At 42.8% G+C, this 144,179-nt stretch overlaps 1 protein-coding gene across 1 annotated transcript; it reads left to right on the top strand.

The window, feature by feature from the left end:
- The first annotated feature begins 28,473 nt into the window (after nt 1-28,473).
- LOC106589308 (sclerostin domain-containing protein 1) lies at nt 28,474-82,332 on the top strand. Its single transcript, XM_014179104.2, has 3 exons — nt 28,474-28,846; nt 44,956-45,188; nt 80,096-82,332. Exons 1-3 carry the CDS (start codon nt 28,638-28,640, stop codon nt 80,515-80,517), a joined length of 864 nt encoding a protein of 287 aa, XP_014034579.1. The 5' UTR covers nt 28,474-28,637; the 3' UTR covers nt 80,518-82,332.
- The last annotated feature ends 61,847 nt before the right edge of the window (nt 82,333-144,179 follow it).

Below are 144,179 nucleotides of genomic sequence, written 5' to 3'. Positions count from 1 at the left end.
AGGCTGTATTACAACCGGCCATGATTGGGAGTCCCATAGGGCGGCGCACAATTGGCCCAGTGTCGTCCAGGTTAGGGTTTGGCCGGGTTAGGCCTTCATTGTAAATAGGAATTTGTTCTTAACTGACTTGCCTAGTTAAATAAAATAAATGTCTAAACTTCCAAGGTAACTCATGCTTTACTAATTAGTGTGAAAAAGTGTGTAGGTTAACTGTATTCTGTAAATATTTACAAAACAATACATTACAATAGAAATGTAATTGTGTATTGCTGCTGTTCCAACAGTCCATAGATCAGCTCTGTTGACCATGAAAGCATTTTGCTGAGAAAATTGGTTGAGGCATACAATTAAGTATTTGAATGACATGGCCCATTGTTTACCTTGTTACCTGGCAACGACCACAAGGGCGTTTCAAAAAGCTGTCAGTCAAGGCGAGCTCATGAATATAAGCTCCCCGCCCACTTAGCCTGTTCTTTTAGGCTTCCTGATAGTTAGAGATGAGAGAAAAGGGAACATTTCGTCAAGTCTGAGCATTTTAATAGCGTAAAAATACCACGGGGGGATGTTTTGGTCATTCAATGGCTATTTTTACTTGGGAAATAGGGTGACTGTGCGGGACCTTTAAACAAGGGACTTTAAATAGTTATTGGGTCATTCTCACATCAGGAATGGATATCGTGCTTTGCTCTTTGTGACTAGTTATATCAAAATGGATGTCAAAGTCAGAAAAAAAGTTATGTAGCTCAGGGGAATGTCATGCTACCCACTGGGGAAAAAATGGTTGAATCAACGTTGCTCCCACATCATTTCAACAATAAAAAAATCTGTGTGATGACGTTGAATCAACGTGGGAAACTGATTGAATTTGCAAAATGTCATCAACGTGTGGGAATTTATCATCGAAATCCAATGACATGGTGAATGTTTTAGTTGATTTCATGTTGAATTCACATTAGTTGATAATTCAACAGAATGTAAATAAAAAAACTGATGTTGAACTGACATCTGTGCCCAGTGGGTATACTCTCCTAACTTCACACATTCTGATAACCATCTGAAATACTGTACTTACTGTATATCAGACGGTCAGGTCTGAACCGAGAAAGGGGGACATGGGAAATGAATCAGCTTACCCATATACAGATGCTGTATCTGAATTTGAAGCAGTTTGCTACAGCAGGAACATAATCCTGTAGCAACAGGAAATATGAATTGTTATGTGGATTATAATTAATTTATCTTTTTTGTAGGGGTTGATCTTTTTTTTTTTTTGTTAGGGCAAATCAAGACTGACATTTTAAAGTTAAAATGACGTACCAACAACTTTGGATTGTCCATCTGTACCTCAGATTCTTCTGGCGTCACGTGCCCCAGAGACCTCAATAGATGCCTGAAAGGAAGCCATTTAGGTGCAGCCTAACAATGATAAGGCCTCATGGCATCTGACCTAATAGTGTAAACCTGGCTAATTGGCTTGGCTCTGTTACACCTCTCTCTAAAACGTGGCTGGAGTGACTGACCCTGTTATACCCTCAGTCCCCCGTTGGCACACCCGCACAGACGTATTACACAGATCGATATGAGTGAGCAAGCTATTCATGGACTAGACAAGGGTCAAAATTGTTCTTCAAATACCTTGATTCAACTTATCTTGCATACAAGATCCAATGGAATAGTCACAAAAGGGCAAAGTAACCATGTCACCCACAGTGAGCCAGTAAGCTAAATCACAGGCGCTATTCTAGTCTATGTATAGTTACAGCAAATATATTCAGGCTGTAGGATTAAGCTCTTGCAGGCAATCCCTTTGGCATCACACAGCACACTATCAGCCAGAAGATATAGAGGTCCCAGCATTCTGCATTCCACACCATCACCACTCGTGTGAAACACATTTATTCAGCATGTGCAGAGCCAGTGGGTACTTCCCAGTGTACAGTATATCCTCTACCCAGGCCTGACAGATGCCGGCTGGCAGGAATCAAGGCCAGCGAGTGCGATTGCCATTTATTTCACTCTGCAACAAAAACAAACATGTGGCACGTGTTTTCCCACATAAGTGGTTTTTTTTCTGCTAATCTGCCCGGTAACATTTCAGTCTTGTTTGCAGTGAGTGAGTGATGTGGGCAAAAGGGAGAAGAGATGGAGCAGGAGGAGTAGAGAAGGAAGAGGCCAGTAGAAAACCATCTACAAAAGCTAAAGATAGCACATGCGCTCCCGGACACTCCGAGCATGTGTTCTCTCAAGGTTACAGTATGCAAGCACGCACATACAAACACACGCACGCACACACACACACACACACACACACACACGTACACACAGGCTCAGAGGCACAAAGGCACAGAGGGAGAGGAGCAGGTACCTGAGCAAACAGAACAGGGTTTCTACAGAACGAGGGCCCCCATTGAATGGCTGGTGTAAAACCACTGCTGGGCTGAGAGTAGGCTTCACATAATGAATGTGCATGGTTGACTGATATTGGCTATGAGGAATATTACATAATCGAGTATAGAATGCATACTTGATGATGTAATATGCATTCATCATTTGTTCTATGTAGTGAAGGACACCTTCTTTGGTTAGTTGGTTATTTTCTCTCAACTAAGAACAGACTACATTTCACGTTGTAACGCCCTGGCCATAGAGAGGGGTTTTTTGTTCTTTATTTTGGTTAGGCCAGGGTGTTACATTGGGTGGGTGTTCTATGTTCATTTTCTATGTTGTCTGTTTCATTGATTTTGGCCGTGTGGCTTCTAATCAGGCACAGCTGTTGGTTGTTGCTGATTGGGAGTCACACATAAGTGCCTGTTTTTCCGTTGGGGTTTTGTGGGTAATTGTTTCTGTTTCTGTTTAGATTATTTCCGAACAGGACTGTTTTGCTGTCGGTTATCTTGTTTTTGTATAGTGTTCTTACGTTAATTAAATACAATCATGATGAACACTAACTCTGCTGCGCCATGGTCTACTCTCTCTCCTGACAGCCATTACACACATCTTGTAGTCATTTTCTTTGTGCTTTACTACTTTGTAGTGGCTACAACCCTCCAGGAAATGACAGGTCCTGAGACTTCGTCTCCTGATCTTTCCCTGGTAAACAGAATTGAATCCATTCCACTGTAATCTCAAAACAACAAATCCTCAGTCCAATTTTTTGTTGTTGTATTTTCTTTCAATTGCCTAGGATTATAGGAATATTTTCGCCAATCCGCCAAAAGTGTGACCCATTCGTGTCGCTTCTAGCCCAGCCCAAGAGTGGCTGTTAGCATTGAATATGTCACCACACCAGAGCCCCGCTTCAGATAGACCTACTGATAGTTATGGTCAGACTTGGCACATCAGCCCCATCACACAGTGTTATGGACGGAATTAGCAGAAAATCACACCAGGCTCAGTGATCCACTTTCTGTTCAGGCTCCCGTTTTGATACATCTTGCCAATCCTGCTTGTGATTAGCTTGTTGAGCTATAGATAGAACTGGCACTGAACCATTCCAAAATAGGGCTACGGTAGTAAACCTCCTTGAGTCGGTCTGAGACGCCTGCCTGGCCCTGAGGCTGCTGTTGATGATATGGGTGCTTCTGAGGTGTGTGGTGGTGTGATGTTTTGGCCAGGTAGCCTAATCTTTCTTTAAAACCACTAAGCCACACACACTCAGAACCCTTGTCTGAGCTAGCTGTCTAGCTGTCTCTCTTTCCCTTTGACCCACTCCAGTCTTATTCTTAGTTACAGCGATGGTGTGATGGCCTATATTTAACACACCCAATCCTACTGCATAGACTAGAGGTACTGTGGAATGAATGCCTAGAGGTCACAGATAGAGATCACGAATGAAAAATGGAAACAAAACAATGTATTACAGCTGCCTTCGCAAATGGTTTGACAGTGCTTTGCTCCTAGTCAGTCCAGTGTTCAAATGTAAGTCCATTGGATCATAGAATTTTGCAACATGGCCGGCTTATTTTCGGGAATGACTGACAATCACAATGAAACGTATACGGATAGAGTGAAAACGTTATTAAATCCTATGAATTATTGGATTTGGATGTGACGATCACTTTGTCCAAGATAAAATGCAATGGGAGTTGGAAAAGCTATGGGGACATCATGCAATGCCTTTTACACCACTCTGTTGCACAAGTAGACATACAACAAATAGAACAACACGCAAATAAAGCATTAGGCTCTTACAAAAAGCAAAGAAAAATGTTAATGGGAAGGAAAAAGGGGATACCTAGTCAGTTGTACAACTGAATGCTTTCAATTGAAATGTGTCTTCCGCATTTAACCCAACCCCTCGGAATCAATGGTCAGTTGAGGATAAATTCATTAGAGTTAACTACACCTCAGATTACAGCCCAAATAAATGCTTCACAGAGTTCAAGTAACAGACATCTCAACATCAACTGTTCAGAGGAGACTTCGTAAATTAGACCTTCATGGTTGAATTGCTGCAAAGAAACCACTACTAAAGGACACCAATAATAAGAAGAGACTTGCTTGGGCCAAGAAACACGAGCAATGGACATTAGACTGGTGGAAATCTGGCCTTTGGTCTGATGAGTCCAAATTTGAGACCACCGTGTCTTTGTGAGATGCAGAATAGGTGAACGGATGATCTCCGCATGTGTGGTTCCCACCATGAAGCATGGAGGAGGAGGTGTGAGGGTGTGGGGGTGCTTTGCTGGTGATGCTGTCTGTGATTTATTTAGAATTCAAGGCACACTTAACCAGCATGGCTACCACAGCATTCTGCAGTGTTACGCCATCCCATTTGGTTTGCACACCTCCCGGCTGTGTAAGGGCTATTTGACCAAGAAGGAGAGTGATGGAGTGCTGCATCAGATGACCTGGCCTCCACAATCACCCGACCTCAACCCAATTGAGATGGTTTGGGATGAGTTGGACCGCACAGTGAAGGAAAAGCAGCCAACAAGTATTCAGCATATGTGGGAACTCCTTCAAGACTGTTAGAAAAACATTCCAGGTGAAGCTGGTTGAGAGAATTCCAAGAGTGTGAAAAGCTGTCATCAAGGCAAAGGGTGGCTACTTTGAAGAATCTAAAATCTATTTTGATTTGTTTAACACTTTTTTGGTTACTACATGATTCCATATGTGTTATTTCATAGTTTTGATGTCTTCATTATTATTCAACAATGTAGAAAATAGTAAAAAAATAAAGAAAAACCCTTCAATGAGTAAGTGTGTCCAAACTTTTGACTGGTACTGTATGCCTGCATGACATTATTTAAATCCACTCCCCTATCCTAGGAGCTGACAGCAACCCATTGTCAGCTTAGATAAAGAGTTTGCCTTGTTACTACCCACACTCCCACATACACTTTTGCTGGGGTCAATATTTGATTACTCACAAACGGTGATTACTTGGAAACACTGGGCTGCTGTGATAATCACCTGATGGTTGAAATAACATTAGAACTAGTCAGGGGTTGAAAACAGGGCCATTGTTCAGCCACGTTGACAAAGGGGTAGTAAATCGCATTGCAGAAAATGCTAGAAATCCTTTCCACAAACAAGCCGGTTTGCTGATGCCGTTTATGTACTTTGTTGCCTAGCGAATGCTGTAACTCCATCCAAATGTCAATGTCAAAAGCCCAAATTGAGTCATCTTATCCTTTCAGGCACTAGCTAGATATTAGCCTATATATGACACAAAAACCGTGTTCCATATTATAAAATAATGAAAATCTACCCTATAAAAGAGAAGCATTTAACTCAATATGCGATGTCTGACTAATATAGATGGTATTAAATAATGCATTTTTTTTGGCCTGGACTTGTAATGTTAATAATTTAGCTTTAGTGCAGGGAATAAGGCAAGGAGCAATATGATTCTCATTCAACTCTCAGTCGTGTGGGTGGACATTAACAACCAGAATAATTCCTCTCTTATAGAAACAAAAGTCAATAACTGGAGGCCAATATCCCTCCTGCGTCTGTAGTACAACACACCATTGATTACTCCCTATGAATCTAGGAGCCACTTGTGGTGAACTGGTATGAACCACTGGCAAAGGCACGAGCAGGTCCCAGCAGGTTGCTGCATGCAACATTTTGAATGGTCTGAATAATAGTAGACCGTCATCTCCCGTTGCTGTGATGTCACTCTCTGATTTTCCCCATCCTACTTACACGATCCACATGCTGTGTTGATTCATCCATTTTTTCCTCTTTTTCTATTTTTGTGGGCCGTTATATAAGGCTTTTCAATGAAGGAACCACTTTTTATTTTGAAATGACTGGTAGCCTATCTGTAAAAGTCTTTGATATAATGTCTTGAACAAGAAAAAAAAACGAAAGAGTAAACCAATCGTTGATCTAATAAAAAAACGTACACCTTTGTCTGAACAAAAGAAGGTCAATCATTTTTTGCCCCCTAACCAACAGACAACAGACACAACGGGTCTGTTGGTTAGGGGGCAGGAAACAAAATGGTGAGCAAACCCTTCTACCCTAACAGAGTAGATGACCCCATCTAAGAGAGAAACATCAAGGGTCATAACCTAATTTCTCAACTTTAGGGTTAAATGCACCCATAGTCTGGCCACCCAGGAGAGGGGTGGAGTGGTCGGCAAGGTCAGTCTCATCCCTCAGCTCCAACACACACACACACACACATGCACGCGCACACACAGGAGAAGTACTTTCATCATGCGTTTTACACATGCTTTGGACAATGTGTACTATTATACATAACCTTTTATAGTTTCAAAGCATTCATAGCAGTAAGCTAATTCTATAGTCCTGTTTGATCAAGCTGCCTATACAGGCTGATGGTTGTATATTAATCATGGATCACCATTGTTGGACCTTCCATTTGGAATTAGGTATTGTTGAGAAGCAAGATGAAACAATGGACCACTGCGATGAAGGGAAAGACAATGGTTTCCTATTTATTGGGATGCACTGATTTTGATATGAATGGAGAATAGGCAAAAAATCCCCCCATGCTTATATGCATGACAATGGGATAAACATATAGAGAGGATGCATATAATGATAGAGTACAGCGCAGAGCGTCTGGATGATTGTACAAGTATCTATGGTCTCTAGAATGAAGTGGGACTGTAGTTGGGGTTGTGGTTTTGTTGTCGCAAAGGGGAGAGTGACCCCTACTGGTTAGTCAATGTCTAGGCCTGAAGTGATGAGAATTTAGTTTGGAGTGTACACAGAAACAGTATTAGACACACCTGTACCACATTTACTATATGCCTTACATGTTATGGTTGAATGAAGCAGTATGAGCATAACAACAGATACTCTTGTGTCTCAGAGGGTGGTGAGTACAGCCCAGTACATCACTGGGGCCGAGCTCCCTCCTCTAACACCCACCAGGCGGTGTTAGAGGAAGGCCCCAAAAAATGTCAAAGACTCCATCCATCCAAGCCATACCCCACTGGGCACACACCTTAATTCAAATCAAATCACATTTTATTAGTCACATGCGCCGAATACAACAGGTGTAGCCCTTACAGTGAAATGCTTACTTACGAGCCCCTATCCAACAATGCAGTCAAAAAACAAAAAATACAGATAAGAATAAGAGATAAAAGTAACAAGTAATTAAAGAGCAGTAGTGAAATAACAATAGTGAGACTATATACAGGGGGATATGGATACAGAGTAAATGTGCGGGACACCGGTTATTTGAGGTAGTGTGTACGTAGATGTACGTGGAGTTATTAAAGTGACTATGCATAGATGACAACAGAGAGTAGCAGTGGTGTAAAGAGGGGGTGAGAGGGGGAGAGGGAGGGCACTGCAAATAGTCTGGGTAGCCATTTGACTAGATGTTCAGGAGTCTTATGGCTTGGGGGTAGAAGCTGTTTAGAAGCCTCTTGGACCTAGACTTGGCGCTCTGGTACCGCTTGCCGTGCGGTAGCAGAGAGAACAGTCTCTGACTAGGGTGGCTGGAGTCTTTGACAATTTTTAGGGCCTTCCTCTGACACCACCTGGTATAGAGGTTCCTGGATGCTTGGCCCCAGTGATGTACTGGGCCGTTCACACTACCATCTGTAGTGCCTTGCGGTCGGAGGCCGAGCAGTTGCCATACCAGGCAGTGATGATACCAGTCAGGATGCTCTCGATGGTGCAGCTGTACAACCTTTTGAGAATCTGAGGACCCATGCCAAATCCTTTTAGTCTCCTGAGGTGGAATAGGTTTTGTCATGCCCTCTTCACTACTGTCTTGGTGTGCTTCGACCATGTTAGTTTGTTGGTGATGTGGACACCAAGGCACTTGAAGCTCTCAACCTGCTCCACTGCAGCCCCGTCGATGAGAATGGGGGCGTGCTCGGTCCTCTTTTTCCTGTAGTCCACAATCATCTCCTTTGTCTTGATCACGTTGAGGGAGAGGTTGTTGTCCTGGCACCACACGGCCAGGTCTCTGACCTATAGGCTGTATCGTCGTTGTCGGTGATCAGGCCTACCCCTGTTGTGTCATCGGCAAATTTAATGATGGTGTTGGAGTCGTGCCAGGCCGTGCAGTCATGCATGAACAGGGAGTACAGGAGGGGACTGAGCATGCACCCCTGAGGGGCCCCTGTGTTTCATCTATTCCACATTGGTTCAACGTAATTTAATTGAAAGGACGTGGAAACAATGTTGATTCAACCAGTGTGTGCCCACTCCCTGTTTACGCATGACTGCACGGCCTGGCACGACTCCAACACCATCATTACATTTTCCGATGACACAACAGTGGTAGGCGTGATCACCGACAACGACGATACAGCCTATAGGGAGGAAGTCAGAGACCTGGCCGCCATGTGGGAACGTGATCATTGCACCCAAGATTGAGCTACAACTGGCTAGGCAGTTGGTAGCCTAAATCCTGCCTGATGTTACTGCTGTTCCTGAAACCATTGACATACGTTAGCCTACTGTAACCACACAGAGCGTGTGTGTGTGTGTTAAGGTTGTGCGATTGTGTACAAGCCTACATATCCCGATTGCGCCCCCATAGCGATCCTCGATAGTCGATCGCTATGGAGGGTTTTTTTTTTTCATGGCTACCCATGTATTTCCATGAAAATATAGAGTTTATTTGGAAAGTAATAAATATATATATTTTTAAAAGCATTCATGATTCGTGTAAATGTAATATACTAACTATTACTCTTGTTGAAAATATGAAATGGTATTACATTTGGTGAAGAGCACATTATGACTTGTTTAGGACTCGAAACTCAAAGTTTAGGACTTGAGACTTGACTTGAGACTTGTTGGTTTTGGCTTGAGACTTGACTCAGACTTGCCTGTCTTGACTTGGGACTTGACTTGGGACTTGAGTGCTAAGACTTGGTCCCACCTCTTCTAGGCAGTGTCAGAGGAAGGCACAAAAAATTGTCAAAGACTCCAGTCACCCAAGTCATAGACTGTTCTCTCTGCTACCACACGGCAAGCGGTACTGGAGTGCCAGTCTAGGTCCAAAAGGCTTCTACCCCCAAGCCATAAGACTGCTGAACAATTAATCAAATGGCCACCTGGACTATTTACATTGACACAAGCTCCCTTTGTTTTTACACTGCTGCAACTTGCTGTTTATTATCTATGCATAGTCACTTAACCCCTACTTAGATGTACAAATTACCTCGACTAACCTGTACTCCCGCACATTGACTCGGTACCGGTATCCCCTGTATATAGCCTCGTTATTGCCATGTCATTTTCTTGTGTTACTTTATTTTATTTTGTACTTTAGTTTATTTAGTAAATAAACAGTAAGGGGCTGGGTGTGTGTGTGTGTGGCGCATGTGACAAATACAATTTGATTTAATTTGTTGTGTACAACTAACCTTGTGGGGACACAAAATCCATTCCAAATCCTATTTTCCCTAATCCCTAACCCTAAACCTAACTCTTACCCTTACCCTAACCTTAACACCAAAACCTAACCTTAACCCTAAACCTAACCCTAACCACGGCTCCTAACCCGAAAACTAACCCTAGCTCCTAACCCTAACCCTAATTCTAACCTTAACCCTAATACCCCTAGAAATAGCATTTGACCATGAGGGGACTAACAAAATGTCCCCAGTTGGTCAAATTTTGGTTTGTTTACTATTCTTGTGGGGACTTATTGTCCCCACAAGGATAGTTAAACAAGTCCACACACACATATGTAGAGTCCTGACATGGCAATCATTTTAAGCCCGAGCCCAACCCATGCCCATGATGTTCAGGCCCAACTCAGGCCCGATTGCTTCTGCCAAATGTAAGTTCCGGCCCTACCTGAAACCCGAAATCAAAAATAACTTCCTCGGTTAGTAAATCCATTAGCTGCTCCTCTCTCTCTGTCACTTGTTCCCTGCGTGCAATTCACTCTGCATGCGTTCTGCTCACGCCAGCCCTGAGTCTGTGTGTATCCATAGCAACAGCTCCGCTTAGGCTACTCTGCTCAATAAAGAGACACGAGAGAGCAGTTAGCTGTTAGCTACTTTTCGTTACTCCAAATAATCTCTTCTGTCTTATATTTGAAGAGGTTGAAGGACTTCTCACACCATGTTATGATCTTAGTCAGTTATGACTTTGACTGTGCAGCAAAGCACGAGCAAATGGCTCAGCTTTAAAATGTTAGTGATCAATTTAGTGATACCCGAGCCCTGCACGTACCGTAGTTTTTGATGAAAAATAACCTGATGTATAATGTCGGGGCCCGTCGGGCTCGGCTTGGGTCGGGTAGCAGAGCTCTACACATACACTGCTGCTGCTGTCTATTATCTCTCCTGTTGCCTACTCACTTTACCCCTACCTATATGTACATAGCTACATCAATTACCTTGTCCCCCTGCACATCGACTCGATACTGGTACTCCCTGTATTTAGCCATGTTATTTTTTACTCGTTAGTGATATTCACTAATTACTGTGTATTTATTCCTTGTGTCACTATTTCAATTTGTTATCTTTATCTTTCACTCTGCATTGTTGTAAAAGGTCCCATAGGCAAGCATTTCACTGTTAGTCTACGTCTGTTGTTTACGAAGCATGTGACAAATGACATTGATGATTGATTTGATTTGGATCTGATTTGTTGTCACTAAAATGACTGCTTATCCAATCAGGATGCAAGTGAAACCAACATATTCCCTATGGATGTAGCCCACCTCCCCCAGAGTGAGACAGAGACCCTGCTGGTGTGTGCTGATGTTTTGTCACTCTCTGTGGGAAAGCTCTTTACTCATTGTTAACTGACATGTACTGTCCCTGCCTGGGACCCAGTCAAGGACAATGAAGGGCAAGAGTATGCCCTGGTTCAGAAACAATCCATAGCCCCTGGTGATCTCTTAGCCACCTGTGTACTGTAGATATGAAAGGATTGGACTGGCATACGTATATTCCATCCAACCTATCAGAGGGCAAGGTGGAACGACAAGGAGAATTAGGCCTATGTGACATGATATCTAATGGATTGCATCTGGAAACCTGCTGTTCGCGTTTCACGTTAGCTTATCAAACTTTAGCGGCAGCAGACATGAATTACCCTGAATAGAGTTTGGTGGGCTCTTAGATTTACAGCCTGGACCCAGCTGGTGAACGTTCCAATCATCTGGTGAACGTTCCAATCAGCTGGTCAGCATGAGGGATGACCTGAATGAAACTGTCAATAGAGATGTTTTTTAAATGAATGCCCTGCCCTATCATATCAGCCAGATGGGCTCTTCACTTTGATCACTCAGCTAGAAACATCAGCTTAGATGGACTCACTTTTATAATGTTATTTTAGGTATCTCTGTAAAAAATGATGTTGTAGACAAACTTCTCTGATGGCTTATGTTTGACATACTGCGCAATAGCATATATGGGACATTATTACACACATACGATATGACGCTTATCTTACTGGTGTTTCAGATATATGGAAGAAAGAAAAAACCCGGATACATATTGAACTTCGACAGAATCAGCCCCATATGTGCGCTCAATACACACAAATGCACACATGCTTGAGAGGAAGAGAGGAAGAGAGAGATGACGGCATTTGATGGAATAATAATGTTGCAGCTCCAATATGCATAAAGTGGCCAAAAGCCACGACTACAGCCAGATCCAGAACAGTCTGGAAGCCATGATATTGACTACAGCCAGATCCAGAACAGTCTGGAAGCCATGATATCGACTACAGCCTGATCCAGAACGGTCTGGAAGCCATGATATCGACTACAGCCAGATCCAGAACAGTCTGGAAGCCATGATATCGACCACAAGTAAAGTATTTTGAGGGACCTGCAGTATATTTAAATCTGCACTAATAGTTAACTTATCGCAAGTACTTTGTTACAGCCTACTGAAAAACATGATTTCAGAGGGACACGCAATGGAAAGGAATTTGGTAAGAAATAGGCTAAGGATAGAGGATATATTAAAATATCACTCAAACAAAGCGATGGGGCAAAGAGAAAGTGATTATATAATAGACATGAACAAAGTTTTAGATACCAGATTTTGTTGTTGGGATAGACTACATTTCTGGAAGTTAGTGTCCCAAGAATGGGGTACACTGACCCCTTGTGGGGAAGAATATGAACTCAACAATCAGAGAGCTTCACTGTAAGCTAAAGAAGATGCATAAACATGTCAAAGAACTGGCCTGCGTTCAATATTTACCTGCACACTTCTGCATGAACATGTTGTCCACCATTTTAGTAGATTATGTTAGAATATATCTAGCTTGGCAGCTACATCATATGGAAATATCAATCAAATTTCATTTTCCCATTCATTGGTAGGGTGATTATCCACTCTGTGTGATGCAGAGCCATAGCTAGGCCTATAAGTCTATGTAACTATAGTTCTAGTGTGACCTCAATGTCTGGTTTGATCAATGTAGTTTCGGTCACTGCCCGTGGAGACTGGAGAGCCTAGGACCAAGGTATGCAAGCCTGGCTGTGACACAACAAGGTTGTGTAACTTGGTCAAATCTTTAGGGCACCAATGACAGTATACTGAAGTCGTAAGACCCAATGTCTTACTTAAGTAAAAGTGCATGGACATGGGCTATTATGACTGAACAGGTGAATGCTCTACTTAAGTGACAATGCCGGAGATGCCGGTGTTTGGAGGATATATTGGCAGGGGTGTTGTTAGGGTTGAAGATCCCTTTTTGGTTCTAAGTAGAACCCTTTTGGTTCTAGGTAGAAGAAAAAAACATTTTGGGTTCCATATAGAACCCTTTCCACAGAGGGTTCTACACGGAACCCAAAAGGGTTCACCAAAAAGAGTTCTACCTGTAACCAAAAAGGGTTCTCCTATGGGGACAGCCAAAGAATCCTTTTGGAACCCTTTTTTCTAAGAGTGTATAGACAGCTTTGCATTCTATAAGTGCTGAATATTGCCTAAATGTTGATAGGTCTATGCAAATGTAGGCCTGTGCAGACCAACATGTCCCTTAGAAATCAGTAGCAGCCTTAACTAGATAATTGCACGTTATCTGCTCCAAATTAAGATTCAAAGATGTCTGCAGAAATAATGAGCTGTCAGCTGTGACCTTGAGTTCGAAAAAACGTATTTTGGTTATTGAACTACAGTAGATGAAGTGGATTAACATCCGGTAAAGAAATCACAGTAACATAATTACAGTGGCAAGAGAAAGTATGTGAACCCTTTGGAATTACCTGGATTTTTGCATAAATTGGTAATCAAATTTGATCTGATTTTCATCTATGTCACAACAATAGACAAACATAGTGCGCTTAAACTAATAACACACAAATTATTGTATTTTTCTTGTCTATATTGAATACATCATTTAAACAATCACAGTGTAGGTCGGAAAATGTATGTGAACCCCTAGGCTAACCTGGAGTCCAATCAATGAAACGAGATTAGAGATGTTGGTTTGAGCCGCCTTGCCCTATAAAAAACACTATAAAAATTTGAGTTTGCTATTCACATGAAGCATTGCCTCATGTGAACCATACCTCGAACAAAAAAGATCTCAGAAGACCTAAGATGAAGAATTGTTGACTTGTATCAAGCTGGAAAGGGTTACAAAATTATCTCTAAAAGCCTTGATGTTCATAAGTCCACGGTAAGACAAATTGTCTATAAATGGAGAAAGTTCAGCACTGTTGCTACTCTCCCTAGGAATGGCCGTCCTGCAAAGCTGCAATACTGCAATACTGCAATACTGCAAAAGCACAGCGCAGAATGCTCAATGAGGTTAAGAAGAATCCTAGAGTGTCAGCTAAAGACTTACAGAAATCTCTGGAACATGTTAAAATCTCTGTTGACGAGTCTACGATACGTAAAACACTAAACAAGAATGGTGTTCATGGGAGGACACCACGGAGAAGCCACTGCTGTCCAAAAAAAACTGTTTCAAAAGTGCACCTGGATGTTCCACAGCGCTACTGGCAAAATATTCTGTGGACAGATGAAACTACAGTTGAGTTGTTTGGAAGGAACGCACAAAACTGTGTGGAGAAAAACGGCACAGCACACCAACATCAAAACCTGGTTTGGGGCTGCTTTGCTGCCTCACGGCTCTGGACAGCTTGCTATCATCGACGGAAAAATGAATTCCCAAGTTTATCAAGACATTTTGCAGGAGAATGTTAGGCTATCTGTCTGCCAATTGAAGCTCAAAAGAAGTTGGGTGATGCAACAGGACAACGACCCAAAACACAGAAGTAAATCAACAACAGAATGGCTTCAACAGAAGAAAATACGCCTTCTGGAGTGGCACAGTCAGAGTCCTGACGTCAACCTGATTGAGATGTTGTGGCATGACCTCAATAGAGCAGTTCACACCAGACATCCCAGGAATATTGCTGAACTGAAACAGTTTTGTAAAGAGGAATGGTCCAAAATTCCTCCTGACCGTTGTGCAGGTCTGATCCACCACTACAGAAAATGTTAAATTGGGGTTATTGCTGCCAAAGGAGGGTCAACCAGCTATTAAATCCAAGGGTCACATACTTTTTCCACCCTGCACTGTGAATGTTTTACACGTGTGTTCAATAATAGTTTGTGCGTTATTAGTTTAAGCAGACTGTTTGTCTATTGTTGTGATCTAGATGCAGATCAGATCAAGTGTTATGACCAATTTATGCAAAAATCCAGATGTTTCCAAAGGGTTCACAAACTTTTTCTTGCCACTGTAAATCATGGGTCCCTGATCTGTACTATACAGAAATGCATAATTATGGATATGAATGTCATTATCTTCGTTGTGATGTGTCCTGAATATGTACAAAAACAATATCAATATGACATATCCTTCTTTTGCATATTTGGTTATTATTATACACACTGGCTATTATTGTAATGAGCTCCACATTTGGCTGGTCAGTTGGCCAGACCTAATCTGAAACAATCATAGACGTCTATGTTTGGACAGTCCAGCACAGCACAGTAGAGTTTAGTACAGTACAGTAAACTCAAGTAAAGTAGATATGTTCAGTACAGTAGAGTACAGTACAATACACTCTACTCTAGTGTGCTCTACTGTACTGAACTCTATTGTATAGTACTGTACTAGAGGTCGACCGATTTATCGGAATGGCCGATTAATTAGGGCCGATTTCAAGTTTTCTTAACAATCGGTAATCGGTATTTTTGGCTACTGATTTGCCGATTGTTTTGTATTTTGTATTTTTTTTTCTAAATATTTTTTTTTAAATGTATACCTTTATTTAACTAGGCAAGTGAGATTAAGAACACATTCTTATTTTCAATGACGGCCTAGGAACGGGGGTTAACTGCCTTGTTCAGGGGGGATTCGGGGATTTGTTTTTGCAACCTTCCGGTTACTAGTCCAACGCTCTAACCACCTGCCTTATATTGCACTCCACGAGGAGCCTGCATGGCAGGCTGACTACCTGTTACGTGAGGGCAGCAAGAAGCCAAGGTAAGTTGCATTAAACTTATCTTATAAAAAACTATCAATCTTAACATAATCACTAGTTAACTACACATGGTTGATGATATATATTTACATTTTAGTCATTTAGCAGACACTCTTATCCAGAGCGACTTACAGTAGTGAATGCATACATTTCATACATTTTTTTTTGTACTGGCCGCCCGTGGGAATGGAACCCACAACCCTGGCGTTGCACACACCAGGCTGGCGTTGCAAACACCATGCTCTACCAACTGACCCACAGGGAAGTTTATCTAATGCATATAATCGATGCGGTGCCTGTTAATTTCTCATCGAATCACAGCCTGCTTCGACAAACGGGTGATGATTTAACAAACGCATTTGCGAAAAAAAGCACTGTCGATGAACCAATGTACCTAACCATAAACATCAATGCCTTTCTTTAAAATCAATACACAAGTATATATTTTTAAACCTGCATATTTAGTTAATATTGCCTGCTAACAAGAAATTGTGTCACTTCTCTTGCGTTCATTGCACGCAGAGTCAGGGTATATGCAACAGTTTGGGCCGCCTGGCTCGTTGCGAACTAATTTGCCAGAATTTTACATAATTATGACATAACATTGAAGGTTGTGCAATGTAACAGGAATATTTAGACTTAGGGATGACTAGTTTTGTGTATCTAATATATCTCATTGCTTAAATGTATGCATAAATAATACCTTATCGATGCCCAGTCTTGGTCATGATATGGTTTCAGTTTAGATAAAATACGGAACGATTCCGTATTTCACTGAAAGAAAAAACATTTTGTTTTCGAGATGATAGTTCCCGGATTCGACCATATTAATGACCTAAGGCTCGTATTTCTGTGTGTTTACTATATTATAATTAAGTCTGATTTGATAGAGCAGTCTGACTGAGCGGTGGTAGGCAGCAGCAGGCTCATAAGCATTCATTCAAACAGCACTTTCGTGCGTTTTGCCAGCAGCTCTTCGCTGTGCTTCAAGCATTGAGCTGTTTATGACTTCAAGCCAATCAACTCCCAAGATTAGGCTGGTGTAACAGATGTGAAATAGCCAGCTAGTTAGCGGGGTGCGTGCTAATAGCGTTTCAAACGTCACTCGCTCTGAGACTTGGAGTAGTTGTTCCCCTTGCTCTGCATGGGTAACGCTGCTTCGAGGGTGGCTATTGTCGATGTGTTCCTGGTTCGAGCCCAGGTAGGAGCGAGGAGAGGGACGGAAGCTATACTGTTACACTGGCAATACTAAAGTGCCTATAAGAACATCCAATAGTCAAAGGTATATGAAATACAAATCGTATAGAGAGAAATAGTCCTATAATAACTACATCCTAAAACTTCTTACCTGGGAATATTGAAGACTCATGTTAAAAGGAACCACCAGCTTTCATATGTTCTCATGTTCTGAGCAAGGAACTTAAACGTTAGCTTTCTTACATGGCACATATTGCACTTTTACTTTCTTCTCCAACACTTTGCTTTTGCATTATTTAAACCAAATTGAACATGTTTCATTATTTATTTGAGGCTAAATAGATTTTATTGATGTATTATATTAAGTTAAAATAAGTTTTCATTCAGTATTGTTGGAATTGTCATTATTACAAATAAATAAATAAAAAATTGCCTGATTAATCGGTATCGGCTTTTTTTGGTCCTCCAATAATCGATATCGGAATCGGCGTAGAAAAATCATAATCGGTCGACCTCTATACTGTACTGTACTATACTTTACTGTACCGTTCTGTTCTATACTGTACTGTTCTATATTGTGCTCTGTACTGTGCTGTCCAAACTTGTGAAACATAGACGTCTATGACTGTTTCAGATTTGGTCAGATTTGGTCTGGCCAGGGTAGACCAATTACATGTTGGTACTATTCAATGTCCATGGACGTCCAGTCTCGGTCGGTGCTCAGTGGGTGAGGATGCTTGTTACAGTAAATGGAAAGAGGGTAGGCGGTAGGTGTCACTAAGAACCGGGAGAGCTAGAGAGAGAAGAGAGAAGAGAGAAGAGAGAGAGAAAGCGGCAGAGAGATATAGGGAGAGCGAGAGGGAGGGGTTGTCCAGACTGTTTTCTCAGTCTTGCTTTGATCACCAGACAACAGAAAGATCAAAAATATTTTTTGAGCTAAACATTACAGTATGCCAGTTGAAGGGAGGACAGTAGCAGGTGACCCAACATTTTTTTTTAAATTTATTTTTATTTATTTTTTTACTGGATTTTTAAACTTTTTGTGACTACTTTTTGTGACTACTATGATTTCCCATTGTAGGCAATTCAATTGCTGTAATTCTGATTTTGGTAACAGAATTACGAATTTGAATGTCTTAATAATTTGTAAACAAACTTGATATCAGTAAAAATGCTATAACTAATTGGTAGGTCTACCTTTACATGTTACTTCTGTGAACTTTCCTTATCCTCCCTCCTCATAAGGGAGGGAAATGTGAAAATATCTTAAAGGTGAGGCGGACGGACATGGTCGTCCTTTTTCTAACTCGTAGTCAACTTTGCAGTATATTTATTTTTTGTGTTATTTATTACATTATTTGCTCAGAATTTTTTTTGGTATTATTACCTACAGCCTAAAATAACTTTTGGATATTAGATGGGTGGTCACTCACCAGAAATTCTATCAGAAATTCCCTTACCTGGATCCTTTGTTTGAACTTCCCAAGGCAGCTCTATCATCCCGGGGGCTGCAACAAAATGCCAATGCCGGAGAAAAGGAATAAGAAGTGGGGCCCTAGTCAGACTCAGGTGCTGTGCATATCATCCACCGCTTTCCAATATATTACTTGCTAACGTTCAGTCCCTGGACAATAAAGTAGACACGCTCAGGGTGAGGATCTCCTTCCAGAAAGACATCAAGGTCTGTAACATACTCCGTTTTACTGAATCATGGCTCTCTCCTGATATTTTATCCCCGGCCGTTTAGTCCTTAGGGTTCTCCGTCCATCGCACAGACCGGAAGAAAGAACTCTCTGGGAAAAAGATGGAGGAGTTTGTTTTATGATTAACAACTCATGGTGTGATTGTGGTAATGTGAAAGAACTCAAGTCCTTTTGTTCTTCCGATCTGGAATACCTCCCGAGATCATTTTCTTCGGTGATAGTCACTGCCGTGTATATTCCTTCCCAAGCCGACACCACGACGGCTCTCAAAGAACTACACTGGAGTTTTAATCACTTAATAATGAATAAACAAACTTCATATCAGTAAAAACCCTAATTGGTAGGTCTGCCTTTACTTGTTAGTTCTGTGAAGTTTCATTATCCTCCCTCCTGGAAATCACATTTCCTGAGGCTGCATTTATTGTAGCTGGGGACTTTAATAAAGGAAATCTGGGTAAAACGCCACTGAAATTCTATCAACAGCTCTCCTGTGCTACACTCACATAGAGGACTCTGGATCATTGTTACTCTACCTTCCGGGAAGGCTACAAGGCTCTCCCCCGCCCTCCCTTCGACACCTATAGGCAGAAATTTAAGCAGGAAGAACCCGTGGTAATGACTGTTCCACATTGGTCTGACCAATCGGAATATATGCTTCAAGTTTGTGTTGATCATGCAGACTGGAAAATGTTCCTGGTCGCCTCTAAGAATAGTATCAATGTACAGTTGAAGTCGGGAATTTACATACACCCTAGCCAAATACATTTAACTCAGTTTTTCACAATTCCTGACATTTAATCCTTGTAAAAATTCCCTGTCTTACGTCAGTTAGGATCACCACTTTACTTAAAAAATGTGAAATGTCAGAATAATAGTAGAGAGAATGATTTATTTCAGCTGTTATTTGTTTCATCACATTCCCAGTGGGTCAGAAGTTTACATACACTCAATTAGTATTTGGGAGCATTGCCATTAAATTGTTTAACTTGGGTCAAACGTTTAGGGTAGCCTTCCACAAGCTTTCCACAATAAGTTGGGTGAATTTTGGCCCATTCCTCCTGACAGAGCTGGTTTAACTGAGTCAGATTTGTAGGCCTCCTTGCTCGCACACGCTTTTACAGTTCTGCCCACACATTTTCTATAGGATTGAGGTCAGGGCTTTGTGATGGCCACTCCAATACCTCGACTTTGTTGTCTTAAGCCATTTTACCACAACTTTGGAAGTATGCTTGAGGTCATTGTCCATTTGGAAGACCCATTTGCGACCAAGCTTTAACTTCCTGACTGATGTCTTGAGATGTTGCTCAATATATCCACATAATTTTCCTGCCTCATGATGCCATCTATTTTGTGAAGTGCACCAGTCCCTCCTGCAGCAAAGCACCCCCACAACATGATGCTGCCATCCCCGTGCTTCACGGTTGGGATGGTGTTCTTCGGCTTGCAAGCCTCCCCCTTTTTCCTCCAAACATAATGATGGCCAAACAGTTCCATTTTTGTTTCATCAGACCAGAGGACATGTCTCCAAAAAGTACAATCTTTGTCCCCATGTGCAGTTGCAAACCGTAGTCTGGCTTTTTTATGGCGGTTTTAGAGCAGTGGCTTCTTCCTTGCTGAGCGGCCTTTCAGGTTATGTCGAAATAGGACTCGTTTTACTGTGGATATAGATACTTTTGTATCTGTTTCCAGCATCTTCACAGGGTCCTTTGCTGTTGTTCTGGGATTGATTTGCACTTTTCGCACCAAAGTACATTCATCTCTAGGAGACAGAACGCGTCTCCTTCCTGAGCGGTATGACGGCTGCGTGGTCCCATGGTGTTTATACTTGCGTACAATTGTTTGGACAGATGAACGTGGTACCTTCAGGCGTTTGGAAATTACTCCCAAGGATGAACCAGACTTGTGGAGGTCTACAATTGTTTTTCTGAGGCCTTGGCTTTTGATTTTCCCATTATGTCAAACAAAGAGGCACTGAGTTTGAAGGTAGGCCTTGAAATACATCCATAGGTACACCTCCAATTGACTCAAATTATGTCAATTAGCCTATCCGAAGCTCTGGAATTTTCCAAGCTGTTTAAAAGCACAGTCAACTTAGTATATGTAAACTTCTGACCCACTGGAATACAGTGAATTATACGTGAAATAATCTGTCTGTTAACAATTGTTGGAAAAAGTACTTGTGTCATGCACAAAGTAGATGTCCTAACTGACTTGCCAAAACTATAGTTTGTTAACAAGAAATTTGCGGAGTGGTTGAAAAATTAGTTAATGACTCCAACAGAAGTGTATGTATACTTCCGACTTCAACTGTAAGTCTTGCCATTGATTTTCAAACAGATTTAACTCAACACTAATTCGGCCACTATCCTGAAAAAGTCATTAACGATTACAAGCATACCCATAACAAATCAAATCAAATTTTATTTGTCACATACACATGGTTAGCAGGTGTTAATGCAAGTGTAGCAAAATGCTTGTGCTTCTAGTTCCTAGTTCCGACCATGCAGTAATATCTAACAAGTAATCTACCAATTCCACAACAACTACCTTGTACACACAAGTGTAAAGGAATGAATACGAATATGTACATAAAAATATATAAATGAGTGATGGCCGAACGGCATAGGCAAGATGTAATAGATGGTATGGAGTACAGTATATACATATGAGATGAGTATTGTAGGGTATGAAAACATATAAAGCAGCATTGTTTAAGGTGGCTAGTGATACATTACATCAGGATGGCAAGATGCAGTAGATGGTATAGAGTACAGTATATACATATGAGATGAGTAATGTAGGTTATGAAAACATTATATAAAGTGGCATTGTTTAAAGTGGCTAGTGATACATCGAATTACATCAAGATGGCAAGATGCAGTAGATGGTATGGCGTACAGTATATACATATGAGATGAATAATGTAGGTTATGTAAACATTATCTAATATAAATAATAAAGTGGCAAGTGATAAATTGATTACATCAATTTTCCCATTATTAAAGTGGCTTGAGTTGAGTCAGTGTGTTGGCAGCAGCCACTCAATGTTAGTGATGGCTGTTTAACAGTCTGATGGCCTTGAGATAGAAGCTGTTTTTCAGTCTCTCGGTTCCAGCTTTGATGCACCTGTACTGACCTCGCCTTCTGGATGTTAGCGGGGTGAACAGGCAGTGGCTAGGGTGGTTGCTGTCCTTGATGATCTTTTTGGCCTTCCTGTGATATCGGGTGGTGTAGGTGTCCTGGAGGGCAGGTAGTTTGCACCCGGTGATGCATTGTGCAGACCTCACTACCCTCTGGAGAGCCTTCCGGTTATGGGCGGAGCAGCTGCCGTACCAGGCGGTGATACAGCCCGACAGGATGCTCTCGATTGTGCATCTGTAAAAGTTTGTGAGTGTTTTTGGTGACAAGCCGAATTTCTTCAGCCTCCTGAGGTTGAAGAGGCGCTGCTGCGCCTTCTTCACCACGCTGTCTGTGTGGGTGGACCATTTCAGTTTGTCCGTGATGTGTACGCCGAGGAACTTAAAACTCTCCATCCTCTCCACTACTGTCCCATCAATGTAGATAAGGGGCTGCTCCCTCTGCTGTTTCCTGAAGTCCACGATCATCTCTTTTGTTTTGTTGACATTGAGTGCGAGGTTATTTTCCTCACACCACACTCCGAGGGCCCTCACCTCCTCCCTGTAGGCCGTCTCGTCGTTGTTGGTAATCAAGCCTACCACTGTAGTGTCGTCTGCAAACTTGATGATTGAGTTGGATGCGTGCATGGCCACGCAGTCGTGGGTGAACAGGGAGTACAGAAGAGGGCTGAGAACGCACCCTTGTGGGGACCCACTGTTGAGGATCAGCGGGGTGGAGATGTTGTTACCTACCCTCACCACCTGGTGGCGGCCCGTCAGGAAGTCCAGGACCCAGTTGCACAGGGCGGGGTCGAGACCCAGGGTCTCGAGCTTAATGGCGAGTTTAGAGGGTACTATGGTGTTAAATGCTGAGCTGTAATCGATGAACAGCATTCTTACAAAGGTATTCCTCTTGTCCAGATGGGTTAGGGCAGTGTGCAGTTTGATGGTGATTGCGTCGTCTGTGGACCTATTGGGTCGGTAAGCAAATTGGAGTGGGTCTAGGGTGTCAGGTAGGGTGGAGGTGATATGGTCCTTGACTAGTCTCTCAATGCACTTCATGATGACGGAAGTGAGTGCTACAGAGCGGTAGTCATTTAGCTCAGTTAGCTTAGCTTTCTTGGGAACAGGAACAATGGTGGCCCTCTTGAAACATGTGGGGACAGCAGACTGGGATAAGGATTGATTGAATATGTCTGTAAACACACCAGCCAGCTGGTCTGTGCATGCTCTGAGGACGCGGCCGGGGATGCCTTCTGGGCCTGCAGCCTTGCGAGGGTTAACGCGTTTAAATGTTTTACTCACGTTGGCTGCAGTGAAGGAGAGCCCGCAGGTTTTGGTAGCGGGCCGTGTTAGTGGCACTGTATTGTCCTCAAAGCGAGCAAAAAACTTGTTTAGTCTGTCTTGGAGCAAGGCATCATGATCCGCGACAGGGCTGGTTTTTCTTTTGTAGTCCATGATTGACTGTAGACTCTACCACATACCTCTCGTGTCTGAGCCGTTGAATTGCGACTCCACTTTGTCTCTGTACTGAAGTTCTTAGCTTGTTTGATTGCCTTGCGGAGGGAATAGCTACACTGTTTATATTCGGTCATGTTTCTGGTCACTTTGCCCTGATTAAAAGCAGTGGTTCGCACGTTCAGTTTTGCGCGAATGCTGCCATCAATCCACGGTTTCTGGTTGGGGAATGTTTTAATAGACGCTGTTGGTACGACATCACCGATGCACTTATTAATGAACTCGCACACCGACTCAGCGTATTCGTCAATGTTGTTGTTCGCAGCAATGCGGAACATATCCCAGTCCTCGTGATCGAAGCAATCTTGAAGCGTAGAATCCGATTGGTCGGACCAGCGTTGAACAGACTTGAGGGCGGGAGCTTCCTGTTTTAGTTTCTGTCTATAGGCTGGGAGCAACGAAATGGAGTCGTGGTCAGCTTTCCAAAGGGAGGGCCTTATATGCGTCGCGGAAGTTAGAATAACAGTGTTCTAGGGTTTGCTACCCCTGGTAGCACAACCGATATGCTGATAGAATTTGGGGAGCCTTGTTTTCAGATTAGCCTTGTTAAAATCCCCGGCTACAATAAATGCAGCCTCAGGATATGTGGTTTCCAGTTTACATAGAGTCCAATGAAGTTCTTTCAGGGCTGTCAATGTGTCTGCTTGGGGGGGATATACACGGCTGTGATTATAATCGAAGAGATTTGATAGTCAGGTGAACAAAATGACTTGAGTTCCTGTATGTTGTTATGATCACACCACGTCTCGTTAATCATAAGGCATACACCCCCACCCTTCTTCTTACCAGAGAGATGCTTGTTTCTGTCGGCGCGATGCGTGAAGAAACCAGGTGGCTGTACCGACTCAGATAGCGTGTCTCGAGTGAGCCATGTTTCCGTGAAACAAAGAATGTTACAGTCTCGGATGTCTCTCTGGAATGCTACCCTTGCTCGGATTTCGTCTACCTTGTTGTCAAGAGATTGGACATTGGCGAGTAGTATGCTCGGGAGCGGTGCGCGATGTGCCCGTACACGGAGCCTGACCAGAAGACTGCTCCGTCTCCCCCTTCTTCTACGACGCCGTTGTTTTGGCTCGCCGGCTGGGATCCGATCCATTCTAGGATCCCAGCCGGCGAGCCAAAACAACGGCGTCGTAGAAGAAGGGTGGTGGGCCAAACAGAGGATCCGCTTTGGGAAAGTCGTATTTCTGGTCGTAATGTTGGTGAGTTGACGTTGCTCTTATATCCAATAGTTCCTCCCGACTGTATGTAGTAAAACCTAAGATTACCTGGGGTAACAATGTAAGAAATAACACACAAAAAAGCAAAATACTGCATAGTTTCCTAGGAACGCAAAGCAAGGCGGCCATCTTTGTCGGCGCCGGAAGTATAATTATGATGCAGCAACCACTATACTTGAAGATAGAGAATAGTACTCCGTAATGCTTTGTATTGGATTTGTCCCAAACATAACACTTTGTATTCAGGACAAAAAGGGAATTGCTTTTCCACATTTTTTGCAGTATTACTTTAGTGCCTTGTAAACAGGATGTATGTTTTGGAATATTTTTATTCTGTACAGGCTTCCTTCTTTTCACACTATCAATTAGGTTAGTTTTGTGGGGGAACTGCAATGTTGCCTCATGGTGAAATCCCTGAGTGATTTCCTTCCTGTCTGGCAACTGAGTTAGAAAGGAAGCCTGTATATTTGTAGTGACTGGGTGTAATAATAGACCATCTAAAGTGTAATTAATAACTTCACCATACTCAAAGGGATATTCAATGTCTGCTTTTTGTATTTTTACCCATCTACCAATAGGTGCCCTTCTTTGCGAGGCATCGGAAAACCTCCCTGGTCTTTCTGGTTGAATCGGTTTTTGAAATTCACTGCTCGACTGAGGGACCTTACAGATAATTATAAGTGTGGGGTACAGAGATAAGGTAAACATTTAAAAAATCATGTTAAACACTATTATTGCACACAGAGTCCATGAAACTTGTGAAGCACATTTTTACTCCTGAACTTATTTAGGCTTGCCATAACAAAGGGATCGAATACTTATTGACACAAGACATTTCAGCTATTCATTTTTTATTCATTTGTAAAAATGTCAAAACACGTTTCCATTTTGACATTATGGGGTATTGTGTTTATGCCAGTGACAAAACAATCTCAATTGAATCCATTTTATATTCAGGCTGTAACACAACAAAATGTGGAAAAAGTCAAGGGGTGTGAATATTTTTTGAAGGCACTGTAGGTATTACTGCACTGTTGGAGTTAGAAACACAAGCATTTCACTGCAGCTGCGATAACATCTGCAAATTTGTGTACACGACCAATAAACTTTGATTCGATTTGAGATGTGGGTTTTTGGTAATGGAATTACAGGTACAAGGCATTTTTTATTTAACTAGGCAAGTCAGTGAAGAACAAATTCTTATTTACAATGACGGCCTACCACGACCAAACACTAACGACGCTGGGCAAATTGTGCGCCGCCCTATGGGACTCCCAATCACGGCCGGTTGTGATACAGCCTGCTTAAACTTACAGAAGGCAAATTTCTCCCAAACTAAATATAAAAGTGTTGATTTTAGTTGGCAGGGGTCTTTCCTTCAACATTGTGTTTTGATGCATTTCTAATACCTTTTAGGAATTGGTCTGGTAGATGTTGTCCATGGCCTCTTTTCCATCTGTTTGACCTAGAAATCAAAGCCTTTTTAGAATTGAAAATGGTTGAAAAATGTACAGTGCATTAAGAAAGTATTCAGACCCCTTCACTTTTTGTTATGTTACAACCTTATTCTAAAATGTATTAAATCGTTTCCCCCCCCCTCATCAATCTACACACAAATACCCCATAATGACTAAAGCAATACAGGTTTATAGATTTCTGCCATTTTATAAAAATATCACATTTACATAAGTATTCAGACCCTTTACTCAGTCCTTTGTTGAAGCACCTTTGGCAGCGATTACAGCCTCGAGTCTTCTTGGGTATGACGCTACAAGCTTGGCACACCTGTATTTGGGGAGTTTCTCCCATTCTTCTCAAGCTCTGTCAGGTTGGATGGGGAGCGTCGCAGCACAGCTATTTTCAGGTCTCTCCAGAGATGTTCTGGGATCTGGCTGGGCCACTCACGGACATTCAGAGACGTGTCCCGAAGCCACACCTATGTTGTCTTGGCTGTGTGCTTAGGGTCATTGTCCTGTTGGAAGGTGAATCGTCGCCCCAGACTGAGGTCCTGAGCAGGTTGTCATCATGGATCTCTGTACTTCACACCGTTAATCTTTCCCTCAATCCTGGCTAGTAGTCTCCCAGTCCCTGCTGCTGATGGTGCCAGGTTTCCTCCAGACACGACGCTTGGCATTTTGGCCAAAGAGCTCAATCTTGCTTTCATCAGACCAGAGAATCTTGTTTGTCATGGTCTGAGAATCCTTCAAGTGTCTTTTGGAAAACTCCAAGCGGGCTGTCATGTGCCTTTAACTAAGGAGTGGCTTCCATTTGGCCACTCTACCATAAAGGCCTGATTGGTGGAGTGCGGCAGAGATGGTGGCCTTCTGGAAGGTTCTCCCATCGCCACAGAGGAACTCTGTCAGAGTGACCATCGGGTTCTTGGTCACCTCCCTGACCAAGGCCCTTCTCCCCCGACTGCTCAGTTTGGCCGGGTGGCCAGCTCTAGGAAGAGTGTTGGTGTTTCCAAACTTCTTCCATTTAATTAAGAATGGTGGAAGCCACTGTGTTGTTGGGGAACTTCAATGCTGTAGAAATTGTTTGGTACCCTTCCCCAGATCATTGCCTCGACACAATCCTGTCTCTGGACAATTCCTTCAACCTCATAGCTTGGTTTTTGCTCTGACATGCACTGTCAACTGTGGGACCTTATATAGATAGGTGTGTGCCTTTCCAACTCATGTCCAATCAATTGAACTTACCACAGGTGGACTCCAATCAAGTTGTAGAAACATCTCAAGGATGATCAATGGAAAAAGGATGCACCGGAGCTCAATTTCGAGTCTCATAGCAAAGGGTCTGAATACTTATGTAAATAAGGTTTCTGTTTTTTATTTGTAATATATTTGCAAACATTTCTAAAAACCTGTTTTCGCTTTGTCATTATGGGGTATTGTGTGTAAATTGATGAGAAAAAAATATAATGTAATCTATTTATGAATAAGGCTGTAATGTAACAAAATATTGAAAAAGTCAAAGGGTCTGAATACTTTCCAAATGCACTGTATATATGCCTTAATTTAAAAAAAAATATATAGACACCCAATTTGACATGCTCCTCTGAACTTCATATGTTGTTGCTCATGGGTCCTTTTAGATGGAAATGCCATATTATGTTTCATTACAGAGATAATTGGTAGGCACATTTTGCTGTCTTCACTTGCCATTGATTACAATGCATTATTAAAATGTGTCTAAAACATGTTAGAAAAAGCTCCAAAACACTCCAAAACAACTCACATTACATCAGAATCCCATTCTGAATGTCTCTGCACTATTTTTTTTAATGTTCCACTGTCCCATAAATCCATATTTTCCTTGGTTATAATTGTAAACTGCATAATTAGAAAAATGGATTTATGTCAGTGGATATATTTTTTTTGTTGCAGAGTCATCATTCTGATCTAAATTGTCTAATCATCAGACTGTTACCATGCTAACTGCATGGCTATCAGTCTGAAAGAAGAAGCTGTAAAAAATACACAATCGTCTCAGATTACCTGCTACATAAGGACAAAATCAGCAGAAAACAGGTAAACGGGACTGTTCACAAAAAGTGAGCCTACATGTTAGAGACATGTCTTCCACTCTCTGATTAGTACAAGCTATGATGTAGTATGAGTTTGTATGGAGTGTTTTAAATGTTTTTTTTTAAAGATGCTTTAGACATATTTGCATATTGCATTAAAGCCAATGGCAAGTGATGACTCGCCAAAATGTTACAACCGATTTTCTCTGTAATTAAACTAAAATTTGGCGGAGATCAACTAGCAAAGAAAGAAGGAAAATAAGGCCACATGTAAAAATGGGTTTACTTTCCCTTTAATGGCGTCCTCTCCGCCTTTTTATCCGGTAGCTATTCTTGTGTTGCGCGCGCGTGTCGTCAACCAATTCCTATCTCGAGTGTCTGACCCGCGGTGGGCGAGTTGGGGTGTGTCTACGAAGACACCGTGTCGGTTACACAACATTACTTATTAACTGAAAATAAAATGCTGCAAAAATCATAAATTGACACATGTTTGTTCGCGGGTTCGGAGAGAGAGAGCCTGGAACCATGAAAAAATCGAGCCCGCCAAAGCAACCACCACCAGCTGAAGTCACCGTGCCAGACAACGAGGTTACTGTGCAACAACTGAACGAGCTTTTGTCAAACAGCAGCGGATTTTACAGTTTACCAACACAGCATTTCAACGAGGTCTTCCCTAGAATATACGTTGGTAACGCGTAAGTTATTTTTATTTGACCGAATTCTGAGGAATGTGTGCGTTTTGCTGTGCTGAAAAATGTCTAATGTATAACAATAATTGTATAGAACAGGGCTCTCCAACCCTGTTCCTGGTGAGTTACACTCGTGTAGGTTTGGGTACCAACCCGAGGTTGTAATTAACATGATTTATTAACGAACTAATTATTACAATCATGTGCGCTGTATTAGGTTTGGAGTGAACCTACAGAACAGTAACTATCCAGGAACTGGGTTGGAGAGCCCCAGTATACAATTTCATCACCATCAATTAAAACCCTATTGTAAACGAATATTTTCCAAATCAAGCCAATTCCCCCCAAAACATTTTTTAAAGTGTCTCCGGATTCAATTGGATTGAACTAATCTTGTCAAGTAATGCATTTCATGCATTAGGCTAATGCAATCTCTTCATAATATTTGCCACGAGCATGGGAGGAGGTAGCCCAATATTGGACTAAAGGAGTTTCCATAGTCCAAGGATCTTACGTGTTCTTTTTAAAGGTGCAAAATGCAGAAATCACTGCCATTTCTCGGTTGCAAAAATTCTAATAGTTTGCCTAATTTCAGTTTGTGACAAAACAAGCAATCATTGTACCATCTAAACCGCTGTGAAATATATTTTCCATAACCCAAAATATAGTATTTACAGCTGTTTGAAGCTGGTGTAGAAAACCTAAAGTAAGCAACAACAAAAAAACGTAAGAATGGGAAGCGCAGAAATGGCGTATATAGAACAGATCTGCCGCTTAGACTTCAATGAGTGACATATCAATAACTCACATTTCTATGTGAATTTGGTCAGTTGCCCAAAAAGTTACTTATTGCAGCTTTTAAGGGTGAATTGGCTCAAAGCCAAAACAGCCAAATACTCAATCTAAATGTGACTCGATTCTCAGTTGCGGTACGGTTCTAGAAACATAAATCCCAGTACTTTAATATCACCGATAATTTGACAAATGAAAAATACACACATGTGACCTGTCAACCATTTCAGAGACACAGATAGCTAATAAGCACAGGTAGTCTACTGTCTTCCGCCTGATTTCCATAAACAAACGCTGTAACATGGCCATGTGGGAACCCTAACCCTATAAAGGTGTATCAATTTAACCTTTTTGTTTTTTGAAAATAATTTCTTGCCGATATGAAAGAGATGCACCCTCTCGAACGTTCGTATTTCAAGGGCGATACGAAGCCCTATTTTTATTAAATGAAACAATTCCATATTATTGTTTATTGACACACTTTCATTGACATCTCTACTCACCTCCCTTTTGTCTCACTTACCTTTTACACACACAATCAAAGGGGGATGGAGGGTTAGACCAGTCTGTCATGGCATTCCACTGGCTTTAAATCCATTGTGGTTGGTTGACTGGGTACTATTATTTTATTTTACCTTTATTTAACTAGGAAAGTCAGTTAAGAACAAATTCTTATTTTCAATGATGGCCTAGGAACAGTGCAACTTTTCGGTTACTAGTCCAACGGCTCTAACCACTAGGCTACGCTGCTGCCTATAGGCGATGTATGTGCCGGCTCCCAACAATTTATAGCCCGCCATTCCACTAAGGTCAGTTCTTAGTCATCCTTTATGCTGATTGTGTGTGCAGGAGGTGTGGGGGTCCTCATGTATACGCAAAGTCTACCTCACAATCACAGCATATACATAGTCTAGACACAGTAACGTAAATGTAAAAAAAAAAATTATAATAAAAAATGCATGGAAGGTATGTTTACATGTATTGGGTGAAATAAATCCACATTGAGGACATGTGCAATAACAAAAAATGTAAATGTTATTATATAGAATACGTGAGTCTAGTAGATTATATGGGTAAAGAGAAAGTAAAGCTATATAAAGGGCCATATACAGGAAGCCCATACTGTAGAAGGAAGTCTCTATTATATAATGATTTCATCACTTGGCTCCAGACATTGTCTAGAGAGCAGCAAGAGAGTGAGCAAGACAGAAAGCAAGCACATTACCTCTGTTACAACAAAATCATTTTGACTATGCCCCAATCCAGGGCCAAGAGCCAGCTAACATGTCGACGAGACGTCTTGTCTTCCTCTAAGTTTACACAATAGTCATGTTCTAGGGCACGTGTCAAACTCATTCCACGGATGGCTCAGTGTCTGCTGGTTTTCGCTCCTCCCTTGTGCTTGATTGATTGTGGTCACTAATTAGTAATTAACTCCCGACACCTGGTTGTCTAGGGCTCAATTGAAAGGGAAAACCTGCAGACACTATGATTTTGACACCCCTGGGTTAAGGGGGTGAGGTGTCTGTGCAAAAGGCTGTTTTTGCCTTGATTTTAAAATGTGTAAAGTAGACCCTTATATATTTGAGACGGCACACTAAATACGTGCATCTCATTTGTTCTTACAGGAAATTAGATGGAATATTTCACTCAGTTTTATTATTGGTTCACACAATTAAAATAATGCTTAATATGACCTTGCATATTGTGAAGTGCCATCCTCCAATGCAGAGTTAAGGCGTAGGTACAAGTAAGATGTATGGACTGCCTATCTATTTAAGGTCCTCACACGGACCACTCACACCACTGTCTACTACAGAGACTAGTGGCTATCACAGATCATGTGAATACTGTAGGTCAGCTAGAAATGTTGCCACCATAGCTCAAGCTGATGAGTAGCTGGCTGCTGTTCAATCAAAACAATGGACACGCACTAGGGATGTCGTTTTAAAACGATAAGAAGAAAATCATAAAATTCCATGTCTGTTAACAGGACCATTATTCTGCATTGTGAATGTGTATATATGACCTCTAGGGCCGGGCAATGAAGTTATCTACCGCAAACATCCTTGAAAGCTCCTTGGATACGGCATGTTTGTCTGGAAGGTTAGCCTACACTCTTTTGAAATGCGCCACTGTACAGGCATTTTACTTGGCTGTAAAGGAATGACGCTTCTGAAGCGGGACTAACGTCCACTAGGCAACCAGAACTGTCAATCAAATCTCAAACTGCCTCTGCGCAGCCTGCCTGCACACAAAGTACTTTAAAGTGTGTTAAATACCGTGACTTACCAAGACATTTAGTAGAAAACATATCTTCCATTAGTAATCAACTCCTAAGATTCAGTATTTTTGGAATGGAGGAGACTGATTAGTTGGTGTACTTCTAAGAACACAAACACTCACATCTTTTATAATGAACTAGAGGGGAGGGGCAGGTCGGCCACCAGGCAGATGTAGTCAGAACCGTGCATTAGGCCTATCTATCAAATTTCTGCCCTGCTAGAGCTGCCCCGGTCAACTGTAAGTGCTGTTAATGTGAAGTGGAAATGTCTAGGAGCAACAACTGCTCCCCCGCGACGTGGTAGGCCACACAAACTCACAGAACGGGACTGCCGAGTGCTGAAGCGTGTAGGGAAAAAAAGAAAAATATGTCCTCGGTTGCAACACTCACTACCGAGTTCCAAACTGCCTCAAAGCAACGTCAGCACGAACTGTTCGTCAAGAGCATCATGAAATAGTTTCCATGGCCGAGCAGCCGCACACAAACCTAAGACCACCATGCGCAATGCCAAACGTCGACTCGTGTGGTGTAAAGCTCGCCGCCATTGGACTCTGGACCGGTGGAAACGCGTTCTCTGGAGTGATGAATCACGCTTCACCATATGGCAGTTCGACAGACAAATCTGGGTTTGGCGGATGCCAGGAGCACACTACCTGCCCCAATGCATAGTGCCAACTGTAAAGTTGAAGCAAGTTCCCGCAGCAATATTCCAATATCTAGTGGAAAGCCTTCACAGAAGAGTGGAGGCTGTTATAGCAGCAAAGGGGGACCAACTCTATATTAATACCCATGATTTTGGAATATGATGTTAAATGTGCTAGCGCCCACATACTTTTGGCCATGTATGTGGCATCATCAGTGAATAGTCTATGATATTCTACATAAAACCAACTGAAGACTGAACACATTTGCATCATTAGCAAAGAAAGCACAGTTGAGCCAGCTGCACTGGGATTTTTTAAATTTTTGTGGCGGATTTAAAATATAAACTCAGCAAAAAAAGAAACGGCCCTTTTTCAGGACCTGATCTTTCAAAGATACTTTATAAAAATCCAAATAACTTCACAGATCTTCATTGTAAAGGGTTTAAACACTGTTTCCCATGCTTGTTCAATGAACCATAAACAATTAATGAACATGCACCTGTGGAACGGTTAAGACACTAACAGCTTACAAACGGTAGGCAATTAAGGTCACAGTTATGAAGACTTAGGACACTAAAGAGGCCTTTCTACTGACTCTGAAAAACACCAAAAGAAGGATGCCCAGGGTCCCTGCTCATCTGCGTGACCGTGCCTTAGGCATGCTGCAAGGAGGCATGAGGACTGCAGATGTGGCCAGGGCAATAAATTGCAATGTCCGTACTGTGAGACGCCTAAGACGGGGAGACAGGATGGACAGCTGATCGTCCTCACAGTGGCAGACAACGTGTAACAACACCTGCACAGGATCGGTACATCCGAACATCACACCTGCGGGACAGGTACAGGATGGCAACAACAAATGCATGAGTTACACCTGAAACGCACAGTGCTCAGACTGTCCGCAATAGTCCAGCCTCTCTCAGCCTGAGGGCTTGTAGGCCTGTTGTAAGGCAGGTCCTCACCAGACATCACCGGCAACAACGTCGCCTATGGGCACAAACCCACTGTCGCTGTACCAGACAGGACTGCCAAAAAGTGCTCTTCACTGATGAGTCGCGGTTTTGTCTCACCAGGGGTGATGGTCGGATTCGTGTTTATCTTTGAAGGAATGAACGTTACACTGAAGCCTGTACTCTGGAGCCTGTACCCCCCCCCGAAGAGATGTCCCGGAACTTGCAGGTGCCTTGGTGGAAGAGTGGGGTGACATCTCACAGCAAGAACGGGCAAATCTGGTGCAGTCCATGAGGAGGAGATGCACTAAAGTACTTAATGCAGCTGGTGGCCACACCAGATACTGACTGTTACTTTTGATTTTGACCCCCGCTTTGTTCAGGGACACATTATTCCATTTCTGTTAGTCACACGTCTGTGGAACTTGTTCAGTTTGTCTGTTGAGTCTAGTTATGTTCATACAAATATTTACACATGTTAAGTTTACTGAAAATAAACGCAGTTGACAGTGACAGGACGTTTCTTTTTTTGCTGAGTTTATATAAATAAAACATTGGTAGGTGTTTTCTTAATGTTAAGAATCCCCGTTATTTAATTTTGACATTTTAAATGGTCACACACACACACACACACACACCCAGGTGTCATTCACATTTAAGTCAGAAGTGGCAGATTTATCAGTTTGCCCCTTAAAAAAAATAGACGATATTGGCTGTGTCTAAATACCTGTAATAGTGCTTTAGATGGTAGGCTTTTTGGATATGAGAAAATATAAAAATATGACATCTTTAAGATGAGTATGCTTTAAATGCCAGGATGTCATACTCGTTTCGGCTTTTCGTCTAGTAGAATTCACTTCATGCTACAGACTAATGGTGTCTTTTTTTCCTAGGCGCTAACTCTGCCATGGTTCGTTGGACAAAGCCTATGGGAAAATACATTTTTGTAGGGTTTTTTGATGAACGGCGGTAATAAGGTATGTGGTAAGTGCAGGATTAGGGGCTCTTGTACATTTTGTTCCTTGAGAGAATCTTCATCAGCAAATGTCAGTTTTTGTATAAAAAAATTTGGCATTTCTATAATCAGGAAAAAGCACAAAGGCTTCATAATTCATAAAGGTCTGACTGATTATCTTATAAAACAAAACGTATAAGATCTCTTAAGCCTATGTTAACTTCAGACCTTTATTTTCTGCATTTATCCCCAAAACCTTTTTTTTTCTTCCCCATAGCAATGGCTGAACGAACCAGAGGTAACTCATTTCCGATTTTTAGCACTTCAAGCTGATGTGCTGTATTGGGGAAGAAAATCGTGTGCAGTGCCGGCTCTAGACTTTTTTGGGGGCCCTAAGCCAGATTTGGTTCGGATGCCCCCCACTTCGCAGCAAAACATTTTAGTGGTCCCCCTCTTGCCGGTAGAGAACTTTAAAATGTAAATGTAATTTCCTGCATTTCTACACACTTTGCCATGGGTTTAGAGCATTTGTTTACAGTTTTAAAGCCAATTTCCTACAATTCTGAACTTTTTAATGACGTATGCCATGTGAGAATGACTATCAAAATCAATGTGGGCCCCTTGGAGGTCAGGGCCCCTGGGTGGTATACCGTATTTTACTATATACCATTATTGATGCACGGACTGCTTCGGGTTTTTAAATGTTTGGTTTGTTAAATGTGATACACCTTTTTATAGTCTACTCCGCTACTTGAGTCATCTCTCGCCGCTCTCTCCATGCCACTTTCGACACAGACCGTGCCCCGCCCCCTGTCACGCAAGCAGCGCATTTGTTGTTGCTCGACCACGATACACTTGTGTTCAGTCTGCATGGTCATGCAACAATGTTGATGACAACTATGCTGTTTCCCACTTTGCTTAATATTAATCCACAAGCATGCTATAATTACTCTATTAGTTTGTTTCTTACATCTGCAAACAGCTAGTTTGCCTTTTCTTAGCAAATTGTGGCTAAATTCTGTTAGCTACTAACTGAGCAAATGTAGCTAGCTATACAGCCTGATACCAATGATGGTGTAGGCCTAAATCAGCATGTTTGTGCAACAGTACCTTCTAAATCAAAATATTGCAGCTACTCTCTGTTATTATCAATGCGTAAGTCACTTTAATAACTCTACCCACGTGTATATTAGAGGTCGACCGATTAATCGGAATGGCCGATTTAATTAGGGCCTATTTCAAGTTTTCATAACAATCGGAATGCCATTCTTAAAATCAATACACAAGTATATATTTTTAAACCTGCATATTTAGTTAATATTGCCTGCTAACATGAATTTCTTTTAACTAGGGAAAATGTGTCACTTCTCTTGCAACAGAGTCGGGGTATATGCAGCAGTTTGGGCCGCCTGGCTCGTTGCGAACTGTGAAGACTTTCTTCCTAACAAAGACAGCCGACTTCGCCAAACGGGGGATGATTTAACAAAAGCGCATTTGCGAAAAAAGCACAATCGTTGCACGACTGTACCTAACCATAAACATCAATGCCTTTCTTAAAATCAATACACAGAAGTATAGATTTTTAAACCTGCATATTTAGCTACAAGAAATCCAGGTTAGCGGGCAATATTAACCAGGTGAAATTGTCATTTCTCTTGCGTTCATTGCACGCAGAGTCAGGGTATATGCAACAGTTTGGGCCGCCTGGCTCATTGCAAACTAATTTGCCAGAATTTTATGTAATTATGACATAACATTGAAGGTTGTGCAATGTAACAGGAATATTTAGACTTAGGGATGCCACCCGTTAGATAAAATACGGAACGGTTCCGTATTTCACTGAAAGGAAAAAACTTTTGTTTTCGAGATGATAGTTTCCGGATTCGACCATATTAATGGCCAAAGGCTCGTATTTCTGTGTGTTATTATGTTATAATTAAGTCTATGATTTGATAGAGCAGTCTGACTGAGCGGTAGTAGGCACCAGCAGGTTCGTAAGCATTCATTCAAACAGCACTTTCATGCGTTTTGCCAGCAGCTCTTCGCTGTGCTTCAAGCATTGCGCTGTTTATGACTTCAAGCCTATCAACTCCCAAGATTAGGCTTGTGTAACCGATGTGAAATGGCTAGCTAGTTAGCGGGTGCGCGCTAATAGCGTTTCAAACGTCACTCGCTCTGAGACTTGGAGTAGTTGTTCCCCTTGCTCTGCATGGGTAACGCTGCTTCGAGGGTGGCTGTTGTCGATGTGTTCCTGGTTCGAGCCCAGGTAGGAGCGAGCAGAGGGACGGAAGCTATACTGTTACACTGGCAATACTAAAGTGCCTATAAGAACATCCAATAGTCAAAGGTATATGAAATACAAATCATATAGAGAAATAGTCCTATAATTCCTATAATAACTACAACCTAAAACTTCTTACCTGGGAATATTGAAGATTCATGTTAAAAGGAACCACCAGCTTTCATATGTTCTGAGCAAGGAACTTAAACGTTAGCTTTCTTACATATTGCACTTTTACTTTCTTCTCCAACACTTTGTTTTTCCATTATTTTATCCAAATTGAATATGTTTCATTATTTGAGGCTAAATTGATTTTATTGATGTATTAAGTTAAAATAAGTGTTTATTCAGTATTGTAATTGTCATTATTAGAAATAAAAATAAAAAAAATTGGCCGAATTAATCGGTATCGGCTTTTTTTGGGTTCTGCAATAATCGCTATCGGCGTTAAAATCATAATCGGTCGACCTCTAGTGTGTATATAGTACCTCGACTAACCCGTGCCCCTGCACATTGACTCTTACCCGGTACCCCCTGTATATAGCCTCGCTGTTGTTATTTTACTGCTGCTCTTTAATTATTAGTTACTTATTTTTGTTTTTTTTCTTAACTGCAATGTCGGTTAAGGGCTTGTAAGGTCCGCACCTCTTGTATTCAGAGCATGTGACAAATTAGATTTGAATAGGCGAAGTATGAATGTTGGCCAAAGATTATAGGGTCCCCTAGGAAACACTGACCAACACTTTGTTTCCTGGTTCCTACCCTGTCAAATGAACTCCTCCCTGGCATTTTCTTTTGTTGCCATGTCAAACACTGTATTCAAAGTGCCCACTATTATATTCTAAATATAGAATGAGAATAATAATTATTTCCATGACTCTTAACAGTTCATCCAAGTGTTCTTCTAAATCTCAAGTCAAATCACAATTGTAACATTTTGATAAAAAATAAGGCCTAGATTTCTTTTGCTCCTATTGTGCAGCCCTACGTGTCAGTGTGGAAATGATCTCAAATGAGTGGAGGAAATGCAGATTTTTTTTTGGGGGGGGGGTTGACTTGAACACTAAGAAACAATCAGAATGAAGAAAGACTCATTGAAATCACTTAGAATGTATGTGTTGCCTCCCTAGGGTCACGCACTACTCATAAAGCAAATATGGAACTTATTGTTCAAAAACATAAAATATTGTGAAAAATACTGATATTTTGTCCATGGGGACTGGTTGTAGCATAATGAATGAATGGCGGGAAACAACGCAATTCCACATTTTAGAAAATACATTCTCAGTATGGGTGAGCCTAGCATGTTGATATTTGTTGCCTACTGCATACATTTTTACTAAACAGTACGTTCTAAATCAGGGCTATTCAATTCCGCTCCTGGAGGGTCGAAACACACTATTTTGAAACCGTTGTGGTGATGTGTTGGAATTATTGCAGTCGTGTTCCTTTTCAACATCTCGGTGAGAAAATACAGATGGCTACGACAGGTGGTCATCTATCAACATATACAGTGCCTTCAGAAATTGTTCACAACCCTTGAGTTTTTCAACATTTTGTAACAAAGAAGGGTTAAAATGGATTTAATTGTCAATTTGCTGACAACCTACACACAATAGTCTCAAATTGGGGGGGGGAAAAACACGTCTTGATTTGGATAAGTGTTTTCAATGTATGTTTTAGGAGTGGACAGGTAGTCGTTGATGCAGAGAGAAGAGTAAGATCAGGGTTGAGGGATATCTGGGACAGAAGACCTAGAAGTGGTGGACCAAGAAATGCAAAGAAATGAGGGACACGAAGATGACTATTGGGAGACTACTCATGCACTTTTGGGTGGGGGAATTGTCATATTGTTGTCTTTCATTCATCCAGGTGATCCTGTTTTTTGGGGGGTCCACCACCTGTACCTTTTTTTTGTAATACAGTTTCAAACCTCCCGCTCTACTATCTTCAGATAGTCTTTAGGAAGTGCTACTACTTTCATGATGAATAGTAATTATGTTTTATTTTAATTGTAGGGGAGATTAGTATAATTATTCTTACAGAAATTAGGGCAGTATACGTTAGACATGTCAACTTAGATTTTGAAAATACTGTCTGTTTATCCTGGCTGGTCGAACACTCCCTGAATTATACGTTTACTACACGTCTCAGTGACCGGATTCAAGACAAGCTCATTACACAAACTTAAGGCGTGAGTCACTCTCAAACCACACAATCCATGGAAGCCATGACGTAAGGTGTACTAAAATGCTTTTATCGACACCCGCTCAGTCTTTAATATAAAGTGCTGGGCAGCCCCTGGATGACGGCACACTTTGGTTCTTTGTAAGGGCTTGTTTTAATAATGCATGGGCTGGGACTGCACAGAGGAGGACTGAGTGGAGGACAGGGCAGGTAAATGGAGGGCCTGAAGGCACTAGCCATGCACCGAGTTCAGCCTGTGCATGCACCTATATGCGCGCACACATACAAACACAAGCGGGTATGCATGCACTGGTGTACGAACACATTCAGACGCATAGATGCTTTATTTGTACACTTTGGTGCTTACAGGCACGTCCTCTGAAACATGTACTGTACACATGCTCAAAGTTACACATTCATCCTCACCCCTTTACACAAAGGCTTTGTCTTTACAAGAGAAATGTGACTGGATTCGCGAGAATATACCGAGCCTCAGAGGGAATAGTGAGAGCGAAGTAGATGGCAGGGAGATGGAGAGGAGTAGACACAGGAAAGAAAGGGAGGAGAGCGAAGGGTCGCTATATCGGGTTATGTGAGCAGATCTGAGCGGCTGAGCCTCATGTACTCAAGCCATCGCTCCATCACCTCAGAGTAGACTTGGCCAGACAGATGGGCAACCTCATCCCCCTAGTCATAAACTAAGATGGTGGCAGACTGGATCTTTATTAGTTAGCCCTGCAGTGGGAGACAGTGCAGGCATGTTGACCCTCTGTCCCAGGGGACCCATCCAGAGTTACTCAGCCTCTCCATGCCCCTGCCTGGAGCCTGATGATATGCTCATCCGACTGCAGAGCACTCTGGGATGAGATGATAAAGCCCCCAGAGCATAGTAAATACAGTAAACGGGACCTGCATTCAATGAAAGAGCTCTGAGACAGGATTGTGTCGGCACAGATCTGGGGAAGGGTACCAAAAAATGCAGCGTTGAAGGTCCCCAAGAATACATCGGCCTCCAACATTCTTAAGTGGAAAAAGTTTGGAACCACCAAGACTCATTCTAGAGCTGGCCAAACTGAGCAATCTGGGGAGAAGGGCCTTGGTCAGTGAGGTGACCAATAACCCGATGGTCACTCTGACAGAGCTCCAGAGTTCCTCTGTGGAGATGGGAGAACCTTCCAGAAGTACAACCATATCTGCAGCACTCTACCAATCAGGCCTTTTATGGTAAAGTGGCCAGACAGAAGCCACTCCTCAGTAAAAGGCACATGATGGCCCGCTTGGAGTTTGCCAAAAGGCACGTGAAGGATTTTCAGACCATGAGAAACTAGATTCTCTGGTCTGATGAAACCAAGATTGAACTCTTTGGCCTGAAAGTCAAGCGTCATGTCTGGAGGAAACCTGGCACTATCCCTATGGTGAAGCATGGTGGTGTAGCATCATGCTTTTGAAAACCTGCTCCAGAGCGCTCAGGACCTCAGACTGGGGCAAAGGTTCACCTTCCAACAAGTCTCTGAATGTCCTTGAGTGGCCCAGCCAGAGCCTGGGCTTGAACCCGATCGAACATCTCTGGAGAAACATGAAAATAGCTGTGCAACTATGCTCTCCATTCAACCTGAAGGGAAGAATGGGAGAAACTCCCCAAATACAGGTGTGCCAAGCTCGTAGCATCATAACCAATAAGACTTGAGGCTGTAATCATTGTCAAAGGTGCTTCAACAAAGTAGTGAGTAAAGGGTCTGAATACTTCAGTAAATGTGATATTTCATATTTATTTTAAGTACAGTTACTAAAAATTCTGAATCTGTTATTGCTTTGTCATTATGGGGGTATTGTTTGCAGATTGAGTGGTGGGAACTATTGAATCCTGTCGTGGAATTATTGTAATCAAAAGGAGACTTTTACATTTCTTCAAAACAAGTAAATGTTTTTAATTTCTACACTAATGGAGCTTGTCAATGAGGTCCCCCCCCCCCCCTCGTAGGTGATTCGTTGAGCACACCGACAAAAGATACCATGGCCTTATATAGCAAAGATACACCCCCTTCAGTCTACATGACAAACAACAGATGTATGGAATGAGTCACAAGGTTAAGATTCGTATGAAAGATACTTACAATTCACAGCAGACAGTATCTGCTGTAAAAACTGTTCTCATTGCGTAGAAACCAGTGTCTGTCCCCGAGCCATCTCTCCCTTGTACCTTTTTAATAGAACAAACATTAACTCATGCTCTGGGACGCGGTATCACCCAAAGGCATCGTCTTCCTTCTGTCAGTGTTAAATCTCCCAGAGGTCCACTTTTAGTTCACACAGACACAATAGAGTTATAAGAACCCTCTTCTGTTGCATGAAACAACCATTTGATGCAGTTACAGTATTATAACAATGAACAATGTTGCAATTTTGCTCTCACAATCCCATTTTAGAATAAGGCTGTAATGTAACAAAATGTGGAAAAAGTCTAGGTCTGAGTACTTTCCGAATGCACTGTACAATAAAGCATTCCATGCGTCATCTCATTTGCAGACTTATGTAAGAGCCTACTATTTGTAATGTGATGAGTAGATGGCCATAACTCCATCACTGTTCGCAAAAAATATCGTTAAATGCATTGCGAAAGGCCAATAGTGTAGAGGCCTTGGCGATAGTCAGATACGTTACTTATTTCTTTGCATGAAATGTGTTTTCCCTCACGCAATACTACTACGCTATATGACTTTTTTTATTTGACAAATTACAGGGTAGCATACTCTACTGACACTCGGATCAATAAAAACTATGTTGTCCATATAATAGGCCTACGAGAAGGGGAGACTCAAATAAGAGGACATGATTGTCCAAAAACAAACTTAAGTGTTACTGACCCAACAATAATAGAGTGAATGAGCGTACTCACCGGGGATATGGCCGATGCTCTCCGCTGGTGCCAATAAGATGGGTAATAGGGCTACTGTTCCCTCAATTAATTTGAGAATTTAGATTAATAATTTCTTTCTCTTCTCTTTACAGCGTTGGCCATTTTCTTTCCAATCTATGTTTTCCCGCGATTTTTATTTTTTATATTGCGATATTCCTGGCTAGACCTCTACTTTTCACTGACAGTTGCAACTCAACAAGCACCTATTTGGTATTTGCAGCGCGTGCTGCCTTTCCAAATGTAGGTAATACAATCAAAAATTATTTAAGGCTAGGGAAGCTAATCAACCTCTGTCCAAATCATGCTTTAGCAGCCTATTTTGAATGATTGTATTTCTGTCTAGGCTAATTAGGCCATCTAATTTTGGCAATTTAATTCAAGCCTTATTGACGCTCTGAGCCAATCTTCACTGCTCAAAAAAATAAAGGGAACACTTAAACAACACATCCTAGATCTGAATGAAAGAAATAATCTTATTAAATACTTTTTTCTTTACATAGTTGAATGTGCTGACAACAAAATCACACAAAATTAATCAATGGAAATCCAATTTATCAACCCATGGAGGTCTGGATTTGGAGTCACACTCAAAATTAAAGTGGAAAACCACACTACAGGCTGATCCAACTTTGATGTAATGTCCTTAAAACAAATCAAAATGACACTCAGTAGTGTGTGTGTGGCCTCCACGTGCCTGTATGACCTCCCTACAACGCCTGGGCATGCTCCTGATGAGGTGGCGGATGGTCTCCTGAGGGATCTCCTCCCAAACCTGGACTAAAACATCCGCCAACTCCTGGACAGTCTGTGGTGCAACGTGGCGTTGGTGGATGGAGCGAGACATGATGTCCCAGATGTGCTCAATTGGATTCAGGTCTGGGGAACGGGCGGGCCAGTCCATAGCATCAATGCCTTCCTCTTGCAGGAATTGCTGACACACTCCAGCCACATGAGGTCTAGCATTGTCTTGCATTAGGAGGAACCCAGGGCCAACCGCACCAGCATATGGTCTCACAAGGGGTCTGAGGATCTCATCTCGGTACCTGATGGCAGTCAGGCTACCTCTGGCGAGCACATGGAGGGCTGTGCGGGCCCCCAAAGAAATGCCACCCCACACCATGACTGACCCACCGCCAAACCGGTCATGCTGGAGGATGTTGCAGGCAGCAGAACCTTCTCCACGGCGTCTCCAGACTCTGTCACGTCTGTCACATGTGCTCAGTGTGAACCTGCTTTCATCTGTGAAGAGCACAGGGTGCCAGTGGCGAATTTGCCAATCTTGGTGTTCTCTCGCAAATGCCAAATGTCCTGCACGGTGTTGGGCTGTAAGCACAACCCCCGCCTGTGGACGTCGGGCCCTCATACCACCCTCATGGAGTCTGTTTCTGACCGTTTGAGCAGACACATGCACATTTGTGGCCTGCTGGAGGTCATTTTGCAGGGCTCTGGCAGTGCTCCTCCTGCTCCTCCTTGCACAAAGGTGGAGGTTGCGGTCCTGCTGCTGGGTTGTTGCCCTCCTACGGCCTCCTCCACGTCTCCTGATGTACTGGCCTGTCTCCTGGTAGCGCCTCCATGCTCTGGACACTACGCTGACAGACACAGCAAACCTTCTTGGCACAGCTCGCATTGATGTGCCATCCTGGATGAGCTGCACTACCTGAGCCACTTGTGTGGGTTGTAGACTCCGTCTCATGCTACCACTAGAGTGAAAGCACCGCCAGCATTCAAAAGTGACCAAAACATCAGCCAGGAAGCATAGGAACTGAGAAGTGGTCTGTGGTCACCACCTGCAGAACCACTCCTTTATTGGGGCTGTCTTGCTAATTGCCTATAATTTCCACCTGTTGTCTATTCCATTTGCACAACAGCATGTGAAATTTGTCAATCAGTGTTGCTTCCTAAGTGGACAGTTTGATTTCACAGAAGTGTGATTTGACTTGGAGTTACATTGTGTTGTTTAAGTGTTCCCTTTATTTTTTTGAGCAGTGTACAATCCCCCATAGCAAAGTTTGGTGGCACCACTTTTAGACAGTGGATATGTCTGCCTATGTTAGTGGTCCCCCAGGGGACAGGGGAGTGTTCAGAGCCCAGTGCCATGCAGACCAGTGTTTCCATTAGTCGGTAATAGCGTGCTTTTGGCTGTAAATTTTGTTGTTGAAAAGTCGATTTTTAATAAAATTGCCACCGGTCAATTGTGAGGGAGAAGAAGAAAAGGATTCATATATATAGATCTATCTATCTATCCCGATTCTGGGACAATAGAGCCCAACAGATAATTTCATATGAATAGGCTACATAATTTATATTATGTAGCCTATTCATATGAAATTATCTGTTGGGCTCTATTGTCCCAGAATCGGTTTGGGCTATTTCTTTCTCAACAAGCTGACATTTCCACTTCACAATAACAGCACTAATAGTTGACCGGGGCAGCTCTGTTAGGGCAGAAATTTGACATACTGACTTGTTGGCAAGGTGGCATCCTATGACGGTGCCACGTTGAAAGTCACTGAGCTCTTCTGTAAGGCCATTTTACTGCCAATATTTGTCTATGGAAATTGCATGGCTGTGTGCTCGATTACGGGTGTGGCTGAAATAGCCGTCACCTAATTTGAAGGCCTGTCCACATACTTTTGTGTATATACAGTGTAGGTTTAAGACTGGGCAAGATGGAGTGGCCTATGTTTGGTGCGATAATCGACAAGCAGGAAGCGCATCCAACACATCACATTTTCACAATGATGCTCTGAGAGTGCATTGGGTACTCAGAACATTTAGGGTGACCAGCAGGTGAGGCTTTGAGACGGTGTTACGACAATAGCTTGAATAGCATGTCTGGGACAACTTTGTCAGAACTGCTAGAACCTGGTATTGTTGAACCATGTACTGTGTGTTTAGTTTGACAGCAACTGTAAAGTAGGTCTCGCAGTTGCTTTTTTGCTGTATCTACCCTTGAGTAGCTACTCAACAAAGCTGATTAGAGTGATTATGGAAGCCTTCAATATAACTTTATTGAAGTGTTCCAAATTAATGTACTCGGGTGTTCCCCGTGCTTAATCAATGTCTACCTCATAAACCATAGAAATATCTATTTCTATCCCACAGGTTCGTGGGCCAGAATCTGATGCGTCTGCAGAAGCTGGGTGTGACCCACATCCTGAATGTGGCGGAAGGCAACTCCTTCATGCACGTCAACACCAATGCAGATTTTTACGCTGGCTCGGGCATCACCTACCATGGCATCCAAGCCAATGACAAGCCACAGTTCAACCTCAGTAACTTTTTTGAGGAGGGGGCGGACTTTATTGAGAAGGCTCTGGCACACAACAATGGCAAAGGTGAGTCTGACCACTCTGGGTTCTCTTTTACCTTATTCATAGGTGACTATTGTGTATTTAAACCATTTCACCATGTATTATATAAGCAAATACCTGATTTCTATACTATAAAATAGTGGCAACTGCCTCTTATACAGTGCCTTCAAAGTATTCATACACCATATGCCACATTCTGTTGTTACAGCCTGAATTCAAAATGTATTAAATAAATCTCACCCATCTTCACACAGTACCCCATAATGACAAATTGGAAACATGTTTTTTTGCAAATTTCTTGAAAGAGGTTAAGGTTATAAACAGATCTAATTTACACAAGTGTTCAATACTTTGTATAATAACTAGTGATGCACCGATATGACTTTGTTTGGCTGATACCGATATCTAATATTTTCCTTGCCAAAAAAAAACGATACCGATATTTACAATTTTTGCGACCTTCTAAGCATTCTAGTACAGTTAAATAGTTAACACCCATACGGACGCAGCGGTCTAATGCACTGCATCTCGGTGTTTGCTGACTTTTTTTGTACAGCTTTGACAGTGCTACTGTATCTTTTATGACACGCAAAGACCCAAACGGAGTTCCATAGTATGTATGTAAGCATGTATGTCGTGAAGCTGATAGCAGTGGCGCTATTACTGTGTAACTCCGGTAGGGCAACATCGGAAAAATAGCGCACCGGTGCCCGACCAGTCGGCGAAAGCCAACATCACCCACGACAAGCGGTTGATTGTCAAGGGCAATGAATTCTATTATCTTGGCTTTAATGGATTTCGCCTTTTGTGTTGTCTCGCTGAAATGTTCTTACTCTTTCAAATGACTGCTCAACTTGTTGACTGCTTGATCCACACAGCAGACATTGTGGGCTAGGTTAGGATGCTGTGTTGCACGTGTAGCGTAACATTTTACGTGGCGTCATTACATCGTGTACCTACGTTTATCTAGGTATGCACATCGGTTTTTAACATCGGCGTTAAACTAGACATCGGGCCGATATCGATGTTGGCATTTTTAGCTAATATCAGCTGTGAGTCTTTCTGGGTAAGTCTCTAAGAGCTTTGCACACCTGGATTACACAATCCATAGTACTTGTCAATATTTTCAAAATTCCAAGTTTGTTGTTCATTGTTACACAACCATATTCAAGTCTTGCCATAGGTTTGAAAATCTATTATAATTTAATAAAAAATATATATTTAAAAAAAATTATTGTTGTCAAAACTGTAACTCAGCTTCTCAGGAACATTCACTGTCTTTTTGGTAAGCAACTTCAATGTAGATTTGGCCATGTGTGTTCTGTTATTGTCCTGCTAAAAGGTGAATTAATCTCCCAGTGCCTGGTGAAAAGCAGACTAAGGCAGGTTTTCCTCTAGGATTTTGCATGGAAAATCTCCCCAGTCCTTAATGATTACAAGCATACCCATAACATGATGCAACCACTATGCTTTGAAAATATGGATAGTGGTACTCCGTAAGTGGCATCTAGTGGGCAAAGCTTGGTACTTTCTCACAAATGTTACGCTAAATAATGCATGCGACTTCAAATGGCTCTCTTCTCTGAACAGGGGAAAAAACATCACCAGATTCACAGGAAATGCATTACAAAGGATGAAGCTGCAATACTCCAAGCAGCAGCTCCATACTATTTGTCAAACATGGAGAACTGATACTGTTTACTGGTTTCCAATTTTTGGTGCAATTATTTTGCTTCATTTCTCAGATCTAATGACATTTCAACAAAATGTTTCAGGAATGCTGATCTTATGTTTCTAACAAATGATTTTAGAGCAATCTGAGATGATGGATGTCAGTCCTCTTTCTTGTGCTTTTTGAGGTTGAATGACTCCTCAGTAATATCCTCTGCTATCAATAGTTTGTTCCCCTTGGTAAAAACTGTAAACAGACCTTTGTTTCTCCAAGTCCAAGTTATGAGAAGAGGAGTAACAGCAACTGTCCTTCAGGGCACAGGATCTAACACGTTTAATGATGGAATAGACACTGAGTATACAAAATGTCACTTGTTAAATCCACTTTAATCAGTGTAGATGAAGGGGGGGTTACAGAAGGATGTTTAAGCCTCGAGACATGGATTGTGTTGTGTGTGCCATTCAGAGGGTGAATGGGCAAGAAACAGATTTAAGTGCTTTTGAACGGGGTACGGTGGTAGTTGCGAGGCGTGCCGGTTTGTGTCTATAACTGTAACGCTGCTGGGTTTTTCATTCTCAACAGTTTCCCGTGAGTGTCAAGAATAGTCCACCGCCCAAAAGACATCCAGCCAAGTTGACACAACTCTGGGAAGTATTGCAGTCAACATGGGCCAGCATCCCTGTGGAACGCCTTTGACACCTTGTAGAGTCCATGCCCTGACGAATTGAGTCTGTTCCGAGGGTAAAGGGGAGTGCAAATCAATATTAGGAAGGTGTTCCTAATGTTTTGTATAATCCGTGTACGTCATCATACCACGGCTTAACAAAGTGGAGATGGAATCTCCTTTAAACTGTTTCTCAGGCTAGTCCTATTCCACCTTGCTGTATCAGCTGATGTTTTGGTCAGTTAAATTTGAGTACATTCTGCTGGTGATAGATCTGTTGTACCAAACCCCACACATTATTCCATAGAGAGTAAACAGACACCACTTTGCCACAAGTTATTTTTCCTTTCCTCTGTGTTCCAAAGGTAAAACATGCTTAGAAGATGCTACTTAAAGAGGACCATTTGATGTACAGTACCAGGACACTGAAACATATTGCGTTGAACAGCACATTGATTGCGTTTGATAGTACTGTAAGACGTACTCTTTGAAATGTGTCTGATTTGTATCAGATCACCAACACAAAACAAATGGAAATCTATCAAGGAAGCAAACAAGAAAAGATCAAAGGAGTCCCATCACTTCAACCAAAACCCTCTAATTCATAACAGCCATCTGTAGACAGAAAGAACAAGAACGGCCATCTATCTCTGACCACGCCTCTGGCTCCTTTCTCCTCTCCTCTCCCAAATCTTACTGGTGTGTTGAGATACCCTGGGTGCCCATTTCATTGGAGCCCTGAACACTGTTTTGTGGCATGGATTTAATGGAAGCTTTGACACAGCGGCGCAATTACAAATCATCTTAATTCTCAGCCAATTAGGTGGCAGCTGCATCGCCACCCCAGTAAATCACAGTGTACTACAGTAGAGGAGGTGGAAGAGAAAGAGGTGGTGGACATCTTTCCAACGAGACACACAATGCCGTAACACCAGCCCCTTCCTGATGGATAAAGTGTCCTGCTATAACCCACCGAGGCTTGATCTCAGTGACATTTTGTGACCACCGTGCAGAGCTGTGGAAAGGTCAGCGTTGGAGCTTGTGCATGTGACTCGTCAGCCGGGTTGCTCAAGTGGACTGTGGGAAGCGGCGAGGTGTATGTAATGAGCTGCTACAGTCAGCCATGCGTTGATCGGCTGGCGGCATCGGGTTTTGAACACGCTGCACAACCGGCAGCTCTGAACCGAGCACAAGCAGATCAACTTCTCAGTGAAGTCGGCATGGTGAATTCCTCCCGGGCGAGTAGGTAGGTTGGTTTTTAACGAACGTATGCGTTGAGGATGATACGCATAACCTACATATCCAGGTGTGCACACTGCTCTGATGAGGCTAGGGCAGTAGGTAGGTACAGTGAAGATGGTTGACATTGACTTGTCTGCCGCAGAGGTCAGGCCCTAGATTTGCATCTCCCTGGCTGAGATGCTTCGCCAGGCGAGGTTATATTTGGAGCATCTGTTCCCTCCCTCCTATTATCACTGTACCTCAGTCTTCCCTCTTTTTCCTTTTACTTCAGTCGCCGTCTTCGTCAGAATCCTAATGACATAAATGCTCTCCTTTTTTTTTGCCCATTCCTTTAAGACCACAGATCTGACAGGATTTGATGGGTGCAAGCAGTATAGTGAAACCCTATCCAGTCCTCTCAACTGTCAGTGTCATGAAGGAAAAGAATTGGGACATAGCCCTAAGTGTCTGTCTGTGTCTCTGTCCATCAGGGAAGGTGTACGTTCACTGCCGAGAGGGCTACAGCCGCTCGCCCACCATTGTCATTGCTTATCTCATGCTGCGCCACAAACTGGACGCCCGGGTGGCGGTCGCCACAGTGAGGCTCAAGAGAGAGATCGGCCCCAATGACGGCTTTCTGCGCCAGCTGTGCCAACTCAACGAGAAGCTGGCGAAGGAGGGAAAGTTGAATGGGGTGATGCCAGTCGTGGTGGCCAAGTTGAAGACCAAATAAGGGAGCAAGAGAGCGTGACCCAACGCCTTCTATAGGTCTCTGCTCCCTTAAGAGCCAACCGGACTCAATCCACCCTGACCAGAAACGCATCACTCAGACACACATGCACACACGTACATCCACAACCTGTAACATGCATGCATATACATACAGTGCTGTGAAAGTATTTGCCCCCTTTCTAATTTTCTCTACTTTTGCCTATTTAAAAAAATAATAATAATTATAATAATTATAATTATTTTTATATGGAATATTAGCAGAGCTTCAGCCAAAACCTAATATTAGATAAAGGGAACCGGAGTGAACAAATACCACAATTACCATACTTATTTCATAAACAGTTATGCAACACCCAATGCACCTGTGTGGAAAAAGTAATTGCCCCCTTTCCCCCTAGGACTTACCCTCTGCAGGTACTAGCCTGCTCGGGCTTACCTTCCGTGACTTACCATATATCATAAATCTACGATCGGTCGTAATACAATGGGACAACTGAATATGCTCAGGCTTTCTAGGTCCGTATCCTATAATTGCTTCAGCCTACGACTCATCTCGACAAGATGTCAGAATGAGTGATAACAGGTATAGGAACTGTGCCTACCTTGTTTTTGGTGCCGGCTCCTGTTTCACTGATTCGGACTCTCTATTTGGACTTTAAATCATGGTTGACCCTGCTCGTAGCGCCAGCTGTTAGGCTCTAAAAGAGAGTAAAGCTCAAACCAAGTTTATTCACCCACTAATCCACAGCTAGCCACCCTTATCAGTGACCACAACCATATGATTGCCTTTTCCCTTACTTAGTAACATTCCAAGTCCCTGGCTCTTATCCAACCTCCATTGACCCTACCATGTACATTCCTCCTACATATACCCATTAACTTCTGGTGTAGCATTAACAGACGGATGGCCTGACGTTCTCCTGTAGAACCTCATGCCAACGGTCAAGCATGGTGGTGGTAATGTGATGGTTTAGGGACGCTTTGCTGCCTCAGGACCTGGACGACTTGCCTTTTTTAATAGAGGGAACCATGATTTCTACTTGAATATCACACCATCCATCTGTAAGCTGAAGCACAGCTGGGTCAAGCAGCAAGACAATGATCCAAAACACACAATCAAGTCTATATAAAAATGTCTAAAAAGCAACATCTGAACTTTTGCAATGAATGGCCTAGTCAACATCCAGACCTAATCCCAATTGAGACGTTGTGGCAGGACTTGAAATGAGCAGTTCATGCTTAAACTCACAAATGTCGCTGAGTTAAAGCAGTTCTGCATGCAAGAGTGGGTCAAAATTCCTCCACAGTGACGTGAGAGACTGATCAACAACTACAGGAAGCATTTGGTTGCACACATTTCCGCTAAAGGTGGCACCACCAGTTATTGAGTGTAAGGGTGCAACACAAGGGCATTGGATGTTGCATAACTTTGTTTTGAAATAAATAAAATGTGTATAATTTATTAGTATACTCACGTTCCCTTTTATCTAATATTAGGTTTTGATTGAAGATCTGATAACGTTCCGTATCAAAAATAGGCAAACATTTTGAAAATCAAAAAGGGGGCAAATACTTGTTCACAGCACTACATGCATGCATACATGTTGACAGTCACACACTAACACTCTCCCTCTCTCTCTTTGACACACACTGTATCTGTCATGCTGCTGTCCTCTTTGTCTGCCGGTGTCCTTGGGTACATCTGTCCAACAGCGGGGGAGTTATGATAGGCAGAGGAGAGATGGAAGCCTTCTAACCATGGCTCAGTGCTTTAACGTATATTCTGTCACCCATCTTCTCTCTCTATATTCCAATAACATACATGCCACTGCTAGTACATACAGCGCCAAAGTTCTCCCAGTGTGAGGTTTTGACCTGACCAATGAAGCATTCCCTAGACCATAGGTTTTAGAATACTGGACAGCTCTCCCTGTGTGCCACTTTTGGAGCTCTGAGGTACGAATAATAGATTATAGCACAATATTTCCATAGTATCCCACTGCCAGGGCTGTCTGACTACAATGATGTCATGACACCAACACAATTATCCCTGACCAGTCTGGAATGTTTTGACACACTGGTTTATTTGGTCTAGTCCAGTGGTTCCCAAACTTTTTATAGTCCCGTACCCCTTCAAACGTTCAACCTCCAGCTGCGTACCACCTCTAGCACCAGGGTCAGCGCACTCTCAAATGTTGTTTTTTGCCATCATTGTAAGCCTGCCACACACACACACTATATGATACATTTATTAAACATAAAAATGAGGGTGAGTTTTTGTCACAACCCGGCTCGTGGGAAGTGAGAGCTCTTTTAGGACCAGGGCAATAATAATTAATAATAATTTTGCTCTTTATTTAACCATCTTACATATAAAACCATATTTGTTAATGGAAAATGGTGAATAACTCACCACAGGTTAATGAGAAGGGTGTGCTTGAAAGGATGCACATAACTCTGCAATGTTGGGTTGTATTGGAGAGAGTCTGTCTTAAAACCTTTTCCACACACAGTCTGTATTTAGTTTTCATGCTAGTGAGGGCCGAGAATTCACTCTCACATAGGTACATGGTTGCATAGGGCATCAGTGTCTTAACAGCGGGATTTGCCAAGGCAGGATACTCTGAGCGCAGCCCAATCCAGAAATCTGGCAGTGGCTTTTGATTTTAAATTCAATTTTCACAGAACCGCTTGTTGCAATTTTGAGGCTCTTGTTCAGATATCGGTAAGTAGACTGGAGGCAGGGCATGAAAGGGATAACGAATCCAGTTTATCAGTTTTGGAAAAGCGTAATTGAGCACCCAACTCAGGTGCTTCGCTATTTCACATTTGACATTGTCCGTAGCTTGAGTTCATTTGCACACAAACAAATCATACAATGATGGAAAGACCAGTGTGTTGTCCTTGTTAATGCAGACAGAGAAGAGCTCCAACTTCTTAATCATAGCCTCGATTTTTGTCCCGCACATTGAATAAAGTTGCGGAGAGTCCCTGTAATCCTAGATTGAGGCGAGTGGGAATAAAATTGTCCAGATAGGCCAGTCTTGAGAAACTCGTCATCATGCAAGCGGTCAGACTGAAAATTATGGTCAGTAAAAACTTTATGCTCGTCTCTCAATTAAAACAAAACGTGTCAATACTTTGCCCCTTGATATCCAGCACACTTCTGTATGTTGTAAAAGTGTTACATGATCGCTGCCCATATCATTGCATAGTGCAGAAAATACAATAGAGTTCAGGGGCCTTGCTTTAACATGGTTAACCATTTTCACTGTAGTGTCCAAAACATCTTTCAAGCTGTCAGGCATTCCTTTAGCAGCAAGAGTCTCTCGGTGGATGCTGCAGTGTACCCAAGTGGCGTCGGGAGCAACTACTTGCACGCGCGTTACCACTCCACTATGTCTCCCTGTCATGGCTTTTGCGCCATCAGTACAGATACCAACACATCTTTACGACCAAAGTCCATTTGATGTCACAAAGCTGTCCAGTACTTTAAAAATATCCTCTCCTGTTGTCCTGGTTTCCAGTGGTTTGCAGAAGAGGATGTCTTCTTTAATTGACCCCCCCCATAAATGTAACCAACCTATACCAGGAGCTGTGCCAGGCCTGCCACATCTGACTCATCCAGCTGTAACGCACAGAATTCACTGGCTTGTATGCGAAGCAGCAATTGTTTCAAAACATCTGCTGCCATGTCACTGATGTGTTGTGACAGTGTTGTTTGATGAAAGCATTGACTGTAGTTCTTTTGGGTGGCCTTTTCCCCCCAGCATTGCCCCAGCCATATCTGTGGCAGCAGGAAGAATTAAGTCCTCCACAATAGTATGGGGCTTGCCTGTCCTAGCCACTCGGTAGCTCACCATATACGACGCTTCTAGCCCCTTCTTATTAATGGTATCTGTTGCTTTTATAAGTCTTACTACTCGAAAGTCGTCTTAATCCTTGTTCCAAAAACTCCTGTGGGTTACTTTTCAAATTGGCATGTTTTGTTTCTAAATGTCTGCGCAAGAGTAAAGGTTTCATTGAGTTGAGTACTTTTGCACATATAATGCACTGTGGCTAAGAAAAGGCACTACTCCCAATATAAGTGAACCCCAAATCAATGTAGTTCTCATCATATTTGCACCTCTTCGATGGTCTAACATCCCTGTCTGTTCGGTGCTTTCCCGGGTAAGTGGGCAGTAGCTCTTCGGCTGCATCAGATTCACAATTGTCAGTGTCCATGCTAGCTGGGCTAACAACAAATGTAGAATTACTGATGCTAGCATTGGATGTGCTCGTGGAAGCAGAACAACTTCTGTTGTCGACAGGTGCAGGTGTAGTACTGCTGGTAGTAGAAGTACTGCCGGTAGAGCTGGTATGTGTCTATGGACACTGGCCTTTTTAGAATGAGCAGCAGCTACGTTTGAGTACAAACAGAATGAGCAGCAGCTACGTTTGGCTACATACGGGCCGTTAGTGGAATTCCCTCAACTGTTAATTATTTGACTAGGCTACCTGTATTTGACATTATTTCGCTGAACGCTAGATGGTTTAATTGTATTTTTGTAGCTGCATTGGAAAATATAAATGTACTTTTTTTAAATGTGAATCACATTTTTATTTGGCGTACCCTCGACGGCATTGTGCTTACGTGCACCCTAGTTTGGGAATACCTGGTCTAGACTTCCTGATTGGGTGTGACAGCCAAGCACTCTGCCATCACACCAGGAAGGGACAAATGTAGTGTTGGCTAGATTAATTTGGTATATCAACAAATCATTCCATTAAGACCTGAAAGGTGGCTCCCCAAGATGTCAGCCAAAGGAATACGCACTTACCGTGCCAGAGTTACCGCCTACTAATTCCATAATACACATCCGTTCTGTCCGTCCCATAGATCTACAGTTCCACTGTCGATCAATGTCACTCACAGCAATTCCAATTGGCCCTTACATGTCCACTGCCTTGCACCAAAATATGTGTATGCTAATGTTATGCCTCTTTTGGCTTAATATGCACATAATGAGGTGAAATCCCAAGGCCTTCGTTTGTCTCTGTTAGTACATTGCCTACCATCCTATTAGAGTATATTGTATGATCGAATCCAAGATATAAACGTCAGAACTTATTATATCTGGTGTTGCACATAGAGTTGTACATCAACTGAGATGAATTGTGGTAGGCTTTTCTGAAACAATTACGTCGGAATCAATGGGAAGAAAAATGCTCCACAGGTGAGCTCACTAGACATCTAGCCTTAGGGGGGGTGGGGTCACCGCTCAGATATCCGGTGTTGTCTTTTGACTTCATCTTAAAGTGAAAGACAGACATTGGATCCAACCCCACTAACATGGACAGAGTCCTAATAACTGGCATCACTCCATTTTGGACATGATGCACTAAAGAGGGTTCTAGAACAGTTTATTCACCCAGTTCTTCCCATGTGTCAAATCAGATAACGCTCACCATAGAGGCCTACTGACTTATTGGTGCGTCCATGGATGGAAGGAATAGAAGTGGGATTAGTTCTCTCTCTGGCTGAGAAAATGAACTCTGAAAACGCAATCTCATACAGCACTTTCTATGTCTCCTTTTTAATATAATATTAATCATGTGTATATACATATTTAAGCAATGTGTCTATAATGTGTAGGTATCATTAGTACATGTGTTTAGTTGTTATACTGTGTCATTACTGTAGCTCTATAAATGAATTACCCCATAAATTCAACATTTACACACTTGGCATTCTTATGTCAGCATTTAGATTCAATCCTCCCACCACTAACTCCTCTACATTTCTCTTATATTCCAATATCTGTATTTTAAAAGATGCTTTCATGCATTTTTCTATCTGTTTAGTTGGGGATATAAGATGGTGCGATATACATGGAGGGATTTGGAGATCTATTTTGATTAGTATCGATTCTGTGACTCATGGTGCTAACTAATAGGATGTTCTTTAACTCTGATGCTCTATGCTCTGACCCCAAGTTGCCTCATAACACCATCATCATCACGCACTACCATTCATAACCGCCACCAGCGCAAAATAGTTTTTCTAATGAATCCATATTAAAACAAAATGATAGTCCAGACATGTCTAACATTCCTGTATGATCTGAAGACTTAGGATTTATACAACCTAACCTACTGTAGTTACTGAGACCCTTTTGCCATCAATGCAAACATACAGTGTGCCAAGATGTTCTGTTCCAAGCAAGCTACAGTAGCTGGTTACAATGTAAAAGACTGGCTTGGTAACAGGAAAGGAGTGTTGTCTATCTTGTTCTAATAGGCCTATTTCTATCAGGTCCATAAGTCTGTTTTCCTACTGAACAACAATAGGCAACAAGACACTATTAGATACTGTATTGATGACCAATTTTAAAGGTTGTTATTCAACCCATTGGGAGAATTTCTGGCTATTGGTCTAAGATGAGGGTAAAAAAAATAATAATTCAGCATTATCTGCCTACAGTTTACAGATTTTTAGTACCCATTTTTACCACAAGTTAGTTTAAATGGTTAACTTTATAACAAACAAGGGGTTGTAAAATACATTGAACCAGCTCCATAGGTCAGCATCAAACACACCCTTCTGTTAGTGTTGAAGGATAAACACTGCCCCCTGCTGTTTCAAATGATTCCAGTGGTTTTTGCACAACTTATTCAGTTAATGAATGCCATTAAGATGACACTTATTTGCAAATTATCATTGGTCCTTGTTTTCTGCTGTCTATTATACAGTTGTACGTATTGTGCACTGACCTGGGACTATTGTTCTTGTCTGTTTTGAATAAAGTGTGCCATGAAATGTAATTTATGTGCTGTATAGTCACTCTTGAATATAATATACAATTGAATGATTAATGTAACATCTCTGTGCTTATGGTTTTGCTATGTGATGTGTTAATAATGTGATGTTACTCTACTGTATATTACTATATGAGGGATATGTAAGTCACAGTAATTGCGCTCTGGCTCTTGTGAGTCACTGGATTTTACAATCACAAAAGGCATTTAATCAGCCCTATGGTAATATATCATTGTGTACCAGTATGCTGTTTCTAGTTATTTCTCTGTACTAATAAATGCTGTTGTTTTTGTATTCTTATAAACGGTTAATATTCTGGCACCCACCCTTTCCTAAGTCACCCTTCACTTTCACTGAAGGTCTTTCATGTTTCCAGCCCCGTCTGATTTACCTTGGGTTTTCAGACAGACCTAAATGTCACTTGACTTTTCCCTACTCCACGTTGCAATCGGTGACATCAGTGCCCCCTCCATTCCGTTCAGGCATTATGAAGTAGTAGGAGATTTGGTACAAATGGCCCCACACTGCCTGGCTTCCACACCCCAGTTATCCTCTCACGTTCTCACAACGTTACATTCGTGTCCTTATTCTTGTCACTGAGGATTACCACTATCAAAAATATAGTTTTTTGGGGTTAATTTCCTTTTCATACTAGCGGTTAGCGGGCACTGCCTGGAGAAGGAACAGGAAACTCATCACAGGAAATGCATCATGACAGTAATGACACAGAATCCCACCCAAAAGCCTTACACTGAAGATGTACTTTCTTCACACCGTTTGGAAGGACAGCACCCTTGCAGATGGAGATGACTGCTTGTTGAAGTGCACTTGAGTTTGAATTGCAATGTTATTTTTCTGACCTTTTTTAAAGTGTTTTTATGTTGAACAATAAATGGCTAAAATGTTAACCTTTGTTTTGGTGGATGGCAATTTTTTTCAGCTTGCGTGTATGATACCGTATTTTTGGTAACACTTTACTTGACACTTAGCGTTATGACACCGTCACAGCCATGTCATAACCGTTGACAACTTGTCATATGATCATGACACGATATGATCATGACCTTTTTGACGCATTGTTATTTTTATGGCTGGTTATGACTCCATAAGTGTTAACAAACAACCTACCAGACAAGGCAAAAACATTCCATTCTGTTCCACAATATGTCAACAGTAATTTTTATGTTGTATAACGTTTTCTGATTATTGACCTTATTAAATGATAATTGTAGTTGCGCACACATTGTCAGACATGCACCTACCCCAATGCTCCTTTGCTGATTGGGATGATTTCAGGAGCAGGACAAGAGCCCCTCTTTTTGACTAATGACTGAAATAAGGGCATGTACATGATAAGCCTGTCTTATATGGTTATGATGTTCATAGTGTTTTTTTTATTAGTCAAAGTGAAGTGGCACAGGATGGTCCCAATGCTTCATGACAGTGTCATAAAGTGTGTTTTCTGCAAGTTATTAAGAATATGATTTAACAACATGACTACAGAATTCACAATGGATTTAAGAAACATTAAAACAAAAGGAAAGGTGGGTTTTGACACTTGTGTCCATAATCGGCCATAAAATAAAGTGATCTGTCACATGTAAATATATTTGTCATGACAGTGTTATGACCATATTATGACAGGTTTGTTATGACACTAGGTGTCAAGGAGTGTTACCATATTGTTTTCTCCACAAACTAATCTGTCATTTAGCTTGATCTGTGACAGATACAGCACATATTTAGATATTCCATGCCTCTATTTCATGTTTTGCTCTGTTGTGTTTGACATTGGCCTCATCAATTACCCTGTAAACATGGTATAACATAATTTATTAGCCTAGCCATCATTGTAAAATACTCTAATAACCCATAATTCCACGATTTCCTGGTAGAGCGCATCCAAGCAGATCCATGCATGAGAAGGACACATGTTTTATGTGGAGCTGTGTTGCTTGCATGACAATATTCTAATACTGGAGCATTTTCTATCTTAAGCTGCAAGCTATCCCTTCCTTTGTCTTGATGGGCTGTTGTTTACCACAGAGGAGAAGAATGCATTTAGGAAAAACAGAGCACACAATAGTCCCAAATCACAAGAGTATACAGAAGAGAAGGCCATGACCATCCACGGTCAAAGGCCTGCCTGGCCGGAACAGAGACTTCAATCAAACCAAGCTGTACAAAACTTGAAGGCCATGTGAAAATACTGTTCAAATTAAGTGATACGAGATTTTGAAGGACATGACAAAATGTTGAAAGAAGTGCTTACCTGAGAGCTACTTCAGAATATTTGATGTCTTTAGCCTTAAAACAGAAAGCGGATTCCTCCCACTGGGCACACAGCCTGTCTCATAGATAAAAGGCCACAAGTTGAATTTCCAATGTGGTTTCACTATGCGTTCAACCATCTAAAAACACAACCAAATTCCAATAGAAAAACAAAGTCACATTTTTGGTTTAGTTGTCACCCAAATGTCTGTCACTGCATCTTCAACCATTTAAAAGCACAGCAACGTTCAAATGGGAATACAATGTCAGATATTTAGAATACTGTGTTATCACTATGCTTCATCTAATAGCAGAACCAAATGACCTGGATTGCAGTTGAGATTACATTTAAATGTACATGGTGCAAATGATCAATGCCGTTCGAGATTCTGCACCTCTTCTAGAGTGAGTAAAATGGTCAGAGTGAGGTGTTCACTCATTTGTGTCTTGAAGTAGCTAGCAAGCTAGCCAACTTTAGCCAGTTCGCTTGAGTGCTTGACTGCCGTTGTGGGGTCAGAACGCTCGGATCTACCCTACCCCTCCGCCAGACGTCCAGTCTGCGCTCTGAACGCTCAGAGAGAGTGAAACGCTGTAAATTTACGAACAGACAATCTGACAACGCTCTGAATTTGCGAACGCCCAGAGCATACTCTGGCACTCCAGTTTGAATTTATGAACACATCCTATAAATCAGTGGCACAGATGGAACTATCCAAGCAGAAGATGCATCTCCTTCAAAAGTTTATATTTGGTTGCGTTGACAACCGAACTCAATTCAATATCACTAAATATCATTACATTTGAAATCAACCAGAGCTTGAAACCCTAGGCCTATTGTAGCGTCTCTATTATTGAATTCTGGGTTGAATTGAAACAATAGCCGTTGATGACTTTGCACATGTTATATAGGCCTGAATGATAAGGTATGGTCACATTTCATTTGCTCTGTTAAACCTACCATTTGGAAGGACTTTGATAGCAACAGTGGATCTATTTCGTTTTTAAGTGGAGATCTCTCAATCATTCTCACGATAGCACATTGGTAATAGTCAGTGGCAAATATCATAGCTGGGCTTGGTAAAAACCCCGGATGGGAGACTAAATGAAAGCTGTAGATCGATCAATTTCTCCAGTAGGAGTTGCTGCCCAACCTATTTACATTTTTGGGGGATAGTGGACATAACGTTGAAGATCTGCCGTCGTTTCAAAGGTACAAATTCAACATATTTTATACAAGGTTTGTCTATGTTGAAATTTGGTTTCCATGATGACATCATCCTGTGGTTGAAATTTCACCCTCAAAACAACAGTTGATGACTTTTTTTCAAATCCAATCTATTTTCCACTTAGATTCCACGTCATAGTACGTTGACAAAATATATTGACCAAATATGTTGAAACAACGTTGATTCAACCAGTTTGTGCCCGGTGGGCTCACTCTAACCCTGTGTATATCCGCAGTAATGTAGTGATACTTATCAGGCCTGTATCTCTGACACATTTGACAGGAGGGATACTACCTTAATGCATTACTGTACTCGCTCAGTCTGCACTCCACGCTTCAGCACAATGAACTTTTGACTGGCATTGAAAACATTGGGCTGTATTTCACTGTTGCAACAGCTGCGATACAGATTTCTACTGGGGAGTCCTTTGTGATCATCTCCCTGTCAATCAAATCCTCAAAGGTGACACAAACACAGCTCCCCACATTGGTCATGGTAGATTTACCTGGCTACCCCTCCACATCGCTCCGGCCAACTGATGTTTCTTTTCCACGATGAGTCTGGATTTTCCTCCCTCCCCGACGATTTCTAGAATGAGAACCCATTCTGACAGTTCTGATTGGTCCAAGAAACAGATGGGTTGAGCCTGAGCCAGCCTACATGATGACGTTATCAGCTTTGATACTCTGATCGGTTAGATTTGTTAAGAGACGATCCAACCGCTGATGAATTTGTTTTGTACAACGCCCCTTATTTTGAGGTCATGCAAACGACTTCTAGGATGGAAGTTTCAGACTGAATGTATGTAGCAATCAATAGAGCAGCGGAATTAAATTCAGGGTGAGTCGTCAGGCAAGCGTCAGATAAGACTGGTGGGTGAGGTGACACCATAGAGATGGATAGAGATCTTTACTTTGAAAAAACTATTTTTGCATGGACAGTGCAATTGAGGGTTTCCACCATTTTGATGTAGTCAACTGGGTGGGACTTCGGATGGGTTAAGGAAGGATGGAGATGGCCTCAATGACACTGCCCGTGCTCTCAAAGACGCCATAATGGGACAAATACAAAGATGAGTCGTCTAACCAAGTCTATGGGTGACACTGATCCAATGTCACATCTTCTCTGTATTCTATCTCCTGAATGGCATTGTATCACCTGACCATTAGATGGAGACACACTCCTCTGGAGAGCCTGGTTGAAATCTCGCTCTTGCTCTCTCTCTTTCTCTCTCTCTCTCACTCACTCTCTCTCTCTCCTTTTCACACATCGAGCCAGCAGCCACGTCTCCCTGATTTGATCTAAATGCTCTTTTAGGTTTTGCAACGTTGAAGTGACACACACCTGGCCCGGGGATGGACCCGCTCAAACAGCATGTGTCCACGAGGATTATTGAAAAGGCCCGATACTGATTCTGCATTGACTCCCTTCTCTCACCACGGCCCCTTGCACTTTGCAATTACTGTAGCCCAGCTGTAACGCTCCGCAGGGGCACCCGAGATCCAGGGGTCTCCTCCCTGCCTTTTCATATCCAGGGCCCCTGCCGGAGAAGCGGGCGGGGGAGCAGAGGTCAGACACTAGCAGGAGGAAAGTGGAAGGATTATGTGTTGGATGTAGCAGGCTATGGGTCCCTAGATCTCTGTGGCTCAGTGTTAATCCAGGATCGCTGTATCCGGAATCTCATCAGTAATCGAGCTAGGCTTAGCATGATGAAGTGTAATTTACTTCAGCTATCTGCAGCTAGTGGTATTCTCAGATAGACACTTCCTACGCTGTGTTGTGGTGATGGCAGAGGATCCAAGGCGGACATCTTGCAAAGGGATATGTAGCACAGTTGGAAGTGAGAATGGCCTCATTCCTTCGCTATATTAGGGAAACAGTCAGATGCTCTGAGGATGTGTCAGAATGCTGGAAGAGAGAGACTTGTCTTCCTGTAATCTGAGTGATGTCAACAAAACCAGTCTCTCCTACAGAGCTGTCATTACATCAGCGACAACACAGTGCATGACCCAGCATGTGTTGAAACTAGCACTCAAGTTTTATGGGGATATTTATTAGCTTAGGAAGGAGATGCTTCAGTGGTGTAGTATACTAGTCATATGTAAAGCAGATATTATCGGTTTCAACCCAAGACTATTATCAATGTGTCTCCCGTAATTCCACCAAATAAAGTTGTCAGATGTCTTTTGAAATCTTTAATAATGCTAGTCGACTAATTTATCCCTTTCCCCTCGGGGTTTATAATGTCAAAATACCAGCAGGCAAATTTTTAAGTTCAAAATTAGCTCTGCGTTCTGGGTGAAACCAATATGTTTGAGTTCATCGAACGGCTCGGATCTGAATTCCATCTCTGCAGCGATAATGTAGGTTCTTTTGCAATTCTTTACATGTCTTTTTAATGTAGGCCTTTCCGCTTTCATCTTTGTCCTCTTTTTAATGACTTTATCAAATGAAAAGCACATGATGCTCCCCTTAACTCCTTGTCCTAATACTCCACCACGCTCATTTCACAAAAAAAACAGGGCGGTGAGGTGGAATAGAGGGAGGGAAGAGGGGGAACATCTGTGGCGCAGCGCTAATTATTGGGAAATATCGGATAGAATGGGGTTTGGAATGGATGGCCCTCAGATCCTCTTCCAAGTGCCTGTGCCCGTGGTGGTGTTGCTCTTTTCATCTCCTCCTGCTCTGTTGTTTTACAGCGATGTGGAGCCGAGCCAAGCACGCCTTTCTGATGTTTATTAAGGAGAAAGAAGTAACTGTCATGTCATGCTTGACAAAAGATGCCCGCCAAGCTCTTTAGAACTACCCATCCCTTTAAGAGTTGGTGGTGAGAGCATAACATATTTAATGTCCCCCACGCACAAAATAAATCAACAAAAAAACGTTTTCATTTTTCTGACCTTGGAGGGAAAGCGGTAGGGAGTGTATAACACCAGCTTGCCTGCTGCAGAATGTCTGTTATTCTTTCCGAAGCTTTTCATTTGATTTGTGTTGGGAAACATGCAGAGTAATAGTTATAATAGTGGCAGACAGTAATAATGATGGATTTACTTAATAGGGAACCAGTTCATTATTGGTTTATCCTCATCCTATGTCGCAGATATTTTATCTCCCTATGAGCCAGGACAGCCTGAGATCCTCTGGCTGGGCACTGTTGGCCAATCCAAAGTGTAGGTTGAAAACAAAAGGAGACCGGGCATTTTCCATTAGGGCCCCTAGACTTTGGAATAATCTGCCAGATGAGATCAGGCTTGCAGATTCAGTGCCTCTTTTTAAATCCCTGCTGAACACACTTTTAAAAGTATACTATTAATGTATGATTTTAATGTATGATTTCAAAGTATAATTAGCTATCTTTTTTTTCATTCTCCATCCTCCTGTTTTTGTTTATTTGTTTATACTTTAATTGTATTATTTTATGATGTGAATCACCTTGTTTCCTATAGGGGAGGGTGTGGTAAGTTGTTCCAAATGGGTATGTATCATTTGACCATTGGTCATCATTTCATGGTGTCTGTGAAGGAAGAAATCCCATGGAAAAATTGGTAAGCAAGTTAGGTCCCAAAACATATTTTCACCAAGTCAATTGAATTTATTGTGTTAGAGGTTTCATGATGCTTGTATCTAAACCAAAGTAGCTAACCTTAAGATGATTCTATACAGTGGTGGGAAAAGTACCCAATTGTCATACTTGACTAAAAGTAAAATTACCTTAATAGAAAATGACTTAAGTGAAAGTCACCCAGTAAAATACTAGTTGGGTAAAAGTCTAAAAGTATTTGGTTATAAATATCCTTAAGTATCAAAAGTAAATTTAATTGCTAAAATATAAGTATCAAAAGTGAAAGTAACATTTTTAAATCATTTAACATTCCTTATATTAAGCAAACCATACAGCACCATATTCTTTTTTCTTTTTTTTAAATTCACTGCATTCGGAAGGTATTCAGACCCCGTGATTTTTTTCACATTTTGTTACATTACAGCCTTATTCTAAAATTGATGAAATTATATATTTTCCTCATCAGTCTACACACAATACCCCATAATGACAAAGCGAAAACAGTTTTTTAGACATTTTAGCAAATGTATTAAAATTTAAAACTAAAATTCCTTATTTACATAAGTATTCAGACCCTTTGCTATGACACTCGAAATTGAGCGACAGGTGCATACTGTTTCCATTGATCACCCTTGAGATGTTTCTACAACTTGATTGGAGTCCACCTGTGGTAAATTCAATTGATTGGACATGATTTAGAAATGCACACCCCTGTCTATAAAGGTTGACACTGCATATCAGAGCAAAACCAAGCCATGAGGTCAAAGGAATTGTCCGTAGAGCTCCAAGACAGGATTGTGTTGAGGCACAGATCTGGGGAAGGGTACAAAAAATGCATGCAGCATTGAAGGTTCCCAAGAACACAGTGGCCTCCATCATTGTTAAATGGAAGAAGTTTGGAACCACCAAGGCTCTTCCTAGAGCTGGCCGCCCAGCCAAACTGAGCAATCGGGGAAGAAGGGCCTTGGTAAGGGAGGTGACCAAGAACCCGATGGTCACTCTAAAAGAGCTCCAGAGTTCCTCTGTGGAGATGGGAGAACCTTCCTGAAGGACAACCATCTCTGCAGCACTCCACCAATCAGGCCTTTATGGTAGAGTGGCCCGACGGAAGCCACTCCTCAATAAAAGGCACATGACAGCCCGCTTGGAGTGTGCCAAAAGGCACCTAAAGACTCTCAGACCAAGATTCTCTCGTCTGATTAAGCCAAGATTGAACTCTTTGGCCTGAATGGCAGGCGTCACGTCTGGAGGAAACCTGGCACCATCCCTACAGTGAAGCATAGTGGCGACAGCATCATGCTGTGGGGATGTTTTTCAGCAGCGGGGACTGGAAGACTAGTCAGGATCAAGGGAAATATGAAGGGAGCAAAGTACAGAGAGATCCTTGATGAAAACCTGCTCCAGAGCACTCAGGACCTCAGACTGGGGCAAAGGTTCACCTTCCAACAGGATAACGACCCTAAGCACACAGCCAAGACAACGCAGGAGTGGCTTAGGGACAAGTCTCTGAATGTCCTTGAGTAGCCAAGCCAGAGCCCGGACTTGAACCCGATCTAACATCTCTGGAGAGACTTCAAAATAGCTGTGCATCAACGCTTCCCATCCAACCTGACAGAGCTTAAAAGGATCTGCACAGAAGAATGGGAGAAATTCCCCAAGTACAGGTTTGCCAAGCTTGTAGCGCCATACACAAGAAGACTTGGACATTACGATGCTGTAATCGCTACAAAAGGTGCTTCAACAAAGTACTGAATTTTGTATTTTTTATCGATTAGCAAAAATGTCTAAAAACCTGTTTTTGCTTTGACATTATGGTGCTTTGTGTGTAGATTGATGGGGGGGGGACTATTTATTCAATTTTAACAAAATGTGTAAAAAGCCAATTGGTCTGAATACTTTCCGAATGCACTGTATACAGTTTGCCAGGGGCACACTTCAACACTCAGACATAATTTACAAACGAAGCATGTGTTTAGTGAGTCCGCCAGATCAGAGGCCGTAGGATGACCAGGGATGTTCTCTTGATAAGTGTGTGAATTGGACCATTTTCCTGTCCTGCTTAGCATTCCAAATGTAACGAGTACTTTTGGGTGTCAGGGAAAATGTATGGAGTAAATAGTACATTATTTTCCTGAGGACTGTAGTGAAGTAAAAGTTTTCAAAAATATAAATAGTAAAGTACAGATACCCTTTTAAGTATTTTTACTTAAGTACTTTACACTCAATCAATCAATCACATTTTTACATCAGCAGATGTCACAAAGTGCTATACATAAACCCAGCCTAAAACCCCAAACAGCAAGCAATGCAGGTGTAGAAGCACGGTGGCTAGGAAAAACTCCCTAGAAGGGCAGGAACCTAGGAAGAAACCTAGAGAGGAACCAGGCTCTGAGGGGTGGCCAGTCCTCTTCTGGCTGATGGAGATTATAAGAGTACATGGCCATTTAAGGCCAGATTGTTCTTCAAGATGTTCAAATGTTCATAGATGACCACCAGGGTCAAATAATAATCACAGTGGTTGTAGAGGGTGCAACAGGTCAGTACCTCAGGAGTAAATGTCAGTTGGCTTTTCGTAGCCGAGCATTCAGAGGTCGAGACAGCAGTTGCGGTAGAGAGAGAGTCCAAAACAGCAGGTCCGGGACAAGGTAGCACGTCTGGTGAACAGGTCAGGTTCCCTAGCTGCAGTCAGTTTAACAGTTGAAACTGGGGCAGCAGCACGACCAGGTGGACTGGGGACAGCCAGGAGTCATCAGGCCAAGTAGTCATGTGGCATGATTCTAGGGATCAGGGAGGGGAGGGAGGGAGGGAGGGAGGGAGGGAGGGAGGGAGGGAGGGAGGGAGAGAGAGAATTAGAGGGAGCATACTAAGATTCACACAAGGACACCAGGTAAGACAAACTGACCCTAACCTCCCTAGAATAGATACTGGAGACTGTCGAGGGGTCTCTGTAAACTTCAATATGATGTCCTAAACCTAGCATGAAAGTGCATTCTTGTACTGTAGGTGTAATGCAAGGTATTATCGCTGGGATATGAGGTAACAGCAGGGCCTGGACTATGTTAAAAGTGTTTAATAAAGTACAAAGTGTTTGTTAGGTGTTAAGCCTTTGTTAAAAGATGCATACAATTATTAAAAGACAAACAAGTGATTGTGTTGAATTGTGTTCGGGAGAAAAAACTATTGACATGATTTTAAAAAGGCAGTGGTAATATTTCATTTAGTACAGATATTTGGAGGTGGCTTAACTTTCCCTATCCAGCGGCTCCAGTTACCCCAAACCAGGGGTAAGGTGTGCCAAGAGACCACTTTTTCTGGACTATGTGTTCAAAAACTGTCATGTTTACTTGAATTCGGATTATTTCCAGGTATACACGACATCCTGAAATATATGTTGATATCTTTATTAGAAAGAAAACTACATTTCCCTTGACTGAGTGATGTTGAATGTAAAAAAAAAAAATCTCAACTTACCCCACTCTTCCCCATTGAAAAGTATTATTATTAATATTGCGGAATATCAAACATAATGTGGTCAAATTATTCACAGGCCTAACATCCGCATGAAACTCTTGCTAAGGTATAGTAATAACAAGTCATAACAGAGGAAACTGGGGTGATATTGTTGACGCTCCACATAGGGCTTATATGTCCTCCTGCCAAGGTTAGCCTGAAATAGCATGTGTTTGGATATCAATTGTGCAACGTGATATTGAGTACTACTTACTTTCATTTACTCTGGATAGCTTTGTGTGACTGTGTACCACCCACATAACATAACCTGGATTCAAAGGTACTGTAGCTTGAGAGGAACATTTTGTTAGCGCCATTCACAATACATCTGAAAGAAAATGTACTTCAGGGTATATAAATGAAATATGGCCTGTATTTGCACCCTATTATTGCCACTGGCTGTGGAGAAAGACCACCCAGAACTACACGGCAACAGGCAAAATTCTTGCAAGAAATACACTATCAATACTCATAGCATGAACAAGGAGACATTCTTTTTTATATACATGTACTATTATACCATGACCATATCTACCTTATCGATCTCTATTATCACATAGCCAACCCATGAAAGCCCACATTACTGAATGAAAACACCCAATGGTGGAGGTAAACACAGGGATATACCATCTAACTTAGGAATTTAGGGTTAATCTGTTTCTATCCGCAACAGATTTGTTTTCACACTACTGTCAGCAATGGATAGGCAGTGTTCGAGTTTGGAGGTGGGTAGTGTTTTCTGGAAGCTAGCAGGCTGGGTGGCCTAAGGGAATGGCTGCTTATCGGCGACGCTCAACAGCTACCTTTATGAGACAATCTGTGGCATGACCCCCTCATTTCTGCTCATAATTAGTCTTTATTGCATTAGATGCAAGAGCTGGAGATTATTTTCACTTTTCCTACCTCGTTTTATTCATCCTGAACGGCTGTAAGAATAAAAATGTTTTTACACCCAGAGTGTGGATGTAAATTCTTGTCTGTTCAGCAGCTGAAGGTTGTTTGTACTTTCATGGCTACTAAGAACACCTCACTCGGTATTCTGGGAGATTATCACACTCCATTGGAATGTGTTGCCTTTCTCTGGGTTCTCATTCATCAATATGTATCAAGCTTCCTATAGTTTAGATTTGGGTGGGCCACGCTGCTAGTACTTATATTTTCTCAAGTTGAGTTTGGGCGTATACCATATTTCCTGACAGGTTGACGTGGGCAAGGAATATCGAAAGCTTTAAAAAACACAGTCAGGGAATATTTGGTAGGATAAGAAATACTTAGGATATACCACTACATCATACATTGGACCAGGTTCCATATCAAAATGCCCTGGATCGTGTTAGTGTAGAGGGCCAAATTCAGGATCTCTGTTCATGTGTGTGGGGTTGTGAGTGTGACCTCCACAGCCATACCACTATATAGACACACACACAGAGATAGCGAGAGAGGGCTCCATTAACAAACCATATGGCCACAATCCCACAAGCAGACCTCTCCTCCTGGCCCAATCGGCCTTCACATGCAGGAAGCCTCGTTGGAGCTTCCCCATTCTAAGAGGTTAAATAATCACTGTGCACATACTTTATGGCCAATGTATAATACAGTCTTGTAAACCAACAAGGTTTCCAATCTAATGAATAGCATCGACAGTGAACATCAAATGGCAAACATAGGTCACAGAGAAGACTGACAATGCCAAACCAATTAAGAGGTCATTTTAAGGTATGGGAAACAATGCTCTTTTGAATCTCAGTTGGCAATCCTGGCCCCCATTTGATAAAAGCATTTCAAAAGTAGCAATCTGGATTATAACAACGTGGAGCAGCGACCAAAGACAATCAGGAGAAACATGCCGGCCTGCGGAGAAAGAAAGGGGGGGTGGACACACAGTTGATATTGAATGTTTTTTTGGGAAAAGGACAATAACGTTTGGTTTTCATAACCACTAATGTTGTGTGCAAAAACCCCTGCTCTCCTCCAAAATATCCCATCAGAGATTTCTTCTCCTGGCGTCAGCCATGTGTATTTCGTGAGAGGTCAGTCAAGGAGAGGAGAAAGAAGCTAGAATTGTATTCACTTGCCTCGTAATCTACCGCTATGTTAGAGCTTCTTGGTAAACGCTCCAGAGAAAGCCTTCACATTGGCAGTGAATAATTTGATTTGTAGGGTAATTACTTTGGCAGCTAAGAATAGCACCTGCGGCATGGTGAGCGGCATGCTGGGTAGCGCAACTGGTTAGCACATGGTTCAGGCTCCCCAGTCAAGCCGCAGTCGAGGTTCCCACAGTTCCCACCACATGGCTCATGCCTGCTTTGGTGTACGGAGCAGATTTAGATGAAGGCTCAGTTTGGAAAGCATTGGGACATGAGATAAAGGATGTTATGTGCTCCTGCTGGTGTCTACTTAGCCTTGTCTGCCAGGGCATAGAATGAGACTACTGTCCACCTACGAGAATATGCAGCATTAGGTTTTAGGCCTAGTAGAGGATAGAGCTGAGAGATACACACGGGGTGTGTGTGTGTGTGTGTGTGTGTGTGTGTGTGTGTGTGTGTGTGTGTGTGTGTGTGTGTGTGTGTGTGTGTGTGTGCTTGCTAAAGTGTGGTGAATCAGAGCATGTGGTCTGTCCAGTTGAAGTGTTCAACAGTCTAATGCTTGTAGATAGAAACTGTCTTTGAACCTGTTGGTATCAGACCTCATGCTCCGATACAAACTGCCCGACAGTAAGGGAGTGAACACTTCGTGGCTAGGCTGTGTGGGCACCTTGATGATGCTGCAGGCCTTCCTCAGGCACCATTGAGTAGATGTCCTGGATGGATGGATGGATGGATGGATGGATGGATGGATGGATGGGAGCACGGTCCCAGTGATGTACTGGTCCATCTTCACCACCCACTGGAGGGCCTTGCAGTCATGGACGAAGCAATTCCCATACCAGGCCGTGATGCAACCGGCAAGGATGCTCTCGATGGTGCTGCGGTAGTATTTGGAAAGGACCCAGGGTGGCATGCCGGATTACTTCAGCCATCTTAGGAAGTAGAGTCAGTGTTGCTGACTCTCTCTACTGCAGTCCCGTTGATGTGGATCGGGCCATGTTCCCTCCTCTGCTTCCTGAAGTCAACAACCACCTCTTTTGTTTTGCTGATGTTGAGGGAGAGGTAAGTGAACTGGCACCACAATGCCAGTTCACTTACCTCCTCCCTATAGGCTGGCTCGTCATTGTTGGTTATCAGGCCTACAACCGTGGTTTTGTCAGCAAACTTTATGGTGGAGCTGGTGTCGTGCAAAGCCATGCAGTCATTGGTGAACAGGGAGTACAGCAGAGGACCGAGGACACCCTCCTGTGTTAAGAGTCAGTGTGGAGGGGGTGTTGTTGCCAATCCTAACAGCCTGTGGTCTGCCAGTCAGGAAGTCCAGGATCCAGTTGCAGAGGGTGGTGTCCCAGACACGAGTTTGGAGGGAACAATAGTGTTGAATGCTGAACTGTAGTCAATGAACAGGATTCTCACATAGGTGTTCCTCTTGTCTAGATGTGTTACGTCCGTGTGAATAGCGATGAAAATTGGATCTTCTGTGGATCTGTTGGTCCACAGTGGTAGGCAAATTGGAGTGGGTCCAGTGTGCCTGGCATGCTGGCCTTGATGTAGACCACAACCAGCCTCTCGAAGCACTTCATGATGACCAAGGTGAGTTTGACGGGGCGATAGTCATTTGGGCACCTTGTTTTTCTTGGGCACTGGGATGATGGTGGTCTCCTTGAGCAAGTGGGGACTACAGCCTGGGACAGGGACAGGATGAAGATGTCTGAAGACGCCCGACAGCTGGTCAGCACACACTCTGAGGACGCAGCCAGGGATGCCATCTGGGCCAGCGGCTTTTGAGAGTTTTCCTCACGTCAGCCTAGGAAAGCGAAAGCACCTGGTCGCCCAGAGCTTCGAGAGTCTTCCTGGATGGTTTGGTATTGTCTGCCTCGAATTGAGCATAGAATGTGTTAAGCTCGTCTGGGAGGGAGGCTTCGGTGGGCACCACACAGCTGGATTTGCCTTGTAGTCCTTGATAGTCTGTAGTCCTTGCCACATGCGTCATGCATTGCAAGTAAATGGGAGATGGGTGGTGTAAAGCTCAACAATTCCAGTCCTGTCATGACAAATGGTTGAAGTTCTAGCTTCACCGTTGAAATAGTAGAGGATTTTCACACAGTTAGTTTAGCTTCAGCAATAGAGGCAGAGTGAAAATGTTTATCATAAAGCCTTTCCTAGATAGAAAATGTCCTGTGTTCTGTTTTGTGGAGAGTGCAACATTATACTGTATATTGATCAATCTTTTTCATTGTGTGACAATGTGCAGAAGCGGTTTAGAATGAATTGTGTTTATATGAATGGATGATAAATCAAGTGCCTGGACTGTTTGAAAGCAAAGCAAAGCATTCCTGCCCTGTAAAATATACACTGTGATACAGTGCAGAACACCTGCCAATAATGCATTGCTTTTAAACGTGCAGGGATTGATAACCTTTCCCCAGGTAGCTTAGCTAATACACATTGTTAAATGTTTCCATGTATCCAATATCTACTCTCCAAAGCAACTGAATTAAAAAATATATATATTTAATCTTTATTTAACTAGGCAAGTCAGTTAAGAACAAATTCCTATTTTCAATGACGGCCTATACTGGCCAAACCCGGACGACGCTGAGCCAATTGCACGCCGCCCTATGGGACTCCTAATTACAGCTGGTTGTGATACAGCCTGGATTCGAACCAGGGTGTCTGTAGTGATGCCTCTAGCACTGAGATGCAGTGCCTTAGACCGCTGCGCCACTCGGGAGCCCCCAACTGTAGACAGATTCCTACAATATCTCTTACAATTTGTGGTTATCAGGGTCCCTCCATTAAATTGAGTAGATTTAGTGCACTCTTCTTGTCTTTTGAATTGCTTGGACACTCCAGTCCTCAAGTACAGTCCTATGCAGTTGTCATATTATGTGAACAGAGGGACATGAATGCATGGTGATACAGTATACAGTATATTGTTCCATCAACATGTTTGCCTGCATTTTATGTCCTTTCCATTTTGCACTCTATATGACCCTCTCTACAAATGAAACTATTAAGATAGATATCACGCCAGCAGGGTGTATTTAGGGGAAGATGCCAGATATGAGAGGTTCTTTTGATACTCTGCAGAACTACAGACGACACATTGTTGACTGACTTAAACAATGACGAAAAATGTAAACAATTAAGAATTTGGCCAAAATGAGTTGCAAAACAGACATTTACGATTTCACGCCCCATTTACAACTATTTTCACCCATTATACTGCATGTGAAATAAACATATTTTTCAAACATGTGTGGTGAAGTAGTTAGCATCTTGAATCACTGTTTCCCAACACCCAGTCCTCCAGTCCTGGCTGCTGCAACCTGGTTTCAGAGCATTTTGTATTAATCTGTATCCAAATCCGAGACACTTCATTTAGTATGATGTGTTATGTTTCATATGGTATGCATTCATTTGTGGATGTCCATCACCCATTTCGTATGGTATGTTACGAATGACAATTCATATTATATGTTGCGAATTTGCAAACGTACTATATGTTACGAATTTTAGCTAGCTGGCTAACGTTAGCTAAGTTAGGGGTTAAGGTTAGGGTTAAGTTTAGGAGTTAAGTTAAAGGGTTAACGTTAGGGTTAGCTAAAATGATTAAGGTTAGGGTTAGAGGAAGGGTTGAGTAACATGCTAAGTAGTTGAAAAGTAGCTAAAAAGTAGTAAGTAGTTGAAAAGTTGCTAATTAGCTAAAATGCAAAAGTTGTCTGTGATGAGATTCAAACTCGCAACCTTATACGCTCACCCATCCACCCCGACCAACCACCCTACTCGTTTTTTTGCCTTAAGTAACCTTCTGTCTTATGTAACCATACCAAACATAGCATACTAATTTGAGTGTCCTGGATTTACGTTTACTATGTTATGTCTAGTCTATGAGACCAGGTTGAGTCCTGGACAGCTAAATGTTTTGTTTATGTGGCTCAGACGTTGTTTGTTCGTCTCCTATAAAATAAAATATCCACCCATCCTTTCTCGCTGCTAGCGGCCCACAATCTGGAGAGCATCTGATTGTTATTCAGTTCCTCGGCTGCTATCGATAAAGCAGTTAAAAAGCACTGGAGCCCGGGTGTTCTATTCAGAAAGCCAGAGAGATCTAAATGAGGACTGTGAGCGGCAGGGACGGAGGGAAGCTAGTAATCAGAGTTGGCTCTGGGGTGAACACGGCACCGTTCTTCACCAGCGTGACGACAGAAGGGAAGACATGGAGACACATGGACAGAGTCTTAGGGAGAGCGGTGTCCAGTCCACTAAATCACTGTGCCAAAGCTAGAACTTCATCAACAAAGATAATGATCTCTCTTTTTGACAGGTTTTATGATGTTTGTTTGTTGTGGCCCCTGAAAGGAGCATTTCAGCAATAATGAATCATCTTCATCCTTGATTGTTATTGGCATGGTTTTGAAGCCAGTTGGATGGCTCCCTTTATTCAAACCCTGATGTAGGGTTTCAATAGGCCTGAAGCTAGAAGGAAACCATCAAACATCTCATTATGACCATAGCTCAGTTCCCAAAATGAGTAAGACAGGAGACAATGTGTCATGAACAGTACTATTTTACCAGAATGTGTGTTAAAGTATAATTTTTCATGCAACACACCCTGGTTGGCCTGTCTGTGCATGTCTGCTGTGTTCTTAAAAGGACTCCAATAAGACAACATTTCAGTTTGATCAGAGGGCAGTCATAATCCTATCTGCTTCCTCTGAACAGTTTATTTGTTTATTGTCCCTCAAGAGGGCAGTATTTGTACAATTGAGCCTCCGTCTCCAATCAGGGATGTCATGTACCCATTATTCTGCCTTAGGAGTTTAGTACAACTGCCACATATAGTATAACCCAAGAATTAAAGCAATTTTAGTACTTTCGAAAGTCTAGCAACTTTGCCAGCAGGCATGCCAGCTAAGATAGTAAGACAAACTACACTAACTTGATTGATAGCCTGAAATGTCTTGGTAGCGAGTTATGAGGTTGGGAGATTGGGAAAATCTAGCTGGCTAGCTAAAGCCAACTTAACAAATATTGCCAGGTGGCTAGTATTATAACCTGGTCTCTAAGCATTTTGTATTATTCTGTACACACTGTAAATCCAAGACACTCCATTTAGTATGATATGTTACGTTTGGTATGGTTACATAAGACAGAGGGTTACTTGGTCAGGGTGGATGGGGGGGCATATAACGCAAACGTCTAGCAACCCAAAGGTTACGAGTTTGAATCTCATCATAGACAACTTTAGCATTTAACTCATTAGCAACTTTTCAACTACTTACTTATTTTTAGCTACATTACAACTACTTAGCATGTTAGCTAACCCTTCACCTAACCGTAACCTCAACCCTTTTAGCTAACCCTTCCCCTAACCTTAACCCTTTAACCTGACTCATAAATTTAACCCTACCTTAACCATAACCCCTAGCCTAGCTAATGTTAGCGAGCTAGCTTACGTTAGCCACCTAGCCACCCAGCTAGAATTCGTAACATATCATATGCTTTCGCAAATTTGTAATATATTGTACACTTTTCAAATTTGTAACATTTTGTACATTTAAAAAATGTGTAACATAATATGATTGTAATTCGTAACATATCATACAAAATGGGTGATGGACATCCACAAATTGATAGATACCATACCAAACGTGTCTCGAATTTACATATGAAATAATACGTAATGCTCTGAGACCAGGTTGAGTATTACAGAAAAATAACAAAACATTTTTGCTGTATTTAATCTTAAAGAAGGAATTAATAGGCTACATACACTATACAGTATATACAAAGCATGTGGACAGCCCTTCAAATTACCCATTGCTGACAGGTGTATAAAATCGAGCACAAAGCCATGCAATCTCCATAGACAAACATTGGCAGTAGAATGGCCTTACTGAAGAGCTCGGTGACTTTTAACTTGGCACTGTCATAAGATGCCACATTCCAAAAAGTCAGTTCGTCAAATTTCTGCCCTGCTAGAGCTGCCCTGGTCAACTGTATGTGCTGTTATTGTGAAGTGGAAACGTCTAGGACAACAACGGCTCAGTCGCGAAGTGGTAGCACACACAAGCTCACAGAATGGTACCGGTGAGTGCTGAAGTGCGTAATGTGGAAAAATTGTCCGTCCTCGGTTGCAACACTCACTACCGAGTTCCAAACTGCCTCTGGAAGCAACATCAGCACAATAACTGTTCATCTGGAGCTTCTTGAAATGGGTTTCTATGGCCGAGCAGCTACACACAAGCCTAAGCTCACCATACGCAATACCTAGCGTCGGCTGGAGTAAACTTGCTGCCAGTGGAAACGCATTCTCTGGAGTGATGAATCACGCTTCACCATCTGGCTGTCCGACGGACGAATCTGGGTGTTGGCAGATGCCAGGAGAACGCTACCTGCCCCAATGCATCGTGCTAACTGTAAAGTTTGGTGGAGGCTGTTATAGCAGCAAAAGGGGGAGCAACTCCATATTAATGCCCAAGATTTTGGAATGAGATGTTCGACGAGCAGGTGTCCATATACTTTTGGTCATGTAATGTAGCTTGATCAAATTAATTTACAAGCACACCCCCTGTGAGTCTTGCCTATGACCGGCAGCTAACATCAAATCAAATGCTATGTGTGTGTCACTCTCTCCTCTTCAACTGATGATACTGTCTGCAAGCATTAGATTGTCCTCCTTAGCATATCTTTGCTCCATGGTGCATCTTGGAAAGAACCATTTACTAGGGAGAATAGGGGGTTACTCTTTGCATGGTCCAGGTAGTGTGCCCCCTCTGCAAAACACCACTGACAGTTCTTTTTTTTATATACACAAATCATTATGATAAAACGTGGTCTTAAAAATGAACTTAAGTAATTAATATAACATCTGAAAAATGTATTTAAAAAAATAATAATAAATAAATACAGACTATATATTATTTATTTTTAATTACATAAACAAACAAAATATCAGGCAGCAGGTGCCCTTGTGCCCCATATGGGCATGACACCTCTGCAAATCCAAAGGCTGTGATTTTCAAGGATGCCAAGAATTTTCTGGGTCCATCTTTTCCATCCTAATTATCTTATTGAAACCAGGATGGGACTCCACGTGTCATTCTCAGTGAATACATTTTTTGTTGTTGTGATAATGAGTTAATGAGATTGTTTGATGATGAATGGTGTTACATTTCTATAGATACTTTTTCAGTGGTCTGACTGCAATAAATGTTTGAAGTTAGTCAATAGTCAAGTTAGTCAATAGTCTATTAATTCAAAAGCAGATACACGAGCATACAATAAACAACAATGAAATAAATACTATAAAACAAACAAGTAATATTGCAAATAGACTGTTGCGACCTGTCAACGTGTACGAATTTCACAATTTCGCATATTTTTTTACAACACAAAATTGCGCCAGCTATCAAACACATTGTCTATGATGGAGAGGGAACCAGCCTCGCCATGAAACATCACTCAATGGTCATCGAGTCTGCGCCCTGCATCACTCCAAACAAAACCACATCAAAACAACTGGAATGTTTTAGAGACACTTACATATTGCATGAATCACGAAGGAAAAATGCGGCAATACAGGAACTAGACGCGCCGTCTCCCTCAAACCAACGAACCCAAAACCCGCACGCACCTCTCTTGGCGCGCGCACATGCACCTCTCCAGTTTCAATGAATTTGGCTGGGGCAGGACCCCTCCCACTTCGTGTAAGCACTTAATTCTCCGTTTTGACGAACGCTGAGGTACTTAAATAGCGTCAAGGTTTCTTGTATGGGTGGAATTGGTCAACTTGTCACAGAGCGCATGTTACCCATAGTTTTTTCCAGCTCCGCAGATCGATAAGCATGCAGGTGTCTCTCGCGCTCCTTGTCTCCAGCACCGTGCTGCTGCTGCTACAGGGATGTTGTACCTTCGTGCAAGGATGGAGGGTGCTAAAAAACGATGCTACAGAGATCGTTCCAGAATATACTGAAGGCATACAGCCTCCCGAGGAACCGATACTGCAAGCTTCTAATAATAACAATAATACAATGAATCGACCAAAACACGGGGGAAGGAGATCATCAGCAAACACAGCCTCCTATAGTGAGTATTTATTTTTACGTTGTCTGGTAGCCTACATAGCTAGAAGGAATATAGGATGTACATATGTCCATATTCAAGGCGCATTATGAATACTTGTAATAATTACTTGCTTTACTTGTGATACACTCGTAGCCTACAATGTGACATTGGTATAGAGAAACGATGTATCTGTATGGATAATCTTTCATCAATTTAATTGAATACGTTGGGATATTGTTTAATCAATCTAACAAATATTTCCTTCGAATTTTACTCTAACACATAGTTATATTTATTCGTAGGATACTTATATCAAATCGAGGAGTTTAAAATAAACTGCGTGGAATAGCGTTAATATCTCATGGAGATCAATGCGCAATATGCTCTCGTGCGTAATGTGCGCAGTCACTTAGTGAAAAAATAGCGTGTTCAATTTGTGGTAAACGTTTTGACAATATCGAATAACCTGTAATGTTACGCATGTGAGATAGATAAGGCATTATTTCTCAAGCACTGAGCTTTTGGACCGTCAGCACTGTTCAAAGAGCGCGAACTGCTAATTTCCCAGCATAGCGTCTCATCCTTTAGGCACGGGTTAATTCGTTTCCGTCAATGTGCAAGACCACACACGTCCTTTTAATCATAAAGAAATGCGCGAGGTATCGGTTAAAATATCAATGTAGCCTATAGTCTCTGGAGAATAATGAAAACTCACCTGTGTGGTTTATGATGATTATTATGTCAAGAACCCCCCCCAAGACCACCCAGAATATCTAATCATGTTTCAGTGCCCGAGAAGTGCTACTTTCTGTATGTAGAATAGTTAATAGCAATATCATGGGTAAAGCCTCAACCTTCAGTGGCTGTTTTAAATTGCAGCTTTCCCTGCTGATGCTTTCGACTGGAACAGCTGTACTGTTCAATGGAGGAAGCCGGATTGCGGTTAGATGAATGCTATGCCAAGGCTGATAGAGCAACATCCTCACACAATCTGAAGAGCTGCACTTATGAGAGATCAGGGTTTTCACTCTATCCTTGGTGCTATCTCCCTTTCTTTTATACAACGAATTAGTTCAGGTCTGCCAATGCCATAACTATTTAATTGCAACATCATGTGTCCAAATAGAAAATCCAAGAGTTTCTGCTCTTAGTGGATTTCTTCAGGGTATTTGGAAATTGCAACACTGTGATAGAGAATGAGTCCCACCTGTGGCCAGTAAAGGTTATGCTGTAGTCATGCTGATTTTTGCAGAGGAAGTATCTCTGATTGCCTTGTCTCATGGATTCAAGATGCACAATATCATTCTTTCCCAGTTTTCCCTAATCTAATCATGTCATCTCAAATCTGAAAGAAGTTGTACATAGAGTTAAAATGACAAATGCTGTGATTAGGATATAAAATACTGTAATGATGGATGAGATACATTTAACATAATACTTGAAATCGATAAACAACAGATACATATGTAGGATATTAATTTGAGACAGTTTGCTACAAAAGGAAAATAAACCTGCACCAACAGGAAATGTAATTTATTATGTAGATTATAATTAATGAACATTTTTGTAGGGCTTGATATATTTTTCGTGAGGGGAAGTCAAGTCAGAAATGTCAAAGTGGGAATTATAAACTTCAGAAGGCTTTTTAAACCTCAAATACACCATACATATTACATTTCTTGCACCAGGGCGATCAGGTTAAGATCCTACACCTGTAGCTTCATGGTGGGGTTGGAAGAACACACGTCTTTCTAAATCTCCTCTTATACTGAGCAATATCCATCAACCGAGAGAGAAATAATCAGCTATTGGGTCATATTATATGCGATAGGGGTCTTCCTCATAGGCCTACCTGCCTTCCTCTGGGAGTATTATATCTTCCCATGATTCTTCCCATGGTCCCAGTGGGGTCATTGAGCCAGAGAGGGTGACCTCTGTCTGGCTCCCCTCCAGGACAGTCCATCCCTGGTCCCTGGGCCCAGCAGTCAGCACACTGGGAGAGACCTGAGAACAGGGGAGAGCCCTTATGCTGTGGCCGCCCGACCAGCCGAGCCACAAAATAACACCAGATCGGGTTCTCTGAGGGGAGAAAAAAGTCATCCTTCCATGAATCCTTTTTTTATTGCCTTTTTGCAATAGAAAAGCCACAGAAGAAAACAGATGCATCTCAGAGTGTATAATTTCTTAAACTGACATGTCCTCTGCCATTCTACACGCCACATGTAAAAAGAAAAGAAAAAAAAAGGACAATAACTCATGCATAGGGCTGTTGAAAAGACCATGGCCAACATATTGAATGACCAATTATGCACTGAATATGCTTTCTCAAATTGTTTGGTTCATTTGTCTCATTTCCAATTGTCAAATGTTGTATTTAAGAATGACAACAAGCATTTAGAGAAAGTTTCCAATCTTCACATCCTTTTTCCGGAGGGCCTGTTTTGTGTATGCCAGCTTTTGTTTCCGATTTAAATCTCCATTATGTTTGACTGAGCTCTTTAATAGCATTCTGGTCTGGATTTACTATCAGCTGATTGCTGCCAGCTGGAATTCCACATCCAACCTCATTGTCAGGCAACAGTCATTATCAGATCATGCATCAACGTTAGTGTTCAGTTACTTATTTCCCCCCTTTATACTGAGCCCTTAACCAAACATGGGGACAACATTGATTTTGAATTGGATTTGTATATCAACATTGCATTTATTTAATTACCGTTCAAATTTGATGTAAAAAGTGCACTTTGCGTTAAGAAATTCTAAATGTTATGTTTTTCTGAATGGTGAAACGGAAGGAAGAGTTTATGAACATTTCCGATGAATTAAATTGACTCATATTCCATTTCCCAGCCCAACTCCACGCATGCAATCAAACCAAGTTCTTAGAATAAACAAATAACATTATACGCACAGTCGGAATCATACTTTTGACACTGACACACACGTACTTTTGTCATTGACATATTCAGCACGTCTCACAGAGACACAGCTGTCAAGCTCTTTGCCCTTGAACAGTTAAATGGAAGATTGTTTCCCCGAGTCGGTCCGACTTCAAAGTGTTTGGTTTGGAGGGATGCCACAGATTGTGTAACCTTGATATCCTCCTCTTCACCCCAGGTGCCTCGGAGCTGAGCTGCAGGGAGCTGCGCTCCACCCGTTACATCACTGACGGCTCCTGCCGCAGTGCCAAGCCCGTCAAGGAGCTGGTGTGCTCGGGTCAGTGCATGCCCGCCCACCTCCTACCCAACTCCATCGTGCGCGGCAAATGGTGGCGGAGCAGCGCTTCCAACTACCGCTGCATCCCAGCCCACTCCCGAACCCAGCGGGTGCAGCTGCAGTGCCCCAACGGCAACAGCCGGACTTACAAAATCCGCGTGGTCACCTCCTGCAAGTGCAAGCGCTATAGCCGCCACCACAACCAGTCAGAGGCCAAGGAGGCCTCCTCTTCGCCCGAGCCCCGACGCAACAAGAAACGCACCCGGCTGCCCGGGAGTCAGAGCAAGAGCAACACCCCGACGCTGGTCAGCAACTCCTACTGAGGATTCCTTTCCTTCTTCCGTACAAATGCAGAGACCAAAGTAACACGCTCACTCATACACACGCACATGTTACACACAACCCAACACGGCTCCTTCATTGGAAGAGGGAGAGGAAGAGACATTTCAACAAAAAGGGATTTGTTAAGCTGTTTGTTGGACTGGCTTGACATGCGTTTTTCTCACCAGACAGGCACTGTAGATTTTGCAGCCTATTTTCAAACATATTTCAGAACTTTTGATTTGCATGACCAAATGAGTCGACAGACTATGCCAGGGAAGGCCATGTGACTGGTCAGGAACGGTGGAACACTGCTAGGATTGGAGTGTAGATTATCATTACTTGCTCCTGTTCATAGATAACGGCCTCTGACTCAGGCACAAGCAGAATCTACCTTAGCCACAGCAAGAGGTTCACCTAAACTCAAAACCCACCTGTGAAAACATCCAGCGGGCAGGATACACTGCTTGATAGGCCTATAGGGTTGAAAGGTGTCTCTATGCTGTAACTGGTTCTAATCCATCTTTTCCATGGCTGTGTGTACTGTACCGTAGCAGCACGTGGTAGCCCTGGGGCTTCAGGCTCTGGAAGTGGGCTGCTGACAGGCCTGAGAGGCCCTGGTCTCGACCCCAGACCGCGCAGTCACATGACAGCCCGGGCAGCACCTCACTCACCAGGAGCCTCCCAGGGCCCTCCTCGCTCCGTAGCAGCCTTACAGGAGCTGTCAGTTAGGGCCTCGGGCCCAGTGGCCCTAGAGCCCCTGTGAGAGAGGGAGAGCGAGAGAGGGTAAATGGTTGTGTCAGCAGTCCAAGACCAGGGTCCCTTCGGTCAAACAGGCAACTGGGCATTCCTGTGACTCATCTTAATGACTAAATGAGCCCATTCCTGTGTTTAGAATTTCCGCTAGACATGGCTGGTTCCTGTTTGCAGGAATCACACACACACAAAAGGTCCACGTGTGGAGGCGGCTCCAGTAATTGTGCCTGTTGTTACCTTTTGGCACAACATTCTCCACTAAACACACAGACTGGAACTATTTTGTTAGCAGCAAATAACATTGGCGACCAACTAGTCATATCCCTATTCTATTCATTGTGAACCAAGTTCTTAGGGTGAGGGAGAAAAAAATATTGTCTTCTCTGACTCTCAGCCCCATTCTCTGAATAGCACTGACAGCAAAGATAGGAATGAGATAAAAACGGAATCAAAATCTAAATTGTTTGATATTGGCTGTTGATATCCTGCAGGATGCAGACGGACAGAAATAGACAGAAAGACAGACAGACAGACAGACAGACAGACAGACAGACAGGAAAAGGTTGTGGATGCCCAGTCTGCCCATGCTGACAACCCATTCCCCTTTTTCAACCCTTACAGTACTACGGCCTGGCCTGTATTTCATAAAGAATACTCATAACGTTTCCACTTATTGTCCACATTCCATTGTTCCATTCTCTCATATTGCTTCCTGTTTTTCAGTTTTCTAAACTGTACTGACAATGTTTCCTTCTTGTTCAATTGTGTGTTTGAAATAGCAACTGGAAAGGATTTTGTCATATAAGTAGAGTTGTCATGTATAGCTTGATTGTACATATTGTTCCTGTCTGGTCTTTGGCTAAAAGCAGTTGGAGGGGAAAAAACCTTGCAGACTCAAAGAAATGAACTGCATATTTATTTTTTATTTCCACATGTAAATTATTTATGCAACTTTTTGTAGTAAATGATAGCCATTATTGTCATATAGAATAATAGTGACTGTCAGATAATAATGAAATGCTGTACAGTACACGAATCAAGTAAAGATATATTTGAAAGAACTGTGTGTTTGTTATCATTCTTCTCTTGAATGGGCTGCTTTGTCAAGGTCTTTCTCTCCTTTATCTGTACCTGCACGCTAAGCGTACCTCCTCAATGTGTCTCATGAAAACACATATCGGCAATTAGGAAGTTGAGGTTTTGTAGCTCTTTGGAATGTCTGGCCCGGTTCACAAAAGGAGAGGAAGAAGAATTTGCACAAAGGAATTCACACATGAGATGTTAGAGGCTCAGTCACAACAGCAACATTGCTTTGTTCATAGAGGTGGATACGAGCCATAGAACCCGTCATTCAGCCTGTTTTCTCGCCTCCCTCAAGGTCCTAATTTATTCACTGAAAACTTGGACTCCCAGACAACTACAAACACTTACTGGATCCAGGCACTCCAATGCACCAAATTAGGTGTTTATGATGAGTTTTATGGACCAACGTAATTCTGAATGATTATAACTGGCACCTAGTATACTACAGCACTTTAGAAGACCAAATAATGTTAAACTGTAGTAAATACAAAACAGAGAACCGAGTGGAAACTATTTGTAAGTGAGTGCTTGTCATTACCCTTGCCAATGACTTAACAATTGATATTCAGTCATATTCAAGCCCTATCCAAGAGAGCAGACATGCCATGCTTTTTAGCTCAAACTGCTGGCATCCGACTAAGTTTCCCAGTGATTCAAGAACAGGTACTTAAGTGCAGTACATGAGTAGTACCCTTAATAGATTGATGCTGACAAAAGCATCTGCCCATGTTACTGCGTTTATACAGGCCATTACTCCACAATTACCTAGCGTCGACCTCGGTAGGCCTAGGGAACATGAGGGTGTATGGCAGGTCAGACACAATCGGTTTCCCTCGGGCACGTCATATGTCTACTCGAAAGCAACTTAACTACGCCCAATACGAGGGCCGTCGTTGAGGTTCTTAGCACCAGGTGCAGAAAGTCTATGGGGGCCTCGGCTATTAAAAGAGAGAGTGCAAAAGCCTCAGATTTGGTCCCCACAAATCAACTTTAGTGGATTCACAGACGGTTCCTGATCGTTTCATGGCATGTACTGGTATAGTGAATATTTATAGAACTGACAGGTTTTTTATAACCACTGATTCCCACCTCCCAAACTTAGCGAAATAACTGATATTTACATAGAAACATAGTAATGTTGTATAAGTCAAATGAACTTTTAATGATTCCTCTGACAAGATGTTGCTTTAAGCCCTTCGTTCAGCTGCCAATTTCCCAGGCTAATCACTTTTGTTAGGCTATGTTGCCTAACAAAAGTGATTTCTGGACTTGTGCTCTAAACACACTACTACGCTCATCAGCTAAAATATAAAATACACCCACAACAATTTCAAAGATTTTACTGAGTTACAGTTCATATAAGGAAATCAGTCAATTAAAATAATCTATGGATTTCACATGACTGGGAATACAGCTATGCATATTTTGGTCACAGATGCCTTAAAAAAAAGGTAGGGGCGTGGATCAGAAAACCAGTCAGTATCTGGTGTGACCACCATTTGCCTCATGCAGTGCGACACCTCTCCTTCACATAGAGTTGATCAAGCTGTTGGTTGTGGCCTGTGGAATGTTGTCCCACTCCTCTTCAATGGCTGTGCGAAGTTGCTGGATATTGACGGGACCTGGAACACGCTGTCGTACATGTCAATCCAGAGCATCCCAAACATGCTCAATGGATGGCATGTCTGGTGAGTATGCAGGCCATGGAAGAACTGGGACATTTTCAGCTTCCAAGAATTGTTTGCAGATCCTTGCCACATGGGGCCGTGCATTATCATGCTGAAACATGAGGAGATGGCGGCGGATAAATGGCACAACATCTCATTGATCTCGTCACGGTATCTCTGTGCATTCAAATTGCCATAGATGAAATGCAATTGTCTTCTTTGTCTGTAGCTTATGGTTGCCCATACCATAACCCCACTGTCACCATCGGCACTCATTTGCCCAATGAAGTCGATTATGATGCCAAACTGGAGTCAGATCTAGACGCAGGTGAGGACAACTAGCACACAGATGAGTTTCCCTGAGACTGTTTCTGACACAGTTTCATCAGCTGTCCGGATGGCTGGTCTCAGACAATCCCACAGCTGAAGAAGCCGGATTTGGAGGTCCTGGGCTGGCGTGGTTACACGTTGTCTGCAGTTGTGAGACATCTGTGGCATTGTGTTGTGTGACAAAACTGCACATTTTAGAGTGGCCTTTTATTCTCCCTAGCACAAGGTGCACCTGTGTAATGATCATGCTGTTTAATCAGCTTCTTGATATGCCACACCTGTCAATTGGTTGGATTATCTTGGCAAAGGAGAAATGCTCACAAACACCAATGTAAACAAATTTGTGCAAAACTCTTGAGAGAAATAAGCTTTTTGTGCGTATGGAACATTTCTGGGATCTTTTATTTCAGCTCATGAAACACGGGACCAACACTTTACATGTTGTGTTTATATTTTTGTTAAGTGTATAATGGAATGGTAAAATATCCCATTTCAACAGTGTGCACAGCATTATTGTTTAGCTTGTGCCAGAATGTTTTTTAAAGATTGGTAACCACTTGAATGGCTTAGCAACTGCCAACACAGACTTAACTGATGTCTTGCCAGAGAGCAAATTAAGTACATTGTATATCACCATATAAAGATGTTTGACTAAGACGCATGTCTGCCAGTATTTTCTGTATTACAAAAGTAAACGACTCTCTTCTGCTGAACTAGTAATACATGAACAGAAATTAAGTTGAGGAGACAGTCCTAGCATGTGAACAATGTTGGCTTATTCAAATCAAGCTAAGGGCAAGCAATCCTCAAAAACAATCTTTGGCATATTACGTTTCCCCTGGTCGGCTTCCTGCGCAATAGCCTAACAACCTCGCGGGCTTCCAAGTCATTTCCCAAGGAGGGATATATTTACTGAGCAGAGAACATTGCTAATGCAAAACATGATATTCTGACCGTTTTCAAGGATTATATAAACGTATAATACTATTATGCCCCAGTAGTTTCACCTCTGTGTCCCAAGTCAAAGTGCTCCAAGAGCAGATATTATTCCCCAAGTCAAAGTGCTCCAGGAGCAGATATTATTCCCCAAGTCAAAGTGCTCCAGGAGCAAATATTATTCCCCAAGTCAAAGTGCTCCAAGAGCAGATATTATTCCCCAAGTCAAAATGCTCCAAGAGCAGATATTATTCCTCAAGTCAAAATGCTCCAGGAGCAGATATTATTCCCCAAGTCAAAGTGCTCCAGGAGCAAATATTATTCCCCAAGTCAAAGTGCTCCAAGAGCAGATATTATTCCCCAAGTCAAAGTGCTCCAGGAGAAGATATTATTCCCCAAGTCAAAGTGCTCCAAGAGCAGATATTATTCCCCAAGTCAAAGTGCTCCAGGAGCAGATATTATTCCCCAAGTCAAAGTGCTCCAAGAGCAGATATTATTCCCCAAGTCAAAGTGCTCCAGGAGCAGATATTATTCCCCAAGTCAAAATGCTCCAAGAGCAGATATTATTCCTCAAGTCAAAATGCTCCAGGAGCAGATATTATTCCCCAAGTCAAAGTGCTCCAGGAGCAAATATTATTCCCCAAGTCAAAGTGCTCCAAGAGCAGATATTATTCCCCAAGTCAAAGTGCTCCAGGAGAAGATATTATTCCCCAAGTCAAAGTGCTCCAAGAGCAGATATTATTCCCCAAGTCAAAGTGCTCCAGGAGCAGATATTATTCCCCAAGTCAAAGTGCTCCAAGAGCAGATATTATTCCCCAAGTCAAAGTGCTCCAGGAGCAGATATTATTCCCCAAGTCAAAGTGCTCCAAGAGCAGATATTATTCCCCAAGTCAAAGTGCTCCAGGAGCAGATATTATTCCCCAAGTCAAAGTGCTCCAGGAGCAGATATTATTCCCCAAGTCAGACACATATGGACTATGACATATGTATTTGGAGAGGGATGTTTGTGTTCAACTGACCACACCCTTATCAGGTCATGAGTGCTAATAGCTTAAAAGAAATCGAAACCAGAGGAGCAGCTTGGCAGACCTGGAACATTGAAAGCAACCAGTCTGACACATTTTTTGTATCCTCTTTAGCCAGTTGCTGGAGAAGGAGGATAGAGTTTCAGAAGAGGGCTGAGAGACTAATGTTCAGCGGGGAAGGGGAAGCCAGGGTCAGGGGAGAGGAGAGCAGAGGCGAGCCGGGAGACGTCCTCCCACATTAGCATCAACATGCTAACATACAGTTGAAGTCGGTAGTTTACATACACTTAGGTTGGAGTCATTAAAACTCGTTTTTCAACCACTCCACAAATTTCTTGTTAACAAACTATAGTTTTGGCAAGTCGGTTAGGACATCTACTTTGTGCATTACACAAGTAATTTTTCCAACAATTGTTTACAGACAGATTATTTATCTTATCAAATCAAATCAAATGTATTTATATAGCCCTTCTTACATCAGCTGATATCTCAAAGTGCTGTACAGAAACCCAGCCTAAAACCCCAAACAGCAAGCAATGCAGGTGTAGAAGCACGGTGGCTAGGAAAAACTCCCTAGAAAGGCCAAAACCTAGGAAGAAACCAAGAGAGGAACCAGGCTATGAGGGGTGGCCAGTCCTCTTCTGGCTGTGCCGGGTGGAGATTATAACAGAACATGGCCAAGATGTTCAAATGTTCATAAATGACCAGCATGGTCAAATAATAATAATCACAGTAGTTGTCGAGGGTGGAACAAGTCAGCACCTCAAGAGTAAATGTCACTTGGCATTTCATAGCCGATCATTGGGAGTATCTCTACCGCTCCTGCTGTCTCTAGAGAGTTGAAAACAGCAGGTCTGGGACAGGTAGCACGTCCGGTGAACAGGTCAGGGTTCCATAGCCGCAGGCAGAACAGTTGAAACTGGAGCAGCAGCACGGCCAGGTGGACTGGGGACAGCAAGGAGTCATCATGTCAGGTAGTCCTGAGGCATGGTCCTAGAGCTCAGGTCCTCCGAGAGAGAGAAAGAAAGAAAGAAAGAGAGAAAGAGAGAATTAGAGAGAGCATACTTAAATTCACACAGGACACCGGATAAGACAGGAGAAATACTCCAGATATAACAGACTGACCCTAGCCCCCCGACATATAAACTACTGCAGCATAAATACTGGAGGCTGAGACAGGAGGGGTCAGGAGACATTGTGGCTCCATCCGACGATAACCCCGGACAGGGCCAAACAGGAAGGATATAACCCCACCCACTTTGCCAAAGCACAGCCCCCACACCACTAGAGGGATATCTTCAACCACCAACTTACCATCCTGAGACAAGGCCGAGTATAGCCCACAAAGATCTCCGCCACGCCACAACCCAAGGGGGGGCGCCAATCCAGACAGGAAGACCACGTCAGTGACTCAACCCACTCAAGTGACGCACCCCTCCTAGGGACGGCATGGAAGAACACCAATAAGCCAGTGACTCAGCCCCTGTAACAGGGTTAGAGGAGGAGAATCCCAGTGGAGAGAGGGGAACCGGCCAGGCAGAGACAGCAAGGGCGGTTCGTTGCTCCAGAGCCTTTCCGTTCACCTTCACACTCCTGGGCCAGACTACACTCAATCATAGATGAGATGAGATGAGATAGAGAAGAGTCTTCAGTAAAGACTTAAAGGTTGAGACCGAGTCTGCATCTCTCACATGGGTAGGCAGACCACTCCATAAAAATGGAGCTCTATAGGAGAAAGTCCTGCCTCCAGCTGTTTGCTTAGAAATTCTAGGGACAATTAGGAGGCCTGCGTCTTGTGACCGTAGCGTACGTGTAGATGGCATCATGAGGAAGGACAATTATGTGGATATATTGAAGCAACATCTCAAGACATCAGTCAGGAAGTTAAAGCTTGGTCGCAAATGGGTCTTTCAAATGGACAATGACCCCAAGCATACTTCCAAAGTTGTGGCAAACTGCCTTAAGGACAACAAAGTCAAGGTATTGGAGTGGCCATCAAAAAGCCCTGACCTCAATCCTATATAAAATTTGTGGGCAGAACTGAAAATGCGTGTGCGAGCAAGGAGGCCTACAAACCTGACTCAGTTACACCAGCTCTGTCAGGAGGAATGGGCCAAAATTCACCCAACCTATTGTGGGAAGCTTGTGGAAGGCTACCCGAAACGTTTGACCCAAGTTAAACAGTTTAAAGGCAATGCTACCAAATGCTAATTGAGTGTATGTAAACTTCTGACCCACTGGGAATGTGATGAAAGAATTAAAATCTGAAATAAATCATTCTCTCTACTATTATTCTGACATTTCACATTCTTAAAATAAAGTGGTGATCCTAACTGACCTAAGACAGGGAATTTTTACTAGGATTAAATGTCAGGAATTATAAAAAACTGAGTTTAAATGTATTTGGCTAAGGTGTATGTAAACTTCCGACTTCAATTGTATGTAAGCGTTTCTACCCGGGCATGGGACTGGTAGGAGCCAGGATGAGGGTAGGGCTACACATGCCTTCCCTCCACCAGTGCTGAGGAGAGAATGGGGAAGATTGACACACATCTTCTGAGATGGACGGTAGCACAATATGGGTCACAGGCCCGCAATTAGCCATGTAAGCCTCGGCCAGCAGGCAAGCATAAGGAGTGATGCCGGGGCCGACCATATGTGAGGAGAGGATAACAGGAGGTAGAGAAGGGAAGGAAACATAGCGACCAATAAACATTTCCAAACAACCACAGCAAACAAAGGCTCTTGGGAGAGCGTTTCTCCGCTTGACTGTGGCTAATCGGACTTGGAATCGAAGCCGAGAAAGCCAAATGAAAATACGATTTTGTTTGGGTAGGCGTTCTGAGCTGGGTGTTGGGTGCTGGCCACTGACTCGCTTTGTTTTTGTTAAAGATTACAATGTGTCCAAGTCAAAAAGGCACCCCTCACACTCAATCTCTGTTCTACCAACAAACACATGCCAGAGAAGTGGAGCGCATGTGTTGAGTCTCATATCTAAAGATGTGGGGGGGGGGTAAGGGCCACTGAAACATGTGTGAGGTATGATGTCACAACCTTTGAGATATCGCAATGTGTGATGTCATCCTAGGATTTCAAGGAGGTACGTGTGTGTTTCAAGGTTCAAGTTTTTATGTCACATGCATAAGTACAGTTCTTGCATGCTCTAACCCCAACAATGCACCAATCAATAACAATGAAATACTAAAAATAACAAGGTAGAACTAAAACACATGAAATATAAAAATATGAAAAACACGATAATGTAAGTGAGCATACAATATATAGGGTCAGTTCCAGTACACTATTCACAATGTGCAGGGATACTGGATCGATCGAGGTAGATATGTATAGGGGTAATGTGACTAGGCATCAGGATATATGATAAACACAGTAGTAGCAGAGTATATAATGATTGTGTATGAGTGGGTGTGTGTAGAGTCAGTATAAATGTAAAAATCACATTTTATTGGTCACATACACATGTTTATCAGATGTTATTGCGGGTGTAGCGAAATGCTTGTGTTTCTAGCACCAACAATGCAGTAATATCTAACAATTTCACAACAATACACACAAATCTAAAGTAAAGGAATGGAATTAAGAATATATAAACATTTGGACAAGCAATGTCAGAGCATAGCCTAAGATACAATAGTATAGAATAGAATACAGTATATACATATGAGATGAGTAATGCAAAATATATAAACATTAGTAAAGTGACTAGTGTTCCATTATTAAAGTGGCCAGGGATTTCAAGTCTGTGTATATAGGGCAAGTAGCCTCGAATGTGCTAGTGATGGATATTTAACAGTCTGATGGCCTTGAGATAGAAGCTGTTTTCAGTCTCTAGGTCCCAGATTTAATGTACCTGTACTGACCTCGCCTTCTGGTGAACAGGCAGTGGCTCGGGTGGTTGTTGTCCTTGATTATCTTTTTGTCCTTCCTGTGACATCGGGTGCTGTAGGTGTCCTGGAGGGCAGATCGTTTGCCCCTGGTGATGCGTTGGGCAGACCGCACCACCCTCTGGAGAGCCCTGAGGTTGCGGGTGGTGCAGTTGCCGTACCAGACATTTTTACAGCCCAACAGAATGCTCTCAATTGTGCATCTGTAAAAGTTTTGAGGGCTTTAGGTGCCAAGCCAAGTATCTGAATATTATGTGTGTGTGAGCAAATGATGGAGTGAGTGTTTGTATGTGTGTTGGATTATCAGTGTGTGTAGTAAATAGTGCCCTGTGAGTGTGCATAGAAACAGAGGAAAGATCTGAATAAAATACAAAGGTCAACTCAGATAATCTGTATATCCATTTTGTTAGCCATATACAGTGAGGGAAAAAGTATTTGATCCCCTGCTGATTTTGTACGTTTGCCTGCTGACAAAGAAATGATCAGTCTATCATTTTATTTGAACAGTGAGAGACAGAATAACAACAACAAAAAATCCAGAAAAACGCATGTTAAAAATGTTATAAATTGATTTGCATTTTAATGAGGGAAATAAGTATTTGACCCCCTCTCAATCAGAAAGAATTCTGGCTCCCAGGTGTCTTTTACACAGGTAACGAGCTGAGTTTGGGAGCACACTCTTAAAGGGAGTGCTCCTAATCTCAGCTTGTTACCTGTATAAAAGACACCTGTCCACAGAAGCTATCAATCAATCAGATTCCAAACTCTCCACCATGGCCAAGACCAAAGAGCTCTCCAAGGATGTCAGGGACAAGATTGTAGACCTACACAAGGCTGGAATGGGCTACAAGACCATCGCCAAGCAGCTTGGTGAGAAGGTGACAACAGTTGGTGCGATTATTCGCAAATGGTAGAAACACAAAAGAACTGTCAATCTCCCTCGGCGTGGGGCTCCATGCAAGATCTCACCTTGTGGAGTTGTAATGATCATGAGAATGGTGAGGAATCAGCCCAGAACTACACGGGAGGATCTTGTCAATGATCTCAAGGCAGCTGGGACCATAGTCACCAAGAAAACAATTGGTAGCACACTACGCCGTGAAGGACTGAAATCCTGCAGCGCCCGCAAGGTCCCCCTGCTCAAGAAAGCACATATACTTGCCCGTCTGAAGTTTGCCAATGAACATTTGAATGATTCAGAGGACAACTGGGTGAAAGTGTTGTGGTCAGATGAGACCAAAATTGAGCTCTTTGGCATCAACTCAACTCACCGTGTTTGGAGGAGGAGGAATGCTGCCTATGACCCCAAGAACACCATCCCCACCGTCAAACATGGAGGTGGAAACATGCTTTGGGGGTGTTTTTCTGCTAAGGGGACAGGACAACTTCACCGCATCAAAGGGACGATGGACGGGGCCATGTACCGTCAAATCTTGGGTGAGAACCTCCTTCCCTCAGCTAGGGCATTGAAAATGGGTCGTGGATGGGTATTCCAGCATGACAATGACCCAAAACACACGGCCAAGGCAACAGAGGAGTGGCTCAAGAAGAACCACATTAAGGTCCTGGAGTGGCCTAGCCAGTCTCCAGACCTTAATCCCATAGAACATTTGTGGAGAGAGCTGAAGGTTCGAGTTGCCAAACGTCAGCCTCTAAACCTTAATGACTTGGAGAATATCTGCAAAGAGGAGTGGGACAAAATCCCTCCTGAGATGTGTGCAAACCTGGTGGCCAACTACAAGAAACGTCTGACCTCTGTGATTGCCAACAAGGGTTTTGCCACCAAGTACTAAGTCATGTTTTGCAGAGGGGTCAAATACTTATTTCCCTCATTAAAATGCAAATCATTTTATACCATTTTTGACATTCGTTTTTCTAGATTTTTTTTGTTGTTATTCTGTCTCTTACTGTTCAAATAAACCTACCATTAAAATTATAGACTGATAATTTCTTTGTCAGTGGGCAAACGTACAAAATCAGCAGGGGATCAAATACTTTTTTCCCTCACTGTAGTTAGCTATTTAGCAGTCTTATGGCATGTGGATAGAAGCTGTTCAGGAGTCGGTTGGTGTCAGACTTATTGCACCGTTACTGCTTGCCGTATGGAAGCAGAGAGAACAGTCTATGGCTTGGGTGATTGGAGTCTTTAGCGATTTTCTGGGCCTTCCTTTCACACCGCTTGATATAGAGGTCCTGGATGGCATGGAGCTCAGCCCCAGTGATGTACTGGGCTGTCCACACCACCCTCTGTAGCGCCATGCGATCGAGGGCAGTGCTATTGCCATACCAAGCAGTGATGCAGCCAGTCAAGATGCTGTCATTGGTACAGTACAGTTGTAGAACATTTTGAGGATTTGAGGGCCCATGCCAAACCTTTTTAACCTCCCGAGGGGGAGGTTAATGTGAGTGAGTATGAATGGTGTGTGTGTGTGTGTGTGTGTGTGTGTGTGTGTGTGTGTGTGTGTGTGTGTGTGTGTGTGTGTGTGTGTGTGTGTGTGTGTGTGCCTGTGTTTGTGTGGCGGGGTAGTTAGGTGGGTTTATTAAGAATATAAACAGTTGGAAGTGGCTGTTTGTATGTGCTCAACACATTTAGCCCCTGTGGCAACCCCGGGGGCCTGCAGGGAGCTACAATGGTAAGAGCAGATCTTGGTCAGCTCCAGAGGCCTTGAGAGGTGAGCCCCTTAGCAGGCCGTCACACAACTTAGCCAAGCCACGGTTCGGCCGGACCGAATGACGGAACCAGGCAAAGGTCCAAACCAAGCTAACTGCTGAAGATGACATGGAAGCGTATCTAGAGGTTTTTCAGCACATCGCAGAGAGCGAGAGAGCGATGGCCCAAGGAGGACTAGGCTGGCAAAGTGGCCCCCTTTCTGACTGGAGAAGCCTAGAGGGCCTGTAGGGACTTGGCAGTGGCGGGCGTCGACAACTACGCTGCTCTGAAAACTGCCTTCTAGGTCCTAAAATGGGCACAACCTACCAACCCGGGCCCAACGGTTCCACTCCTGGGCCTATGATGGCCACGCCCCTGTAAGACCTCAAATAGCCGAGCTGGTTAGATTAACTAGAAGTTGGCTTACCACTGGGGACAAGCCATCAGCAATAGATCAACTGGTAATGGACATATGTATCCGGGGCTTCCCTACCGACGCAAAGTGCCTGGTCGCTTTATTAGAAAATCACCAGGTTAGAGCCCAGTAGGGCTGAAGTCAAGGCAGAACCAACGCGTGGTACAAAGCTATTTGAACCCCGCTTCAAGACAGCCTCCTATTACTCAACCCAGGTCACCCTCGAGGCGGGTACCGGTAGTTAGCGTGGATCAGAGAAGGTGTTACACTTGTGGCCAGCCAAGAGGGACACCTGGCCTGGAGCTGCCCGGGAAACGACAAGTCCATGCCGACGGCCAGTCCCGCAGAGAAGACCACCAGAACCTTGGGAATTTCAGTATTTCAGCATAATGTTCCCTACAGGTTTTCTCATGGTTCTATTAAAAGTAATGTTCTCAAAATGTTCTGAGAACATTAACAATGTTCTTCTGTGGGATTTTCAGTACTTCAACATGTTTTCCACGGGTTCTATTTAAAGTCATGTTCACAGAACATTAAGAAAACTTTCCATAAAAACAAGAAAACATTAATGTTCATTCCATTCTCACTGTCCAAAAAAACTCTCTCTATCCTCTATCTTATGTTTTCAGGTGTGTTGGCTGCGCCCACTAATTGGCTACACCTGATCTCAATGAGTGTTTGTTTGGGGTATGTTTGAATAAACAAACATTAGTATGAGACCTTGTATGAGTAAAAAAACAAACATGGCATGCTAGCTCACTCCTGGTGGCACAGTGGACTGATTCCATGGAGGACAGAAGATCAGAGGTTCAAATCTCACTGATGCTGTGCCACAATAAAAAATGTCACAAAGTACTTAACCAGAAATCCAGCATAAAACCCCAAATAGCAAGCAATGCATAAAACCCCAACGAGCAAGCTATGCATAAAACCCCAAAGAGCAAGCAATGCAGACGGCGGCTACGAAAAACTCAGGCAGGAACCTAGGAAGAAACCTAGAGAGGAACCAGGCTCTGAGGGGCGGCCAGTCCTGTTCCGGCTGTGCCGGTGGTGGTTATAAGAGTACATGGCCATTTAGGCTAGATCGTTCTTCAAGATGTTCAAATGTTCACAGATCAAATCAAATCAAATTTATATAGCCCTTCTTACATCAGCTGATATCTCAAAGTGCTGTACAGAAACCTGGCCAGAAACCTGGTTCCCCAAACCCCATAGATGACCAGCAGTGGTTATAGTGTGTGTGCAACAGGTTAGCACCTCAGGAGTAAATATCAGCTGGCTTTTCATAGCCGAGCATTCAGAGTTAGAGACAGCAGTTGCGGTAGAGAGAGAGAGAGAGATGAATGTTTACATGATTAATGCCTAAGAAAATGAATTTCCATGTGTCCTATCTGTGATTGGTGTCCAAAACATGTAATCCAAACTAAGCTAGCAGTGTTATTAAAAGTGTTATTGAAACATGTTGTCAGAATGTTATTTAATTACCTTCGAATAACCTATAATTTCCATCCTCAAAAAGTTAATAAAACCTCAGAAGAAAACTCTCAGGGAACCATAATAAAATGTTCGCAGAAACCTCCCTGCAGCCTAAAAATCTACTTTCCCAGAACAGGCGAAATATTGACTTCCGTCCTCAGAACGTTTAAATAACTTTCAGTTTTACCGGTCAGGAAACGTATGACTTTGTTCCCAGAACCAATGGGAAATCAAAAACGTACATTCCCACAATGTCCAAGGAAACAAATGTGCACGTTGGGTAAATATAAGGATGGAATATCATCCGTGTGGAAGACAAGAGGACAAGTTTTCGCTCTAGCTTATACCAGGGTTAAGCACGCCATAAGACCAACCCCACCCCTCCCAGGCCAGAGGGAAGGGATGGCTTAGAAATAATTGCCTGCTTTCATAATCTTTGAAATATGTCTGTCTCACTCAATGACATTCAGAGGTTCCTATCAGCAGCTCTGTCATGTCCAGATGGTGCTTGAACGAACCTGACTGTTTTTACTTATTGAGTAATGGACAGAGTTAGTATCATTGCAATTTGGACATCGATGACCACACGTGTGACACACACTACAAGACACACATGTACAAGTACCCACATGCGTGAGCGAGAACACACACACACACACAGTGGTCATCGAACACATTCGAGTCTCATGCAGGTTTTCAACAAGCCAGTTAGAATTAGCATAAGTAGTGAATAATAAAACAGGAGGAATGATTGTTAAAGCTTGCTTCATTTAAAGCACACAGAACAATTACATTTAGTGGGACGTTTTGAAACAGGAGCAAAGTATTTGAGTGTGTGGTAGTCATGGCATGTTAGGGATTATATCTCCCATGAGAAAAATATTTACTGCCCTCAGTAGGCAGACATTTTCTTACAAACAAATTCCCTCATAGTTCTACTTCTCAGAGAACCAGTTGACAGTATGAATCAAGTGATTTCCCTTGAAGTCCTCTCTGAGCTCCACTGTGTTAGCGATGGATTTATGACCTGGCACCATCCATGGCACTCCCTCCCACTTCTCATCACATGAACATGACAGAACTCCGTTGGATTGGAGCGAGCATATGACGACACATGTTGTGTCCAGGACTTTAATAAGTCTCTGTAGCATTACCTCAGCTCTCAACACATACTGTAGGCTTAGCCTGGTTCCCCGGTTCCCTTGTTCCCCCGCGACTCAGAAAGGTGCCAGTCTATTTACTCCAAGGCTGACTTAGTGCCAGTCTATTGGTGGGATCCAAGGTTAGCTATCCCCAAGAGTGATATCTCCATGAACCACAAGACACAACTAAAGACCAGTTCTGACATTGCACAACAATCTTGTGACTCCAGTTCAAAGAGGTCAACTGTGATCTTTTTTACGCATTTATTCCACCATAACAATAATGTCATAAAAATATGTTGTCCACTTTTATGTCCAGTAATATAGACAAGCCGGGGCCTTTGTTGCCGGGGGGGGGCTCAATATATTCACCCCTTCTCTCTTTCTCTCAACATAATATTATTTTATTTCAATCCCACACGAAACATTTTTCTGATTGTGTACCATGTGGAAGCTGTTTTAATGCTGTTAGTTATTCTGATTAGACTCGTTCTTGACCCCCACTTCGAGGAACACGAGGAAATCAGTAAAACTGCAGTGGAAATTGCTTCCTAGCCGTGTGGCCCAGGAGAGACTGGGCTCCAGATATCTTCAGGATCTGCTGGACTTAGGAGAGTTTAAGATCAGGATCAATTCAGCTCTCCAGCTCCTTATCAGATGACAGACAGCCTCTGGAATTGTATAAGTAATTCACTTAAGTCTTGTTCCAAGCCCTGCTGTAATGTCAACGACTGAATGGGTTTGGGCAGTTGAGGAGTTGTATCACGCGGTTTTTCCAAAATCTCATCTGGGTGAAATTCATAAACTCCTCCCTGTTTTGTTGAGTGAAATGCATCATTCTGATTGGGCCCGTCAGGCCTTACGGTGCCATGAAACTAATATTTGCTTTTCAAAGCTAAGTGTTTCCATGTTCATCTGAAAAGCTCAGTGGTGTGTATTCAGCTCGTTTCTTTGGGCCACATTCTGCTCGATAGACGATGGTATGATGGATGTATGGGCACACGTTGCCAAGGTCTCCCCTTTCCTCTTTTCTCACATAGGCATTCATGGCAGGGATGAGAGCAGCGTAAGGCAAGTTGAGGGAAGCTGGGCCTGGGTGCGGTGGATTACTACAGTAGTGTTTTGACAGCTACGGCTAATTGTTCATAAAATGGCTCTGTGAGCGAGAGGGCTCCTTGTCATGACTCACAGTCTATCATTTAACTGAGGAGAGAATTTTTCCATTCTGTCAATGAGCAGCCTAACTTTTCACCATCTTTATTGTGAAATCCTCTGCATCCCTCCATCTCTCCCCACCCCCGTCCTCCCATCCTTCCCTTTTCCCCTAAGCCCACTCCACACTCCATTCTTTCACAGGCACTCAGAGGGCATAAGGGAGGCCTCAGATCATCTGGTGTTGTTGCCGTGGCATGTTGCGATTACTCCCCTAGTACGCATATCTGACCCAGAGGAAGGAACAGGGGGCAAACTGACCATTTTATACCTCCACCGTGGAGAGAGAGAGAGAGTTGATCCTGCAAACAGATGTCTGTGGATTCGTCCCTGGCCAAGAGCATGGCTAATTAACTGCGTTAGCAACACACACAAGGCTACTGTGCATAGTCTTAGTTCTAGTCTAGAAGGTCAATGGGTTTCTCATATAGAAATGCTAGCCTGTCATTGACTTGGGCAGGAAATAACATAAGCTCACGACACAGCTAGCTTGAATTGTCTCAGATGGAGCAATCTAATGAGATATTTATTGATAGCTTTGGTATGTTGTCAAGGAGTGCGGTCACATGTGTCTGCGAGCAGAGGATCACTGGTTCGAGCCTGGTATGGGTACAGGGACAGTGGATGAAAATACAATGTACTGATAGCAGCACACTTCCCAGCAACCACATTTGGTTTCTTAGAAGTTGTGGGAACGCACGTTTTTGGTTTCACATTGGTTCTGGGGAAAAAAGCAATAGGTTTCCTGACCGGTAAAAGCGGAGGTGAAAATGTTGCCTGTTCTGGGAATGTTCATTATTAGGTTGTTGGGATGTTCAGAGAACATTTTATTAGGGTTCCCTGAAAGTTTTCCTGGGTTTTATTAAAGTTCTGAGAATGGAAATTATAGGTTATTTGAAGTTAATTAAATAACGTTCTGAGAACATTCTCTAAATGTTGTGAATGTTTTCAATTAAATGTTATGGTTATTGGGAGTTTTTTTAATAACTTCCTTAAATCTTTCACTGAATGTTTCAGTAACATTTTTAATAACACCGCTAGCTTAGGTTAACTGTTTTGAACAGCTAGGACACATGGGAATTAAAATGCAAACACATTTATTTTTTATTGTGGCATGGTGCCATCTATTTGAACAGATCCCATTTCAAAGAAAACAAGCAGTCATTAAGATCAGGTGTGGCCAATTAGAGAGCGAGGCCAACACACCTGAACACAAGTAACAAGATAGAGAATATAGAGAGTTGTTCGACGCTGAGAACAGAATGTACTGCATATGTTTTTAAATAACATTCTTAGAATGTTCTTTGAACGTTACACATTTCATGCTATTATGGAAAGTTTTCTTACTGTTTTGAGAGCATGACTTTAAAATAGAACCGTGAGGAAAACTGCAGAAAACGTTATGCTGAAGTACTGAAATTCCCACAGAAGAACATTGTTTCTTACCGTTCTCTCAACATCCTGAGAACATTACTTTAAATAGAATCGTGAAGAAACCTGCAGAAAACATAGATGCGGTAAAGAGGTCAATGCAGCTCTACCAAAACAATGGAAATGCCATGGAAACATGTGGGGGAAAGATGCCTTGGGGGAATGATCCCAAAATTCTTCTCTTTGCCCGCAAGCGAAATTAGACTATATTTAGGCTATTGTTTATGTGTATTTCACATTATGTTGAGGTAAAAATCTGAGTATAATGCCTGTATGGATGTCAACCCCAATACATGTTCATGTGATCGTCACCAATCAACGGTATTGCAGTTAAACACAACTTTGACTACCACCACCAATTTCTGTATGCTAGCTATGCTACCAGCTTATACGAATGGGAGTTAGCATTTAGCAGTCACTTCTTCTAAGCCTGAAAAGGAACAACTTCTAATTGTTATGCAGTGAAAACAGCCAAATATATCCATATTGTACTTTAGTAACCACATTGTGGGCCTGTTACAAAACTTTAATCATGACGGATTTGACAAATATCCACTTTGTTAGATCAGATTTGTTGAATGTGCACCAATCCAGTGACTGACTTTTATCCCCCACGGTCTGTGTTCCATCTTTACTGTATTTATGCTGATGTATTGACATTCCCATGGAAGAACGTTGTTTTTTTATGTTCTTGGAACAATTTGAGAACATTACTTTAAATAGAACCTGTAGGAAACTTTATGCTGAAGTACTGAAATTCCCACAGAAGAGCATTGTTTTTAATGTTCTCTGAACTATTTGAGAACATTTACCAATGTCAAACCAGTTAGAAAACATTCCTAGAACATTGCCAAAATTGAAATTAAATGTAACCAAAGTAATGACATACCAAGAAAATAATGTTTTTTTTGTCAAGTTCCTTAAATATGCTGAGAATGTTCCACAGCCAAGCATCTATCCTGCACCATTCCCAGAAAGTTGTGGAAGGTTGTATGCAAAATTACCATAGGACAACCACATTCTCACCAAGCTTTAAGAAACATATGGTTCTCAGAATGTTATGTGCTAGCTGGTTGACGTCCGTTTCACTGGTGCCATGACCCGGATTGCCAGTTGGGCTCATTTGCCAGCGTCGCTCGCTGTCTAGCGAGTTTAGAAGGGGTGAGTGTAAGAACGTACCATAAGCTCACTCCACAGCTAGCTTGAAATGACTCTGATGGAGCTATCGAATTAGATATTTTTTTTGATAGCTCAAACTGTTGGTATGTTGTCACAGAGGGCAGTCGTGTGTCTACGAGCAGGAGATCGAGCCAGGTATGGGACAGAGGCAGTGAAGGAAGATATACTGTTAGCAATACACACTCACTAGCTAAAATCTCTTTTAAACTAATGTGAATAACGTAGCCTTTGTAATGGACATTTTCCTTGCCAAATAAATGACGACCGTATATAACACCCTTTGAGGGAAAATTCTTTCAAGACAAATGTCTATTTTGCCTGCAGTACAATTTTTTATTATATCATATTTTACAGTTTGGTCAAAGCAGAGTAGTTTTAGAAATATATTCTTCCAATCTAACCTGATTTTGTTTTGTCAACAGTTTAGCTTCCAATACACACAAATGAATTACTCTTAGATGGAACTCTGATAGCATGATTGAATACAAACGAAAGGAGCAAGGGAAATGTGACTTTTTACGTTTCCATTCTTCCATAAAATGTTTTGCCATTTTCTCCAGCCTACATAAACCTTGTAACAAAAGGTTCAACAAACTCCTGCTGTACTGTATCAATGCCAAGAGTGGTAAAACACTTGTTGTGCACGATCCCACAATAATTCGAGCCCATCGACACACCCTGCTGAGCCAAAACCATCCTGAACCATACAGTGCATGATTCCAGTTGCTCATGTCACGGTTAGAAACTCCAATGACCCACCCAGGACCAAACCAACTTTCACCCCATCCTAATGAATACAGGTCATCATTACTGCCTGGGTACACAGCCAGCGATACAGAGAAGTTGGACAACTATACAACACTTACAAGGCTTTGGATCAGTATCCACGGACGAACAACATGATCCAAAGACCAGACTGAAAAATGAAATAGGGTCTGGTGGTCGGCATTACCTCAAGCTCTGGAATGTCCATATTACAAACAGCTATCACTCCCCATTTCCAGCATAACTGTTACATGTAGTTCATTTCAATGTCAGATGTTTTTTTCTACCCTTCCTGTGTAATGACATTCACTGTTCCATGTGTAGCTTTCTGGTCCCATAAATAAGACGGAGGTAGGGCTAGCCTGCCTGTTTCATCCATCATGGCCGCCGGTCTGGCTGAGCTGTGTTTGTGGAGCAGGAAAGAGCATGGAGGCCGGATCCATCCATGTTCCTAGAAGCAGTCATTTCCTGTGGGAACGTCCCTCAACCTTTAAACACCTTACGGCAGGCCAGTCTGATTGGACAAGCAGAGAGAGAGAAAACTACAGAAAGAGCACCACAAGTCTGCATAGGTCTCTTCTGGTCCGTGGGGACTAGGGTTGAATAGCAGGAACTCGGTTACCGAGATTTACCGGGATTTACCACCCAAAACCACTCCCGTTTCCCGGGATAAATAACTGTGAGAAACCGGTAAATTAGAATAAATGATTGATATGATCAGCATGGCGTGAAATGGAACTGTTAAATTATATTCGATGTCTAAATCTGGCTTCCCCACGGCCTCTGCATGATGAATCAACGCTCAGGGTGGGGACAGACAGCCCATTTCAGTATGGAGCACAGTTCACAGTGCATGTATACCTATCATCTTATCATGGTTACTTTTTTACTTGTGACAGGTAAGGCCTACATTTGCTGCAGCATAGCCTAAGCTACAGTAATATAAAGACCGAATGTGTGTCTGATTTACCCATATCCATCTGGCTTTCGGGGGTCACCATGTTTTTTCATTTAAAAGATAGTTTTTTTTATTACCACTCCAGAGTTTTAAAACAGCCTATCACTCCAATATCGTAGCTTTAAATCAGTGCACACTTGAGCACTCTCTCAGTCTTTCTTTCTCTCCATTAACTCCATTCAAATTGCATCCAAAATATAGAATCCTGTTCTAGATTGATATATAGCCCTATTTATAGATGTCCTAGCCTACCTCTTTCAGGTAATACATTCAATGCAGTAGTAGCCTTATATTTAGCTAATTAATAATGAGTTATGCATAATAAGCTTCTAACTTATAGCCTCTGTCTCTTGCACAATACGCAAGCACCTGTGCGTTGCTGGCCTCTCCTTAAAAAATGTTCCTTAACTCTTGGAGTCCCATGCAGAAAAAGCTAGACTAGAATAGCTTGCTGGATATAATTTGTTTTGCATTTCTTTTACAAATAGACTATTCGAAAAGGGACACAAGTTATTTTTTGCTGAACGTTAAAGACAGCAGCCAATAGAACTCACGGGTAGCTTGAAAGAAGAGCGAACACGCAATGGCTGTAGGCTGTAGGCTGTAGCAATTATTCATTCAGACCCATAACCATTCAATCTTCGTGAAGAGAAGTGAAAGCTTTCTGCATCTAATTCTAGTCTTATATTATTCAAGGATGTCATTAGAATGATGAAGATAAGGACAACAAAACTTATTTCATTTAACTGCTGAAAGCGAGGAAGGAATGAAGCAACAATAGAGCGAGAAAGAGGAGGTAGGCTAATATATTATGAACGGTATATACAGTTGTCGGAAGTTTACATACACTTAGGTTGGAGTAATTAATAATAGTTTTTCAGCCACTCCATAAATTTCATGTTAACAAACTATAGTTTTCGCAAGTTGTTTAGGACATCCACTTTGTGCATTACACAAGTAATTTTTCCAACAATTGTTTACAGACAGATTATTTCACTTATAATTCACTGTATCACAATTCCAGTGGGTCAGAAGTTTACATACACTAAGTTGACTGTGCCTTTAAACAGCTTGGAAAATTCCAGAAAATGATGTCATGGCTTTAGAAGCTTCTGATAGGCTAATTTACATTATTCGAGTCAATTGGAGGTGTAACTGTGGATGTATTTCAAGGCCTACCTTCATACTCAGTGTCTCTTTGCTTGACATCATGGGGAAATCAGCCAAGACCTCAAAAAAAAAATTGTACACCACAAGTCTGGTTCATCCTTGGGAGCAATTTCCAAAAGCCTGAAGGTACCACGTTCATCTGTACAAACAATAATACGCTAAAAAAAAAACACCATGGGACCACACAGCCGCCATACCGCTCAGTAAAGAGACGCGTTCTGTTTCCTAGAGACGAACATACTTTGGTGCGAAAAGTGCAGATCAATCCCAAAACAACAGCAAAGGACCATGTGAAGATGCTGGATGAAACAGGTACAAAAGTATCTATATCACAAGTAAAATGAGTCCTATATCGACATAACCTGAAAGGCCGCTCAGCAAGGAAGAAGCCACTGTTCCAAAACCGCCATGAGGACAAAGATCGTACTATTTGGAGAAATGTCCTCTGGTCTGATGAAACAAAAATGGAACTGTTTGGCCATAATGACCATCATTATGTTTGGAGGAAAAAGGGGGGAGGCTTGCAAGCCGAAGAACACCATCCCAATCGTGAAGCACGGGGGAGGCAGCATCATGTTGTGGGGGTCGCAAATGGGTCTTCCAAATGGACAATGACCCCAAGCATACTTCCAAAGTTGTGGAAAAATGGCTTAAGGACAACAAAGTCAAGGTATTGGAGTGGCCATCACAAAACCCTGACCTCAATCCTATAGGAAATGTGTGGGCAGAACTGAAAAAGCGTGTGCGAGCAAGGAGACCTACAAACCTGACTCAGTTACACCAGCTCAGGTCAGGAGGAATAGGCCAAAATTCACCCAACTTATTGTGGGAAGGTTGTGGAAGGCTACCTGAAGCGTTTGACCCAAGTTAAGCAATTTAAAGGCAATGCTACCAAATACTAATTGAGTATGTAAACTTCTGACCCACTGGGAATGTGATGAAATAAATAAAAGTTGAAATAAATCATTCTCTCTACTATTATTCTGACATTTCACATTCTTAAAATAAAGTGGTGACCCTAACTGGGGGTCCCTAACTGTGCTTTATTCTCGGGATGGAACAACAAATTGTAAAATACCGGGAAAATATTCAACTCTATTGGGGACAAGTCAAAAGATTTTCATTTAAACTTCTCAGGCACATTAGTTTAGTGATATACTGGTAAGAGAAATAGAAGCACATCAGTCTTCAGACTTTAAATACATATTTAATGTTAATGTAAAGTCAAACATGTTAAATGAAATAATGTTATGAAGGCAGGCGTGAGCCAGAGAGGTCCACACACATTTCACCAGTCCAAAGAGCTAACAACACTTGTTCACTATTATTCTACCTTTATTCCTGTTTACAATTACAAATTCTTACAAAATATGTAATCCATTTTTCCTAGATAATCTCGCTGGACTGCAGTAATAAAGTACATTTCTTGAACATTTTATGGTTGCTCATTGCACCTTACTTCAAATGTCCCGCAATGCTTAGGCCTACACACTAATTACTTAAGAAAAAAGTGAACTGCTTATTGATATAGCATTACGTAATCAGAAGAAGCCTGTCATATTAAATAAAAGTACCTCAGCTTACATATTATTCTACAGCTTCCTGACAGTCATCTTGAGGTCATCTCAAAGCCCTCAGAGTCCTCGGAAAACCATGACAACGGCGATTCCTAGATAAACACGGACAAATATTGAATGTCAGCAGCGAGTCAGAGAAACCTGGAGCCCCAGTCTACGGGGATGTGATAGAGCCTTATATGCCATTAATTCATTCCTGGGAAAGAGGCATACATAGTGGTTTTTATGGGGGAGTGTAGTGCAGGTGTTGAAATTCACAGAGCATGTTGTTGATTCTGAAACTTCAATGCTATCCATCTGGCTAATAAACCCCACTAACAAAGAAAAGGCTTAGCCCTGATAGACTTGTCAGTGGTTCTCATCACTTATCACTTTATAAAAAAATTCAACGAGAAAACACCATAACAATTCTTGGTAACGCAACCCTATAGCAAAACTGCTGTTGATCACAAAAAAATAGTGGAGGGAAAAATATAACAAGAAATGGGAAGAAAAAAAATGAAAAGGAAGTATCCAAGAAGTACCCTAATATCTCAGTAAAGGCCACCCAGATCAGCCCCTTCCGAAGTAGGAGAACGATCCTGTTTGATCTCACCACGCCCCCGTTAAAGAAGAATGCCATGAAGTTGGAGGCTTCATGGTTTTGGGGCGGTAATCCCATCAGGGGCGGAGTTGGCCTTTTCAGAGAGGCATTGGGTTGTGTTCAGTAATGACTGAAGAGGTGACTGCTCCCAACACACTTCTTAAAGGGATACTGCGAGATTTCAACATTAAAGATAACATTTTTATGTCTCTGCGTGCAGTTTGGAGTTTGGTCATTTGTAGTCTTACGAAGCTATACGTACTGTAGTAAGGGAGTGGTCGAAATGTAAATAATTGTTACCTTGAAGAAAATAGGGGAGGGTCATGCTTTTTCAAATTCAATCGGGGAGGTTTTAATATATTTTTATTTAGTCCAGGGGAGGGTCATGTAATTTGTAATCGATTAAATGTCATATTGATCAGGGTTTGAGAGTTAGTTGCTTATTATAAATTGGATGGTTCAAGGCCTGAATGCTGGCTGAAAGCCGTGGTGTATCAGACCGTATACCACGGGTATGAAAAAACATGTAATTGTAATGCTCTAATAACGTTGGTAACCAGTTCATAACAGCAATAAGGCACCTCGGGGGTTTGTGATATATTGCCAACATTTCCTTATTGCTTGATTACACAGTGCAGTGAATAGCCATTCTTAATCACGAGCCCCTGCCTGCACTGCTCTTGCTGATTTAAACCCTTTCTTGTTGCCTAACCAATGACTGTGCTGTGTATGCTGGCACTTCAGGAGGCGAGTTGAAGGCTTCTTCCGAAAATACTTTTTTTTATTTTTCCCAAAATGCACTGTGCATGTGGACTAGGCCTACTGATGTCCTGTTCAGTTTGCGAGGGGGTGTGCGAAGATGAGAAGGAGGACCGGATGTAAGCTTGCTACTGCAATAATTGATTTGAATAAGAACAATATGTTTTGTTGCCCATAATGAAGCTATTTATCAGCGTTATTGACCTCACAATAAGCCATATTCAAGTAATTTACAACTTACATTACAAAGAAGCAGCAGCCGCGGAGATGGGTGCTGACAGTAGGCTAATTCGAGAAGGCCTGATTCATTTAAACAGTCTTGATTTTAATTCGACTTTAGGCTACTAACAACAAGAGGGCTTTGTGTTGGAGCCTGTTTCTTCCAATTCATGAGATAAGAGGTCTACTATCCATAGATTTTGTCAGCCAATTCCTTCAGTCACCATGCACTCTTTAAATATCTCAGTGTCAGTGAAGACCATGGTGTGTTAAATTAAAGCTAGGGCTCGAATTGAGCGGGTATGTGAAGGTATTGTGGCTTTTGTTAAAGAAAATGGCTAAAAGCATAGGCCTTGTTAGTTTAAAAATATATATGTCGCTTTGACGCATAGAGATGTATAGAGATTGCAGCGTTGTGTCTGTCCCATTATGGCGTCTGTGAGTGCACGGGCAAAGCCATTGAGACAGATACAACGTTGCGCTCTCTATACATCTCTATGAATCTCAATGCAACAATGGGACAGAGAATGAGGAAATGGATAGGATCTTAGGACTGTCAGTAAAATTAACGCATTTCTAAAATATTGATGACTATGTATGGCTTTGTAAGACTATAAATGACCAACCACACAGCTTTGGAGTAGTTAGAAGGCGTATTTCCCTGTTTTTGAGAGGAGCTGGATACTGTAGGGAAACAAGGGTTCGTTATCTCACAGATTGGTTGTCACAGTGCTTATTGCTCAAAATCAAGGGGGGGGGGGGGCTGTGTAATGAATTCCTTTATACTGTACTGTATCCTTCTGTGCTCTGCTCTACTGTACTGTACTGAGTACAGGGGCGGCAGGTAGCCTAGTGGTTAGAGCGTTGGACTAGCAACCGAAAGGTTGCAAGATTGAATCCCCGAGCTGACAAGGTAAGAAATCTGTCGTTCTGCCCCTGAACAAGGCAGTTAACCCACTGTTCCTAGGCCGTCATTGAAAATGTCTTTACTGTAACCTGCTGTGCTCTACTGTGTGCTGTGCTGTCCAAACTGTGATTGGTTCAGATTTGGTCGTCAACATTCACACACACACAGCTGATCCTGTTTGAATTAGTTTTTTAGAGTTTTACATTTTCACTTTATCAAAATATTACATTTTTATCTAAATATCAGATGGTTACTGTTGTTTGTTATATTAAGCACTGATATGGCAATTTGAGTGGTGTAAGAATGACAATGTCCAAGCAAATATTCAACTGCTTTACTTTTTCTTAAACTCTAGACAATTGGTTAGATTGTTGCTGGAAAACAAATGGCAAACACTGTGACAACCAACCACACACATGCTGTGTGGCAACCAACCCCAGAATGGGGCTGGTTGTCAAAAGTGGACAGAGTGTGTTTAATAGCATATAACATTGGTCTTTCTCCTAATATTGAAAATATTATTGTAAGATATACTGGTGCTGAGAAATCCATGAATTAGTAAAAAGTGTGACAACCAACCCCAGTCTCCCCTACCGCGAGACTTCCAGCAATTGCACTTGCAATCATCTCCAAACTGCACACAGAGACATAAGAATGGTTTCCATGAGTTCATCTGACTCTGGGTAAGTAGAAAAACAACTTAAATCTCAATATCTCCCAGTATCCCTTTAACCACCACACTCTACATACCACGGATTCCTGCTGACCATACAACTGGGCGAGCACAATTGCCTGACTGAGCAATGGTAGTCAAATGCCATGTTTGGTTTGTCATAGGATTTCATAATCTCGAAGTTAACCATACTGTATCCAATGTCCAGCATCCCATTAATGACATTGAGTTCTATGACAAGAGGAGGCACAATGCTGAAGCTAATTGAAAAGGGCAGGTTACTGCTAGCCTGGATGTTAGTGCTAATGAAACCTGGAGCATTTTTTTCTTCTTTCTAATACTTGAGGTGCGCTTGATTTATCTTGCCTGATGTGCAGAGTCTGCACTTTTGAAACCATTGGTTCCATTGTGTCTTTAGAGAAGTGTATAAGTATTCAACCCAAATACTGGTTAATACTGGTGAATGCTAGCTAGCCTAGCTGTTTTGAGAGGAGACATGAAGTCTGAAGAGGAGAGGGTGACCTGGCGCTGCTCGGAGACATGGAGGCACTGTAGGTTGTCTGTGAGATGGACAGCCTCATTACCAAGCTACTTTCTGGGATCTGTTACCCTGTCAGACAGTAAGGACATGGCCCTGGTCCCTGTGACAGCACCCATAAGTCCTGAGCCAGACCCCGCAGCTTCTGGACTCTATGCAGGTGTCCCCTGTTGCTGCCTTCCGCAGCCCACACCAACCATACATGGACTTTTCTAATCCCCTCCAACCCAGCCTGTGGATTGTTTAATATCCACAGACATGGGTTGACGCCATGCTCTGCTTTTGTTAGTAGTGTGAGAGCACTATCAGGTACCACAATATTACAGATCAGACAGAGTGTGTAGATAAGAAAGACTACACACATCATTCACTCCCCATCAAAAGACTAGGGAGGCTAACCTTAAGATCCCTCTGACAGTTCAGGTCTAAAACGTAGGCCTACTCTTTAAACTTGCTTCTGATATCTCTGTCTGACAAGTGCACTTTGCACTTTGACCACCTGGGAAATGGGGGAAACTCTGTGCCGGGACATTGTGTTAATATCATTATTATAGGCTTAATGCCTTGTCCAAGTCATGAATTCAGAATTTCACTCAGTGTTCTCAGGAAGGACTATTATTTTTTTAAAGAGTCGGACACAATTAGACTTGCATCACTCAAACTCAAAAACAAGCTGCGTATTTCATGACGTTCCAACATTGCACACACATTTCTTTCATACAAATTCTGGCGTTGCACGTTTCTGCAGCCCAAAGGCCCTCGGATGTAAAATAAATGATGTCCAATCTTCATCCAATAGCAATCTCCAATAGATAATCCGTAAAAAGACGGCTAAATGTGATTTTGACAATTGTGGAAAAACTTAGCAAAAAGAGGTCATGGATAGCTTCGGGTGGATACATGTAGTTCACTTGAGCAATGCAACCGATGTTGATGACTTTACATTGACAAATGCTATTCCCTTCTGGGAGACATTTCTCGATTTGCCAATAATGTTACAAATCTTGTGGTGGCGAACTTGGACAAGTTTTAACTCTGGGCAGTTCTAACGGTATGGCTCCTTTCAGAGTATTCCACAGAAAATGTATGCCTTATGGACACTGCCACCTGAGTGGTGTTGGCACAGAGAGAACATGCCACTTGTTGCCATAGCACCGACTTTATCATTTAGCTCTTGGTCATAGGGTCCAGTAATTTTCCTACTTGAGTTTCCCCAATGGATAGCTCTTATTTAAAAAAAAGAATCCTCCTATAAAACATGTCCATAAAGTATCCAGGAGGCTGAGGAAATATCTTTGATAACCACACTTGCTCGCTTTGCTGGTATAGATTCGAATTTGAAGGTGGTACTGACTGCATACAGCGCAAAACTGTTAATATCGACTTTTAACCAAAGCATTTTAGAAATAATATAGGGTTGACTTCGGGTTTGTGAAGTTCAGAGAGCGAGGGAGAGTAAACTCACAGGACAGAGGAATTCACTGATATGTGTGCCATTCAAAACAGCTTCCTTCAAGAGAATCAACAGACCACTGTTCAAATGGGCAGGAGCCCTGGAATCATAGTGCACCGCAGGGAGAAGAAGACCACCTCACCAGCTAATCCCTTCCCTTTGAGTAAACTATCAAGAAATGTATGTATGCAGAATGTGATGGCACATCCTGTTTCTGAAGATAAGTCATCTTTCTGCCAAGAGTGAAGCTTAGGTTTGTATGTGCTTTTTGCTGATTGCGAATGGAAGCACTGTAACTGAAAGGTGTTACAATATCCATTAGAAGTGAAGGCAGTCCAGACAAACAGGGCTGGGTGTCTCCAAGGTACTGATTGAGCAGACAGATGGTACATAAATTATGATGAAAAGACATTAGCAGGTTCGACCCTCTCCATCTTTTCTAAATCTACAGCCAAGGGAGATTTTCTTTTCTTTTGAAAGACAAGAAGAAAAATCCAAGTGAATGATTCCACTAAAGCTGGCAGGCAAGCTTGATCTTGGAGTGATTCTGCATCTGTTGCCATATTTTCCAACCAGACATTTCTGTTTTTCCTAAATAATTTATTTAACCATGTGAAATCACTTAACCTTTTATCTTAGTTGGAAGGAAAGATTGTTTTATTTTGAAAATTACTCTCATTTTACAGACTCAATCTAGTCAATAAAACTAAGGACACCAGACAGTGAGCAGACACCATGTGTTCAGACTGATCAAACTGATGATTTCATATTGAAGGGGTAAATTAATTAGCAGTAAAGTTGGGCAATATCTTTATACACACATTAACCTGTTAGGGCTAGGGGGCAGTATTGACACGGCCGGATAAAAAACGTACCCGATTTAATCTGGTTACTACTCCTGCCCAGTAACTAAAACTGTTTGAATGGTGTCTGTGAGTATAACAGAACTCAAATGGCAGGCCAAAACCTGAGAAGATACCATGCAGGAAGTGGCCTGTCTGACAAGTTGTGTTTCATCTTGGCTCTTTTTATTGAAGACTGAGGATCTTTGCAATAACGTGACACTTCCTACGGCTCCCATAGGCTCTCAGAGCCCGGGAAAAAGCTGAACGATATCAAGGCAGCCTCTGGCTGAAACACATTATCGTTTTTGGCAAGTAGCCGATCAGAGTACTATGGGCTTAGGCGCGTGCCCGAGTCGACGGAATGCTTTATTTTCTTTCGTCTGTTTACCTAAACGCAGATTCCCGGTCGGAATATTATCGCTCTTTTATGAGAAAAATGGCATAAAAATTTATTTTAAACAGCGGTTGACATGCTTCGAAGTACGGTAATGGAATATTTAGAATTTTTTTGTCACGAATTGCGCCATGCTCGTCACCCTTATTTACCCTTTCGGATAGTGTCTTGAACGCACGAACAAAACGCCGCTGTTTGGATATAACGATGGATTATTTTGAACCAAACCAACATTTGTTATTGAAGTAGAAGTCCTTGGAGTGCATTCTGACGAAGACAGCAAAGGTAATAACATTTTTCTTATAGTAAATCTGACTTTGGTGAGTGCTATACTTGCCGGGTGTCTAAATAGCTAGCCCTGTGATGCCGGGCTATCTACTGAGAATATTGCAAAATGTGCTTTCACCGAAAAGCTATTTTAAAATCGGACATATCGAGTGCATAGAGGAGTTCTGTATCTATAATTCTTAAAATAATTGTTATGCTTTTTGTGAACGTTTATCGTGAGTAATTTAGTAAATTCACCGGCAGTGTTCGGTGGGAATGCTAGTCACATGCTAGTCACATGCTAATGTAAAAAGCTGGTTTTTGATATAAATATGAACTTGATTGAACAAAACATGCATGTATTGTATAACATAATGTCCTAGGGTTGTCATCTGATGAAGATCATCAAAGGTTAGTGCTGCATTTGGCTGTGGTTTGGGTTTATGTGACATTATATGCTAGCTTGAAAAATGGGTGTCTGATTATTTCTGGCTGGGTACTCTGCTGACATAATCTAATGTTTTGCTTTCGTTGTAAAGCCTTTTTGAAATCGGACAGTGTGGTTAGATTAACGAGAGTCTTGTCTTTAAAATGGTGTAAAATAGTCATATGTTTGAAAAATTGAAGTTTTTGCATTTTTGAGGTTTTTGAATAACGCGCCACGGGATCACACTGGCTGTTACGTAGGTGGGACGATTTGGTGCCACCTACCCTAGAGAGGTTAAATAAGGTAATTGGCCTGTAATTTGCACTCAACACTGAGTAAAGTAAATGGTCTGCAATTAGTGCATATGATTAACTCTCCTGTCCTATGTTGTGACATTAACTAAAGGTGACAAGTGCCTACAATTATCATTACAACTAAGATTCACTCAGTTAATCTCTCTCTCACTCTCTCTCTCTCTCACACACACACACTCTCTATACTCTTGAGTCAGTGTTTCTCAATAACTATTTCTAAATTATACTGAACAAAAATATAAATGCAATATGTAAAATGTTGGGACCATCTTTCATGAGCTGAAATGAAAGATTCCAGAAATGTTCTCTTCGCACAAAAAGCTTATTTTGCTCAAATTATGGGCACAAATTTGTTTACATCCCTGTTAGTGAGCATTTCTCCTTTCCAAGATAATCCATCCACCTGACAGGTGTGGCATATCAAGGAGCTGATTCAACAGCATGATCATTACACAGGTGCACCTTGTGCTGGGGACAATAAAAGGCCACTCTAAAATGTGCAGTTTTGTCAAACAAAATAATGTCACAGATGTCACAAGTTTTGAAGGGAGCGTTCAATTGGCATGCTGACGGCAAGAATGTCCACCAGAGCTGTTGCCAGAGAAGTGAATGTTCATTTTTCTACCATAAGCCACTTCCAATGTAATTTTAGAGAATTTGGCAGTACGTCCAACTGGCCTCACAACCGCAGACCACGTGTAAGTACGCCAGCCCAGGACCTCCACATCCAGCTTCTTCACCTGCAGGTTGGTCTGAGATGAGCTACCCGGACAAGTGATGAAACTGTGGATTTGGACAACCAACACATTTTTGCATAAACTGGCATAAACTGGCATGCTGGAGAAGTGTACCGGGCAGATGGCATCAAAGGTTAGCATTTGTCCACTGAAGTCGGTTACGACGCCAAACTGCAGTCAGGTCAAGACCCAGGTGAGGACGATATGCTTCCCTGAGAGCAGTTTGCTGATGTTAACGTTGTGAACAGAGTGCCCCATGGTGGCGGTGGGGTTATGGTATGGGCAGTCATAAGCTACGGACAATGAACACAATTGCATTTGATCAATGGTCATTTGAATGCACAGAGATACCGTGACGAGATCCTGAGGCCCATTGTTGTGCCACTCATCCACCGCCATCACCTCATGTTTCAGCATGATAATGCACGGCCCCATGTTGCAAGGATCTGTACACAATTCCTGGAAGCTGAAAATGTCCCAGTTCTTCCATGGCCTGCATACCCACCAGACCTGTCACCCGTTGAGCATGTTTGGGATGCTATGGATCGACGTGTACGACATCGTTTTCCAGTTCCCAACAATATCCAGCAACTTTGCACAGCCATTGAAGATGAGTGGGACAACAATCCACAGGCCACAATCAACAGCCTGATCAACTCTATGCGAAGGAAATGTGTTATGCTGAATGAGGCAAATGTTGGTCACACCAGATACTGACTGGTTTTCTGATCCACGGCCCTCCTTTTTTTTTAAAGGTATCTGTGACCAACAGATACATATCTGTATTCCCAGTCATGTAAAATCCATAGATTATGGCCTAATGAATTCATTTCAATTGACTGATTTGCTTTTATGAATTGTAACTCAGTAAAATCTTAAAAATTGTTGCATGTAGCATTTATATTTTTGTTCAGTGTACATATTGAAAGCACATTCCAAAACCTGTTCAGTCCCTCCTCTGTGAAACTGCTGGGGGTTATGGGCTGTGGTCCTAACCTCCGTCCATATGACTCCGTGAAGCCATGCACCTGCGGCTGTACAGGGTGCCTTGGGGATAGTCCCTGTTAAAACCATGCATGGGGCCTCCCTGTCGCGCCTGATGTATGTTACAGTGTCCTAGGGGTCCTTTTCGTAGGTGTGGGTCTCTCTCCAGAGGCCCGATTAGAACAGTCTGCACTCTCAGCTGCTTTTGCTGCTTGTCACAGGCCCTGTTTTATGGCCTTCATCAGTGGAGGAGGGGGGGGGGATACGGGGAGTGTGTTTTACGGCCACTGGCTGTCTGTTAAGTCCAGAGATTCCAACTCGTCCACTCACTAAATCATCAAGGGTTATCACTCACTAATGAATTTCAGGAACACACCTACAGGCCAGACAAGGTTGTGTTTGTGAGCGTGAAAGCAGGAGAAAGGAGGAAAGAGTACCATGTACCGTGTCCACCACGTTCCGTTTCTATTCAGAGTCAGGAAGAACCATGAGTTCGATGACAGTGGTAGAGAATGTGTAATCACTCAATGCCCACTGTCGTGTGAGGGAGCTGCCCTTCGGGGTGTTCTGGATTTACACGCTGGAGAACGACTCACTAATCAATCCAATCTGAACATTTTGGGTGATGCTCAGCCAATAGCTCTCTGGTAAGCTAATGTCATGTGGGTGAGGCTGGGCAAGTAGCTAGGAAGGTACACAAAAAGCACCAAAGTGAGTGTGTGCGGCATACTTTAACTATGTGCGTGCGCACAGTTTTTCCATCGGTTTCATTTGCTTATGCTGACATCAGGCATGACTTAACCATCCATTTTTAAATGAATGTGCGGTACCAATGAGCATTACCTAATTCATTTGTTTGCATTTCTTTGTTTATTTTGTGTACCAAACTTGAATTTACAAACTGCTTCATATTCCTAGGATGGAAGTTGAATGTGGCAACATAATCTACTGTTTTTGTTAATATGGAGCCCACTAAAGAAAGGAAAGTCACAGTGCCATTTGTTTAATACTGTGGACTAGCAGTGGAGGACTCTGCACCCCATACAAGAAATAGCTCTTAATTCTCTCAGACGTAAGTGCACCGCTTGCCAATGAGTGACTATATACGGGATAAAAGTGTTCAGTTTCAGGGGGATTTGCTTTGAGGTAACCCTATATTTTTCAAAGGCTTACTTGTGGGGTTTGCAGAGGGAGGGGATAGGGTGATGGGTAATGGAAGCCTAGTCTGTTATACCTCATGGGGCCTCGCTATTGGCTGTGACTGACAGGGTTTCCATCTTATTTCACACCCAACATGGTCTACTCAACTTTTTTATGTACTGGAAAATAATGGTGCATAGAGCATTGCATTCCAAATGCAGAAAAAACCTTGGTCTGCAGTAGTTAGGACAGCTACTTTTTCTTAAGAATATTTCATTTTAATGATCAAATCAAGGTTTTCAGACATACAACGCAATATGCTTTACAGGGGAAAAAAAGAATAAAAAACTATGAAAATAAAAGCTGAAATACTTACTACACGACAAACATAAGAAAAAAATGAAACGGTGACAAGGAAAAACTAAGGAAAAACAAAGCAAAAAAATATGTGTTTTAAGATCTCTTTTATATACAGTATGTCCATAGTTTCGGCCCCTCTCATGTTCTCTGGCAGGCTATTCCACAGGCTGGAGGCATAAAAACTAAAGGCTGCCTCTCCATGCCTCTTGGTCATACGCTTTGGGAGAGTTAAAAGGCCAGTGCCAGAGGGCCTGAGGGACCTACTGGGTACATACAGGTAACTTAAAAGCATGTCTGACATGTATTGGGGTGCTCAATCGTGGATTGATTTAAAACCCAATAGAATAATCTTAAAATGTATTCTAAAACTCACAGGCAGCCAGTGCAGAGACTTTAAAACTGGTGTAAAGTGTGCTCTCCGTCTGGTCTTGGTCAGTACCCATGCTGCAGCATTCTGTATATTTTGCAGTTGACCAATGGCTTTCTTGGGTAGACCAGACAGGAGAGCATTACAGTAGTCAAGCCTGCTTGTAATCAAAGCATGGATGATGGCGGGGAAAATAAGACTTTCCCTTTAGTTAACTTATTTTTTACAATGAATGTTATTTTATGCTATCATACCTGTCCACGGCTGATGTTAAATTACACAATAATGTTGTGTTGAAGCTTGACTTTGATGCCCATTGGTTTTCTTCAGACTTTGTGGTTGAATATTGTGAAATGTATGACTTCGTGTCATAGTGAGTACCTAACTTTACCTACGGTGCATTCGGAAAGTATTCAGACCCCTTCCCTTTTTCCACATTTTGTTACATTACAGCCTTATTCTAAAATTGATTAAAACGTAAAACATAAACCCCATAATGACAATGCAAAAACAGGTTTATAGAAATTTTTGCACCTTTATAAAAAAAAAAAAAAAAATGAAATATCACATTTACAAAAGCATTCAGACCCTTTACTCAGTACTTTGTTGAAGCACCTTTGGCAGTGATTACAGCCTTGAGTCTTCTTGGGTATAACGTGACAAGCTTGGCACACCTGTATCTGGGGAGTTTCTCCCATTCTTCTCTGCAGATCCTCTCAAGCGCTGTCAGGTTGGATGGGAGTGTCGCTGCACAGCTATTTTCAGGTCTCTCCAGAGATGTTCGATTGGGTTCAAGTCCGGGCTCTGGCTGGGCCACTCAAGGACTTTCAGAGACTTGTCCCGAAGCCACTCCTGCGTTGTCTTGGCTGTGCGCTTAGGGTCATTGTCTTGTTGGAAGGTGAACCTTCGCCCCAGTCTGAGGTCCTGAGCGCTCTGGAGCAAGTTTTCATCAAGGATCTCTCTGTACATCTTTCCCTTGATCCCGACTCCCACAGCATGATATCTTCTCCAAACGATTCGAGGGAGTGCGCACATGCAGCTATTCTGTGTTGAGTGGTTAACAAAGAAATAGGTATTCCTATATGCTTAATTTAGAGTTATTAATGTAACTTTAGTTGTTCTTCAAATGTTGGGCTATATGTTAAGATTTTTAATACATTATAAGGCTGCATGATGAGACTCTAATGATGATTTGAAAAAAATTGCTTGAAAGGCATGAGCTCTGCTTTGCTTTTTTGCGCAGGCTGTACACACTACACCAGTCACTCATTCACAATTTGACAAGCACTTGATAATTCCTAGAATTTCACGGAGGCATCACCTTTGTGTGTTCGTAATGTATCCTACAAAAATCCATTCCTTTCTCGGCCAGTGGCTGTTGTGCCCTTCTCCCTGAGTGCTGTGAGCTCCATCACGTGATCGGGTCCTTCTCACAGGCTACAAGTGAAGACAGACAGATCAGCTTCAGTACTGTGCGCGTCCTTATCCAATTCCGAGGTGCATATTGAAGATATTGGAAGAACTGTCCATATCTACTTTTCGTCTGCCAATAAGATGAGTAGGTCTAACGAACCATTAGCAGGAAAACACCATTATCAAAAGTGACGGCAAATTCAATTATGCATGTAATGCTTTTATTAGAAAGGTGCATTTTTATGGTGAAAATTATTACATTTACATTTACATTTAAGTCATTTAGCAGACGCTCTTATCCAGAGCGACTTACAAATTGGTGCATTCACCTTATGATATCCAGTGGAACAACCACTTTACAATAGTGCATCTAAATCTTTTAAGGGGGGGGGGTTAGAAGGATCCTACTTTACTTTATCCTATCCTAGGTATTCCTTAAAGAGGTGGGGTTTCAGGTGTCTCCGGAAGGTGGTGATTGACTCCGCTGTCCTGGCGTCGTGAGGGAGCTTGTTCCACCATTGGGGTGCCAGAGCAGCGAACAGTTTTGACTGGGCTGAGCGGGAACTGTGCTTCCTCAGAGGTAGGGGGGCCAGCAGGCCAGAGGTGGATGAGGTGGAGGTGCTGTTCCCTTCACAGCTCCGTAGGCAATCACCATGGTCTTGTAGCGGATGCGAGCTTCAACTGGAAGCCAGTGGAGAGAGCGGAGGAGCGGGGTGACGTGAGAGAACTTGGGAAGGTTGAACACCAGACGGGCTGCGGCGTTCTGGATGAGTTGTAGGGGATTAATGGCACAGGCAGGGAGCCCAGCCAACAGCGAGTTGCAGTAATCCAGACGGGAGATGACAAGTGCCTGGATTAGGACCTGCGCCGCTTCCTGTGTGAGGCAGGGTTGTACTCTGCGAATGTTGTAGAGCATGAACCTACAGGATCGGGTCACCGCCTTGATGTTAGCGGAGTGTGTTGTCCAGGGTCACGCCAAGGTTCTTAGCACTCTGGGAGGAGGACACAAGGGAGTTGTCAACCGTGATGGCGAGATCATGGAAAGGGCAGTCCTTCCCCGGGAGGAAGAGCAGCTCCGTCTTGCCGAGGTTCAGCTTGAGGTGGTGATCCGTCATCCACACTGATATGTCTGACAGACATGCAGAGATGCGATTCGCCGCCTGGTTATCAGAAGGGGGAAAGGAGAAGATTAATTGTGTGTCGTCTGCATAGCAATGATAGGAGAGACCATGTGAGGATATGACAGAGCCAAGTGACTTGGTGTATAGCGAGAATAGGAGAGGGCCTAGAACAGAGCCCTGGGGGACACCAGTGGTGAGAGCGAATGGTGCGGAGACAGATTCTCGCCACGTCACCTGGTAGGAGCGACCTGTCAGGTAGGACGCAATCCAAGCGTGGGCCGCGCCGGAAATGCCCAACTCGGAGAGGGTGGAGAGGAGGATCTGATGGTTCACAGTATCAAAGGCAGCAGATAGGTCTAGAAGGATGAGAGCAGAGGAGAGAGAGTTAGCTTTAGCAGTGCGGAGAGCCTCCGTGACACAGAGAAGAGCAGTCTCAGTTGAATGCCCAGTCTTGAAACCTGACTGATTAGGATCAAGAAGGTCATTCTGAGAGAGATAGCAGGAGAGCTGGCCAAGGACGGCACGTTCAAGAGTTTTGGAGAGAAAAGAAAGAAGGGATACTGGTCTGTAGTTGTTGACATCGGAGGGATCGAGTGTAGGTTTTTTCAGAAGGGGTGCAACTCTCGCTCTCTTGAAGATGGAAGGGACGTAGCCAGCGGTCAAGGATGAGTTGATGAGCGAGGTGAGGAAGGGGAGAAGGTCTCCGGAAATGTTCTGGAGAAGAGAGGAGGGGATAGGGTCAAGTGGGCAGGTTGTTCGGCGGCCGGCCGTCACAAGACGCGAGATTTCATCTGGAGAGAGAGGGGAGAAAGAGGTCAAAGCACAGGGTAGGGCAGTGTGAGCAGGACCAGCGGTGTCGTTTGACTTAGCAAACGAGGATCGGATATCGTCAACCTTCTTTTCAAAATGGTTGACGAAGTCATCCGCAGAGAGGGAGGGGGGGAGGAGGATTCAGGAGGGAGGAGAAGGTAGCAAAGAGCTTCCTAGGGTTAGAGGCAGATGCTTGGAATTTAGAGTGGTAGAAAGTGGCTTTAGCAGCAGAGACAGAAGAGGAGAATGTAGAGAGGAGGGAGTGAAAGGATGCCAGGTCCGCAGGAAGGCGAGTTTTCCTCCATTTCCGCTCGGCTTCCCGGAGCCCTGTTCTGTGAGCTCGTAGTGAGTCGTCGAGCCACGGAGCAGGAGGGGAGGACCGAGCCGGCCTGGAGGATAGGGGACAGAGAAAATCAAAGGATGAAGAAAGGGAGGAGAGGAGGGTTGAGGAGGCAGAATCAGGAGATAGGTTGGAGAAGGTTTGAGCAGAGGGAAGAGATGATAGGATGGAAGAGGAGAGAGTAGCGGGAGAGAGAGAGCGAAGGTTGGGACGGCGCAATACCATCCGAGTAGGGGCAGAGTGAGAAGTGTTGGATGAGAGCAAGAGGGAAAAGGATACAAGGTAGTGGTCGGAGATTTGGAGGGGAGTTGCAATGAGATTAGTGGAAGAACAGCATCTAGTAAAGATGAGGTCAAGCGTATTGCCTGCCTTGTGAGTAGGGGGGGGAAGGTGAGAGGGTGAGGTCAAAAGAGGAGAGGAGTGGAAAGAAGGAGGCAGAGAGGAATGAGTCAAAGGTAGACGTGGGGAGGTTAAAGTCACCCAGAACTGTGAGAGGTGAGCCATCCTCAGGAAAGGAACTTATCAAGGCGTCAAGCTCATTGATGAACTCTCCAAGGGAACCTGGAGGGCGATAAATGATAAGGATGTTAAGCTTGAAAGGGCTGGTAACTGTGACAGCATGGAATTCAAATGAGGAGATAGACAGATGGGTCAGGGGAGAAAGAGAGAATGTCCACTTGGGAGAGATGAGGATTCCAGTGCCACCACCCCGCTGGCTCGATGCTCTAGGGGTATGCGAGAACACATGGGCAGACGAAGAGAGAGCAGTAGGAGTAGCAGTGTTATCTGTGGTAATCCATGTTTCCGTCAGCGCCAGGAAGTCTAGGGACTGGAGGGTAGCATAGGCTGAGATGAACTCAGCCTTGTTGGCTGCAGACCGGCAGTTCCAGAGGCTGCCGGAGACCTGGAACTCCACGTGGGTCGTGCGCGCTGGGACCACCAGGTTAGAGTGGCAGCGGCCACGCGGTGTGAAGCGTTTGTATGGCCTGTGCAGAGGGGAGAGAACAGGGATAGACAGACACATAGTTGACAAGCTACAGAAGTGTTGTTTCTTGTATTATTGTCTCTTGTGTCTTTAGAGAACTGTTTCACTTTGATATCCTTTTTCTTCTGTCCTGATTTTCTCTTTCTTTTCTTCTGTTAACTAGATATTCTTTGTTGTTCTTCGTTAGCTAGCTAGCTTCTTCCAAAAGAGATTTTAAGAAATTATCTTTCCCACACTTGAAACTCACTCGCTGCTTATGTTTTCCGGTTAGGCTCTACACTCCTTGTAAAGTGAATTAATATGCTTAATTTCATATGTCACTTTAGTTATGATACAAACCTTATCAAAACATATAGGCCTATGGTCTAGGCTAAATGAGGTGTGCGATAATGATTCAAAAAAGTCACAAGAAATGCTGGGCATCATTCACAAGTGATGATATATAATTCAGAAGTGATAGGCTAATATTGTCATCCATCAGACTATTCTTGATTTAATCTTGTCTTTACATATACCAAATAATACATGTGTGACATTTGTTTTGATTTAGAATAGACCATTATCATGCACCTGTATCGAAACAGGGGCAGCGGGAAAAAAATACATGTCATCTATGCACTTAAATAGCGAATGGAGGACGCTTTCCCCATGGTTTATTTTCATGCCAGCCAGGTAGGCTATACTCCGCTAACATCAAGGCGGTGACCCGATCCTGTAGGTTCATGCTCTACAACATTCGCAGAGTATGACCCTGCCTTACACAGGAAGCGGCGCAGGTCCTAATCCAGGCACTTGTCATCTCCCGTCTGGATTACTGCAACTCGCTGTTGGCGGGGCTCCCTGCCTATGCCATTAAACCCCTACAACTCATCCAGAACGCCGCAGCCCGTCTTCCCAAGTTCTCTCACGTCACCCCGCTCCTCCGCACACTCCACTGGCTTCCAGTTGAAGCTCGCATTTGCTACAAGACCATGGTGCTTGCCTACGGAGCTGTGAGGGGAACGGCACCTCCGTACCTTCGGGCTCTGATCAGTCCCTACACCCAAACAAGGGCACTGCATTCATCCACCTCTGGCCTGCTGGCCCCCCTACCTCTGCGGAAGCACAGTTCCCGCTCAGCCCAGTCAAAACTGTTCGCCGCTCTGGCACCCCAATGGTGGAACAAGCTCCCTCACGACGCCAGGACAGCGGAGTCAATCACCACCTTTCGGAGACACCTGAAACCCCACCTCTTTAAGGAATACCTGGGATAGGATAAAGTAATCCTTCTAACCCCCCCCCCAAAAAGATATAGATGTACTATTGTAAAGTGGTTGTTCCACTGGATATCATAAGGTGAATGCACCAATTTGTAAGTCACTCTGGATAAGAGCGTCTGCTAAATGACGTAAATGTAAAATGTACTCCTGTTGTAAATATAAGCAATGTGCTTAATATTAGGAAAGTTGAGAAATAAATATAGTAGGCCTAGTCTATAGAAAGCTAATGGTCTCCTCTTTTTATTAGCGGCCATCACTCTGTTTTCTCCCGCAATTGCATAGCCTATAGAAATGTTGCACAACATGAGCTCATGGGCTCTCATGAAGTGTTTGATTAGATTTTAGAATACATTTGCAATGATGTCAGAGTGATTAGAGGGACAATAGAGTGCTGAGTACCAGGCAGTTAGCAAGTTTGGTAGGCTACTAATGACCAGCAGCAGCTTCAGAGCTTGGAGAAGCCTAACTACCGTGACTAAACGGTCATGTGGAATTTGACTGCCATCATGACTTATGACCACCGGTGTGGCGGTAATACGGTCCCCACAACAGCCCTCTGAATACTTTCCGAATGCACTGTATGTCTGTAGGAGCTCTGTCTCCATTGAGTTTTCCATGGTTTTCAGGCTGGCATTTGTCTGGCAACCTCACCCCTCATCTGGCAACCTTCCTCCTGCTCTGGTGGTCTTCCCCTACTGCGACAAACACCTAAGTCGTCCAAGTGGTCATAAACACCCTGGCAGGGCAATACAAAGTGACCAAACGTTTCAGAGAGGACTAAGGAGGAAACAATTCGAAGCTGTCAGGATTATAAATTGAAACAGCTCCCACTTGGGCTCCCAAAAAAAACACTGTGGGTTCTCAAAATGCAGATGAATCGAGTTGAATAATTAATTGCAGCATAGTCGAAGTGTCCTCATGGCTATTTTTAGTCAATCTGTTTTTAATACTGTATAGTTTATTCAAATAAAACTGGTCACTATTTTCCATAGCATTTGATTTATTACTACGGATAGCCTATGTATGATCATATATTTGAAACCTCATTCAATAGAAATATGAAAAACAACAATCCTGTGATACTACTGTATGTAAGAGGGGGAGGCAACAGACAAACCTCTGAGAACTCAACATGGAGAGAATGGACCCCGTCAGGAATAAAGCAATGGACTGTGTGTTTTCTGAAGTGAATGTGGCCTGGGTCGGCTTCCAAAAAGGTCCGCCTAGTGCCTGCTTGTTCTGGCTGATTTGTTCCTCTTGGCAGCGTCACGTTAACAGTTTTCCACCCCTCTCTTTCATGTGCTTCCAAAGTCAAGTCGAACAAATTCACTTAACAGAGTTATCTCCCCTGGGAGACAGATAGGGTGACAGCTGACAGGGATGAACACACGTTTCAAGGGAACAACAAACGATAAAGGATGAGAGGGCTGCTGGGAGGAGAAAGGGAGGGAAAAGAGGGGAAGGATTGATTGACAACATAATTATGTTCACGCAAGGTGTGCAGTTAGTTCGAGCTTCGATTTCGTTCAGTCTCATCACTGGTTGTTGGGGGGAAAGAAATGAAACAATGTCAACTTGACACTTCCTGGCTCAGAGCCAGAACTACCCTTTTGGTTCAGTGATGTTCTCCCAATAGAGGATATTAACAGTGACCCTCCTTGGATACACTTCCCCCGACAACCACTCTGCTGTACATTGACTGCATTCCAGCCCGGTTACATGTGCCATACCCTGTTTATTGGAGTTACACATAGTTACACTATGGTTAGGATTATATTAACCACTTAAAGTTAGGAGTAAATCATATGCTTTGAATTAAACCTATAGCTTGTGACACCTCGGATGGCATAGACTTAGATGTGTTTGTATTTTGTGTTTATTAAGGATCCCCATTAGCTACTGCCAAAACATGACATGACATTTTATAACACTTTTCACAACACATTAAGTGTGCGCCCTCAGGCCACTACTCTACTATCACATATCTACAATGCAAAATTCATGTCTACGCGTGTGTAGAGTGTCTTATCATGTGTATGTGTGTCTGTTCCTGTGTGTCTCTTCACAGTCCCCGCTGTTCCATAAGGTGTATTTTTATGTTTTTTTTTAAATCTGATTCTACTGCTTGCATCAGTTACCGGATGTGCAATAGAGTTCAATGTAGTCATGGCTCTATGTACTATAGTACTGTGCGCCTCCCATAGTCTGTTCTTGACTTGGGGATTGTGAAGAGACCTTTGGTGGCATGTCTTGTGGGGTATGCATGGGTGTCCGAGCTGTGTGCTAGTAATTTAAACAGACACCTCGGTGCATTCAATATGTCAACAGTTCTTACAAAATAACTAGTGATGAAGTGAATCTCTCCTCCGCTTTGAGCCATGGGAGATCTACAAGCATATTATTAATGGTAGCTCTCTGTGTACACAGTCGTGCTGCCCTGTTCTGAGCCAATTGTAATTTTCTGAGGTCCCTCTTTGTGGCATCTCACCACAAGACTAAACAGTAGTCCAGGTGAGACAAAACTGGGGCCTGAGCAGCGCTTATTTTGGACAGACTTCTCCCCATCTTAGCTACTGTTGTATCAACATGTTTTGACCATGACAGTTTACAGTTCAGGGTTACTCCAAGCAGTTGAGTCACCTCAACTTGCTCAATTTCCACATTATTTATTACAAGATTTAGTTGAGTTTTAGGGTTTAGTGAATGATTTGTCGCAAATACAATGCTTTAAAGTTTTAAGTATTTAGGACTAACTTATTCAAATCAAATCAAATCAAATGTATTTATATAGCCCTTCGTACATTAGCTGATATCTCAAAGTGCTGTACAGAAACCCAGCCTAAAACCCCAAACAGCAAGCAAAGCATGTGAAAGAAGCACGGTGGCTAGGAAAAACTCCCTAGGAAAAACTCCCTAGAAAGGCCAAAAACCTAGGAAGAAACCTAGAGAGGAACCAGGCTATGAGGGGTGGCCAGTCCTCTTCTGGCTGTGCAGGGTGGATATTATAACAGAACATGGTCAAGATGTTAAAATGTTCATAAATGACCAGCATGGTCAAATAATAATAATCATAGTAGATGTCGAGGGTGCAACAAGCACGTCCGGTGAACAGGTCAGGGTTCCATAGCCGCAGGCAGAACAGTTGAAACTGGAGCAGCAGCACGGCCAGGTGGACTGGGGACAGCAAGGAGTCATCATACCAGGTAGTCCTGAGGCATGGTCCTAGGGCTCAGGTCCTCCGAGAGAAAGACAGAAAGACAGAAAGAGAGAAAGAGAGAATTAGAGAGAGCATATTTAAATTCACACAGGACACCGGATAAGACAAGAGAAATACTCCAGATGTAACAGACTGACCCTAGCCCCCCGACACATAAACTACTGCAGCATAAATACTGGAGGCTGAGACAGGAGGGATCAGAAGACACTGTGGCCCCATCCGATGATACCCCCGGACAGGGCCAAACAGGCAGGAAATAACCCCACCCACTTTGCCAAAGCACAGCCCCCACACCACTAGAGGGATGTCTCCAACCACCAACTTACCGTCCTAAGACAAGGCCGAGTATAGCCCACAACGATCTCCGCCATGGCACAACCCAAGGGGGGGCGCCAACCCAGACAGGAAGACCACGTCAGTGACTCAACCCACTCAAGTGACGCACCCCTCCCATGGACGGCATGGAAGAACACCAGTAAGCCAGAACACCATTCCTTGCCCCCCATTCTGAAACTAACTGCAACTCAAAGCCAGTGACATACCATTAGTAACAATTGAGAAAAGCAAGGGGTCTAGACAGCTGCCCTGGGGAATTCCTGATTCTACCTGGATTATGTTGGAGAGGCTTCCATTAAAGAACACCCTCTGTGCTCTGTTAGACAGGTAACTCTTTATCAACAATATGTGACCAACTGGCTGAAATTGGTGTTATGTACTGTAGCAAAATTTGAAATAGTTTTTTTTTCATTGGATAAAAGTAGAGACTCAGAGCTACAAAATTGTATATCATACACTGCATTTGAGGAACATTTGGGAAAGTAATTTTGCTTTGAAAGTTGATAAACTTGTAAACTCACTTTTGAGAAAATGGCCTTTGAATGTTTTGGTACTACTACTGGAGAGCCCTTCTTTGTCTACACCCATTCAGCATTGTTCACACCCTCTTAAGCTTTAGCCCCACCCATCTCTCTAAGGGTTGATCTGAGTGTTATGTACCAACAACAGCAGTCAAGCACCCCTGTAAAGACCTTTATTATACACAGATTCAAAATAGCTATTGATGACAAATGTGTAGTTTGTGGTTGTGACCCAGAGACTCTTGACAATTTATTTTGGGACTGTTCTTATGTCAGAATATTTTGGAGTGAGTTAGATTTTATTTTAAAATAAACTACTATTGATGTTCATTTGAAAGTCTCTGATATTAGGTTTAATTTTGATCCAAATTATATGAACCCTGATTTAACTTTCATTGTTGATTTGTTAATTTTTGATCCATAAAATGAAGAACACGGAGAACAAACCCCTCTTCACGTTGTTTAAGCTAGCATTGAAATATTATTTTGAAATGATCAGTAAGTGTAAAAACAAAAAAGCAATATGTACCATGTATCTCAATACATAATACCCCTGTCTGGGGGTGTAACTCCATAACACATATGTTTTTCCATCAGCAAAAGCCACACTGAAGTGTAACAAAACAGCCCCCACAATCTTTTTATCATAAACTCATAAATCTCACACTAGTTTTACTAACGGAGAGCAAAACAGAGAACATTATGGTAGTATTTACTATAATTAGGACAATTTGGCTTAAATGTATATGATAATTACTGTGATATGAAAATACATAAATAGAATGCACATATTGCATGACATGCAGTGCATGTAATCTCCTCATCCATCACTATAGTATACAAACATGGGGGGTAAAGTGGTGTGAAAAGGGCTTTTACAAGCATATAAAAATAGTGTAATGTTACAGCCTGTTGTGCGATGAACCAACCCTCTCTGATGTTTTGGAGACAGCTGCGTTTGTCTTATTTAATGATCTATGTTATTAACAGCCTTCCCCCAGGTCAGGAGAAAACCACAGTACGCTATTGCTGAACTTTGATTCGCAAAGAAGCTCCAAGGCAGATATGAACAAAAGTGGTTAAATATGATATCTACCATTTCATTACCACACAAAGGTGAATAAAATACAGTCAAGATATAAAGCAGTGCATGACACCTGTAGATGTTCTTCAAGTGGTGAAACTAAAACAACTGCTATGATAGCGAGCCATGCAAATTATGATAATGGTTAGATAATGACAACCATATTTATCTTCAAAACAGTCATTTGTGGGTGGAAGATAAATGAGGAAATGGACACAGACTGTTTGAACGCATACTGTATATCTAAGTGAGCAAGGATTGTTGGTTTCAATAACACACTGACTGATACTCATTCACAGACACATGCCCTGGCTACATGATGTCCGTGTGTTCATGTGGCCCAGGCCACTTAGCAATGGGATCTACACTCTTATAAAAATGGGTTCCAAAAAGGGTTCTTTGGTTGTCCCCATAGGAGCACTCTTTTTGGTTACAGGTAAAACACTAATTGGCTCCCGGTAGAACCCTTTTGGGTTCCATGTAGAACCCTCTGTGGAAAGGGTTCTACATGGAACCCAGAAAGGTTCTGCTTGGAACCAAAAGGGCTTCTTCAAAGGGTTATCCTATGGGGACAGTCGAAGAACCATTTTAGGTTCTAGATAGCACCTTTTTTTGTAAGAGTTTAGCCTCCCTTTGTTCTAGCCAAACCCTGATTAGGAACATAGACTGTAATTTCCTAACGGGACTGTCCTAACCACTTTCATCTGCTGTATGCTGGGCGAGCAAGTACTGACTTAATCTAATAGCATGAACCTGGGTCTGGGTCCAGCTGAGCTGAGAGGAGTTGAAAGGTGATGTTGCACTTGGGTCAGCCTTTCCCATACACAATGGAAGAATTGAGTTAGACCTGTACACAGCAGCATCCTTCCTGTGGATGGATCCACTGGTCTATCGGGATGGAGGCACTGTGCTTACGGCCACCTGTGAAGATTTCATATGCTTGTCATGAAGGGTCATTAGGGTGACATAGGGGGGAGTGTACGATCTTTCATAGCAGTTCAACTGATAAGCCCAATGACACAACCCTGTGGAGGAGTTGGAAGGATAATGTTAGAGGGAACATAATGAAAAGAGAAGGGGATACTAGGATGTTAGGTCCTGACAAGCTAAACTGCACGACCTACTACCTACATATGGCCAACTCCCAAAAAATGGTGGGCACTTACAAACGTGTTCAGTATTTTGGTTTGGTTTGGTAGGGCAGCAGGTAGCCTAGTGGTTAAGAGCGTTGGGTCAGTAACCAAAAGGTCTCTGGTTCGAATACCCGAGCCAATAAGGTAAAAATCTGTTCATGTGCCCTTGAGCAAGGCACTTAACCCTAACTTTGCTTCAGGGGTGCTGTACTACTATGGCTGACCCTGTAAAACAACACATTACACTGCACCTATCTGGTGTACAGTATGTGACGATTAAACATGTTTTAGTCAATGTACAAAGTTTTCAGAAGTTCTCATGCAAATCAATGAAGAGATGTCTCTATATGACGTCTTGATAAATCAATGCAAGTCAGCCATAGAGCTATAAATAAACATAAATCAGCCTACAGACTCTGTAACCTCTGTAAAAAGATCTAAATACAAAAAAGGGTTCCAAAAGGGCTTTGGCAGTCCCAATAGGAGAACCCTTTTTGGTTCCAGGTTTAACCTTTTTGGGTTCCATGTAGAAACCTCTGTGGAAAGGGTTCTACATGGACCTGAAAAGGGTTCTACCAGGAACCAAAAAGGGTTATTCAAAGGGTTCTCTTATGGGGACAGCTGAAGAACACTTTTAGGTTCTAGATAGCACCTTTATTTCTAAGAGTGTAGAGACTAACCACCAGGTATGTAAGTGTACATGATTGAGTCATGTCACTCTGGGCCAAAGTCTCTGAAGGCATGTTATGTATTTATTGGGATAGCGGGACCCCTTAGACTTGTGTGTGTGTGCGTGCGTGTGCACTCATGTAAGCGTGCACGTGTGCACATACATGTGTGTGCCTGCAATTGAGCAAATCTCTGGGTATACTGGTGGCATGCAGCCTGTATGGATTACACTTCCTGGTCCTGGAGCAAGAGGGGTGGGTGGCAGTATGTCAGTATGACACCATTGCCCTGCTACCCCACTGTCGGCTCCACAGGACGTGGGTGGGAGAGTAATACTGGCCTTATCTCGGAGCTCCATCTCTGGGTTCAGTTCCTCTGACCTTTCCCGGGGCTCTCAGGACCCGGGAACTGCTGGGGTCAAGGACAAACCAATAAACCCTCCCTATTTCCCTGTCCCTCATCATCCCCCCCCCCCCCCTTCTCCCCTCCCCTTTAACACACTCATACACTCAGTCTCTAAATAAGGGCATGTTGAGTCTATTGGCATTCAGGAATATTCAGCCCTCCTCGTAAATCAGGTTAGGGAAGGGGAAAGTATTCTTGGCAACACTGATACAAGGGAGTGTAACTGAAATTCCTTAATGACTTGTTTTCCAAGCAAGATTACCAGTGCCAGCACAAACGGAGATCTGGGGAAGGCCCATAAGTCACTGCCTGCCTGGGCTTTAGTCGGCTGCTGCCAGACCATGAAGTTTCATCTTACGTGTGCTCTTCAATTTGTCTGGGGGTTGTTTTCAAACATACCCCTTCTCCTACTCCTCCTACACCCCCACTCTGGTTTCCTGCAGTTGTTCTTGGGGTCGAGCCTGTCCAATGTGTAATTAATAAAGTGGAGAAAGAGAGAGTAAAGAAACTTTGGGGTTCTCTCTTTCATGGCTTATCAATATCAGGAAGGGGGTGGAACAATGGCATCCATCAATCTTCCAACATACCTTTGTGAAGGCCATTGGTCAAGAGGGCGGTGGGGCTCTTGATGAGTGATGGATGGAGGGAGGGGGACTAACTGACCAGTCCCACGGCCACTTCCCCCCTCTTCTCCCCCAAATTCCTCACCCACCGCTCCAAACTGGCATGGTAGCAACCAGTGAACTAATCTTCTGCTTGGAGCCCACATACACATACATTTACCTATACAATATACAGAGGTAGGTACAGTATAAATATTTAGTGCTGCTGTCACACTGGTCATTGGTGTTTGTGTGTAGCTACAGGGTTTATGTGTATGACGATTAGTCCAGTCTGACAGTAGGGCTTTTAGCAGAGCTCTGGAGGTGCCTTAGGTTAATCAATCAGGTCGGACCCTCACTCACTCCACCCTCCCCCCACATGCCCGTGTCCCCCTAACTCACGACCGGAGCCCTGAGAAGAAACAAAAACACTTCCTGTTTAATGTTCAAATAATTCTACCGGTTGGGCTTAATGTTCGAACGCGGTTGTTTTGCGGATTAATGGGAGTAAATGGTGTAAATGCTTCGTTCAAATGAGAACCAGGGTGTGTTGTCAATGTGCATTTACATGTCACGGCTCCGGTTTTAGCTCTCCCTTTGGTTCTATCACAATTACCTAAGGGGTGAATTCCGAAACCGAGGTAAGCGGTGCCAGCACAAACAGTCCCTGAACTTAAGCATGAGAGTAGCATGCTATTCGCCCGCTATTCATTTGGGGTGGAGATGAAATATATGAATGTGTGGCAGGGGTGTGTCTACAGATACACTGTATTCTGATCTAGACTAATAATTAGACCACCTTTATGCACGAGAACCATAAATATGGTCTAGTCCAAGTGGAAAAAGCATTTACTTGTTTTTTTTCTAATAGAAATAACTCCATTCTCCATGCATAACAGTTATTGGTAAGAGCTAGGAAAATAAGTCATATTTTTTGGATAAGGGAATTGTAAATATAAATGACACTTGTTTTAGATCTATTTTACCTTATAACTGCTGGAGACAATTATGAAACTGGTCATATGGCAGCAAACTGAAGCATATCAAGATATCAACTTTCCCACAGTAAAGTTTATGAAATGCAGTGCTATTATGCAGAATTTAAATTGTACGGCCTTTTAACTTGCAGGGATGGGCACTCTCGGATGTCTTAATTATAGGCTACCTCGACTGACTTTCTCTGTTTCCTATGTCTATCATGTTAAATATTTGCAACTATCAGTATCGACCGTCAGTAGGCCTAATAACCACACATATTCAACTGCCAATGTAATGTTAGTTCCCCTCAGTTGGTATAGCCTACATTATCATTCCATTTAATTCCATTGTTTCATTTACCTTCATTCACTTCCGCTGTGAACGCCGTCATAGCTGTGTGGTTGTCGCTAAGGATCATTAGCAACAGTTGATAATACAAAGAAAGAAAATGAAATGTAGACCAATGACATCGTTACGGAGCGGAGCGCAGACCAAGCCTTAACAGTTTGAACCCGACACATGGCGCAATACTTGACCGTGTCATCATACAGTTCCATGGTTAGTGCAGGCAATAGACGAGGGTATAGCCTACCATTGTACACTATTCTCCCTGTTATAACTCTATGTACACAAATTTTCCAACATTACCACGGTTAAAGAACTGAATGTGGCAATTTTCAGAATGAATCAAACAACCGTTTCTTTCCTTCATGCATAAACGCTCTCCAACCCATCTTTTCTCATGAGTGCCTAAGTTTCATGAGAATTTAGCCTACCTAAAAATAGCTGTGTCATTCTTCAACATTTTCACCGTAGGCATATGTCCTCGTAATTTTCAGGATGAAATTTGGAGATCCAAGCTATAACCTACCGAGCTGATTTATACACTAAAGAATGTTTTTATTATACAGTTGAAGTCGGAAGTTTACATACACTTAGGTTGGAGTCGTTAAAACTTGTTTTTCAACCACTCCACAAATGTCTTGTTAACAAACTATAGTTTTGGCAAGTCGGTTAGGACAGCTAATTTCTGCATGACACAAGTAATTTTTCCAACAATTGTTTACAGGCAGATTATTTCACTTATAATTCACTGTATCACAATTCCAGTGGGTCAGAAGTTTACATCCACTAAGTTGACTGTGCCTTTAAACAGCTTGGAATATTCCAGAAAATGATGTCATGGCTTAAGAAGCTTCTGATGGGCTAATTGACATAATTTGAGTAAATTGGAGGTGTAACTGTGGATGTATTTCAAGGTCTACCTTCAAACTTAGTGCCTCTTTGCTTGACATCATGGGGAAATCAAAAGAAATCAGCCAAGAACTCAGAAAAAATATTGTAGACCTCTACAAGTCTGGTTCATCCTTGGGAGCAATTTCCAAACGCCTGAAGGTACCACGTTCATCTGTACAAACAATAGTACGCAAGTATAAACACCATGGGACCACGCAGCCGTCATACCGCTCAGTAAAGAGACGCGTTCTGTCTCCCAGAGATGAACATACTTTGGTGCAAAAAGTGCAAATCAATCCCAGAACAAGAACAAAGGATCTTGTGACAATCCTTGAGGAAAGAGGTACAAAAGTATCTATATCCACAGTAAAACGAGTCCTATATTGACATAACCTGAAAGGCCGCTCAGCAAGGAAGAAGCCACTGCTCCAAAACTGGCCTTAATGACCATCGTTATGTTTGGAGGAAAAAGGAGGAGGCTTGCAAGCCGAAGAACACCATCCCAATCTTGAAGCACGGGGGTGGCAGCATCATGATGTGGGGGTGCTTTGCTGCAGGAGGGACTGGTGCACTTCACAAAATAGATGGCATCATGAGGAAGGAAGTCAGTCAGGAAGTTAAAGTCAGGAAGTTAAAGCTTGGTCGCAAATGGGTCTTCCAAATGGACAATGACCCCAAGCATACTTCCAAAGTTGTGGCAAAATGGCCTAAGACAACAGAGGCAAGGTATTGGAGTGGCCATCACAAAGCCCTGACCTCAATCCTATAGAAAATATGTGGGCAAATCTGAAAAAGTGTGTGGGAGCAAGGAGGCCTACAAACTTGACTCAGTTACACCAGCTCTGTCAGGAGGAATTGGACAAAATTCACCCAACTTATTTTGGGAAGCTTGTGGAAGCTTGTGGAAGGCTACCTGAAATGTTTGTGTATGTAAACTTCTGACCCACTGGGAATGTGATGAAATAAATTAAAATCTGAAATAAATCATTCTCTCTACTATTCTTTTGACATTTCACATTCTTAAAATAAAGTAGTGATCCTAACTGACCTAAGACAGGGAATTTTTACTAGGATTAAATGTCAGGAATTGTGAAAAACTGAGTTTAAACGTATTTGGCTAAGGTGTATGTAAACTTCCGACTTCAACTGTACGCCCAGGCTTTTCTCCGCTGTTTTTTTTATACAATTTCTATCATCTTAAATATTAACCACTATCGGGAGCCACTGTCAGTAACACCCACATACATTTATAACAGTCCCTTTAGTGTTAGTTTACTTCAATCTGTAGTCTACATTTTGTGTCATTCCATTACCATTTATTTGACCTTTCTTTCCTCTGTCAGTGTATTTGTTCCTGAGAGTAGCAATAGTGGATCGTACTAGGCTAACGTTGTGCAATAATTTGGAACATGTAGCTTATTTCAATCATTATGGAACTAAGAGCACGTGTAGCAGTTTTAACCTGGAGCCTGTTCACCATTACTGAACCGTTGTCATTAGGCTACAGTTTCATGACTAGTGAGGAATAGGGTATTTATAGGACTATTGTGAACCAGTTCTCTCATTATATTCTAGTGAGTCTGTGGAAAATATTCAAACCAAAAGGTACACCGTATGTAAAGGGATGGCTTAAGATAAATGTACCGAAAAGCCTATTGAATGAAAACTCCACGAGAAAATCTGTTGGCCTGCAAGTGGGAGGGGTTTTCAGCGGTTGAATTGAATGTTTTTAGAGCCCGCAAGGTAGCCACGCCTGTTAGGCGACTGAATAAGGTAAGTCTGAATAACACATTTCGGTACACTTATCTTAAGCCATCTTTTTACATACTGTGTACCTTTCAGTTTGAATATTGTCGACAGACTATTTATTTAATACTGAGAAGTGTGTAGGAAAAGTGTGCGTAGGAAAGGCGTACATTTCCTAAGTCTGATTGGCCCCAAAGTGTTTGCATTCAAGGCATTACTGGTCAGCCCCATAAATTACCATTCTTGGCAGCCGTCTGAAATGGAGCTGAATTTATTTAGGGTGGTGCCCAAGTCAAGATACTCGGCACAGCTTTTGGGGTTTTTGTAAAGATTTCAAGATACTGGGGGGGGCCGGATACTTTGAACTGGCAATGTTTTCATCTCAGCTTAACATTTATTTGAATACCGCAGACATAAATTGTTATAGATAGTGTGCCCGGACAGACTGCGACGTTTTGACATCTTAGAATGATTACGGGGCTAAAGAGTGCTGTTAATATTGGAAACGCTGGAACAAGGAACGTGGCATCCCACTGCATAACGTTACTGTTAAAGTCTGGCACTTGCGGTTGGGCTTCCTCGTGCGCTGCATTCATTTGTGTATTCAGAGGGGGGCTACAGAAGGCCAGAGTTTACAGACAGCTGATGTCAGTGCACGCAACACTGCACATAAACAATGTCTCTTTACACCCTCACCCCCTCGCCGCCGAAGAACATAACAGCTCCTCTGGCTCCCGGACAGCTTTTGTTAATTAGTATTAAATGTCTGGTGCCAACCGGGTGGGTACATGAGAGAGAGAGGCACTGACACTTTGGCGGCTTGGGCAGCAGCTCACTGAATCTCAATGGGCCGCCGACTGCCGTGTTTCAGACGTGATGACCTGAGACTTGAATGGTGATCCTATGGCTCTAAGGTCTTTGTCTTGCCTTTCCACTGTATGCCTCATTGTTAGCCGTTCCCAAACAACACCCAGGATGTTTCTTTCACACTCATTGTGTTTGGAGTGTTTCTCTCCGTTTCTATGCCTCCATGATGCCTGCATAATAGCTTTGGCTCTCCAGACACCTGAAGCACATTTTCCTCTCCTCTTAAAGCTGTGTTTATTCGTCACTGGGGCGAGTCGGAGAGAACAAACAGTCTACTGTCCTGGGTTGTGTCTCCTCTCCTTCCCTCTGTGACTTCCTCCCCCTCAATGTGTGTTTGCTCTTGTGACTGTTGTGACTGTTAATGCAGAGTGTATTTGGAGAGCAGAGCATGCCCTATCCTGTAACCTGGCTGGGAGCTTTATCTCACACTGCCCTCCTCTTCCCCCTTGCCGTGGATCCCTGGCTGACACTAAGGGGACAACAACACTGACCCACATGCACTCCAGGAGATGCTGAAATGTACTGGGAGCATGACACAACCCGAAGGGCATGCGATTGAATTCAAACAAGCCAAAAGGGACGCAAAATGTTGTCTTGGCCTTGTCCTTTTGGTGTGTGTGTGTGTGTGTGTGTGTGTGTGTGTGTGTGTGTGTGCGCACATGTGTGTGTGTGTACGCACGTGCGTGGGTGCGTGTGCGCACGCGTGTGTGTACGTGCGCATGTGTGTGTGCATGTGTGTTTGCGCGCACACGTACAGGCAAGAGGTGTGTGTGAGAGTGGAGACCCCTGTGCTACAAAGCAGGTCTTTTCAGAGACAACTAGCTATGAACATCAGACAAAACAAAGCCCGTGTACAGAGCGCACACTGGAAGCCGATTTAGTCAAGCAACTATGATCGCTTTTTCATGGAGCCAGTGTGTGCTTTGGGGCACCTCCAACTTCCTCTAACTGAAGGAACTGTAAGATGCCTTTTCAGTTCTTCTCCCAGTTCAATCCCTCAGCGGATCCTCGGCGGTGCTTCCTCCTCGGCTCATTTGAGTTGTTGGATGGGAGGGTTACAAGGATGCGTCTCTAATGGCACCATATTCCCTACGCAGTGCACTACCTTCGATCAGGGTCCATTGGGCTCTGGTCCAATGTAGTGCACCATATAAGGAATAAGGTGCTATTTGGGACGTGGCTTAGGACTGTATCCCCTCTCCACCTTTACAAGAAATATCTCCCTCCGCACCTGCGGCTTCACCTCTTGACTGAACCGCCGAGTGAACGTTCCCAGACGTTCCGTTTTACCCAAAAGCCAAGAATAACCTACTGAGTTTCTACGTTAATGTTCTCCAAGTTATTTTGAATGATTATTCAGGGGTCCTGTGGTCATTTACACAAGCAAATTAGCTCAATGATGCAATAATAGTTACACACTAAACCGGTGGAGGTTCAGGAACAAATCGTCCCTGAACTATTTAGAAATAACTTTTGGAACTATACAGCAGAGGGATCCATTGAATCTCCATCGTCATGAAGTGCAATGCATGGCTGATCTAGGGAGAACAGATCTGTTCTGCTACTTCTTATAGATTGTTTCTGTTTGCTCCCAAAAGTTCATCCAGGGTCGCCTCCATAACATCTTCATTGAATTTTGTGTCTCCTGGAAGGTCTGAAATGTCAAGTCGTTGTGCCCCTGTTAAAACAAGATTAAAGGAAAGAGCCTGGCCTCCTTCCATTGTGTTTATTATCCAAACAAACTACACGGCTTAAGTTGGCTCACTCTGTTTTCCAATACGGCAGCAAATGAAGGAATTCCCGTTATTAATGAACAGCACGGAAGCCTTGTGATATCACAGCCTCACATCGGACGTTGATCGGCTTGTAAATATTTCCACCGCTGTGGCAAAGATGGAGTTGTCTTCCATCACTTTTACACACGTGCTCACGTGTGCACGTACACACACACACACACACCACTGTGGGAACAGATTGTGACCAAGGGCCTTATCCCAAAGCGCCTTCTCCCCAATTTTGGTCGCGGCAGGAGGAATGTGATTTGTTTAATTACATGCCCCTGCGTGGCCCCATGGGAAGAATACTTTTTAATTTCTCAGCCTCTAGCGGTCTCCCTCAGCCTGGCTGTCTACTTCACTGGCTGGTCTGGGGTCAGTGTAGTGGGGGCTGAGTTAGCTTAGTGCCTGCCAGGGGTTACTTGGGCCCACTGATTCTCAGACTAGCGGAATGCCATGCAGGGCTAACCCCCCCCCAAACCCCTCATAACCCTCCCTTACCCTTCTTACCAGGACTCTTATCAAATGCCTCTATGGCTCTATACCCACACCGAGCTGCCCCTTTGTCCCTCTGCCCACCAGGCATGGCAAGTGGGGGCGCTGGGAAAAGGTGAGGCGGGATTAGAGGCGTTCCATACTGATCATATGTTGTGTCAATCAACCTGTCAACCACACCCACATTGTACTGATGAACAAGCAGAAAATCATGCACAATTGTTTCTGAATGATGACTTATCCTGTTTGTTTGTGAGGTAAAGAAGGTATAAAGATAGAGAAAGGGGGAAGACTGGAGTCTGAGTTACAGACAAAGGTGCTCCCTCCCTCAAGGGCAGATATGAGACACTGAGGAAGAAGAGGGAGAAAGAGAGGTAGCGAGAGAGAAATGAAAGGCTGCCTCTCTCCGTATCCGACACAGACAGACACAGCAAGGACGGTCTGTTCCAAAGAGCCTTCTGCGAGAAAAGCCCCCACCACAAAACAAGACATCAATAACATGAAAAGCGATACGGTGCGAGCGGAACTCACCGTGGTGCATTGAAGAAGAGTACCTGAATGGTCTTGTTTAAACAGCCATTGCCTCGATACAGTCAAGGAAGGGATGTGCTGCGGCATTGTGTGGGCCAACAATAGCAGACTGTAAACTCTGGGTCATAAAAGGGCCCCACCAAACTATGGATATACCTCTCCTATGAACAAACCTATTGTTCTGGCTCAGAAAACACTGTTTTGTGGGTGAGGGCCAGTGTGTCAGGTAACAGGTTGTTTGTGGCGACTGAGATCCATAGGCACAGGGGAGGGAGGGAGGGAGGCAGGGAGGGAGGGAGGGAGGGAGGGAGCTGGAGTCAGAGCTGGATCTATTGGCTGAGACAAGTTTATTTTTTCTTTCATTTTGATCGCTTTCCTTGGGCGGTGGGAGCAGAGGGCTTAATCCATTGCCATGCCTGACAATGGAGCTGTCAGAGCGGTAATGACACCTCTATAGATAGAGCTGCAATGGAGCATTCAGGGCCCTGTAAACAATCCCTACCACCACCCAGAAACCACACCGCAGCATGGGCTTTGCGCTAACCCCGCTGCTCCCTCCTTCAGAGCTCTCACCCCTCCTTCCCTCCCTGCCTCCTGCTACAGAGTGGTACAGATGAGCCAGCCAGCCTGGAGCAATGTGGGAGCCTTCACCAAACCACCTGGCCCATTGGAGAGCTCTCATCCTGGGCCAAGCCAGAGTAGGAGATGGGCCTGGAGTTGTGGGTGTCATGCAGTACAGTCCTGCCTTTAACAACAATGATGTGCTTATTACTGAAGGAGCAGTCCATTCTTACGACACCCTGTCTGTCAATACAGTCTGGTTTGTTGAGATCCAAGAGGGTATGGTCCAAGGGATGCCCAAGAGGAAATTAGGTCAGTTATAGCAGTTGCGCAGTAGTTATAGAGGATAGAAGCCTTGTTCCTCCAATAGGCTACATTGTTATTGGACTAGTCCTCCCAGTCATCCTTCAGAACATGGTCTAGCATTTTAACAGTCGGATGTGACTCATATAACTCATCTATTCACCTCGACTTTGAACACCCACGTCCGACTCACCCCCAATCCCACCAGCCAAAGATCTCACACTCGGAGGAGAAGGACTTGAGGACCTCCACATCTGTCCTGTCAAAGACTTTGCCGAGGTTCAGTTAGCCCAGAGTTCTCCGCTCCGACTCACCAGAGTCTGTCCAGCATCCAGGGAACAGGTTCATAGAGGAGAGGGGAAGTGAAAGGCTGCTTCCCAAACGACACTCTATTCCCTATCTAGTGTGCTACTTTTGACCAAGGACCATAGGGAAACCCATAGGGCTCTGGTCAAAAGTAGTGCACTATATAGGGATGAGGGTGCCACTTGGGACGCAAACAGAGAGGGTTGCGGAGGATGAAAGGACAGCACAATGTTCCTCTCCAAACCATGACGTATTTTTCTTCTTCTACGCTTCTCTTCCCCCAGTCTCCACCAACTAAACTCTGGGTCCAGGCAAGGCAACATATGGCCATGAGGAAGGAAGACAATCGAAGCAGATGATGTTTGTTTTCATCATAACCACAGCAATGGGGAAATGGTTCCAAACGACATGGGGATAGGCGTGTTATCATATCAAAACTGAGATTAAAAAAACACAACCGCATTTCCTGTTGTTGTGATTTACGAGTGCTGCTTTTCCAAATGATGTCAACAGACATTATGTGTTTGTGTACACTACAGGGCAAAAGTTTCTACATTGTAGAATAATAGTGAAAACATCAAAACTATACATATGGAATCATGTAGTAACCATTTAATTTTTTTTATAAATCAGAATATATTTTATATTTGAGATTCTTCAAATAGCCAACCTTTGCCTTGATGACAGCTTTGCACACTCTTGGCATTCTCTCAACCAGCTTCATGAGGTAGTCACCTGGAATGCATTTCAATTAACAGTTGTGCCTTGTTAAAAGTTAATTTGTGGAATTTCTTTCCTTCTTAATGCATTTGAGCCAATCAGTTGTGTTGTGACAAGGTAGGGGTGGTATAGAGAAGATAGCCCTATTTGGTAAAAGACAAAGTCCATATTATGGCAAGAACAGCTCAAATAAGCAAACAGAAACGAGTCCATCATTACTTTAAGACATGAAGGTCTGTCAATATGTAACATTTCAAGAACATTTCTTCAAGTGCAGTTACAAAAACCATCAAGCGCTATGATGAAACTGGCTCTCATGAGGACCGCCACAGGAATGGAAGACCCAGAGTTACCTCTGCTGCAGCGGATAAGTTCATTAAAGTTAACTGCACCTCAGAAATTGCAGCCCAAATAAATGCTTCACAGAGTTCAAGTAACAGACACATCTCAACATCAACTGTTCAGAGGAGACTGTGTGAATCAGGCCTTCATGGTCAAATTGCTGCAAAGAAACCACTACTAAAGGACACCAATAAGAAGAAGAGACTTGCAAGGGTCAAACACGAGCAATGTACATTATACCGGTGGAAACCTGTCCTTTGGTCTGGAGTCCAAATTGGAGATTTTTGGTTCTAACCGCCGTGTCTTTGTGACCATTTTTTGTGGGTGAACGAATGATCTCCGCATGTGTATTTCCCACCGTAAAGCATAGAGGAGGATGTGTTATGGTGTGGGGGTGCTTTGCTGGTGACACTGTCTGTGATTTATTTAGAATTCAATGCACACTTAACCAGCATGGCTACCACACCATTCTGCAGCGATTCCATCTGCTTTGGTCTTAGTGGGACTATCATTTGTTTTTCAACAGGACAATAACCCAACACACCTCCAGGCTGTGTAAGGGCTATTTGACCAAGAAAGAGAGCGATGGAGTGCTGCATCAGATGACCTGGTCTCCACAATCCCCCGTCCTCAACCAAATTGAGATGGTTTGGGATGAGTTGGACCGCAGAGTGAAGGACAAGCAGCCAACAAGTGCTCAGTACATGTGGGCACTCCTTCAAGACTGTTGGAAAAGCATTTGAGGTGAAGCTGGTTGAGAGAATGCCAAGAGTGTGCAAAGCTGTCATCAAGCCAAAGGGTGGCTATTTGAAGAATCTCAAATGTAAAATATATTTTGAATCATTTAACACTTTTGTGGTTACTACATGATTCCATATGTGTTATTTCTTAGTTTTGATTTCTTCACTATTAAAAATAAAGAAAAACCCTTGAATGAGTAGGTGTTCTAAAACTTTCGACCGGTAGCGCACGTCTAAGTGAGTTGAAGTACAGTAGAGTGACTGTAAGATGAGTCAGATTGAATTATGATAACATATTTCTAGAGGAAGCATCTTATGGCCAGACATTACACAGTACTACACAGTTAAGTTTATGGATGAGAGTGTATAACTTGGAGTGAAATGGAAGTACAACTTGTTGGATGCAGATCCTTTGCTGAAATGGGATAGGATCATATTATGCCCAAAGGGTTAAACATGACAATTTTTGTATTTATTTATTTCACCTTTATTTAACCAGGTAGGTCAGTTGAGAACAAGTTCTCATTTACAACTGTGACCTGGCCAAGATAAAAAAGCAAAGCAGTGCGACAAAAACAACAACACAGAGTTACACGTAAACAAACGTACAGTCAATAACACAATATAAAAATCTATGTACACTGTGCGCAAATGTAGAAGAGTAGGGAGGTAAGGCAATAAATAGGCCATAGAGGCGAAATAGTTACAATTTAGCATTTACACTGGAGTGATAGATGTGCAGATGATAATGTGCAAGTAGAGATACTGGGGTGCAAAAGAGCTAGAGGGTAAATAATACTATGGGAATGAGGTAGTTGAAGTACTGTAGACCTCAATAAAATAATAGCAGTGTCTGCATTTAAATGGTTAAGCATTGTCTTAACTGAAGGGGGAATGGGTAACCTAATGCATTTTAATAATTATTATTTTTAGCGTCAGAATTGTATGGCATTGAATTTCACATTTGCAAAAGAGCCAAGTTCATCCAGTAAGATTCATGCAGGATGCAGTGGTGGAGACAGCACTCTTTAAGCTGATTTATGCTTGATCCGGGTTTGCGGTCCGGCATTGCCGTGCGCCTCCCAAACTTTGTAACAATGCGGAAGGCTCCATATAGCTCCATATAGCTCTGCATTGACATGATAGGTTGACGGTAGGTGAGTACAGTACGTCCTGTATAAACACAAAATCACTTCCTTGACAACTTCCTTCACAACAGCTCTGCTCTGCTCCGCAAGGCGCACGAAGTATGAATGCCCTGACATTGCAATAAATGCTGTTTGGCAAATACAGATGCCGGATTGACCATAAATCAGCTTTAAGTCACAAAAGTTATGCAGAGTGCCTCAATGACCCTGTGGAAATAACCCAGCAAAATGAATTTTGACAGAGTATAGGGCCTACACTTGGAGTGTGTTCAACGCTGACCATATAAAACAAATATGGCTTCTTATAGTTTGTGGGCGGTATGGCAACAATATAATTTAGTTGAGAATACAATGTAACTGTTTTTTATAACCTTTATTTAACTAGGTAAGTCAGTTAAGAACAACGTTTTATTTACAATGACAGCCTACCCCGGCCGACGCTGGGCTGTGCGCCGCCCTATGGGACTCCCGATCACGGCCAGATGTGATAAAGCCTGGATACGAACCAGGGACTGTAGTGACGCCTCTTGCATTGAGATGCAGTGCCTTAGACCGCTGCACCACTCGGGAGCCCTGCGCGAGATCAAATGTATTCAGCCACGTCTATTTAACATAATGACACAAGTAAATCACAGAAAGACTATATGCAGCATACATGTCTACCTGGTTGACCTTAAGTTGAAATAATACGACAGCAGAACTTCCGTGTGTTGTTTAAAGCAGCTTTGGGAAAAGATAACTTGAGGTTCGAGTGAATCTCAGGTATATTGAATTTCCTTTAAAACAGCGCTCAGACTCTATGTTTAGGAAGTGCATGAAAAATTACACTTCAACTCCTTTATGTGCGAGCACAAAGCAAAGCTTACACATTTTTTTTTTTTAAATGTCATGGAGCGGAAGGCCCCACCCAACCCTTACCTGAATCCCCATTCAAAGAGCTAGCGTAAAACAGGATATCGTTAGTATTAAAAGGGAAACAAGGCTTACCAGATCCTAACAGCCGTCTATTAGAAATATGAATACTTTGTGTTGGTGGTCTGGTTGAAATCTTTTAAATAACAGGTTCCACATGCCATCAATTCCCCAAGGCAGGCGCTATATCAGCACTTGACTTTGAAAGATGTTCACTTTCAGCGTGAGTTGACACCCTCTCTCGCACTCAAAAGAGAAATGTACAGAAATAAAAAAAGACCACCCTCTTCCCCTTCAATTAGTATTCCATGAGTCAGACAAACGTGTCTTAGCCACTTTTGACTTCCTTTCCAAAAAAAAAACGTATTTGATTGTACGGGGAGGTTTGCCGGGGCGATGATTAAAAAGTGAAAAAGCTGGAAGGCCTGCTGACAGTGTAAGTCCCCCGATAGCTTTCTTCATGACTAATGCTGTCTAGTCTAGTGAGAGGCCATATGTCATAACTTGCAGCTTCTTCCCCCTTTTGGGAGCCATGGACATTACCACACAAATTACAAAGTATTTTTATCACCTCTAACTGTAACCCAAGACGATGAGTTGCAAGAAAATGTCAGTGTAGACAGCCAAGTCAAATCAATGAGATTATGCATCGTGGTGAGTTTTACTCCAAGCTGTCTCATGATATGATTACAGTATTACCCTGGCGGCTCGTGATTTCAGTGAGATATGATTTATTCCGCAACATATAGTTTTGGGGGATGATCAGAATGAAGTATGGCAAAGATACACAAAACAGATGACTAATTTCACCCCAAAATAATAATGCGATACAGATGTATCTGAAAACATTGTATTGCTTCACTGGAGTAAAGGCCATTGTTCATTGCAAAATAAATTTGTGTTACTATGTTTCCAAATTCCCTTTTGCTTAAATTAAGTTAATTCAAATAGATCAACAGTTGTTGCTGGTTTTGGATAGTCCAAGAGAGATGCTGTACTGTGGGCCAGCGTTGAAGACAACCAAACAGCTGGATGCAGTGTGTCTGTGTCTTAGCTGCCCTGTCTCCCTGCCTGCCTTCCCTCCACATCTCTGTTCTGCTGTCAGATCAGACAGCCACTCTCAGCCCCGAACCTCAAAGATTTCCAATTACCCAGCATTCCTTATCCTCTTCTCATGTCTTCTCCTCTCCTCTTCTTCTCTCCTCTACTTCCCCTCTCCCCCACATCTCCTGTTCCCTCCTCTCGTCTCCTCTCCCCCCTCCTCTCTACATGGTACTTCCAGGCGTAACAATGGTTTCTCACACAGCCACACCCTCCCCTCCTCTGCCAGTCAGCTGCATGTAAACACTGCTATCTCCCAGCCGGTCGACGAGCCCCGAGTCAAACCGCGCCATGCATAAACAGGAAAGCCAATGAATGGGCCTACATGCCAACCATCGCTTGTCAATCACCCGCCACACAATACAATTCAACTTTATTTATTAACAGTGGATAAAGACAGCGTTTTCCCATGCGTGCTGTCAGTGGTTTAGTCGTGCCTAGTGAAGTGGGTATACTCTAATTGCACAACAAAAACATCTAAATGGCCTACCCGGCGAAGGGAAAGTGCACTGTGTGAAATATTCTATGAGAAACGGTGACATACACTCTGAATGACCTAAAATTCTAAATCCCATATTGGTCTTTCATAGTCAGGCCAACCCATAGTAGGCCTACTATTGAAACTGATAAATGAGGCTGTCAATTGACTAAGAAATACACAGGTTTCAGATTTTGCTCTCAATGTCACACTGTTTCAATAGAAAAAAAAAACAGAATTGGACATTCTAAGTCCATAACGATGCTTAAACCACATCAGAAGACCACTGTTGAGGTCACATTTACCTTTTTGATTGTAATGGGCTATACTCGGCCTTGTCTCAGGATGGTAGGTTGGTGGTTGGAGATCTCCCTCCAGTGGTGTGGGGGCTGTGCTTTGGCAAAGTGGGTGGGGTTATATCCTTCCTGTTTGGCCCTGTCCAGGGGTTTCATCGGATGGGGCCACAGTGTCTCCTGACCCCTCCTGTCTCAGTCTCCAGTATTTATGCTGCAGTAGTTTATGTGTCGGGGGGCTAGGGTCAGTCTGTACATCTGGAGTATTTCTCTTGTCTTATCCAGTGTCCTGTGTGAATTTAAATATGCTCTCTCTAATTCTCTCTTTCTCGCTTTCTTTCTTTCTCTCTCTCGGAGGACCTGAGCCCTAGGACCATGCCTCAGGACTACCTGGCATGATGACTCCTTGCTGTCCCCAGTCCACCTGGCCATGCTGCTGCTCCAGTTTCAACTGTTCTGCCTGCGGCTATGGAACCCTGACCTGTTCACCGGACGTGCTACCTGTCCCAGACCTGCTGTCCCAGACCTGCTGGAACCCTGACCTGTTCACCGGACATGCTACCTGTCCCAGACCTGCTGTTTTCAACTTTATA

This window comes from Salmo salar, chromosome ssa28, assembly GCF_905237065.1.
Source record: "Salmo salar chromosome ssa28, Ssal_v3.1, whole genome shotgun sequence".
Classification (NCBI taxonomy): Eukaryota; Metazoa; Chordata; class Actinopteri; order Salmoniformes; family Salmonidae; genus Salmo; species Salmo salar.
Note: the sequence above shows the minus strand (reverse complement) of the source record. Positions and strands in the feature narration are given on the sequence as shown.

Excerpts from the sequence above, each read along its gene's own strand:
- LOC106589308 (XM_014179104.2), top strand. The coding sequence starts at position 28,638 with ATGTTTGTTCGCGGGTTCGGAGAGAGAGAGCCTGGAACCATGAAAAAA. Across the intron at positions 28,847-44,955 it reads AGAATATACGTTGGTAACGC|GTTCGTGGGCCAGAATCTGA; the intron begins GTAAGTTATTTT and ends TCTATCCCACAG. Across the intron at positions 45,189-80,095 it reads GGCACACAACAATGGCAAAG|GTGCCTCGGAGCTGAGCTGC; the intron begins GTGAGTCTGACC and ends TCTTCACCCCAG.